The sequence below is a fragment of the Miscanthus floridulus genome, chromosome 7 (assembly GCF_019320115.1).
Source record: "Miscanthus floridulus cultivar M001 chromosome 7, ASM1932011v1, whole genome shotgun sequence".
Lineage (NCBI taxonomy): Eukaryota > Viridiplantae > Streptophyta > Magnoliopsida > Poales > Poaceae > Miscanthus > Miscanthus floridulus.
In genome coordinates, this window is record NC_089586.1 from 46400323 (window position 1) to 46535864 (window position 135542).

The window sequence follows — 135542 nt, forward strand, 5'->3', positions numbered from 1 at the left end:
TTAGAAAAACGACAAGGATGGAGGCGTCGTTTGCGGAGGTAAAACTGAAACTAATTATCAGGGGCGGGGTTCGGAATTTCGGCCTGTTTTCACCGAGAATTGGCAATTTTCGTTTTTATAGTTGATGTTTATACCGGTAATTTCGATTCCATTTCATTTAGCTTTTTTTTTTCAAATTTTAGCAAAAAATTATGAAAATTTGAAATTTTTTACCGAAATTTCAACCAATTTTCACTTGTTTTCACGATTTTCGTTTCTATCGCTGCCCTCTAGTTTTTGTAGGCTGAACACTAAGTAACTATCACCTCTAAATTTTTATCATATACTCTCTCTATCCTACAGTACAGGACGTTGTTACGTTCAAAATTTGTCTCACAAAGGAAGACGTTAATAGTCACTCACAGGTACACCCTCCGTCCCAAATTAACTGTCGTTTTCGGTTTTCGTGCCACAAGTTTAACTCGATTCGTAGAAAATACGTACAACATTTGTATCTCCAAATAAATTTATTAAAAAACTAGATTCAAAGATCTTTCCAATGATACTAATTATGTACCATAAATATTAATATTTTGTAATATATATTTTATCAAAGTTGTTTCTCGGGAAACGAAAGCGACAGATATTCTGGGACGGAGGGTGTATCTCAGACTAAGCTAGACATCCCATCAATCCATTCATGCCTGCTCGGTTACTCTTTCTGTCACCAGGACATAGAGAGGTGAGTGGTGCTGTGGTGGTGCTTTAGTTATGTCAAATCAGAAATATACTAGTAGCAGATAGGTAGGGCTAATGTAGGTATTTATCTTTTCTATTGATCTACGTGACCAACTCTACAACGTTAAGGGCCTATTTGGAACACAGGATTGAGAAACGTAGGAAAGGAAGGAAACATAGGACTAGAAAGGTATGGTAGGAGTAAAACAGAGGATTGAAAAAATACAGGAACTTCATAAGAGAGGTGTTTGGAACGCAGGAACGGGAAAGTAAATATTGAATTGGAAATGAATGTCAAAGTATCTTCTAACCTGAAATGACAGAGACTAGACACTACTAATCGTATGGTCCATGAATTTATTGGAAAAAAAATGAAGCAGCCTAGAAGAATCTCACGGCTTATGGACCAAATGCATTACGTGGGGGCCACTGAAAAGGCAGGTGCTCATCTCTGTCACAAGCGTTTGCCTCGGGCTTCCACAAATAATTTGAGTCCGAGTAGATGTTCTGGTTCCCGTGTTTTGTGAAGGCCACTCCGTCTTTCCTCTGAAATGGTAGGATTCATTCCTTTGATCCAAACAGCTTATGACGTCAGACAACTAAAGGAATCGCTTTCCTGTGAAATTCCTATGAGAAACCTCTATTCCAAACAGACCCTAAGCTTTATGGGACAGAGGGAGCAAGTATATTTTAGCTAGTAGCTATATAATCATATATTACATCCTCTTTAATTTGTTCTAATTCTAACTTTACCCTAGATGATATTTGGCTTCATCCGACCAGATCGCTTCCCAATTATTTTGTCATCTTTGGTGCGACGGAGAGGTATTTACCGTAGCCAACAAGATGGCTAGAGACGGCTGTTCAGTTGGCTGGTTCGTATCGTTGCTGGTTCGTAAAGAAATACTGCTGGCTGGTTTGTGTGAGAGAAAAATACTATTCTGACTGAAAATTTACGATCGTTTACGACAAGCCACAGTCAAACGAACAGGAAAACGACCGACCACCCTGTTGTCTTCTCTTCCACTCCTGTACAATACGTACGCACTTGATTTAATGTCGAACAGGGGATAGGCGGATCCACCGCTAGGGCGAGCTAGAGCGGCCGCCCTAGGTCCCCTTGGCCGGGCACCATATCCCCACCCCCTGGAGTTCGTCGGAGTTCGAGCAAAGGGCGAAGACGGCGGCGCGCGGCGCTATTTTTTCTTCTGCAAGGCGCAGAGTGCAGACGCAAAGCAGAGGTGTCATGGCCTCATGGGCCGCGGCACTCATATTGGCCCAGCCCAGACACAGCAGCAGGCGGCCAGTTAGGGCTCGCCGCTCTCGCTGCTTCCTGCTTACGCGAGCCAGACTCCCCGTTGCGGCTGCGCTATCTTGCTCGTCACCTCCGGCCTTCGCCCTCCAGTCTCGCCGCCGCTGTAACAGAACCGCCCAATTTATACAAGATCAAGTATGGCTGTCCCCGCTAACACGTTGACACACACATACCTTCACTCATATAAACCCGGTAGTCCGCCGAGTGTCCCGAAAGACCTTGGTAAATCAACATCACAACCAAGATCGCGTGATTAAGCAAATACACCTCACATACACAGGGTTGCAGCGGAAATAATATTAGAAGTTTGGGTTTCAAAACCAATTAGTGAAAATAACATAACTTTCAAAAGATTACATTAATATATGTTCCAAATACATTGCTAGCATAAGTGACATCATCCGACAAAAGCATATAGATGAGAAGTAACTATAGAATCACCGAGCCACCGACGGTTAGCCACCATCTTCACAGGCCGAGAACTTCACCTATAACATGGTGGGATAAACCCTGAGTACGAGAAGGTACTCAGCTAGACTTACCCGTCAAAACCAGAAATAAAGGACACCAAGGGTCATGCAAGGCTTATGATGTGGGCTAGCTGGACACAGTTGCATAAAAGAGCTTATGAATATAGTAACCAATTTAAACTTCGCATCAAGTTTATCATCATTTACCTGTCCACTAGATTTGCACCTATACTAGAGCACTCACTTATTAGGAGCAAACAATATTAACCATAGCAGGTATAATAAGGCTGTCATCATCATATCATTATTTCTGAACCATTATATTATTTAGTGTATCTACTTTGGAGATAAGCCCGTCAAGTTCTCACTAACCGGGAGAGACGGCGACTCGAATCGAATTACACTCAGCTGAGGGGGTATTCCTAACTCTCACCCTGGCATACTTTGCAAGGGTAGCCGTGGGTCACCTTTGGGACAACTCAGAAACCAAATTCGCGGGTTCGATCAGCGCCAGCACTCTCAGGGATTACCCTTCTGTCAGGACGATCAGGACTTTTAAATCACCTATCCTTGGACTCACGCCTACGGCTCCCTTCTGAGGCGCACTTTATACTTATCGACTCCCGGCCTGAGGTGAGCTACTCGGCTTCGCGGTCGGTCTTCGGACATGGCCAACTAAGAGAGAGGCATTCGTTCAACATGAACAGGAAAGGCTCCAAGATTCAGTCCTTAAGCGACACAGATGGAGTCACTGCAAACCGGCAAGCCTCCGTCTAGTCTTCATTTCAAATTTAGACTGGTTCTTTTCCACGATAGCAAATATAGCCAACCGTGCCATATGTATCTTCCTATATCTCGCAGGTGATAGGAAATCACCTGACTTCTACCGTGTTTAAGCAGGGCTAAGCACTACACGAGCCTGAGCTATATAGGATTCAGGGTATCAATATCTGGACAAGGATTGGATAACCAATGCAGCAAGTGTTTGCATCCAACACCTAAACTTAATGCAACAATATATATATGTAACAATAATACTGTAACTGCATTTCGAAAATTAGGAGGCTTAATATGCTCCAGGGCTTGCTTGGGATCCGACACAAGTCAGTTCAGTTAGCTTGCACCATCCTGATGACATCTCAGGTCCTAGCACTTGTTTCGTCCTTCCATCTTCGGGATAGATCCATCAAACGCTGTCTTCGGGTTTGGCTCCAACATCACGTCCTTCACGTGGTTCATCTAGCGCACCTAGATGAGATGCAATATGCAAGTGTATGAATACATGGAAGTGCAATAAACAATGCATCGCATGCAGTAAGTAAGACAAGCACAAGGTTACATTAACATGCACAAGCACTTCGCATTGCCTACTTTAAATATCGCACAATTTATTATCCCACGATAGCAAAAGAAGACGACAACACCAAACATGACACAAGTTTCCTAAGACCTCAGGTACTCTAACTCAACCATCATCAAAGGTATGAGCCACACTTAGCAATATATAAGCAAACAACTATAATTGGAATCTGTCAATTTCTGGACATGCAAACAGCAGCTACAAGATTTAGCTATAACTAGAGTTACACAAATCCAAATGACTTACAAGAAGACATTCTGGAAATCTTATGAAATTATTTACATTTCATCTATAACCATCATAGCATGATTCACAAGTTAAGTAGGTCGAAATTATACATTTACAGAAACTGGTCCACAATTAACAGAGAGCAGCCATTTCTGAAACCCAACTTTAAACAGGCATAACTCACAAACCATAAGGCCAAATACCACCAAATTTTAACAAAAGCTAGATACATGAATTATCTACAACTTTTGTATAAACAAGTTTCACAACAAAGTACATTATCATGAAGAACTTTGCTAGGTTCCCAGATCTATCCATAAACCACATTTGCAAGAAAATAAATATTAACTTATGTTGCAAACACATAATTAGGCAAAACCAACTTTACCAACATGTCACACATGACTAAAGAACACCAGAAAACCTAGTGTCCATGACCAAATAAATTCTTTTAATGCATTTCTTAATTTATTTTAGATAACAAGGTGACTTAATGAACATATACCAAAAGTATACAATAAATTCTACAAAAATTACAGTGGCTCACATATCCTTTCAATAGTCTACTGTACAAATTTCACTCCATTTGAATATGTATAGCAACCTCTATGAAAAAGACAAGTTGCTAAAGCAAGAAATCATGTGAGAGCAAGATAAACCAATAACTCATTCATACTTCATCCAATACTCATGAAATTTTTACCACACATCAACTATCACATGAGTAGCATGCCACAAAAATTTCACTTCATTTGGAGCCCTAGATCTACAGTTATCAAAAATAATAAATTCAACTAGCATTACAACCTTACTGCACAAATCTATTTTTATCGCAAAATATTGAAACTAAAACATGCCATATTATAGATCTAATGCATAGAGAATTTCACAAGGATTCCAAAAAGTCCACATTTGTTATTTTACGATTTTTCTACTAATTATTACGATTTTCCAAAATTCAGCACAGAAATCTGCAAAAGAAAAGATTAAACCGAAAAAAAATACTTTTGCATTTGGAACCCTGGAGCTCTCAGAAACCAACTAAGCCCATATATGTAAATACATGTGTCTGGCATTTATGCAAAGTGAACACATGAAAAAGCTTCTATTTATGATTCACCCCCCCCCCCCTCTTCTTCTTTCTCTCGACGCTGGACGCAGGGAAGCTACTGCTGCGGTCGGTGAGGTCGTCGTTGGCGGCAGGGAAGGGCCGGCCGGGATCTGGCAGTGGCCAGCCGGGGCCGCGCCTGGCCCTGGCCTTGGCCAGCTGCAGCCAGCAGCCGCTCGGCAGTGGCAATATGCGGTGGCGGATGGGCATGGCCACGGCAGCGAGGCTTTCCAGCGCTTCGCTGGCTGGGGGACGACGCGAGGAGGCGCTGGAGGGGCGTGGGGCTGGGTGCTCAGATGGTTGAAGGTACCGAGCAGCGAGGGTGGATGGGGCATGGCTTTGCCGCGGCAGCCATGGTGCGCTCGCGCTCCTAGGCCTGAGAGCAGCGGGAGAAAGCGCGAGAGCTAGCGAGCAGGAGGGAGGAGAATGGAGAGGGCAAGAGGGCAGGGCTCGGGCTCGATTTTTCTCAATCGGAGGAGCGACGTGGCGAGCGAGGGCAGCACAGAGGGAGCCACGCGGCGTCGCTGTCCTGCCAGAGGTCGGCCACGACGCCCATGCATTCACAGACTTGAAGAGAGTAACAATACTACCGTGAAAATACGACTGAAACTCCAAATTTTACCATCCTCTATCTCCCGATACAGTGGTCATTTGATAACGGCGCAAGAGGCAAAGTTGTCGGTCTTTGCGAGGTGAACAATATTGCTTTAAGAATCGAGAGCTAACTTGGACTGTATTGGAATATACGAAGGTTCGAAGGAGGACACCCCAAACTGAATTCAGCAGTTCAGTTTCAGGCCGACTGAAACCCATACTTCGTACCTCTTTAACTCCTAAACCACGATGATTTAGCAAAAACTCTATTCATAAAAGTTGTATATCTACATACCAGCTTAAATTTTTCTTAAACAGTCAAAGTCTGATTAGGCCTGGTTTGGGAGATACAAGGTTACAAAGTGGGGTACACGAAAACTGAAATCATGCATCCAGTCATCCATGACTTAGCCAAATTTCAAGTGCTGAAAACAGCTGCTGATTTAGGGCTTGTTTGGCACGGCTCCTCCCGAGGGGCTCCTCCGGAGGAGCCGGAGCCGTTTTGGAGGAGCCACAAATTGTGGCTCCTCCAAAACGGCTCCGGCTCCTCTGTTTTTTACTGAAAAATGGCTTCTCCAAGAAAACGTTTGGCAGGGCTCCTCTGGAGGAGCCGGAGCCGGAGAGGAGCCCTGCCAAACAAGCCCTTAAAGTTTGAGCCTCGGTTTGACTTGCTTACAAGCTGATCTAGCTCTTGGTCCAAACATAAAGTTTGTTGTACACAACATGGACTCCAACTTTTATTTAGGTTCCACTGCCATACAAACACTCTAAGCTACAGTTTAAACCAAGTCAAAGTAGCATCACTATAAAGCTTAAATCACCCTTTTTGATCTATTGGAGCATTTTCTGACCACCTGCTCAACATGAACCCTTCATAACTTTTGTTCATGAGTGCAAGTAGAGTTGTTTGAGCAAGGTACCAAGGTTTGATTGACTTCATAGGTTTCCATCCACTTGATAAAGCAATTCATACAAAGATATGACTTATCATTTCATGTGACTTTTTGATTTCAAACTTCATAAAACTTTTCCACGGGTCTAGATGGATGCATGTGGATGTAATGTACATGGAAGAAGCATGTTTAACATTACTCTTGCATAATCTTAACAAGGGTCCATATGTAAGCAAATGTGCGTGGCCCAAGTTTAAGTTGGAGCTCCATCATGTAGATTTGATCTTGACACCTTCATTACCACTCAACAGGTCATGTTTGAGCTCAAACCCATTGCTTAACTGGTGACAAACACCTGGGGTGTTACAGCCGCCGCGCGCGGCGCACCGCTCCGGCCGCTGCTGCCGCTTGGCGCCAGCCAGCAACGGAGCAGCCAGCTCCCAGCTGGCCGATCCTCAGGCCCCACCCGACCATGATTTGGTCATTTGGTGATTTCTGATTTGGGAATTCTAGGATTTTGGCCTATTGAACCATCTATTATTGATAATTTTAGTATTAAAAGAAAACATTTTGATCTTGTTGGTTGTTCTACACTTTTTTATCAAAACATATATATTATCGTTGGTAGCCAAAATTTTATATTATAAATCCGCCCTAGGTCATTTATCGGGCTGGATTGGACATTGGAACAGGGGACGTACGTAGTTTACGTACACTCTACACCCGCCGAGCGCGAGGCCGGACAGCGACTGGCGAGTGGTAACAGGAAAACGACCTCGGACGCGTGGGGAAGCACGAGGAGCACACCGCACACCTTGCAAGCTAGCACTACCAGCAGCGGCCTGGACGCCACGTAAGCTGGCGTCGACGATCGGTGGCAGTGTGTTCATGGCTTTAGCAACTCAACCGAACCAACCCACCGATCCATAGCAAATTACAAATCCAGTGCACGGAAAAGATTACTAGACCTCGTTGCCACACTTATTCATCTCCATCTATTCTATAGTAGAGTCTCAACAAACACAGATTAAAATACTAAGAGTGCGGCCAAAGACTTTATTTGAGTTAGATTGGATCGAGTACTTGGTTAGAATAGATTGACCTAGATCTCTAGGTTTCATAGATCATTCTACTTTCACACATATCATCGTGAATTCGCAAGGAGCATTCCTGAGGATGTTTAAATCCAGGGCTAAATTTTAGGGATGTCATATAGAGGTGTCACATCGAGTGTTCGGATAGTAATAATAAAATAAATTACAGAAGTCCTTAGTAATCCACGAGACGAATTTATTAAGTCTAATTAATCCATCATTAGCACATGTTACTGTAGCACCACATTGTCAAATCATGGACTAATTATGCTTTAAAAATTCGTCTCGCAAATTAGTCTCAACATATGCATTTAGTTTTTTAATTAGTCTATATTTAATACTATATGCATATGTCCAAACAACCAATATGATAGGACCTACTCCCTCCGTCCCAAAATATCTGTCGCTTTTGCTTCCTGAGAAACAACTTTGATAAAATATATATTAGAAACATATTAATATTTATGGTACATAATTAGTATTATTGGAAAGATCTTTGAATCCAGTTTTTTAATAAATTTATTTGGAGATACAAATGTTGTACGTATTTTCTATAAATCAAGTTAAACTTGTGGCACGGAAACCGGAAACGACAGATAATATGGGACAGAGGGAATAAAGTTTAAGGGCAGAAACAACCAAGCCCTTAGGCCCCGTTTAGATCCAAATTTTTTTGGATTTTGGCTACTGTAGCACTTTCGTTTGTATTTGGCAATTAGTGTCTAATTATGGACTAATTAGGTTCAAAAGTTTCGTCTCGCGATTTCTCACTCAACTGTGCAATTAATTTTTTTTCGTCTATATTTAGTACTCCATGTATGTGCCGCAAGATTCGATGTGACGGGTACTGAGCAAAATTTTTTAAATCTAAACAGGCCCAGTCGATATGCCTCGTAATCAGGAAAAAAATTGTATTGGCGATGGGTGCAGCCTACGGCCGGTGCGCCCCCGACCTCGATGGATGCCGCGTGGACTCGCCTTCAATCAGACAGCACTTGTAGTCTGCGCGGCCCTATGCTTCCCATAGGTAGGCTCCAATCGGCAGACGGCTAGGTTCCGCATCGACTCAGCCCTCCTTTCCCATCACGGCCCTCCTCTCCTCTGACTCTGCCGTCGCCAGTGCACGGCACGACCTATATCCGCGGTGTCCGGGGAGATTGCGAACGGCGACTGGTGGGTGGCTCGGCGAGGCGCGTCTGCTGCGGCGCTTGCAGCAGTGGTCTCCTGCGCAGACGGGCAGGGAGAGGAGAGGGAGATGCGAGGGACAGTGGCGGATTGGGAGGAGCTCCAGAGGTTTGTGCCATCCTCTCGGTGACCTGAGCCTCTGCCTGGGCGCCCTCGCCGTCCACTGTGACAGACTCCACGGATTTGGATCAGGTACTTTCATCCGGACCTGCTGATTCCTATACTGATTTTATCTGTGTCCATCCTGATGGCTTCTAAAATGGCATGCAGTTTGCATATTCTGGGAAACTGGGGCGATATGGATTTGCAAAGGATGTAGTCACCTGCTGCAGCAGCGTGACCCATTTGACAAATGATTCAGGAACTATGGGATTCCTTGATGAACTGAAAGTGCGCATGAATGTAGATGTTTCAGAAGTATAGAGAGGTTGTCAACAATTGTTTCAGTGTTGAGTTCATTGATACATGTGAAAATAGTGGTTCACAAGAATAATGTAAAATGTGATTTTTATCTGAAATATATTTGGATGTTTTGAAATCAGCAGTGGAATGGATGTCTTAATAAACTGATTGTTTCTCTGAAATGCATTATTCTGAACAGGCAATGTCTGTAAGGTTTCTATTCAGAGCAAAGCCAACAGACTGTACACGTTTCATTTCATAAGGTCACTTGACAGCAAATGAGCACAGTTACATAGATTCATGATTTTGCACTCCATCAAAATGTAACTTCCTAACAGTAGTTTGCACTGTAGCATCTTGATCAACTCCCATTAAGAGACTTGTGTATCCTCCTGGAATGTATGGAGCAGCCATTGCAGAAGGTTCTAGAATTAAATTGTAGTGTCATTGTGGAATTAGCATATCCACCTTGCAGGAAAGGAGCATCCATGGATGAAGATGGCCCAACATTAAAATTCTTTCATATATAGCATAAGAAAGTGTTCAGAAATCATGCTTGTAAGGGAATCTTCACGGTCAGATTGCATATACTTAACAAAGAATGTCAAGTTTGTCCCTGCAGCTTTCAATAATTCATAAGACAATGTAAACTGTCTTTTAAATTCTTCCTCAAACTCTGAATACATTTTCCTTGTATATGATTCAGCTGCAGTGTTCAACATAGGTAGATTTGGAATGTATACAACTGGGTTCTTTCGGCGTGACTTAAACTCATTTGGAATGTATACAGCTAGGTAGATTTAGAATGTGAGAAGGTTTCGGTTAGTCTCCGTGCAAATTAGCATCCAACTCATGTGCACGGAGACTAACTGAAACCTTCTCACATTCTACAAGGAGTTCCGAAAGACTGAGTTTCCTATGAAATCTTTTCTTGAAGACATTATTCATACCTTCACTCCTTTGGATCGAGTTCATATCTACTGTAAAAGAGTCACGGTACACCGCATCCCACTTTGCCCTCAAAGCATATAGGTTTGTCATCCATGAGTTATTCTCAAGGTTGTATTTGACCAACAATTCATGCCATTTCTCTATGAAGTAAGTCTCTGATCTGTCTTCGTACACATATTTTTTAAAATCTGGTAGGAACTTGTTATCTGACGCATGAATTACATGATTAAGATGTTTAGCATCATTTAAGCAAATGTGCCGCAAACAAAGATGGTGGCTTGTATTTGGGAATACATAAGCAATTGCTGCTGCCATAGCCGCGTCGTGATCTGTAAAATTTGTGCTGGGGTGCTTTCCTAACATTGTCGTTAGAAAGGTTTCAAAAGTTTCAATAAGTAGAAGTCCACACCCAAAAATTACTATTTGCTTGTGATGGTTGCAGCCAAGAAACGGAGGAAAAGGCAAATGTGGTGTCAAATGACATAGCATCACCAAAGCATTTGTAATCCATGACAGACTGACCATCTGTCGAAAAGAAATTTGCTATACGGCCATCTTCCTTGTCTACCTAAAACGCATAAAAAATATAGGATCCTGTAACTGTTTATTTCTCAGATATTCAGAGAGTGTTTGCACATCATTGGCTTCTAAGTACTGTCTACGCTCGCAACCAATCTCATTATCGCAATCCATCTTAGCAAATGGTGGGTTTTCTTCCCCTCCATAAAACTCCTTCATGAACTCATAAACTTAGGTTGGCTTCATTCTAGCTTCCCGTATCTGCCCAATTAATTTCCTGTCTACCTCTATAACCTGTCGTTGGGACCTTAGCTTGTGTGCCTTATTTGGACTAGGAAGGTAATGATTGTGATCTAGTACAACCTTTTGCACTCTCCAAATCCTCTCTTTGCTGAAACTAAACTGAACACGAGCATCACAATCAGTCCTTGTAATGTCCTTTTGTGATAACTCATTTTCTCGATGTCCTTAGTTACTGCAAACTATTTCTGACATATACTACCATCTTTGTTGCACTTTGTCTTGCTCTTTCTAATATTGAACCCAACCTTGCCGGCATAGGTGTTGTACATCTCATAAACCTTTTCCTCAGATTTAAAAATCATTCCAACTTTAGGAGTGATCAAATTTTGCTTAGCTTTATGAACCACCAGATTTGCATATCAATTGTAAATTAAAGGTGTACTATAATAAAGAAAAATATCATATATTATGTCAAATTTGTTACTTATATTTTTTTACCTGATCAGGTACTTCATTCTCCACTGATCCAGACGTCTGTGAAATGGTGCTAATGGTCTCTACTCCCATGGTAATCGTGTTGTTCTATGAAATATGCGCACTATATGTCAGAAACCAAACAACATAGAAGGAAAAGCATTTGTTCAAAAAAGAAGAAGAGGCACAACATCTAAATAGATAACCAACCTGTGTTATCTGTTCGCCTTCGCGACGACCATCACCAACATCATGAATTTCTAGTGCACGTGAATCCTGCATGAGAGAAGAAGATGCCATCAGGTCAATAGTTGTGATTCTTTCATGGAGGCCGCTGGTTCATCCATGGAAGCGGTAGCGGCGGTGTGCAACTAGTGTAGGGCTCAAGTCATCGATTTGTTGGGGCGTCGTCTCGTATTCAACATGACTTTGACGAGGGCTGAGTCGATGCAGAGCCGAGCTGTCTGGCGATTGGAGCCGATGGGAAGCACAGGGCCGCACAGACTATAGGTGTTGTCCGATTGAAGGCGAATCCACGCGACATCCATCAAGGTGGGGGTCGCACCAGCCACAGGCTGCATCCATTGCCCATATAATGTTTTTCCCATAATCACACTCCAGTTGCAGATTGGGACCATTGTCGCCGTGTCTCGGCCAAGTCCTCATCCCCATGGCCAAAAACCTATCGCCGCCAGCCTTCGTGCCACCGGAAGTAGAAGCTCAATGTCGCTGTCTACATGCTTCTCAACGTGAACCCGCTGTGACTTTAGGGGTGTTTGAATACCCTAGGCTAAACTTTAGCCCTATCACATCACATGTTTGATACCATTTAGAAGTATTAAACATAGGCTAATTCAAAAACTAATTCCATAGATCGAGGATAATTCGAGAGACGAATCTAAAATGATCAAGATGCCTAAGAGGGGGTGAATTAGGCTAATCTAAAATTTCTCGTAACAATTAAGTCCAACCACTTAGCCCATTTCACCCCCTGTGCCTAATAGTATTATCTATTTGTTCTACCACACAAAAGTTTTGCACCCTAGGTTCCAATCCTATTCTAGCATGGTAAATCTAAGAATGTAAAGACATGAAAGTAAATGGTAGAATGTAAATGATCAAAGTATGTTTTTCGAGGTATCGAAGAGTCGCCACTCCCCATTAGTCCTCGTTGGAGCACCCACGCAAGGGGGAGCTCTCCCTCAATCCGCGCAAGGACCGAGTGCTCTCTACAGGCTGATTCTTTGTCTCTCCGACATGGTGAATCGCCCACAACCGCTCACAAGATGAGTTGGATCATCCACAATCACCATCGGATGATCACCAAACTCCCAATCACCACCGAGCCATCTAGGTGATAGCGATCAACAGGAGTAACAAGCATAAACTCTCACTTGACCATGACAAGTCTAATGAGAAAGGTGGATGCACACTTGCTACTCCTTGTGCACTAATGAGGTCCTTAATTTTGGATTATCAAAACTCACTCACCCCACTAGGCTCTTGCACTCCCTTGAACTCTAAATGCTTGCCTCAGCTGAACAAATGAGCAAGAGAAGATATAACAAGTAATTTCCAAGAACTTTTGTTGTATGAAATGGACTAAGTATTATAAGCTCATACTCATTATTGGATTCTAGAGGAAAAACATGGATTGATTCGAGTTCTCCCGTGGGGTGTGCTCGACGGAACTGTCCGATATAGCTAACTTTTGGGGTGCTTAGTGTCTAGTGGAAGACGAGCGCCTCCGAAAGCATGTTATTTCGGATGGTTCTGCCACAGGTGGTATTAGAACCAATAATGAGTCTACGAGTTTAAAAACTCTTTTCAAAACCTAAAATTTGACCAACAAAAGCTTTGCGAAAAGTAGGATGCGATAAATTACGTAAATAAGTATAAGCCCTATTAATATGGTCTATCTAGGATAGTGGCACTGGTTTTATCTAATCAATCTTCTACAGATACACTAACTTGCGTTGCGTAAGAATCGTTTAGCGTACAAGAAGTGAGTGTGTGCTGTGCCAAAAATTATATGCGAATGCAGCTATATTCCGGCTTGAGCGAACGAATAGGTCAATCCATGCATCATAAAAAGAGAATCTTGCTTAAACTAAACTCCCCCACACATATAATTTTGGAAAGTAAATTGATAGGATAATAAATAAAGAGAAATGCTTTAACTCTTAAGGAAAAGTTCTCGCTTGTAACCATTTATTGGACCTTATCATCTCTCTAGCCGTTTGTTTCTAAGTATGGAGGCCTGGTCCCTAACAGTGGGTTCCTATCTGTTTATAGATGAACCTAAGGTCTAGTCATGGGAGCACCAGTATTGGGACGAGGCGTGGTCTTGGTGAAGACCAGGGCAAAAATGGTCGTCGCAATGATCATGGCAATGCCAACGGGGAGAGCCACGAGGCCCCACTCCTTGGTCCTCCTCCTCTGCCACCACCGCCGCCTCCGATGACTCATGCAAAGATCATGGCTGAGATGTTGGCTGCTCATCGTGAGTCAGCCCGTGCCCTGGAGATGCTGGCACAAGCTATTGGTGGCTTCGCCCATGGAGGCCCCGGTGGCAACAGGGGTGGTGCCCGCGGTCCTGAGAGGACCTGTTCCTATTAGGACTTCTTGGGGACACACCCGCCCACATTCATGCTGACTGTAGAACCTCTAGACATGGAGCATTGGCTTCGTATTCTAGAGCAGAAGTTTCAGTTGCTCAATGTGATGGATGAGCAGAAGGTGCGCTTTACCGCACAACAGCTTCTAGGATCTACTAGTGCTTGGTGGGACACTTTCAACGCCATGTAGCCTGTAGACCACCATGTGACTTGGTGGGAGTTTACCGCTACTTTCCATCAGAACTATATTCCTATTGGTTTGCTAAACAGGAAGCTGTCCGAGTTTCTAGAGCTGAAGCAAGGAAACATGACTATGATGGAATATGTGAACAAGTTCAACTACCTTGCACAGTATGCTAGGGCTCATGTGGATACTGATGAGAAGAAGATGGACCGTTTCAATCGTAGTCTCTCTTGCATCTTGCAAGAGAAGCTGTATATAGGGGGCTATCTATGACAGAACCGCCCAATTCATACAAGCGCAAGTATGGCTACCCCCGTTTAACATGTTGACGCGCACATACTTTTACTTATATAAACCCGGTAGTCCGCCGGGTGTCACGAAGGACCTCGGTAAATCAATATCACAACCAAGATCACATGATTAAGCAAATACACATCATATACACGGAGTTGCAGTGGAAATAATGTTTACAATGAGTTCACAAATAATAATACAAGTTTCGGTTTCAAAATCGATTAGTGAAAACAACATAGCTTTCAAATGATTACAATAATATAAGTTCCAAATACATTACTAGCATACGTGACATCCTCTGACAAAAGCATATAGATAAGAACACTATATAGAGTCACCGAGCCCACCGGCGGTTAGCCACCATCTTCAGCAGGCTGAGAACTTCACCTGCAACATGGTGGGATAAACCCTGAGTACTCGAATATACTCAGCTAGACTTACCCGTCATAAACCAAAAATAAAGTGACACCAAGGATCATGCAAGGCTATATAAGTGAGCTAGCTTGACAACATTTTGCATAAAAGCCACTAGTTGAGCTATACATTTTATAATTCGGTAACCAAGTTAATTATTGCTATTCATCTCTAGATTAGCTACTAACTTGTGCCAAACTTGTGGAATATCATTTAGTAACATGCAATAGTAACCATAGCAGGTGTAATATTTCCATGTTTATCACAACCATCACATTCCATAGTCCAATTACTGCGATGAAGAAGTTCCGTCAAGTTTCTCACTATCTAGGAGAGACGGCGATTCAAATCAATTGCAACCAGCTGGGCAGTTATTCCTAACACAAACCCATACATACCTACACCAAGGTAGTCTTAGGTCACCTTTGGTATAACTCAGGTACATATTTTGTGGGTTCGATCAGCGCCGCACCCTCAAGGACACTACCAGATGCCAGGTCGATCAGGACTCTAACCTGCCCTTGGCCTCACACCAGCTCCACGCACATCCTTACTACCTTTAGTGTGCGCACTCTAACAAAATGAGGCTCATCATGAGTTGAGCTACTCGGCTTCATGGTCAGAACGAGTTATCTAGCCAGCTAAGTCAGAGGCATGCGTTCAAAATGACAAGAGGGCCTCCAATGATGTGGTCCTTAATTGATACAGATGGAATCACATGAGTCAACCTACACATAGACTCCGCCCGGCCTTCAGTTCCATTATCCCATGGTTCTTTTCCACGATAGCAAATATAGCCAACCGTGCTCCGGTATCCACCTATATCTCGCAGGTGATAGGAAATCACTCGACTTCTACCGAGCTAAGCATGGCTAAGTATATACTCGATCCTAGACCTACATAGGATTTAAGGTATATTTCTGGATAAGGAAGTTATATACATCAAGTGTTTTCAATCAACTCCTATAACCTAATGCATCAAACATAAAAGGATGCAAGTGATATTTGTAAAAACATAGGTGGCTTAGAATGCTCCGGGGCTTGCCTAGGATCCAACACAAAGTCAGTTCAGTTAAATTGCACTCTCTTGGGGATCATCTTCCATTCTAGGCATGCACTCCATGGGTCCTTTCATCTTCGGGATAGGTCCACCAACACCGTCTTCTGGTTCGACTCCATTATCACGTGCTTCACGTCCACGCGTTGTGCATCTAGCGTACCTAGATGAGATACAACAATACAAGTGCATGAATGCGAAGAATGGTAACATGAGATGCATCATATAAAAGCATTCAAGACAAGTATAAGGTTACACCTCAAGACATATGCACTTAGAGAGCAAGTCATTTAACTAACTATCACTCAAGTCTAGCATAGGGGTAGCAAGCATAACAAGCATGGCACACCAGTTAACTCAAGACAAACTATTACAAGCATTTAACAATCAAGAACTAATTAAGCCTAGCATCACATAAGAACTAGGGCTGCGGTGGACGACACCAATATAATTAAAGCTCTAGCAAAACATGCATCAAGATCATTTTGTGGCAACATGCAAACATGACCATTTATTAGTTACGTGCTTGACCAACATTATATAACACATTTACAAGATACCATAGGTAGATCAATTTAACTCTAATAGTGTCATGAGCTAACACTAACAATCTTACAACGCAATGCAAAGTGAAGCAAACAACTTTAGGTACATGCTCAGATTCTGGGCAGCAGCACAGCAGTCACTTGTTTCAACTATAACTGGAGATATAGGCATCAAACAAAGGTGATCCTAGACTTTCTGAAAAGCTTAGGAAATTGTATACAACTTTGTTATTTATACCTAGAGCTGATTCATAGGTTAACAAGGGTGAAAAACACTAACAAGCCGATCTGCTCAAACTAGGACAGAAAACTGACATGAACTTCAAAAATGCATAACTGGAGTTTTAATCATCCAAAAAATATGATTATTAACTTTATGAAAAGCTTATTAAGTTACTTATAACTTTCTTATTATCATCTTAAGATGATTCTATAGATAACAAGGTTAAACAACCCAATGAAGACATCTCTGTCCAGATTTAAACAGAACCTGTCATTCCACTTTGAACAGCAATAACTCGAGTTCTAGATTACCAAAAGCAGTGATCTTAGACATTTTAGAAAGATTAGGAAAATGACTACAACTCTCCTATTATCACCACGACATGATTCCATGTTTAAATAAGCCAAATAATACAATCATTCATATCTGCTCAGAGGACCTGCAAAACCTAACAACAAGCTTCTAAAATCTATAACTCCTAAACCAGCATGCCTAAAATCATGATATTTTAGGACAAGCAAGATAAGGAAATTATCTACAACTTTGGTATTCACCACATTTACATAAAACATCATTTGGTCCATGAAGTTATCATTACAACAGAAAATGCACATGTAGTTATTTCAGAATATAACAATTTGATGTTTCACTTGTTTTGGTAACAAAGAGCATACACATATGAGCCATTCAAGAACTTCAACCACCACTAACATATTTAGCAACACTTTGTTGAAACACCCAGCACTCAAGAATCACCTAAAATACATTTACCAGCTTTATCTATAAATACACTTCTACTAAACCCTTGCTCCTAATATATATATATATATATATATATATATATATATATATATATATATATATATATATATATATATATATATATATATATATATATTATTTTAGTGATATATGAGAAAAACTAGTTTGGCACTAAGATTTTTATGAGTGGTAGGTGCTATCAAAACATGGCTATTGCACAAATTTCACATGCTCAGGTTTTATATATTAATTACTACAATAAAAACAAGTTTTCATTGTAATAAAGCATGTGAGAGCAAGATAAATCTAAAACACAGTATTTTCGGCAAACACATAGTCATATTATATGTTATTATGGTAGTACAACATCATACAAAGGTAGAGGAACAACATTTCACATTTTTGCATACATAAATTATTTATAAACCATTTAACAAATTTATCAAGTACTAAACAAGTTAATTCAATAACTCAACCATACTGCATCCAATGAACATGAACTTTTTATCACAGCACACATATAGCATCAGTAGCCTACGATAAAAATTTCACATCATTTGGAGCACCACAACTATAGATATGAATTTATTCCTAGAAAACCCTAATTAACATAGATAAATAAAAATAGCAGAAACTTTCTACTAACACATGTCATGTTATGACTCTACTGCGTAGATCTACTCACAAGGAATCCAAAACATCTTCATTTTCTATTTTTGGATTTTTCTACGCTTTACTACGATTTTTCCAAAGTTTCAGCCACACTATGCATAAATGAAAAGATTAATGGAAAAGAAAAACACAATTGCATAATGAACCCTAGAGCTTTCACAAATCAACTAAGCCCATAAAAGTAAATTGTTCTCTCTACGCATTTTGCATCTGGAACCAAGAAAGAGTTTCTACTTTGATTTTCACTCCCTTTTCTTCATCATCTTCGGAGAGCCAAGCAGGGGACAGAGCAGACGAGGCCACGACAGGGCTAATTTCCGGCGAAGTGGTCGACAGCGGTGGAGGAGAAGTGGCGGCGTAGCTTCCCTATGGCTAGGCGCACCAACCAAGGGGCACAGCCTAGGTAGCGAGGGTCTATAGGCTACCGACCACGAAGGCGACGGTCTGCAGCAGCAGCGACAACGGCAGTGAGCGGCTCTAGCGGTGGCGAGCTTTAGCGAAGGAGGCGGCCGAAGGACTGGCGAGCGATGCTGAGCAAGGTGGGGTGGTGAGCCAAGGTGGAGAAGAATGGAGAAGGGAGCGGCGGGGTGGAGCGAGCGGGGCCGGTGAGCTCTACTCAGTCTCGACCATGGCGTGCGAGAGCGCGAGAGACAGAGAGCGAGAGGGAGCGAAGGGCGAGAGCGAGCCAGCGAGAGCAAGGTGGAGTGGCTTGGGTTCTTGTCGGCAGAATATCATCAGTAGTCCTTCGAGGGGTATCCCATGAAGGTAGATTGATCAGCAGAGAGGCGTGTAATCAAGAACAAGAAGGCAACAGAGACACACGAGTTAGATAGGTTCAGACCATTAGTATGATGTAATACCCTACTCCTATGGTCTGTTGGATAGTATTAGCTATCATATGATGTTGCATGAGTTTGGAGGGGTCCCTGCCCGCCTTATATAGTCCGAGGGGTAGGGTTACAAGTCGGTTAGATCTGAGAGATAACCAGAAAGTAATAACAGTTTACAGGAATCATGGGATCATACGTATCCTAACAGATCTTGTAGCATCTTCAGGATATCTTCCTAGTATCTTGTGGGAGGCGCCGAGCAGAGTCATGCCCCGCAAGGCTTTATCTCGTGGGCTAGGCCACCCCTGGGGGCATAGCCCATGTGGTCTGCCATGGGTATCTAGGGTCGTACCCCCCATAGCTAGTCTTCAAGCACCTTGTACCCATTGTGCAACACCGTCTTGAGCTTGTCCGAGCAGGTGCGAACAAAGCCGAGCAGTCAAACTCATAGTCTGACCACCGTGATGAGTTACCGAGCAGTTGTGAGCAGTTGCCAAGCAGCGTGAACCGTCGCCGAGCAGTGTGACCCAAGTATAGCTTGCCATAAGGGTGTAAGGAGCTCAAGTTCAGAATAAAAAGTTTCTTCATAGTGGACCAAGTGTGCCCACTTAGAGTCTGACCACGAGAAAGGGAGATAGACTTCTTCAACTTCAAGAGGCGTGGAGTCTTCCAGAACAAAGTGTGCCCATTTACCGCAAGGTGAAGTGTGCCCACTTAGTCCCCGAGCCTGATAGTAGATGACGTAGTCATGTGGTGACAGGGTCCAAAGTAGAAGAATAGTAAAAGACCAATCGAGTAGGCAGCCAGTCCTCGGACATAGCCCTGAGGTGAGAAAAAAGCACATTCACCGCAAGGTGAAGTGTGCCCATTTAGTCCCTGAGCCTGACAGTAGGTGATGTGATCACGTGGTGCCAGGGTCAGAAGCAGCAGTCAATAGGAGAAAGTCTCCAATGTGGTGAGGAACCAAGACGTAGTGCTAACGCAGTCCCTAAGCCACAAGAGGAAATCTTGGAGAAATTAAATCGTGGAGAAAATACCGGAGTAACGACTGTACAGTAGTAATCATTGAGCCATAATGGTTGGTGGAGAAGTCAGTGAATATTCAACAAGCCGTAACAAATTACAGAGATAAATCGGCGATACGGGCCGCGGTTGCGCAAAAGCCCAGGTAACGGCCCACCTTGCTGTTGCGGAGAATTTAGAGAGGCGCCAATCATGGGAGCGGTTTTCCAAAAACCCTCAAATGCGAAAAGGTGGGGGAGTGCTTTATAACTGTGCCACCTCACCCCACGCTCCCACGTTTGCCACTTTGCCATTTCATCTTCTTCCTTAGCCCTCGCATTTCTAGATTCACATCCACGCGCGCTTCCACCGCCAATTCCCATCCGGATCTGAGAGATGGCGTCAAAGAGGGGAGCTGTGAACCCAAAGAAGGTGATCCCAAAGAAGGCGAGCACCAGAGCCAGTCGAGATGAAGAGTGGGTGCCGTCACGCATGGGGGAGGCGGAGCTCAACAGATTGGTGGAGGCGGGCGTTCTTGCCAACCACGTCACCGCCGGATGGCGCCCGGCCCTCAGTGAGCCCTTCCCCATGCCTCATACCGATGAAGCTGTGATATTTGAGTACTACTTTTGGCGTGGATTAGGTTTTCCTATTCTCCCATTCTTGAGGGATTTGTTGGAGTTCTGGAGAGTCAGTCTGTGCAACCTCCACCCAAACACCATATTGCACATATCTATCTTCATCCATTTCTATGAGGCGTATCTTAGAATCCTTCCCTACTTCAACCTCTTCTATCACCTGTTCTAGTTGAAGAAGAGAGGCGGCGATGGTTCCAAGGTGGTCGATAGAGTGTATCTTCAGCTGCGTGATGGAAAGGCGAGCGAGTACCTTACTGTGCCGCTAAACACATCGCTGAAGGGGTAGAAAGCTAGGTGGTTCTACATGAAATAGAGCCACCCTGCCATCCATTGTGACTCCGACCACATCCCAAAGGGCCAGAAGAGCTGGTCGGAGATGCCCAGTAGCACTGATATGGAGCAAGTGAGGGAGCTCTTTGGCTTAATAAAAGGCATGAAGATCAATGGTGGATTGGTGGCGGCAAGCTTTATAGTGCGCCGCGTCTAGCCCTACAAGGAGAGGGCTCACGCAGCCTTTGATTTCAAGGGGGAGACCGATGGTACCCGGGAGAGGACGGAGATGCTGTCGAGGGATGTAGTGCAAGAGCGGGCTGCAGAGCTATTCGCTCCATTTGCCTCGTTCAATTTGCCAGGGCAGACAAGACCCTTTCACTACAAAAATCTACCTCCTCGGGTAAATATCTCAATTGTGTGTTCCTAATGCTTTTTATCTTTTGTCATTGCCGAGCAGTGGACTGATTCACTTATGCGAAGATCCATTCATAGGAAAGAGCGGTGTACTTCTGAAAGGTCCTTGTTTGGTTTTGGTAATTGAGTGACAACCTAGGTGGACTAATTGTGTTTATGTGAGATACACAGGTGATTAGTCCATAGGTACATGTGTGTGAGCAACATATGCCATGAAGGTGAAAATGGCTTGGAAATGTTGCAAAGCTCACACATGTGATGATGAAGGAGCTTAAATGCACATGAGACATGACATTGAGTCATGTGATCAAGGTGGAGAAGATCAAGACAAGACTTGGCTTGATAGACCGGTTGCAAGCGTGAAGGGCAAGTCGAAGGCTTTGGAGTGATGGACCGCGTGGCGGTGAAGCTTGAGCAAGACTTGGCACCGATGGACGATGGCAACGGTGAAGAGCAAGTAGAGTCAAGATCGATGAACCAATATGATCATGTGATGATATGAAGTGGATCATATCATTGTTGATCGTGTTGGTGCATGTGTTGCATCGACATTGAAGGAGAAGGAATGGAATGCGCAAGGCAAAGGTATAACCTAGGGCATTTTATTTCACCGGTCATAGGTGTGTAGAGAAGTTTATGACCGGGTTTAGGATAGATGGCCATACTATCAAGAGGGGCAAACTTGTTTGTATATCGGTCATCTAGTGCCACTCGAGTGATCTAACTTTGCATTGTCGCTAGGATCGAGTGGCGTGGCAAGTTGAGTGGCTAACATCCTTTGGGAAATGATTGTGAAAATGCTAACATGCATACACATGGTGATGTACACATGGTGGTGTTGGCACATTTACAAAGGAGGTGGTGTTTGTAGGGATTCGGCGCTTTCAGGAAAATGAAATGTCTATTTTCTATTGCGCCGGATGCAAATTCTTGTGGTTAGCACACTTGAGCAAGGGTGAAGAAGTTAGAAGTGAAAATGAGTTGATCGTGAAGACGCTGGCGTCGGTCAACTGACCGGACACTGGGTCTGAAAGCACCAGACGCTGGCTGCCTGCGTCCGGTCGCACTGACGTGGAGTGTAGCAGTAGCTGGAGAGTGACCGGACGCTGATGCTGCATCCGATCGCGTTCGACCGGACGCGTTCGGTCATGCTTGGGAGCTTACTGGAAACGACCGGACGCTGAGGGTCCAGCGTCCATTCAGTTGAAGCTGGAGCGTCCGGATAGGTCAAGTGACCGTTGGAATCAGGACACGTGGCCGTCTGTGGGCGACCGGACGCTGAGGTCCAGCGTCCGGTCAACTCGACCGGAGCGTCCGATCGTCCCGACCGTTGCCCAGTGAAGGGGTAACGGCTAGTTTAGCCCTTGGGGCTATAAATAGAAGTGGCCTTCGGCCATGGCTGGTGTGGAGCACCTCAAGGGACTTAGTGTCCATGCTTGTGAGTGCTTGGGAGCCCTCCATCACACATATACTTGATAGTGATCATTCAATTGTGTAAGTGAGCGATTCTAGTGCGATTGCATCGTGAGATTGCATCGAGTGGCACTAGGTGATCGAGTTGCAAGCCGGTGGTGCTTGTTACTCTTGGAGGTTGCCACCTCCTAGACGGCTTGGTGGTGGTCTCCGTCGAAGCCCGCAAGAAGCTTGTGCGGCGCTCCGGAGAAGTGCTTGTGAGGGGCATTGTGCTCGCCCCGCGGGAGCCGCGAAGAGCAACTCTAGTAAAGCGTGTCATTGAGCTACCCTCACTTCCGGGGTAGGTTCTTGCGACGCCCGACGTGCGGGCTTAGCGGGTGATGCTAATTAGCCGCCGAACCACCAAGTGAGCGGTCGACACAACGGGGACTAGCGTGTTGGCAAACACGTGAACCTCAGGAGAAAAATCATCGTGTCAACCTTATTCTTCCTGTTGGTTTGCATCCCCGTTACACAAGCTTGCAATTACTTTTATACATATTAAGCTTGTGTAGTTGCTCTTGTAATTAGATAGCTTGTGTAGCTTGCTAATTACCTTCTTGCTTGTGTAGCATAGAAGTAGCTCCCTTGCGTGGCTAATTTGGTTTTAGTAACCTTGTTAGTCACATTGCTTAGTTTGTGTAGCTAAGTACTTGCGCTCTTTAATTAGGCATTGGTTGCCTTGTTATTGAGCATTGCTAGTGAGCATCGTTAGCTTTGTGCTTTTGCTTACTAGCATGTGTAGGAGCTCTCTTGTTGCTTAAAATACTAGTGGCATAGGTTTGTGTAACCTTGCTCTTAGAATTGTTTAGGAGAGCTCTAGCTAGCCCGGCACCTTTGTTGCATAATTGTTATCTTTGCAAGGTGCTAGTGAACATATATAGTGGGGTATAGTCTTGGCTAGACCGATAGTTTTAATTCCGCATTTGTATCGGTTAGCCGATGCGATTAAGTTTTAGAAAAGACTATTCACCCCCCCTCTAGTCGCCATCTCGACCCTTCAACTTCTCGGGCGTGTCGAGGGGTGATTGGCCGTAGGCAGTAGATGCTCGGCCACCGACGCAGCCTGAGGAGGGAGCCATCAGCATCTTGTCAGAGAGTCCATCCCTGGTGTTGGAGAAAGTCTAGGGGGAGAGGGCAGTGGTAGATGAGCTAGCCTAGAAGAAGAGAAAGATGGTGGGTGCCGCTCCCCTCAAGCCGGGTGGCATCTCGCTTGGCGGTGACCAGACCACTCGGACGTAGAGTACCGCAATGTTCAAGTGGTTGGATGATGGCAAAGTTCTAGTTGCTCCTCAATTGAGCACGATGACACCTCCACGCAGCACGCACATGGATGAACAATCGAGGGGAGGGGAGGAAATCCCCCAACAGTAGGCGATGGGAGCCCCTGAGCAGCAGGCAAAGGGAGTCACAGAGCGACGGGCGGAGGAGAGGCCGACAGCGGAGACCATGGGACCTCCACCCCAAGACGTAGGCACCGAGCCCAAGGTCGTGGCTAGGGGCTTGGGTAGGCAGTGCTGGTTTAGAAAAATCTACCAGAAAACCACTACGTAAGTACCCTTGTCTTGGAGTTATTTGGTTGTCAGAATGTTATCCTATTTTTTTGGTGATTGACGAGCTGATCTGATGCAGAGCGAAGCGTGCGGAGGATCTGACCCTGCCCGTCTAGGCTGACGAGCAGCTGAGGGCTAGTCCCGAGGCAGAGGCAATGCCAGCGGCTCCCATCCTGGAGTCCCTAGGTGCTCGGCAGTCGGTGGAAGAGTCAGCCGCCGCTGCTGATGGACTTGGTGGCAGCGAGAGGTTGGCGCCGATGGTGGATGGATCAGCGATGGTGCCCGGGGCAATGGCGGAAGCCACTGGGTCTTTAGCGGCGAATGCAGGAGATGTCGGTGCCATGCTTGAGTCTTCAAAGAGCTCGACTACCTTCTTAGCAGTAGCCGAAACAAGCGGTTTGTATTCGATCCACTTGGAGAACTTGTCGATGGCGACGTAAACATACCGAAAACCCCCTGGTGCTGGCTTGAAAGACCCAATCGTGTCCAGTCCCCAGCATGCGAAGGGCTAGGAAGCTACGATGGTCTGTAGTTCTTGTGCCAGCACGTGAATTTGCTTGGCAAAAAATTGGCATCCTTCACAGCATTGGATGAGGTCTTCTGCATCGGAGATGGCCGTGGGCCAGTAAAAACTAGCTCGAAAAGCTTTGCCAACCAGTTTTCTCAAGGCCATGTGGTTGCCATAGGAACCAAAGTGAATTTCAAGAAGTAGCTTCACTCCCATTTCTTAGGTGATGTATTTCTGCAGTATCCCTTCCTTGTCACTTTTCCTCATCAAGTTGTCATCCACAAGCACGTAATGCTTGCTTCGACGGATTAGGCATTCGGTTTTAGTCTTGTCGGTGAGTACTTCGGTGCTGGTGAGGTACTTGATGAACTATTCCCTCCAATCGGTGGTCGGCGAAGGTACTATAAGTACTAGCTGCTCGGCGGGGGGAATTCCTAAACTTCCTTCTCTTAATGGATGGCGCTAAAAGATCTTGAACGAAGACCCCTAGCAGAATCACGGCGTGAGAGGAGCCTAACTTGGATAGGTGGTTGGCAAGCTCATTTTGATCTCGTACCATGTGGTGGTACTCGATACCGTAGAATTTCCCTTAAAGCTTCCTGATTTTGGCGCAATATGCATCCATGTTGTCACTAGAGTAGGACCAGTCTTTGTTGAGCTGGTTGATGACCAATGTGGAGTCCCCATACACCATGAGGCATTTGACGCCAAGCTCAATGGCTATACGGAGTCCATGGAGACATGCTTTGTATTCAACGGCGTTGTTGAAGGCCGGAAAATATATCCAAAGAACGTATCAGAGCTTATCCTTGGTCGGTGTGATGAACAGGATGACCGCACCAACACCGTTGATGTTGAGAGTGCCATCGAAGTACATCACCCAGTGCTTGGGGTAAGTAGCGGTGATGGGCTCTTGAATCTTGGTCCACTCAGCGACGAAATCAGCAAGCGCCTGAGACTTGATGGTAGGCCTGCTTCTGAATTCGATGGAGCAAGTGCCGAGCTCGATGACCCACTTGATGATGCAGCCATTGGCCTCTTTGTTGTGGAGAATGTCCCTCAAAGGGAACTCGGTGACCACGACGATCTTGTAATACTCGAAGTAATGGCGGAGCTTGCGTGATGTGATCAGAATAGCATATAGTAGTTTCTGAACTTGAGGATAACGAGTTTTGGGCTCATTAAGGACCTCGCTGATGAAGTAGACCGGATGTTGCCCCTTATAGGCGTGCTTGGCCTCCTCGCGTTCGATGACGATAGCTATGCTAACAACGTGAGAAGTGGCGGCGATGTAGATCAAGAGAGTTTCATCTAGCCGTGGCACCGTCATGATCAGAGGCTTTGTTAGGAACAACTTGAGCTGCTCGAAAGCTGTGTCTACCTCCTCCAACCAAGAATAGCGCTCAGAGGCCTTGAGGAGTTTGAAGAAAGGTAGTCCCTTTTCATCGAGGCGCTATATGAAGCGGCTTAGAGCAGCCATGCAGCCTGTAGCTTTTGTATATCCTTAACGCATGTTGGCTGTTTCATGTTGGTGATAGTAGAGACCTTGTCAGAGTTGGGTTTGATGCCACGTGCGCTGACGATGTAGCCCAGGAGTATACCGGATGGAACTCCAAAGATGCACTTTGAAGGGTTCAGCTTCCATCGGTACCTTTTCAGGTTGGTGAACATTTCCTCGAGGTTGGCGATAAGATTGTCGGTGGTCTTAGACTTGACGACCACATTGTCGATGTAAGCTTCGATGTTGCGGCTAATCTATTGATCGAGGCACATCTAGATGGCCCTTTGATAGGTCGCCCTGACATTCTTGAGCCCGAAGGACATGGTGGTGTAGCAATACACATCGAAGGTCGTGATGAACGACGTCTTGATCTGGTATTCTTCCTTGAGGGAGATCTGGTGATAGCTAGAGTAACAGTCGAGGAAGGAGAGCAGTTCGCAGCCGGCGGTGGAGTCTACAATCTCATCTATCCAAGGCAGACCAAAGGGGTCTTTAGGGCAGTGTTTGTTAAGATCAGTGTAATCAACACACATTCTCCATTCTTTATTCTTTTTTTGAACGAGAATAGGGTTTGCTAACCACTCATGATGATACACTTCTTTTATGAATTCGGTAGCTAGGAGCCATTTTATTTCTACCCTAATAGCCTCTTTCTTGTCTGGCGTGAATTGGTGGAGTTTCTACTTGATTGGTTTGGCGGTCGGCGAGACATTCAAGGAGTGCTCGATCTTCTCCTGTGGTACCCCGGCATGTCTATAGGTTTCCAAGCAAACACGTTGGTGTTGACACATAGGAAGGAGATGAGCGCGCTTTCCTATTTAGGGTCGAGGTGAGCCCCAATCTTCACAGTCTTGGAGGGGTCATTGAGGCCGAGGCCGGCCTCCTTAGTTTCCTTGGACTTGGCGGAGGCGTGAGGAGGCTCCAGCGATGGGATCTCCAGGTCGTCGGTGGGCACAGTCTTAGCATCGGTGATCACACTGGCCATCTAGATGGAGAGGTCGGTGGCTTCGGCGAGGGCAAGACTCTCTGTCTCACAGGCGTAGGAGATGGAGAGGTTGGCCCACAAGGCTAGGACTCCTATAGGTGAAGGCATCTTTAGCACCAGATAAGCATAGTGTGGTACAACCATGAACTTGACTTGAGCTGGCCAACCAAGTATGGCATGGAAGGCGGTGTTGAAGTCGGTGATGTAGAAGTTGATGTGCTCGACATGGTAGTTGATTGTCATGCCGAACTATACTGGTAGGGTGATCTCCAAGCAGTTTGGATACCCTGCTAGGTACCACACCCCAGAAGGAGGAGTCTAAGGGTGTGAGATCTATTATCCCAAGGCCCAGCTCCTTTAGGGCTCCGGCGAAGAGGAGATTCAGAGCGCTCCCACCGTCGATGAGCACTTTTCTAAAAAGCACTTTTTGGACGGATGCATTGAGGACAAGGGGAAACGCCCTATGTAGGGGATATCTGCCCACTAGTCGTCCTTGCTAAAGTTGATGGGGACCTTGGACCATGGGCGATAGCTGGGGTTGGCGACGGCGTCTTCCGTAGTGATGGCGAGCACCTGTTGGGCGGCGAGCTTCTGTTCTCTTCTGCTCTCTATGGAGGCAAGGCCCCTAAAGATGGTGGCTACCACCTTGTCGTGATCCTAGAAGGCATTGTTATTGCCCCCAGGTGGTCAGCGGCCTTTGGCTCCATTGTTGGTGTCGTCATCCGGCTTTTTGTCCTAGAACTCCTTAGCCAAGCCGAGGCAGTCCTTCATCTTATGCTTGGTGTTCTTATGGAGAGGGAATGGGCCGTCGAGGATCTTCTTGTACTGCTCATCATAGTTGCGCTTGGCGCAAGGTTCATTAACGGCGGCGACGATGTGGTCTGGCCAGCGGCGGTGATTTTGACCAGACTTGGATCCTTCTGGCTGATCACGACCACTGTCTCAATGGTAACTATGGTCATCATAGCGGCGGTCGTTGTGGCGTCGGTCGTCGGGGCAGTCGTCATAGCGGCGAGTTGGGCGATGAGTGCCCGCATCCTCGTTGAGGCGCACCTTAGCTTCCTTGGTGTCGGAGTACTGGTTGGCGGTTATGATCATCTCGCCAATCCCCGTGGGTGGCTTGCGGTTGAACTTGGAGCGAAGCTCATGGTGACGGAGTCCTCGGATGAAGGCGGTGATGACCTCAGCTTCCATGATGTTGGAAATAGAATTCCTCATCTCGGAAAAGCATCTGATGTAGCTACGGAGGAGCTCAGACAGCTTCTAGTAGATGTGGTTGAGATCATGCTTGGTGCCCGACCGAGTACACGTAGCCATATAATTGTCAGTGAAGACTTTTTTAGCTCTTCCCAGGATCCGATGGAGTCTGGGGCAAGGCTTGTGAACCAGTTCATGGTGGTTGGCGTGAGCATGACGGGAAGATAGTTTGCCATGACACTAGTGTCTCCTCTGGTGGTGCGGACAGTGGTGGCGTAAGCCTATAGCCACTGTGTTGGGTTCATTCTTCCCTCGTAGGCTTGACCCCAGTGATCTTAAAACCATGGGGCCACTAAAGTGTTCAGAGCGCTCTTGTGAATGTTGGGGGCCCTTTAGGGTTGTCGGCACCGTTGTCTATAGCGTTGCTAGCGTTGAGCGGCTCGAGAGCTGAGTCCAGGTTACCATACTCTTGCTCATACTCCTAGCGGCGGTGTACTTCTTCTTCATGGTGACCGAAGCAGCGTTCGTCGATATGTCGTCGTGCATCTCAAAGATTATTGAGGTGCACTGGGACATCCTAGTCGACCTCCTAGTCGTGTTGGCGGGGATGTTCAATGCAGTTGCCCTAGGCTTTGCCCTGGAGGGGTTGCCTGTCATCGTGGTGCTGGTCGGTGAAGCGACTTGGGCAGCAATCCGATCTTGGCGTGGCTGATCGGCGAATGGAGGTTGTGGAGTATGAAGGTCTCTGATCCTAGCGGATCTCATTGACCTAATAGTGCACCGCTTTAAGCATGGCGGCGACCTTGGCGACCTCTGATGTCTGCGGGAGCTAGGTGAGCTCATTGGCAACCACGGCTAGGTTGGCGCTTGGGGTCTTGTAGACACCGTGGCCGTCAACACGGACAAACTCACCGTCGAGATTGCGTTGGAGTGGCCTTCCTTGCGAGTCAAGCTGAGCCTCGGCCATCACAAGGGCAACCTCGTTTGCTTGGCGCTGCACATGGTGGATGTTCCAGTTCTCGTGAGCGGCGCGTTCCTCCTCGGTTTCGTTGTTCCAAGGGGGGCTATCGACGTTGACGTTGAAGATTGCGCCACCATAGAAAGGAGGGAGAGAAAGTAGTTCGGTGGTGGTTTCGGTGACGGTCTCCATAGAGCCCTAGGACTCAGAGGCCGGATTCTCCTCTAGGTTGGTTTGGAGGGATGTTCTGGGGTGTCAGCCGACGTGCAGCATGTGAATGACTAGTGGAGGCTGGTCAGTGATCTGGTCAGTGAGGGGATGGACATATCCAACCTGGTCGGTGAATTTGCCCCTTAGGGCTTCTTGGTAAGTGGCGACGACATTGGTGAACCTGAAGGGTAGGGCCATAACCCCTAGAGTTTCCTAAGCAGCCTTTGATAGATCTGGATCAGAGGGTGGTCGGCGCTGAACTAGAGTGTCTAGAGCCGATTCGGCGATGGAGAGGCAATCGACGAGCTTCAGACCAACCTAATCGATGGATGCGATCAGATTGTCATTGTTGATCTGCCTCCTCTGGTAGCGAGGAAGTGGGTGGGGAGTTGTCGATGAAGGTGACCTCGAAGGTGGTTCTAAGAATGGATCTATAGTCATAGGTGCTGGGGTGATCGGCATAGAATCGATCTGCACTAGCTCGATGAGCTCTCCAACTCTGTCAGCGTTGATGACCCACGAGATCGATCCGACCTTGAAGATCTGGTCAGGCTGTGGGAGGGACGAAGAGCCTGCGGAATGTACCATCTTGTTCGATATAGAAATAGCATGCACACCCCTACCTAGCACGCCAACTATCGATAGATTATCGTCGGCAGTCCTCCAAGGGGTATCCCACGAAGGTAAATTGATCGGCAGAGAGGCGTGTAATTAAGAATAAGAAGGCAATAGGGACACACGAGTTAGACAGGTTCAGGCCATCAGTATGATATAATACCCTACTCCAGTGGTCTATTGGATTGTATTGGCTATCGTATGATATTACGTGAGTTTGGAGGGGTCCCTGCCCACCTTATATAGTCCAGGGGTAGGGTTACAAGTCGGTTAGATCTGAGAGATAACCGGAAAGTAATAACAGATTACAGGAATCATGGGATCATACGTATCCTAATAGATCTCGTAGCATCTTTAGGATATCTTCCTAGTATCTTGCGGGAGGCGCCGAGCAGAGTTGTGCCCCACAAGGCTTCATCTCGTGGGTTGGGCCGCCCCTGGGGGCGTAGCCCATGTGGTCTGCCATGGGTATTCGGAGTCATACCCCCCACAGTTCTCCATATCGATGAGCGTGGGTGAGTTGGCGAGCATGTAGGTGGGCACACAAGGCACATGGCAGCGACACTCTATGGTCGGTCAGCCACGATGCTCTGCTCCTGAATGTTTCAATTTGGATCAAAATTGACTAAAACCCCAAACTTCTCCCATCTCTATCGCCCAATTCATGTTGTAGGGGATCAAACTTCCTTACTAAGTGTTGTAGAGCTATATGCGGTGAGCAACTTTGCTTAAAGGATCTTGGGCTGGTTTGACATGGTTTGGAAGATACAAGGCTCCAAAGTGGAGTACCCAAAACTGAAATTCAGGGTTCAGACATTCAGTCCAATTAGGGACAAAATAGTGCGAGGTTCTATTTTTGAAATTCAATTTGAACATCCAAATGAGCTCCAAAAGTGATGAGACTTATTTAGTTGTTTCCTCCACATAGTGTACTCCAACTCATATTAAGGAATCCATTTTAGTTACCATATGAATTTGGAAGATAAAAATGTCACAACATGTCAACTCGCTGTTGCCGATAAGGGACAGATTTCTAAGAGCCCAAAAGAGCACTGTATTCAAACTTGAGGCCACTGTTTGAGTCACTTAGGAGTTGAATCAGGGCTTGATCCAAAAATAAAGTTTGTTGTACTCCACTCAAGCTTCAACTTTTATTAAAGGTCAAACTTCATATCTGGTCTGAAATCATAGTTTCATCTTGGTCCAAGCAGCATCACGAAAATGCTTGAATTATCCTTTGAAGCATGTTCTGGCCACTTGCTCAACATGAACCCTTCATAACTTTTGTTCATGAGTTTAATTAGAGTTGTTTGAGCAAGGTTGCAAGGCTTGGTTGAACTTACATATTTCCATTCACTTAATAAAACAATTCAGACAAGGATATAACTTATCATTTCATGTGACACTTTGATTCCAAACTTTACAAAACTTTTCCAATGCTCAAGAGAGCTTGCTCCTAAGGTGATGCACATGAAAGAGGCATGTTTACCATTACTTAAGCATATATATGAAAAGGGGTCAGCATGTGAGCAAAGGTGTGATGTCCAAGCCTAAGTTGGGACTCATTCTTAGAGAGTTGATCTCAACACCTTTGTCACCACTTACAAGTTTGAACTAGAGTTCTTGATTACCACCTAACATGTCATGTTTAAGCTCAAACCCACTACTTAACTGGTGACAAACACTGGGGTGTTACACTATCAGACCTTTGGTGCTTTGATGAATGCTGTCATTGCTATGGAGGGACTTTAGCGTGACTCTTAGGCTGAGTGGAAGCGCAAGAGGGTGATCACTGGGTCTTCTAGTCACCCACAGCTGCATAAGGTACAGGTTGTGAGGAGGGTGTCCTATCACTCTCCGAGTAGACAGTCATCTCATCAGCCTCAAGAGACTTACTAGGTACCTCCCACTTAGTACTGTGCACCTACTTAGTAGGTGCAGCAGCCCCAAGGATAGTAGGTTCCGCCTCAGCAGGGACAGGGGAACAAGCTGGGTGCTTGTTTCAAGTGTGGCAAGGAAGGCCGCTATGCTCGTGAGTGCCCCCAGAACCAGCTTACTTGGTCTTCTCAGCCTTTAGCCAACTCTTGTTTGGTCAAGAGGACTATCATCAGTAAAAGGTGCCCTTGATCCACTCGGGATAGGTAAACTTCACTAAGGCTGAGGAGATCCTACATGGAGAGCCTATGATGGCTGGTATGTTGACCATTGATTCCCACCCAGCATATGTATTATTTGATTCTGGTGCATCACATTCATTCATGAGTATGGGGTTTACACAAAGGCATAATATATCTACTATGGCTATTCCTATTGCCTATAGAATCAGAACCTCGAGTGCATAGTTGTGTGTTAAAACTTTGACAGACACATTGAGACTAGTGCTAGCCACTCACTCTTATCGTCTACAGTTCATGGTGCTACCTAGGAAAAACATAGATGCAATTCTAGGAATGAACTGGTTGAGAAACTATGGGGTAGTCTTGAACCTTAGGCAAAGAATTGTTGAGTTGAAGCTTCCTTCTTCTAAGGATAGAATGTCTCTCCTTATGCCTTCAGTTTTCGCCCTACCAGTTATTGTTCATACTGAAGCTTCTCCTGATCTTGCATCTATTCCTATGGTTTGTGAGATTCTGGATGTCTTTCCTAAAGATCTACCTGGGTTACCACCGAATAGGGATGTGGAGTTTTCCATTGAGTTAGAACCAGGTACTGCTCCTATTTCATGGTGTCCTTACCGCATGGCTCCAAAAGAATTGGCTAAGATGAAGATATAGTTAGAGGAATTGTTGGAGAAGGGATTTATCCATCCAAGTTCTTCACCATGGGGTTGTCCAGCCATTTTCGTGAATAAGAAGGATGGCACTGTTTGGATGTGTGTGGATTATCGCTCTCTCAACGTGGTAACCATTAAGAATAAGTATCATTTATCTCATATTGATACTTTGTTCGATCAGTTGGTTGGTGCCAATGTGTTTTCAAAGATTGATCTTCGTTCTAGGTATCACCAAATTAAGATCTGGCCACAAGATATACCAAAGACTACTTTCTCTACTAGGTATGGCCTCTATGAATACCTAGTCATGTCTTTTGGTCTCACCAATGCTCCTGCATTCTTCATGTATCTCATGAATTCAGTCTTCATGCCAGAGTTAGACAAGTTTGTAGTGGTATTAATTGATGACATATTGATATATTCTAAGAACAATGAAGAGCATGCACAACATCTTCACATAGTCCTGACTCGATTGCAGGAACACAAATTGTATGCCAAATTTAGCAAGTGCAATTTTTGGTTGGATCGAGTATAGTTTTTGGGATATGTCCTAACACCTGAAGGCATCTCTATGGATCCTGGCAAGGTGCAGGATGTGTTAAATTAGAAATCTCCAAAGTCAGTGCATCAGATTCATTAGTTCCTTGGTCTTCTTGATTATTATCGGTGCTTCATCCCTGAGTTTTCTAAAGTAGCTCAACCAATGACCAAGTTGCTCTAGAAGGATGTCAAGTTTGTATGGGGTCTGGCTTGTGAAGAAGCTTTCAAACCCTGAAGAAGTTTCTTACCTCTGCTCCTCTTCTTGTCCAACCAGATATTGATAGGCCGTTCGATGTGTATTGTGATGCCTCTAGGACTAGACTAGGATGTGTGCTTATGCAAGAAGGACGTGTAATCGCTTTTGCTTCACGCCGACTGAAAAAGCATGAGTTGACTTATCCCACCCATGATTTAGAGCTAGCTGCAGTTGTGCACGCTCTAAAAATTTGAAGACATTACCTATTGGAAAATAAAGTACATATCTACACAGATCACAAGAGTCTCAAATATATTTTCACTCAATCCGAGCTGAACATGAGACAATGGAGGTGACTTGAGTTAATCAAAGATTATAACTTAGAAGTTCATTATCACCCTAGAAAAGCTAATGTGGTAGCTGATGCCTTAAGTCGGAAGTCGCATCAAGTTGAAGAAGAATCTTTGTCTCTCAACCATTCTGAAGTATTAGCCCATATTGCTCTAGTCTCGGATCTACTTGAGCAAATTATTATAGAGCAAAGGCAAGATGCTTCGGGAATTCTACATATCAAGAAGCTAATCGCCGAAGGGTGTGGTCCTCATTTCAGTATTGATGATCAAGGTGTGGTGAAGTTGAAGAACCGATTGGTGGTTCCCTCAAGTGATGAGCTTAGGAAAAAATTTGGATGAAGCTCACAACTCCAAATTATCCATTCATCTGGGAAGTAACAAGATGTATCATGATTTGCGTCACTTGTATTGGTGGCCAAATATGAAATAGGATATTACCAAATACATCTCAGAATGTGACACTTGTGGAAGGGTTAAGGTGGACCATATGCATACGCCTGGATTTCTATAGCCCTTGCCTATCCCTATTTGGAAATGGGAGGATATTTCCATGGACTTTGTTGTGGGTTTGCTCTGCATGACAAAGGGGTATGACTCTATTTGGGTCATTGTGGATTGCCTTACCAAGTTTGCTCATTTCCTCTCGGTGGATACTAGGTATTCAGCCAAGAAGTATGCCAAGTTGTATTTTGATTGGGTTGTGACCCTACATGGAGTTCCTCTTACCATTGTTTCTGATAGAGGGTTAGTCTTTGTCTCTCACTTCTGGGAGCAACTCCAGAAATGTCTTGGTACTCACCTCCTCAGGAGTTTAGCTTATCACCCACAAACTGATGGTCAGACAGAAAGGGTTAATCAAGTACTTGAAGACATGTTGAGAGCTAGTGCCATTTCTTATCTAGAAAAGTAGGATGAATGCTTGACTCTAGCTGAGTTTTCCTATAACAATAGCTATCAAGAGAGCATTCGTATGGCACCTTTCGAGGCTTTATATGGCAAGAAATATAGAACACCTCTCAAATGGGTTGAAGTGGGTGACCGTGGTTACTTTGGACATGATTTTTTCAAAGAAGCAAGAGAACATGTTAGTGTTATTAAGAGTCATTTGAAAGCGGCTCAGAACCGTTAGAAAGCCTATGCGGATAAGAGGAGAAGACCTTTGCAGTTTGAAGTTGGTGACCATGTGTATCTCAAGGTATCTTCGATGAGAGGTGTGCATTGGTTTAGAGTTCGTGGAAAGTGAGCTCCTCATTATGTCGGACCTTATAAAGTTTTGGAACAGTGTGGTACTGTTGCTTATCGTATCTAGCTCCTGGATATTTTATCAGCCGTCCATAATGTTTTCCATGTTTCCTTGCTAAAAAAGTGTTTGCGAGTTCCTGATGAAGTGGTGGAAATTGAAGGACTCCCTCTCCAACCTGATCTTTCTTATATTGAGCATCCCATCAAAATCTTGGATGAAAAAGAAAGAGTGTATATGAACAAAGTAGTGAAATTTTATAAAGTCCAGTGGCAAAATCATTCGGAGGACGAAGCAACTTGGGAACAGGAGAGTTATATTCTAGAGCATTATCCCCGTCTTCTCCCTGAAGTATCAAGATAATGGTTTAAGTTAAAAGTCACTCACTATCCCTTTTCCCACACTAGGCACTCACATGAAATCTCAGGATGAGATTTTGTTTAAGGGGGGGAGAGCTATAACACCCTCGGTGTTACGCCCTAAATAAATTACTAAACATGTCATGAGCATCATGTTTATGTGATAAAGTGTGTAGATCAATTTCTTGTAACCTAAAATGACAAATAAAAATGTTAAATGAAAGTTGATTCAATAGCTCATGTATATCAAGTAGGGTTTAAAACTAATTTTTATTGAGAAAAAATGCTATAGAACATAGATGTGGCGATCACCATGCTCGGCCACACGACGTCACGCGCTGGTCGCGTGCGCGTTGCCATGCGTGGCTAGCCACGGCTGCTCTGGCCTGGCTATGGCCTGGCCGCCACTAGCCTTTGGCGCATGGAGCCGCTGCTGCTGCTTGCGCAGCCAAGCGGTGCTGCCGTTGGACCTGCCACGCTACTGCACAACCGACCCATCCCATGCCACGATGCAACTACTACCGGTGTTGTTGCCTTGCCGTCATGTCCACGTCTCCCTCTGCACCTCTGCGCCACTATAGGCCTAGTTCAATGCCGCCACTACCGCGCACACATGGTAGAGCTCGCCGTCACCTTGTCATTTATGACACTATGGCCACGTGGGCCATGCCAGTCATGGACACACATGTGCTTGTCTGTTGTGTCTACGTGCACGTCGCAACTAGATCATGCCAGCCATGTCCCGCCAGGGCGAGACCAAGACGAGCCCACTTGCCACCTCATCTCTCTCTCTCTCTCCCTCTGTTGCTGCCATCGAGCCATGCCATCAAATTGGCCATCGAGTGATCACTTCCCTTTAATTCAGCACGTCTATGGCTTCACCATCAAGTTTGGTGCTTTTCTCGACACCGTGCCGATAAGGCCACGTCCGACCGTGGATGAGGGCAGTCCTCCTTGAAAGCTCTAGTTTGGTTTTGGTTAATTGATGAAACCCTAAGTGCTAACCTAGTTTATCAAAGTAATTATGAGATAGGTAGCACTACTCCAAGTGATGAAGCAATGGTGAAGATCATGACGATGGTGATGGCATGGTGATGATCAAATGCTTGAACTTGGAAAAGAAGAAAGAGAAAAACAAAAGGCTCAAGGCAAAGGTATAAATAGTAGGAGCCATTTTGTTTCCATGATCAAGACACTTAGTGAGTGTGATCACATTTAGGTTAGATAGCCGTACTATTAAGAGGGGTGAAACTCGTATTGAAATGCGGTTATCAAAGTGCCACTAGATGCTCTAACTCATTGCATATGCATTTAGGATCTATTGGAGTGCTAACACCCTTGAAAATGCTTGTGAAAATATGCTAACACATGTGCACATGGTGATACACTTGCTGGTTGGCACATTTGAGCAAGGATTAGAAACTTCACCGGCGGAGTGTCCACCTGTAGAGTGCGGACAGTCCGACGGTGCCATTGGCGCCCTATACAGAAAAGACAGGGGTTCATAAAGTGAGCGGACACTGGTGGTGCAGTGATCGGACGCTGGGTTCAGAGTCCGGTCAGTGACAGCAGTATGCACATGGTCTCGGTCTTGTGACCAGACGCTGGCATGTAAACTAACCAGACGCTCATGATCTGAGTTCGGTCAGTGCTGACGTACGTGGACGTGAGGCACATAGAGGAAATGTTGTGTGACCGGACGCTAAGTGTGTCCGGTCGAGCATGACCGGACGTGTCTGGTCATGAAATTTCATGTTTGGAACCTTACTAGAAATGACCGAACGTTGGGGTCCTGTGTCCAGTCTCTCTCTAACTGACATGTCTGGTCATCACTTGACCATTGAGATCAGGCGATCAACATTTGAAGAGAGGGGACATGTGGCACGCATCGCGTGACCAGACACTGAGGTCCAACATCCGGTCGATTTGACTAGAGCGTCCGGTCACCCCGTGTTGTGCCCAGTGAAAGGGTACAACGACTCTATTTCATGGGGGCTTCTATTTAAGCACCATGGCTGGCTCAAGCTCATTCTCTTGGCCATTTGCATTGACATAGCAACCTTGTGAGCTTAGCCAAAGCCCTCCCACTCATCTCCATCATTGTTTCATCATCATTGTGAAATTGGGAGAGAATCCAAATGCATTGCTTGAGTGATTGCATCTAGAGGCACTTGGCATTCGTGTTTCGCTGTGGGATTCACTTGTTACTCTTGGTGGTTGCCGCCACCTAGATGGCTTGGAGCAACGAGGATCATTGAGCGGAGGTTGGTGATTGTCTCCTGCTCCGATCATGGTGATTGTGAGGGGTCTTGTGCCTTCCCCGGCGGAGAGCCAAAAGGTAACTCTAGTGGATTGCTCGTGTCATTGAGTTACCTCACTTATGGGTAGGTTCTTGTGGTGTCCAATTGTGTGGACGAGGTTTGTGCAATACCTCTTAGCCGCCGAACCACCAAGTGTTGGTCGACACAACGAGGACTAGCGTGCCGGCAATCACGTGAACCTCAGGAGAAAAATTGGTTGTCTCTTGCCCTTTGGTATTCTCCTGGTGATTGATTTAGTATTCATCTTGTGATTGGTTCACTCCTCTACATGGTGGTATAATCACCCTACTCACTCATTTATATTTTTGCAAACTAGTTGTGGCAAGCTCTTTAGTGTAGTTAGAATTGAGAGCTTGCTTTGTTATTTTAAGTTCATCTAGTGGAGCTCTTTAGAGTAGCAAGATTGAGAGCTCTTAGTGAGTAGTAACATTGCAAGTTGTGTGTCTAGTAATCATTGCAACTAGAATTGTTGGATAGCTGGCTTGCAACCCTTGTAGAGCTAGAGCAAGTTTGCATTTCGCTATTTGTCATACTAATCAAATTGCTCTAGTTGATTTGTAGATTTTTAAATAGGCTATTCACCCCCCCCCCCCCTCTAGCCATATTAGGACCTTTCACTCCTACCGTCTCTCCTGAGCTAATTCACCTGCACCACTAGCTTCCCCTTGTCTCCCTCTCTACCTTGCGCACACTAGTGGAACCGCTACCGCCTCCCCATCGCCGCTGACATGACCGTGCTACTATCGTGCGCCGCCACACTGCTCAGCCGCACGTGGCCACACCTCCTCCATCATGCTTCATCCCAACCATCACCTCATCTAGGTCCACGGTAGCCAGTTAAGTTCTTAGGTGCTCTGGTTCACCGGGGCAGCCACCGTCATGGATGGCCATGCGCCGCTACAGCTAGGTCCAGCGAATCCTGCTACCCTATGTTGCCTCTTAGCATAGCTGCTCAGGTTAGGGATGGTGACTGACCCGATAGGTGGGCCGGCGCATGTCCCGAAGGCTGATGCGACCGTGTTGTATTGTCGTTCACTATGCCGCCGTGCACTGAGCCACTAGGGGTACACGCGGGTGAATTAGGGAAAGGACGAGGGGTTAAGTGAGAAGGTCTGAGAGAGGGGAAATAGTGTGAGCACTTAGTTGTAATTCGGGAGAAGTGTGAGGCCTCTTTTGCAAAAGTGCCAACGCATGCGGGACTCCCCCGTCGTAGGCCTCCTCACGAGCGGGCCGGCCTTACGTGGGCCGCACCAGCGGGCCACTACGCGTGAGCGCTGTGTCGCGCGGGCCGCGCGTGTGGGTCGCATGGGAGATTTTGTTTTTCTTTTCCTAAGGAATTAGAAATAGTTTTGTAATTTAATTTTTGGGCCGATCTTTCGTAAATCATATAAAATCATGTAGGTGTCCAAAAAATTGTAAAACAAATTTTGTTAGGTTCCTAAAATTGTGATCTATCTGTTGGTGTATTTAGTTCACGTTTATATGTGTTGGCACTAGGAGCTATTAAATAGTATGAGAATGCTTAATATTATTAAATTAATCATTGTAGGAATTTTTGTGGTAAATTGGTGATAGCTTTAGTCCTAAAATTTTTATGGTAGCTTCATTGTATTATTATGTGCTCACTATAATTTTTGTAGCCTTAGAATAGACTAAGCATTAGGGTAGTCATTAGAGCTAGCTTAGTAACTTAGTAATTTTTGTAGCTTTAAATATACATAAATCTTTAATAGGGATAAAGGCATACCATAGATTTGTAAAACTAGGTGTTTGTTAGTTGAACCCAACACTTTGACTGATGAAGATGATAGTTAGCTTAGTATCTTAGTCATTAGAGCTAGCTTAGTAGCTTCGTATGCGTATTCTTATTTTAAGGGTTGTTGTTGCCTAAATGCTAAGTTGTTGCATCATCATCGCATGCATGTAGAGAACGAGTTGGTGGAGATAGTGACCACAGACGATCATGAGTTCAAGGAGATCGTTGAGGAATATGAGGAGGATGTCCTCGTGAGGGAGGAAGTCCTAGAGCCACCACCGACTAACTCGGCTGACACCGCGCCTGCCCAAGGCAAGCCCCGATACATAACCCTTATTTTTTATAATCACTGAATATATATATGTGATGTGCATTTACATTACAGGAATTTTATGAAAACCATATGCATAGACATATCTGCCCTATGAGTCCTACTAGTACAAGTTCGAGTAGATGATATGCTTAGGTTTTTGGTAGCATGAGTAACCGTTGTTACTCACAATAGGTGATTATTATAATTACCCTCATGATAAAAAGGATGAAAGGAAAATGGAGACCGGGCAGGGATATGGTATGGATATTGGTGGGTGTGACAAGTTGTGTCCCACGGCCACGGGGCTTAGCTTGGTTACACTATTTTCCCTATCCGTGTGGATTAAGGACTGTTCGTTGCTGTGGATGGTAGTCAGATCACGGACTTATTATCCTAAGCACGTACTTGCTTATGGGAGTGGGAAGGCTCATTACACTCTTGTCGTGGGTTTCGGCCCTTTCTGGACTGACTAATTGGAGGTGGGGAAAGGTGGAGGTCTAAGCACCATATTGAGACCGGGTCTCAAGTGTGGGGGGCTTAGAGTCCAAGTTTGGACGGGGACCTGGACCCTGTGATAGGAGTGGAATGGGTTGGTCTTGTTTGTGCCTAGGGTACAGATGGGGCATGTGTTTCAGGGTACCCAGCTGGGATACATTGGTTCATGAATCACCGTTTCTGTGAGACGGTACGACTTGGCTATGGTCTAGCATCATAGTAAGAACTGGAATATGAAAGATGGTAAATTGGTTCTGATTGCTCAACCCTTGCTTGAAAGTAGAACATGTGCTTACCTAGAATGGTTAGCTAATGAAATAATCATGACTGCTAATAAAACATGATCTTAAGGACGTACTATTAGTAATGTTTTTCGCAAACAAAAGAAAACAGCAAACCCATATTGCCAATCATACTTCTTGGAGTCGAGAAACTATTCCTACTAGTCCGGTAAGTCATACGAGTACATTATGTACTCATGGTTTATTTTACCCATATTGTAGGTGCAGCTTGAGGAGTAGCTCTTGTGTGGATGATTCTTCTGGTTGGCACAGACGGATCCTTGTATCATTTTCGCTATATGTTTTTTTAATTCTGTTGTTTAATTATCGCACTCTGAACTCTGGTATTGTAATAAGTAAATTCCAGGAACTCTTGTTGTATGAAATAGACTAAGTATTGTAACCTCGTACTCATTATTAGATTTTGGAGGAAAAACATGGATTGATTTGAGTTCTCCCGTGGGGTGTGCTCGACGGAACTGTCCGATGTAGCTAACTTTCGGAGTGCTTAGTGTCTAGTGGAAGACGAGCGTCTCCAAAAGCGTGTTATTTTGAGCGGTTCTGCCATATATAGGGAGGTATATATGGGGGACACATCAATTCTAGACCCTCGGATCAAACCGACTTAAAACAACGGCGTAGATGTGATCTTTGAGGCGCTGGAGAACTGACATAACAAGGAAGGACTGACAGGACGGGCCCACAGGACGGCCGACTTGACAGAGTCGGCCGGCCCCACATGTCATGGACATGTGGCCTGCTTCGGTGGTTTGCCTTCTAGAGTCTTCTAGTGTCTTCCCATGTCAGTACCATCGTGGATAAAACGTGATTTCCTTTGACGAATAAGTCCTTGACGATTTTCTGATTAAATCCTGCTAAAAACATAGATTCACCAAAACTCATGGAATTTGTTAGTTTAAACTGCTAAGTCTATGTTGGTGATCCATTTTAGTCATTTATACAAGGTATATTGACAGTTTATGATTGTCATTAACTACCGTCAACAGGCGGCGTGGCCGAGCAGCCGCGGCGACGTGTTATTCGCGTCATTGCCGGAGGTAGACGACTGTCCTGACCATCGAGCCCCGTGCATCAGTGGAAGGAGGAGAGGAAAGAGGGAGCGGGTGCTCGCGGCTAGGCTAGGCCGGCCAGTGCGGGGGGGGGGGGGGGGGCGCTCGTTGCCGGCCTGGTGCGGGAGAAGGGGAGGAAGAGGTGGGCTGCGCTAGGCCGAGGGGAGAGGGGAGAGAGAGAGAGAGAGAATTGAGCCCGGTTGCTCTTTTCCATTTCTTATTTCTTTTTTCTTTTTCCCAGAATTGTTGTAATATAATTTTGGAATGGATTTGAATTCAAATTTGAGTATGGCTTTTCAAGGGATGTGTACCACCATATGTTTAAGCAATCAAGGCAGCAAACAAAAACTCCAAACAATGTCACACATGTAGTTTTATTTCTAGGTTGACCTATTTAGGTTAAAATAATTCCTAGGTGGGTTATATTTATTTGTTTTATAAGAAATTTTAAAAGGTTCAATTTTTAGTGATTTTTAAATTAGGGCCAAAATTCAGGGCGTTTTGACAAGTGACCGTCTTCTAGAGATTCCATTGAATTATGCATATAAGCTTTCTAATTTATTTTATTTACTATATATACAATACTCCATGGGAAATACCTTTTTCTTGCATGATAGAGCATTCCTGAAGATATCACTGCTATATCTGAACAATTATATAAGGTATGGCATTATCAACTCCACATTAACCTTGTCAATCTTCCTGAGAACCAAGAGATGATAGGGATAACCACATCAGTCGCTTTAATTTGTTAGGGATCACTTTCCATTGAGTTGTAATGTTTGTTTCATTCCAAGCTAAACAAAAGCATATCAATCCAACAAAAGTTCTATCAATCCAACAAAGACTTAGCAACTAATCTTGATACTTTTGTTTGCATACAACACATGAAAAACATGTAAAATGGGAAAATATGAGAAAAACATTGTTCGATCTATCAGTAGTAGCATACTGTACAACACATTCCCTAGCCATTCTATTTTCTTGAATTAATGGACACTTCAAATTTTACCTCCATTCAAAAAGAATCTATCCGATCTCAAAAACTTTGCAGTTTTAAGATTTATTTAGATTCTCTACAATATACGATAGCAAATGCTAAAAAAATAGCCAATTTATGTGTTTACTAGAAAAAAATCCTTGTAAAATAAATATCTGGCCACTACAAATGGGAGCAAAGCTTGGTGTTATGTTTTGTAACTTTTGCTTGAAGCTTTGTAAATTTCATTAACACTGTAACTTTTGACATCGTCCAATTCCCTTGACACTTTATAATTTTTGCCATCATCCAATTTACCTTGGAAGCCAAACCGCCAAAAAATTCATCCTTGGAGGTGGACTGCCAAGGAAATTGAATTTCCCTTGGTCTTTATATTTGGCGGCCTTTGTTTAATGGCAGCAGCTGCACTACAAGAAAGGCAAGCGGGAAATGAACCAAGCAATCTCGTAGAGTGGTCGGAAGCATTTTGCCTTTTCTGTTTGAGCGTCACTCTGAGTCAGACCCACTTAATCCACCGTCTCCACCCATCCTAAACCATGTGGATCAATGATCCGTCTAAACCCACCAAAGCACAGGCCTAATCAGCATCCAAGGTTGTTGTCACTGTTTCATCCCATTGAAGCTTTACTTGTCACACACTAAATAGCTAGAGAGCTCAAATCATGAAAAGCGACAACTATTGGCAGCCGTGAAAACCGGCTTAGCCGGCTTCAGTAAGGAACGTCACAAAGACCTACTTATGCCCCTCGAAAATATCAGTCGGAGCGACGCGCCTAGAGGTATTTTAGGATTGATAATGCCACCTAGAACGTCCACAAATCATGTCAAGATAAGTGCAGGATAACAAGGTATCATGTTGAAAGCGATTCGAGTTTAGAGATGTATATAAAGTATCCCCTTTTATTCTAAATTATAAATCCTTTTGGATTTTCTAGATACATAGCTTTTGCAACGCATCTAGATATATATTATGTCTAAATAAACATTGAAATATATGTATTTAGAAAAGACAGAATGACTTATAATTTAGAATAGGGAGAGTAGATTGGTTTGTTTTTAATCGTTTCGATATCCTTGTAGGATCTCTGGTTGGCCTAGAGGGGGGTGAATAAGTCTATCAAAACAAACACTCAAATTTTTATCAAATTCACCCTACGGCACTGCTGCTCTGGAGGGCGGCACTGCCGGGCCAGAGCAGCGGCACTGCCGCACCTGCAGACAACTTCGAGTCACAGTTTAAAATCCGTGAACGAAAACTTAGATCGAAGAAATTTTCTAACTTATTGGAGGTATGACAATCACAGATCTAAGTGCTAGACGTAGTAGGAACACCACACACAAGTAGATCAATTAGAAATCCTAGAAATTAGCTCAACCATAATATGTCATGCAAGTAATATAAATTAAGCACAAGTGACACAATGATTTATCCCGTGGTTCGGCTCGCCACTAAGACTTGCCTACCTCCATGTTGTTGAGGTTAACCACTAAGGCTTATGGCTTTCCAACCCTTCCTCGTTCTCAAGTCAAGAGACTTAACTCTTTAGATGAGGGGTGAGTTTAATAGCTTCAAGAGATGGTTACAAACCTCCTAGGGCTGCCACATAAGTTGGCAAGCTACACGGACAACGCTCTAGCCGGCTAGGAGCCAAGCTCTAAAAGTAACAAACACAACTGTCGGCCAAAACGTGAATCAAGTGATTTTTAGAGTTGGAGGATCAATGGAGCTGCTCTCTAATCGAGTTTTGGACCCTTTTCCCTCAATGATTGATGGGAAAATTAATGAATTTGCTTAGGGGCTTGAGGTCCACAATGGAGGGAGAGAGAGAGAGCTCCTGCTCTGTTTTGGACGTGCTGAAGTGAGGAAGAAGAGGCAGAGTACCGTTGGAAAGGAAGGGGAAGGATATAAATACCCCAAGCCCCCAACAGTCACTTAAGTGCGGCAGTGCTGCACTGCGGCAGTGTCTCTCTTCAAGTGTGGTAGTGCCGCACCACGCAATACAGCAAGGGTAAGAATGAAGTGTAGACTATCTTGGATGCGAATCTGAGAATGCATGTGTATGTTTGAGCACTTGTAGCACATATTAGCTTAAGCATTTTGTCCCCCTTTATAGTACGGCTTTTCCTATACTCTAATTTAAAATATAAAAGAATTTAAACCTTCTTTGAGTTTGAAGCCATCTATATTTGTAATTGGGACTCCTTCGTTTCATGTAGCATCCTCGAACATGAATTCCCTGCTTGTCATCTCAATAAATCTCATTAGTTCTCTAATTGTGTGGTTATTATCACCAAAACCCATAATTAAGGCTTGATTGCACTTTCAACCCTGAATCAATCATACCCCCCTCCTATTTCTGTAGGGTGGGCGGTTTTATCCCATTAGAAAAGTTTACAACTCTAGATTCTACATGTGTTTCCAAAGTTAGACCTGGACTCTGCTAAAATCGGCCTGGCTAGTTTCCCCGTTGTCAGCCCCGATATAATGGAAAACTTAGCTAGTTGGTTTGGCAGATCGGTCTTGCTAATATTGCTATCTTTAGCCCAAATTGGCCATCAAATATGCTCTATGTTTTTAAGGTAAAACTTGCAAATCTAAAAACACGTTTTAGCCATAAAACAGATGATTAACAATAGTATATTGTTTGTTCTAAGGGCTATACTGGTCATTTTTTCCTTTTATGCTTTTTTCCACACTCCCGGGTAATATGTATTTAAATGTCTTCCATTAAGTGCTCTGATAGATGATCCCCTTGCACCATTTGCACAAAAATGGCCATTATTATCTCTCCATCCTATAATAAGGAATCTATTGTTTAAAATTTATACCAAAATATAAGATATTTTGAGTTACCCAACCCCCTTCCTCCTCTATTTTTGTTAACATCATGCTCCTTTCCTTAGAAACTATTCTCTTCATCTACTAACTAAGGAAAGGGATAATGGAACTACTCCTTCCATGCTAATTAGTGAGGAGTATGGTCGTCTTTTGCTAGCTTTGTTTTATCTAAAAGTCGTTTGGATTTCTTATATTACAGAATACAAAATGGAGGAAATACATTGTATGGTCGTTTCTAACTTGAAGACCACTGACAATCTACCAAAATCCAAACTAGATCACAATCCTAAAATGATTTTCCTATTATCTTGATGTAATCAAGCAGTTAGGACAACAACAGCCCTGACAAAGTGACGGTTAGAGGTTATTTGGCACAAGTTGAGGATTTGTTTTACAGCTTCGGCAACCAAACGTCCTCACACAACTCCGCCTCAGGGAAGAAGCTCCACGATTTCTGCTGAGACAAGCAAGAAGAGAGAGGAGGACCTAAAAACCTAGCTTCTCCTAGATTTTGTCTCGATCTAGGGGGGCATCACAGTTGTGGTCAACTTTGCCCTCGTGGGGAGGCGAGGCCGGCGCGGGGAGGGTCGACGACGCGGTCGCACAGGAAGGGGCGGAGGCGGCGCGCTCGTCGAAGTGTAGGGGCGGGCCGTCCAGGGTGCACATGTGGGCGTCGAGCCACGCGAGCACCCAGCCGCCAAGTTGTCAGGCCACGCGTGGATGAGCTCGTTGGGCGCGTGTTGCAATTGGGGTGAGTGGATGGGCGATGGTGGAGCTAAGAGATGGGGAAGTGAGGAGGAAGAAGAGACCGGCACGGTGAGAAAAAGGGACAAGCACAAGCTAAAAAGAGAAGAGTAATAATGAGAAAAAAGAAAAAAAAGTATTATGGATATTTTTTTCAACAACCTAGACAAGTTATTTTACTAAACGTTTTCTCACTGGACAAACAAGAATACAACGTCTCTTCGAAAAAAGTTACAATTGAAGTTGTTTTGACCAAAGCACACGCTATACCAAACATGTGCCTAAGGCTGTTTTTGACCAATAACATGTTTGCTTATTGGTTTCAGTCAGAGCTTATCAGCCATGATATAGTTATAGTATTTTTTTCTCATAACAAACCAGCACCAGCTGAACTTATGAGCCCAGACACCAACGAACATGCTGCAAAAGCTATACTCCTACCAAACATGCGGTTTTAACATGAGTACTCTCTCACATCTAAAAGTTTGAGTTGATTTTTTTTACAGAGTGATGAGTAAAGCAGCAGGCCAGCAGCGCATGGCAGTACAATGAGAAAATTTTCTATTTGACACTAAAAAACTTCTACTCTCCTATTTGACATTTAAATATAAAATATTTTCTATTTGTCACCCTTTTTGTTTTTTCTTTCTTATTTGACACTTCTGTCAACTCAGTTAGCAAGGACCGTTAACTTTCCCTATGGGCCAATGGGAAAGGACTAAAATGCCCTTCAGCAAGTAGACTAAAATGCTCTACTTTAGAAAAATTATATTATTTTTATACGACGTCGGATGAAGATGATTTTTATATGAATCTTTTAGTTCTCGATGAGATCTACAACTTTCTACTTTTAAGTTTTTTCATTTGAGATCGTTAAGATGCTCAAAAAAAATAATATAATATTTCAGGAGCATATTAATCGCGTACCAGGGCTGTCGTCTTAGAAAAATCATAATTTTCTTGTATGGCATCGTGTAAAGATACTTTATATATGAAAATTGTTGCTCTCGATGAGATATACAACTTTTTAGTTTTAGGATTTTTCATTTGAGGTCATTAAGATGCTTAGAAAATATTATAAATTTTCAGCAATATATTAATCGCGTACCAAGGTTTGTCTTCTCAGAAAAATCATATCTTTTTTTATATGATGTTAAATAAATATACTTTTTATATGAAAGTTATATATTTTGATGAGATCTACAACTTTTTAGTTTTGTGTTTTTTCATTTAGAAAAACATAGAAATGTCAAAAAAACAACAAATGAAACATCATGACTAGAAATAAACAATAGGGGTAAAATGGTCTTTTGGAATCGGACTTAACACCGTTAGAGCTCTAAAATGACGGAAGTGTTAAATAGAAAAGAAAAAAATGAAAGGGGTGACAGATAGGAAAGATTTCGAGTTTGGATATCAAATAGGAAAGTAGAAGTTTTTTTAGTGTCAAATAGGAAATTTTCTCCAGTACAATTCATGAAGATTTCGCCGTTGACGACGTCGTTATTGCCTAAAGTTTACTCTCTATTTCATCCAATATTTAGATATATATATATATATATATATAATATTAAATATAGACTATAAAATAATTAATTATACAGTTCACGACTAATTTATAAGATGAATCTTTTAATCATAAGTAGTCTATGATTTGATAATATTGTGCTATAGTAACATATGTGCTAATAATAGATTAATTAAGCTTAATAAATTACCGATAAATTTTATAATTTATTTTTATTAGTATATGAACACCCAGTACCGCATTCCGTACCAAAACTTTACACCCAGTACCGCATTCCGTACCAAAACTTTACGTCCTAAACGGACTTTACTTCCGGATTTCTGTGCGGTCCCAGCCTGCGGCCCTGTCAGGACCAGGACTGAACGCACCGCAGAGGCACAGCCATTATCATCAATCAAAAAAGAAATTTAAAAGGAAAAATAAAATTAAAGTCCAAGTGTTACCCGAGTCCCCGTTCCCGATCGGCCGATCCACCCACCGCCGCGATGCCGGCGTTCAAGGCCCCGGCGCCGGGCTTCGCCGTGCGCTTCAGCCCGTTCCACGAGAACCGCCTCCTCGCCGCCACGTCCCAGCACTTCGGCCTCGTGGGCAACGGCCACCTCATCGTCCTCGACCTCGCCGCCGCCGGGCCCGGGGCCGCCCCGGCGCTGGTCTTCTCCTTCCCGACCTCCGACGCGCTCTTCGACTGCGCGTGGTCCGAGTCCCACGACTCCCTCTGCGCCGCCGCGTCCGGGGACGGCTCGGTGCGCCTCTTCGACGCCGCGCTCCCGCCGGCGCAGAACCCCGTGCGCCTGCTCCGCGAGCACGCGCGGGAGGTGCACGGCCTCGACTGGAACCCCGTCCGCCGGGACGCCTTCATCTCCGCTTCCTGGGACGACACGCTCAAGCTCTGGTCCCCGGACCGCCCGGCCTCCGTCCGCACCTTCCGGGGTCACGAGTACTGCGTCTACGCCGCCGCCTGGTCCGCGCGCCACCCGGACGTCTTCGCCTCCGCCTCCGGGGACAGGACCGCGCGCGTCTGGGACGTCCGGGACCCCGCGCCCACGCTCATCCTGCCCGCGCACGACCACGAGGTGCTCTCGCTCGACTGGGACAAGTACGACCCCTCCATCCTCGCCACCGCCTCCGTCGACAAGTCCATCCGCGTCTGGGACGTGCGCGCGCCGCGGGCGCCCGTCGCGCAGCTCGCCGGACACGGCTACGCCGTCAAGCGGGTCCGTTTCTCGCCGCACCGTCAGGGCATGCTCATGTCCTGCTCCTACGATATGACCGTCTGCATGTGGGACTACCGCAAAGAGGATGCTCTGCTCGCCAGGTACAACCACCACACCGAGTTCGTCGCCGGCATCGACATGAGCGTCCTCGTCGACGGCCTGCTCGCCAGCACCGGATGGGACGAGATGGTCTACATCTGGCCATTTGGGACCGATGCAAGAGCCATGTAGCACGCAGATGCAATAGACCAGGTGATTTGTACTGTTTGTTTTCAGCTTTGCATTGGGCGGTGGTGATACGAATACATACTCCTACATGTTCAGTTACTATCTCCTCCTCAAATGAGTTGAACCTACATGTTCAGTTACTATCTCCTCCTCAAATGAGTTGAAAAAGTTAGAATAATGTCAAAAATTGTTGCCAAATTAACATAGCTTCTTACTGCCTTTCTCATTGTGTGTTTGTGTGTGGTGTGGAAGTGGAAGTTAACCTGGCAGGAGCTCCGAGCTCTGGCCTCTCTTATAATAGTAAGAAGGAAATGGTTCACAAGCTCATAACACCTGATGCCATAGGCCACGATAACTTGCCCTTTGAGTCCAATAACATAACAAGCAGTTCCAATTTACAAATGCAGAGAACCTACCAATAACAAGAGGGTTTCTAGCTAATCTTGTAAGGTTGGCCATAGGCCATACACCTCTTTTGAAGGATACCACCTGTTAAGATTTTGTTACAAAACAACAGCAGAGCAAAAAGATTTCATTTCTCTTCATTGTAGGTCATCCACATCAATTTTTCCTTGAACTATTTATCAGTTCCAGTGATTTGGATACCTTAGACTCTTAGAGGTTTGTTCACCATTGACAACTGTTCCCATGAATTGAGGTCGGGTTTATTTTGTTGTTGTTGGACATTCTGTAACGGGATCCATAGATGAATGAAGTCACCTTACCTGTCTACTATGTTGATCTCGGTTTTGTGCCCAGTGGTATCATGTACTCCCTACATTCCAAATTATAAGACGATCTAGAAAAGCCAAATCATCTTATAATTTGGAACAGAGGGTTTATAGATTGTCTTCCTTTTGCGTCCACTAAGCAGTAGATCTATGGCAGACATCAGGGGTTTACCTGATGAGCCATCTGTTCTCCCAGAAAATAATATTCGGTACCATGGCGTAGCATAATATGTGGGCACATTAAAAATATATCATTTATTTTGCTACTGGAGCAGCCACACGCAACTCATTCTTGCTTAGTGATTTGACCAAACAATTGTAGTGTAACTAGTTACTGTGCTGCTGTTATAATTGTGGATGAACATAAGAACATTCATGATGTTAAGGAATCATTCTCTGTGGTACCAACTCGTTACAAGTTTGAGCTTGTTGTGGTTTAGCCCAAATATAGATAGCTGAAGTTGCCATGAAATTCCAGGCCATGACATGTTTAATACATTCTTGGAAATAGGGCTAGTAAACTTTGAAAGGCATGAGAAACGACCGAGGGATACTGTGACTACAGTCTAGCCATCTAGTCTAGGGAAAACTGGAGAAGTGCTTTGGGGGAAAGATATATCATCGACAGACGAACACTTTTTTGGTGAGAGATGGCATTGGCCTAACAGTTTCCACCCAACAATATGAAAACCTAGCAGTTATACTTAAGCTTCGTAAGAAGCCAGTCCCAATCTCAGGGAACTAAGGTTGTGCTTGAAATGCAAAACTTCTCTATATCTGGTGTCGTACGTCTAGTGGAGGGCCTAGGAGGGGGCCCAGGCCGATTAGGCCTGGGCTGACCGCGCCACCAGGAGGGAGGTGCGACCAGCGGAGGGGCGGCCTCCTGCCACGCCGCCGACATCCAGATCCCGGAGGATTAGGATTAGCTTGCTTAGAGGATAACCTTAAGCAAGAGTAGAATAGGCCAAGGGCCTTCTATCCCCTCCTTTCCCTTCTAAGCCTCGGTCCTCTTCCCCTGTGCCTCTCTCTCTCCCCTGTGCCGACGCCTCTACTCCCCCAAACCCTAGCCACCGCCCCTCAGAGGCCCCCTCCCAACCGGCCTCTGACACTGGTATCCGGAGACCAGGTCGATCCTTCGGACAATGTTTCGACCACAGCCATGGAGAAATTCTGTAGCAACGTCCACAACAGCATGTTCGTTCCCCATGGGAACAGCTTCTACAAACTCGTCAACAACGGGTATGCTTCGATCAACAACTTCGGAGCTTCCATCCCGCCAACAGCAGCAGCAGCCTGCTGCACCCTGCAGCGGCCATACAACCAATAGTGCCGCCGCCAGCCTTCCTGGCAGCAGCCGCGCCACCAAGACCGTCGACATGGAGAAAATCTGCAACAACGTCCACAACATCACTGATCAATTGCTGAAACCGGTTGACAAGTTCTTCGCTACACCAATAGCAGATCTACCTCAACCAGAGATTCCCACTCTGGAGATCACGTACATAGGAGGGGCACCACCACCACCAACTCCCCCCCTTGCAGCTTCCTCAACCGATAGCAGATCTAAAACTGCCTTCGGGTGAAATCTCCACAGCGCTCATACCTACTCCAGCAATACTCGCACCAAGGTCACCTACAACACCAACATCGACCATAGCTCCAGTCACCTTCGGCTACATCAACAACCTCCAACCCTATTCCAACGAGAACAAAGAAAGGTGTATCATCTTCAGCAGGGAGGCATCAACCTTTGGAGCAGCCGTCTTCCTCAAGCCTCGCCAACGACCAAACATCGTCGCAACGCGAGGACGCGCTGCCAGGAGAAGGGGGAAGAGATGTCATACGTCTAATGGAGGGCTCAGGAGAGGGCCTTGGAGGGGGCCAGGCTGGTTAGGCCTAGGCTGACCACGCCACCAGGAGGGAGGCGCGATCAGCCGAGGGGTGGCCTCCCGCCGCTCCGCCGACATCCAGGATTAGGATTAGCTTGCTTGGAGGATAAGTTAGATTGCTTAGGGACTCAGTCTCCCAGGACTATAAAGAGAGGGGCTATGTAACCTTTCAACCTTAAGCAAGAGTAGAATAGGCCAAGGGCCTTCTATCCCATCCTCTCCTTTCTAAGCCTCGGTCCTCTTCCCCTGCGCCTCTCTCTCTCCCCTGTGCAGACGCCTCTAGTCCCCCAAACCCTAGCCGCCGCCCTCAGAGGCCCCCTCCCAACCGGCCTCTGACATGTGGAGGAATCATGTTTCCTGTGAAATTCCGTTGAGATTAGTATTGTTGAATTCTTGTGTCTTAGTTTTAAACCAAAACTGATCACCTATTGAATTGAACATACCATTGGGACAGCAAGTCCACAGCTGCATCCTTTCTACACCTGACAGAGATTTGGCTTTTGTCAAAAATGACATATGATGTTTTATGCCCCAAACATAAGAACTGTGTCGTGTATTGTATTAGACCTTTTGGACGAAGTAAAATGTGTTGAGCATTAGCAGCATTTCTGGGCATGAATCATAAAGGAGATCAGGCCTGTCTTGATTTTTTTAATTTATTTATTAGTTCTGCATTGACAGTTTGGCTCGCACTAGAATGCTATTCTTGTGCTAGTATCCGTCAATCCGTGCATTGGTGCATGCACAATAGTACTCGCAGGCATGGCTTTGAAGAGACGCCTTTTCTGCCCCAGTGAGGTGAACTTTGGATGAACCAAGGAGTGTTCCTAGTATTGCTCTGCTGCTGCTTCTGCGGCGGCGGCGGCGGCGGCGGCGGCCAAAGACGAAACCGCATCAGATCAGGCCGACAGCGTCAGCAAGGCCGGAATACTGGTACCTTCGGCGACGCAGCAGAGGAACTTTATTTTTTTTTCAGAAGCAACAGAGGATTGTTGCATACTCTTATAAATCTGGACAAATGCGAAGGTATTTGCATGTGGGTGCTTACCTGAATCTGTACAGGCACTTGTCGTCCTGCACTCATGCTTCAGTGTGCTACAGAGGATTAATGCCGATTGCTGACTGTCCCTTTTTCGCTCAATGAGGTTCGCAATCGGCTTCAGCACTGAAGACGTAAAACAGAACTCTACGTTTTTGTGTCGAGACTAGCAAATATGTCTATGGGTTGCAACAGAAAAAAAAAACGGTCATCTATTCTAACGTGTCTCGGAAACTGACTTTGTATCGGGGCTAGATGCGTTGCTAACTCGTATGAACATCGACCATGAGCTCAGGTCACAGACCGGATACTAAACCAATCACAACTAGTATCAATAATTCATTACATGCCACTCTTAGTGAAACCATTGAAAACTCTTATGCTCGGAGAAATGGAGAGACGGACGAACTCGTGGAGATAATAAAGAGAGTAAACAATGAAATTCTAGAGAATAAATTCTTTTAATATTGTATGAGAATATAGATAGCAAATGTGCATTATATTACAATTACAATAGAAAAAAATCCTTGTATCTCATGATCATGTTAAAAATAAAAAAATCTTTAATTATGTTTTTTTTCTCAAACACACAAAAGCTTTGTGCTTCTTTGTATTAAGGTAGAGAAAATATTAAAAAAAAACACGCCTTACCGGCACCCTAGGAGTCAATAAGTTCTACTTAAACGCTTGGACTCTCTCTAATGTAGTAATAATTTTATTGTTTATTCATTAGATTTATAGTAAACAAAAAAGTAGATAACTTTTACGTACAATCGCTACAAAATCTTTGTGTTCACGGCTATATTTTTTTCAAGAAGACGTCAAAGGTTCAAAGGTGTATAATATTATTATTGATATTTATAGGGAAACAAAATTAGAACAAGAAGTTGGAAACCAACTTTTTTTTTTGTCGGGGAAACCAACTATTGAAGTATGAAGTGGACGCTGAACTTTCCTTTAAAAAAAGTGGACGCTGAACGTGGGAAAAAAGGATAAAATCAATTCGGACACGGACGCTTGAAAAAGAAAACATACTATACTTAACACAAACCAGTCCGAACACAGATCCGGACTCTTTTCTATTCGCACTAGGACTGTTACTCAGAATCAGAAGAATCTATTTGGATTATAATTCCTTGCTATCCAATTCTTTTCTATTCGTTACTCAGAATTGGAACAATCTATTTGATTAGGATTATGATTCCTATCTATCCATATTACCTCAAGAAGTCCCTTGTATGTCATATATAAATCAAGAGGGCTGTAGATAAATGAGCAGGGATAATTTTCATACTCGTGGAGTTAGTTAAGGAGAGGTGGACGAAAAAAATGGATCGACGAAAAAATAGACTGAAATTTTACCTCTTTATTATTACTAACAAATATGCCCGTGTGTTGCAACGGGATAAAAAAAACTATCGTGCTTTCATTCCGGATGAATCCATGACAAGTCAGAAGTCCTCTACCTAAACGCAATGCTCGGGGAGCGCATATATGCTATCTCCACGCTGTCTTAGTTTTTTTTAATGTTTGTTTGCTTCTAAAAGAATTGTGTTTTTACTCTCTTATTCATGAGCAAATGCAATAAGCTAAAGTACAATTCGTGATGCACATAGAAGAAACTAGAGTAAAGTGCACCAGCGGTCCCTAAACTTGCGCTGTTGTGTCATCACATTCCCTAAAGTTGTAAAACGGTCATTTTGGTGCCTAATCACTGCTATCGTCTCGTTTTAGTCCAACCAGGAGCCGACTCAGGCTGTAATCTTGCAAAAAAACCCCAATAAGACGTGAGGGCCATTAGAAGGGCCTGGGGCCGCTCCCGTCCCGAGTCGCGACTCAGGTGCGCCCGCCTCCCTTTCTCTGCCACCGCGGTCGACGGCGACGGCCTTGGGCGATCGAGCGGAGGTGAAGCGGAGACCACGACGGCGATCCACCATGCAGAGGCTACAGCGGATAGGATACGGCAGTGGACCACTCCATCGTCGAGTTGGTGAACCATGGTGGCTAATTTGCGACAGAAAGGGGAGGCCACGCCGGAGTACGGTAAGTTGATCGCCTGAAAGGTCGAGATGGCGAACTAGAGGGGGGGTGAATAGTCTTTTCTAAAACTTAATCACGTCGGCTAACCGATACAAATGCGGAATTAAAACTATCGGTCTAGCCAAGACTATACCCCTCTATATATGTTCACTAGCACCTTGCAAAGATAATAATTATGCAACAAAGGTGCCGGACTAGCTAGAGCTCCCCTAATCAATTCTAGGAGCAAGGTCACACAAACCGATGCCACTAGTACTTTAAGCTATGAGGGAGCTCCTACCTATGCTAGTAAGCAAAAGCACAAAGCAAACTAAGCTTACTAGCAATGCTCAATAATAAGGCAACCAATGCCTAATTAGAGAGCGCAAATACTTAGCTACACAAACTAAGCAATGTGACTAACAAGGTTACTAAAACCAAATTAGCCACGCAAGGGAGCTACTTCTATGCTACACAAGCAAGAAGGTAATTAGCAAGCTACACAAGCTATATAATTATAAGAGCAACTACACAAGCTTAATATATGTAAAAGTAATTGCAAGCTTGTGTAAAGGGAAGCAAACCAACGGGAAGAAAAGGTTGACACGATGATTTTTCTCCCGAGGTTTACGTGTTTGCCAACACGCTAGTCCCCGTTGTGTCGACCGCTCACTTGGTGGTTCAGCGGCTAATTAGCATCACCCGCTAAGCCCGCACATCGGGCGCCGCAAGAACCTACCCCTTAGTGAGGGTAGCTCAATGACACGCTTTACTAGAGTTGCTCTTCGCGGCTCCCGCGGGGCGAGCACAAGTACCCCTCACAAGCTCTTCTCCGGAGCCCCGCACAAGCTTCTTGCGGGATTCGACGGAGACCACCACCAAGCCGTCTAGGAGGTGGCAACCTCCAAGAGTAACAAGCACCACCGGCTTGCAACTCGATCGCCTAGTGCCACTCGATACAATCTCACAATGCAACGCACTAGAATCACACTCACTCGCAATTGATTCGCACTCTTGCAAGCACAAGTGAGTTAGAGGGCATCCAAGCACTCCTACACAAGCCACATAGGCATGAGGGTGCTCAGCTACCGGCCCAAGGCCGACCATGGCTTCTATTTATAACCCCATGAACAAATAGAGCCGTTACCCCTTCACTGGGCAAAAGTAGGGACGACCGGACGCTCCGGTCCGATCGATCGGACACTAGACCTCAGCGTCCGGTCACGCGATACTTGCCACGTGTCCCCTCCTTCAAACGTTGTTCATCCGATCTCAACGGTCATCTGACGACCGGACGCGGCAGCTTCAACTGACCGGACGCAGCAACCCCAGTGTCCGATCGTTTCCAGTAAGGTACCGGACATGACCGGACGCGTCCGGTCGGTCGGGATCGGACGCAGCACCAGCGTCCGGTCACTCTCTAGCTTCTGCTCTGCCTACGTCACCATATGTCAGCCCTGACCGAACACACACAGCCAGCGTCCGGTCACTACCAGAGCCAGCGTCCGGTCGATTGACCGACACTGCATGCTGCCTGCCACCACTGACCAGACGCTTCGGTCCAACCGAGGCCAGTGTCCGGTCACTCTCAGTGACCTTCGACTTTTCTATCTAGGACGCCGGTGGCACCGTCGGACTGTCCGCACTCTATGGGCGGACACTCCGCCGGTGGAGTTTCTACACCAAGTTGATCCACATCAACTCCAACTTCTTCTCCTTTGTAAATGTGCCAACACCACCAAGTGTACACCACCATATGTATGTGTGTTAGCATTTTCACAATCACTTTTCAAAGGATTAGCCACTCAACTTGCCACGCCACTCGATCCTAGCAATGATGCAAAGTTAGATCACTCAAGTGGCACTAGATGACCGATATGCAAACAAGTTTGCCCCTCTTGATAGTACGGCCATCTATCCTAAACCCGGTCATAAACTTCTCTACACACCTATGACCGGTGAAATGAAATGCCCTAGGTTATACCTTTGCCTTGCGCATTCCATTCCATCTCCTCCAATGTTGATGCAACACATGCACCAACATGATCAACAATGATATGATCCACTTCATATCATCACGTGATCATATTGGTTCATCGATCTTGACATCACTTGCTTTTCACCGTTGCCTTCGTCCATCGGCACCAAGTCTTGCTCAAGCTTCACCGCCACGTGGTCAATCGCTCCAAAGCCTCCGACTTGCCCTTCACGCTTGCAACCGGTCCATCAAGCCAAGTCTTATCTTGATCTTCTCCACCTTGATCGCATAACTCAATGTCATGTCTCATGTGCAATGAGCTCCTTCATCATCACATGTGTGAGCTTTGCAACATCTCCAAGCCATTTTCATCTTCATGGCATCTGTTGCTCACACATATGTACCTGTGGACTAATCACCTGTGTATCTCACATAAACATAATTAGTCCACCTAGGTTGTCACTCAATTACCAAAACCACACAAGGACCTTTCAATCTCCCCCTTTTTGGTAATTGATGACAACTCTACAAAGATATAGAAATTAAGCTCTTTTGGATTCATGTTGCTTGCCCAAGCAATTTTACCATGTGAAAATGATTTTGGACAAGTACCACAAACCCAAAATGGTAGTATTAGCTCCCCCTACATATGTGCTAGAGTGTTTGATTTTAAGCTTTGCACATACGTATAGATTAAAATTGTGGGAGAGTAATTACTACTAAATAATGCTAAGGTGTCTAGAATAAACCTTTGAAGCGTGTACCAATCGGAGTTGCACCTTTAAGTTCATCCTTAGCACCATGATTAGCTAGATATCACTTGGAAATAGAATCACTAGATACCTCGTGAGATCAACTTTAAAAGCATGGTATTAGCATTACTTTATAAAACATACCGAGTGTCTAGCTATCATCCTAAGCAATGTTTTCCTAAACGTTAAACGGTAAACAGTCGGTCACCTACCGTTTAGCCATTATTCGGGCAAAACGTCCCATTAAACGGGCTAAACGGCCAATTAAACGGGGTAAACGGGTGATTAAACGGAAACGGCGCACCACTGTGTAGTGTTTACACGATGTGTAAACGGGCTAAACGACCGTTTAGGCGAACAGTGATCCTAAGCATGCTAGTTATCAAATTATCATTCAAGTTCTATAACTAGCATACAACACACAAGCATGCATATTGAATTTAAGAACTTATGCAATGCAAGTAAGCACATGAATATGCACATATCAAATGCAATCAATCAAAGTTCATGAGCTTGCTCCCCCTACTTGTGTGCTTCTCTTGTCCAAGAATTTTGATCCATCTCTTTTCTCCAATTTTGCTCCCTCTTTGTCCATATTCATGTCCAACCTCTTAAGCAACCTCTTAAGCTTTCATATCTTATCTCTTCCCTTATACAATTTATCTCTCCCCCCTATAAAGGTTTTCATATCTTTGTACAATCTCTCCCCCTTTGTCATCAATTTTCATAAAAGGTGTGTTTCTCATTGATGCAAAGGTATGTATTTGGGGTTGATGGTTGAGGCTGGAATCTTGCATTTTTTATGGACATTACTTGATTATTGGAATGACACCACTTGTAACTTGTACTACTTGTATCTTGTATAGGGCTTCTTGAGATACCACACATAGGATCTTTGATCTTGATATCAATTTATGGTACACCTCCCCCTATGTGATAGCATGGGTCATCCATTTGATACACTTGAGCTCTTGTAGTTGAGGGAATCATTCTTCATTTGATGATCACTTAAAGTTGAGGATCACTTGTGGAACCATCATATTGTATGATTGATATCATGTGTAGATGTAATACCACTTGTATGTATGATACCATTTGAAATAATCTTCTAGTATGGAACCACTTGTTAGATTTGTCAATAAAAACCAATTTTTTTGAACATTTGCTAACTTCATGAGTACCATTTATAGGATATCACTAATGAGTTGATCTAGATATTACTTGTGAATTCTTGATGAAATACTTGAGTCTAGATACCACTTGAAACAAACAAACTAGATATCCATTTGCATTGGTGTCTTGTGCTTGTACTCTTATCACTATTATGAGCTTCTAATGTTGATTTGAACTAAATTGATTTGCCTAAGCTTCTAAGTCAGGTTTGAACCAATGACAAGCTTCTTCACACCTCTTGCAAGGGTTATCTTACCAATGTTGTACTTGTCACTTGTTGGCAATCCAAATTAAATCAAGTACTTGGGTTCACTAGCTCATGAACAAATTCATATACTAACCACTAGATCAAATAATCATTCAAGCAATAGTGGTAGGTTATGAATTTAAACATTTTATTTGCTATGCATGATCCTATGAAGCATGTACTATGTGCACTAACCGTATACTAGTAAGGGATGAAATGATCATGCACATTACAATGATACCTTTGCTATGTTGGAGTAGAGGATAGTCATATAGATTCTAGTTCATTACTCCAATAGCAATGTGAAGTCCAATTATAAGCTTGGTAAAGACCAATAGATACCATGTTGAATTTCATTCTTCACCCATATGAAATGAATACCACTTATGATCAAGTGCACTTTCTTGTTGTGGTTGGCTTGCTTTATCTTTTGATATTTGCTTGCATGAGAGCATTAATTTGAGAATACCACTTGAAATATCATGACTAGCTCTCTTTTGGGTGTTGCTTGCTTTTCTTGATCAATCCTTTTTATTGCTTCAACTAAGCATCTCAAATATTCCTTGGATCACCACTTCCATGTTAACCTTCCAAGTACCACACTTGGTTCACCTACACATAGGCGGCAAGCCCCTACACTAGGGAGAAGTGACCTCTCTCCAAGAACCATTCTTGATACTCACTTGAAATAACTTGATTGATTGATCCAAGTGATGGACTTAACTTAGTGAGTAACCTTGATTCCTTCTTTAAGTCCTTTTCTTTGTTCTTGTTTAAGTCATTTTCTTTATACCAAATGATTTCCAATAGTCACTAGAACTTAAACTACAACTTTATCTTGAGTTTGATCTTGATCTTTCAATTTGAGTACCGAATGTGTGCAAAGTACATTCCACAATCAAATGGCTTTGTAATCTTTGCTTGTCATGCTTCTAGATCATCTCAAAACCAAACTTAGGTACCTCAAACACTTGTAAACATGTTTCCAACTTGAGGACCTTTCAATCAAAGTGACTCTAGATTAATCCAATATTTGTCACTTTTCTGGCAGATTCTGTACTCTCCAAAGAAATAAGCATATCTCCCAAAGTACAAATCCAAATACCACAAAATTTGGTGGAGATGTGCTTCACTAAGCTATATAGCAGCTGTATAAATTTGAGCTTCATTTGACTTCTAGATTGCTACCATATTTCAATTCTTCCACCACTGCTACATGCTGAAAACTGCTGCACTATAGCTGACAAGATCCACTCCAAAACCGAAGCTTTTCTTATCCAATTTTCATGAAATTTCTACAGCATCAAATACCATAAGTCTAGAGCATGTACACCAATTTTCATGCCAATCTAATAGATTTTGATTACTTAAACATGGCTAAGATCACAGCTAGCTCAGATTCTCAATTATAGGACAGATTTCATCAATTGAGCTAAACTTCATCAAATGTGAATCAAACTTGAAACTAACTTGTTTGAACACTTCCATAAGACATATATCCATTCAAACCACTTACTAAAAGTCATCTCATGAATTTATCCAACACAAATCAATCCAAACTTGATTACTAATCAATTATCCATTCAATCATCTCATAGCAAGCAACATTGCATATTTATCCAATTCAATCAACTCATATGCACCCAAATGAAATGATCAACAAGAGATATATCTTTGTTAGCTCATGATCATCCAAATAGCAAGTTTCAACTCAAATATTTGCAAGCCATCAATTATATCCAATAATTCACCAACAACTTGAATTTTGCACTTGTATTGTTGATAGCATTTGGACTTCGCTTAATTTGTCATGGCATTGGGATAGTGATCATCACTTAGCAATACTTGGCTCAACTTGTGATCAACAAGATGAATGTCATTTGAACCAAGCCTCCAATGCCGATGGTACCTACACACAATCATCCACTTTTTGATGGTACCCAAATAACTTTGGGTCCTCTCAAGTTAGGAGCAACATACTTAGGCATAGCCTTAGTATGAATAGCAGGATGTTTTGCAATAGCAACCATAGAGATACCATTACCATCCTTTCTAAGCATAGAATTATCATTAATTGAAATGGGCTTAGAAATATCACCTAGGGGACATGAATGTGCCATGTGTCCCCTTTCCCGACATGAGTAGCACTTTCTCTTTGCTTGAGCCTTTTCTTCCTTGCTCATGTTGTGCTTCTCATTGCCTTGCCTCTCATGGATTGGTTGAGCCATCTTCTCAAGCTTGGTAGGACACTTAGAGGCAAAGTGTCCTGTACTTCCACACTTGAAGCACTTGATGTGAGCATAGACTTTCTTTTCATCTTCATTCTTGCTCATCATCTTGGCATCTTGGGTTTGCATTGGATGCCTTGCCTTTCCACCCCTTCTTGTTTTCTTCTTCTTGATCATCAAATCACCATCTTCATGGTTGATCTTGATTTGCTCTTGGGGTGTCTTCTCTTGCTCAACTTGTGGCTTTGGTTGAGGCTTCTCTTGTTGCTTCACCAATTGCTTGGTTGGGCACATTGAGGTAAGACGACCCCAAGTGCGGCACTTGAAGCACTTTACATGCTTTAGCCTCTCTTCTTCTTTCTTCAACTTGAGTTTTTCTTCATTGGGGCAACCATTTGCAAGATGTCCCACTTCATGGCACTTGAAGCATATGAAATGAGAGAGCCTCTCTTGTTCTTGCTTCTTCATCTCTCTTTCATATCTTCTCTTGCCCCATCTTTTGCCTTTGATTTTGCTCTTGTTGAATCCAATGCCACTTGTGTCATTGCGGCTTTCTTGATGATTGACTTTGCTAGTCTTGAAGCTGACTCCACTTTTGTCACCAAAGTTTCTTTGAGTCTTCAATATATGCTCAAAGGTGACTCGAGAGTTGTAGCACCTTTCTAACTTGTTGCTCAATTTATTCACTTCATTTTTGAGCTCATTGTTCTCCTTCAAAATGTTAGTCTCACAAGACATAGAAGTAGAACAAGCATCTATTTGTGAAGAGCATGGCATATCTAGTAAATCATCACAAGAGGTGGATACATGCTTCTTTTCTACATCACAAGGGTTAGCAACATTTTGCAATTGATCATTTGATCCATGTGATGAGCTCTCATTATTTTTAAGTTTCTTTGTAAATATTTTAATGAGAGAAGCTTGTTTTTCTAATAATTTATCATGAGATGCAAGAAGTGTCTCATGACTCAATTCAAGCTCATCAAGTGAAGATTTATAAGCATTAAGCAAATTCTTATGTTCTTCACAAGAGTTCTTTAGAAATGAGTTTTCATTTTCTAATTTCAATGTTTTACTTTCTCATTTTCTAAAGACATGGTCATGCTAGCAAGTCTACTAACAAGCTCATCATATGACTCAACATGATCAACCACATTACCATTTGATACCTTGGTGTCACCTTGTGACATGAAGCAATGTGGTGATGTAGATGGAGAGCTTGTAGTAGCATTATCATCATGGCTCGAGCATGAATCATCATCACCATCAAGTGTGCATGGGGTAGCAACATCACTTGCAACACTTGTGGCATCATCATCAACCTTGTCAAGTGAACTTGTAGTGGATTGATCATCATCATCCTCACTTGACAATGAGGTGGAGCAATCTTCCACAATCACCAAATTGTGGTTATGCTCAACACACTCATGTGTCTCCTTCTAGGGCTCATACTCCTTCTTGAATTTACCATCATCCCATGTGGAGGAATCACCGAAGGTGTCCTTGATGGAGTCCCATATCTCACGAGCGGTCCCCTTGTAGTTTACTTGCTTCATGAAATCAAAATGTAAAGCATCTAATAGAAAACAACAAGCTTGTGCATCAAATTCATAGAGGACTCTTTGAGCTTTGGTTAGAGTTCTATGATCCAAGACATGGGTGAGACCACTAGTGATAACCCACCAAAATTTAGGTCCCTTTGCACGAAAATGATCAAGCATGTGATTTTTTCAAAGTGCAAAGTTTGTGCCATCAAAAATGTGATTCTCACAACCATCTAGCCCATTAGGCGCCATCCTCTTGGGTTGGTGAAGACCACAAATGAGAGATCGGGCTCCGATACCACTTGAAAGGTCGAGATGGTGGACTAGAGGGGGGTGAATAGTCTTTTCTAAAACTTAATCGCGTCGGCTAACCGATACAAATGCGGAATTAAAACTATCGGTCTAGCCAAGACTATACCCCTCTATATATGTTCACTAGCACCTTGCAAAGATAACAATTATGCAACAAAGGTGCCGGGCTAGCTAGAGCTCTCCTAATCAATTCTAGGAGCAAGGTCACACAAATCGATGCCACTAGTACTTTAAGCTATGAGGGAGCTCCTACCTATGCTAGTAAGCAAAAGCACAAAGTAAACTAAGCTTACTAGCAATGCTCAATAACAAGGCAACCAATGCCTAATTAGAGAGCACAAATACTTAGCTACACAAACTAAGCAATGTGACTAACAAGGTTACTAAAACCCAATTAGCCACGCAAGGGAGCTACTTCTATGCTACACAAGCAAGAAGGTAATTAGCAAGCTACACAAGCTATCTAATTATAAGAGCAACTACACAAGCTTAATATATGTAAAAGTAATTGCAAGCTTGTGTAAAGGGAAGCAAACCAATGGGAAGAAAAGGTTGACACGATGATTTTTCTCCCGAGGTTCACGTGTTTGCCAACACGCTAGTCCCCGTTATGTCGACCGCTCACTTGGTGGTTCGGTGGCTAATTAGCATCACCCGCTAAGCCCACACATCCGGCGCCGCAAGAACCTACCCCTTAGTGAGGGTAGCTCAATGACACGCTTTACTAGAGTTGCTCTTCGCGGCTCCCGCGGGGCGAGCACAAGTACCCCTCACAAGCTCTTCTCCGGAGCCCCGCACAAGCTTCTTGCGGGATTCGATGGAGACCACCACCAAGCCATCTAGAAGGTGGCAACCTCCAAGAGTAACAAGCACCACTGGCTTGCAACTCCATCACCTAGTGCCACTCGATGCAATCTCACAATGCAACACACTAGAATCACACTCACTCGCAATTGATTCGCACTCTTGCAAGCACAAGTGAGTTAGAGGGCATCCAAGCACTCCTACACAAGCCACATAGGCATGAGGGTGCTCAGCTACCGGCCCAAGGCCGACCATGGCTTCTATTTATAACCCCATAAACAAATAGAGCCGTTACCCCTTCACTGGGCAAAAGTAGGGACGACCGGACGCTCCGGTCCGATCGATCGGACACTAGACCTCAGCGTCCGGTCACGCGATACTTGCCACGTGTCCCCTCCTTCAAACGTTGTTCATCCGATCTCAACGGTCATCTGACGACCGGACGCGGCAGCTTCAACTGACCGGACGCAGCAACCCCAGTGTCCGATCGTTTCCAGTAAGGTACCTTCATCATCACATGTGTGAGCTTTGCAACATCTCCAAGCCATTTTCATCTTCATGGCATCTGTTGCTCACACATATGTACCTGTGGACTAATCACCTGTGTATCTCACATAAACACAATTAGTCCACCTAGGTTGTCACTCAATTACCAAAACCACACAAGGACCTTTCATCGCTGACCTCCGCTATGTAGATTGTAGGATTCATCGGTTGTTGGTGTATGGGTTCATAGGATGTCTTGTGTAGTTGCTACTGTAGTCTTGATTTGGGGCAATTTTTCTAGATTTTCCCTTCTGCTGATCAAAAGTTCAATTTTGCGCATAATGTAGGTAATGGTAATGATGAGTTCAGTATTGAGTTTCACCATGGAGGGTTCTTTATTGGGTCTAGTGGACTAAAAAGCTATGTGGATGAGAGAGTGAACTGGTTTGATGGAATTCAGACTGAGACATGGTCAACACTATGGTTTGAGGATTTTGTCGAGCAGTTAGGATATGAGATGAGCCCAAGGTTCAAGTTTTACTGGTTGTTGCCTCAGAATACAATAGCTGATGGACTAAGGCTGATAGAATCTGACCGTGATACTATTGTGATGGCCAATATGGTGGATAGGTTTAAGACTTTGATAGTTTATCTTGATCAAGATGGATTTGAAGACAATACATGGGATGACATAGTGCTGAATCCAATGGTAGAACTACCTAAAGTCTTGAGCCCAAGAAAGGTTAATTATTAGGACCCAAAACCAGGTGAGAAGTTGCCTGTGTTTTATACTAATCTAGATAAAGGAGTAGTTGGGCAGAGTGGAGGTCAGGGAACATCTGAATCAACATCTAAAGATGAGGACTTCATATATAGTGATAATGAGGTTTTGGAAGGTGATGAAGATTTATTTGAGGATTTAGTGTACAGTGTTGTGGATTAGAAGAAAAGTAATAAAAAGGCAAGAGGAAGCCAGCTGAAGGGGGTGGAGATAGTTGTGGCAGCTGTTCTTGATGATGAAGACACTAAAGTAGAAGAGTTAGACCTTCCTGGTTTAGATGGTGAGGGAGAAGACAGGATTAGGATGAAATGTTGGACTGAAGCTGATGTCAACTAGCCAAGTTTTTATGTTGGCCTTGTGTTCCCAACAGTAGAGAAGCCGAGGGAGGCAATAACAGAATACAGTGTGAGGAACAGAGTGGAAATTAATATGCCAAGGAATGACCAGAGGAGATTAAGGGCCCATTGTGTTGCTGGCTGCCCATGGAACCTCTACGCTTCACTTGATAGCAGGGTCAAATCATTTGTAGTGAAGACATACTATGGGGGTCACAATTGCCATAAAGATTGGGTGCTAAAGAGATGCACTTCCAAGTGGCTTGCAACTAAGTACATTGATTCATTTCAAGCAAATGATAAGATGAACATCAGCAGCTTTGGTAGGATAGTGCAAAAAGACCTCAACTTGACACCTTCTAGGAGTAAATTAGCAAGAGCTAGAAGGCTCATCATGAAAGCAATCCATGGTGATGAGGTGAACCAGTACAACTTTTTATGGGATTATGGACAGGAATTGAGGAGAAGCAACCCTGGCTCTACATTTTATCTGAATATTTAGTACATGCTACATGTCACTAGATGCATGTAAGTAGGGTTTCATGGCTGGTTGTAGGCCCATTATTTGCCTAGATGGATGCCACAACAAAACCAAGTATGGGGGGTAGCTACTAACAGCTGTGGGCATGGATCCAAATGATTGCATATATCCAATAGCATTGGCAGTTGTTGAGGTGGAATCTCTTGCATCTTGGAAGTGGTTTCTGTAGACTCTGAAAGATGATCTAAAAATTGATAATACCCAACCATGGACAATCATGATTGATAAGCAAAAGGGCCTAATCCCAGCAGTGCAGCAGGTGTTCCCTGACTCAAAACATAGGTTCTATGTCAGGCATCTTTACTCAAATTTCCAAGAGAAGTTTAACGGTGAGGTGCTAAAGAATCAACTATGGTCATGTGCAAGGTCATCTTCTGTGTAGCAGTGGAATATGAACATGGAGAAAATGAAAGCATTGGATGAGGCTGCCTTCAAGTGGTCATATGTTGAGTGCAGCCACTATCAATAACCCAATGACTTCCACCGGTCTTGTAGTTCACCTACACACAAGAGATTCAAGCTTTAGGAATCCAAACTTGTTGAGGGCCCTTCACCTTCTCAACAAGTGACTTAGCCACCCAAATCTTCTTAGGCCTATTCTTGTTAGGGGGTCCTAAGAACATGACTTTCATCTTCCCACTAGAGTCCTTTCTAAGCATGTAGTGAGCATTGAAGGCAAAGGGTCTAGCATGCTTGGGCAAGGGTTGTGGCGGTGGAGTTTGGCACTCATGAGCAAAGTGGCCTTCTTGTCCACACTCAAAACATCTCTTTGGCTTTGGCTTTGGCTTTGATTGTTGTTGTTGAACTTGAGCCTTCTTCTTCTCTACACTTGCCACATATCCAATGCCACTTCTATCCATCTTCATGACAGTGTTTATGAGTAGCTCACTTTGGAGGTGCTTGCCTCTAGCAAACTTGCTCAACCCAATCTTGAGATACTCTTTCTCCAATTTGAGCTTCTTATTTTCTTCCTTTAGATCATCATCTTTCTTCTCTTCCTTGAGCTTCTTGTTTTCTTCCTTGAGCTTCTCATTCTCAAGGATCAACTCTTTGTCATGATCAAGAGTTTCTAGCATAATGGTGTTGTGGCTTTTCATTTCTTCAAGATCTTTCATGAGCTTTTCATTTGTGTTCTTGAGCTTGACATATTCATCATAGTCATTGCACTCAACCACTTGTTTGCCTTTGCCACTAGATCCTTGCTCAATGCTCTCATCAATCAAATCATCACATGATGTAGATATATCAGTCTTAACAACATGGTTAGTAGCATCATGTGGCTCATTTGGTAAAAATTCTTGAGCAATAACAAGAGTATCATGATTGATCTTAAGAGTTGTATATTCATCTTTTAGCTTGTTGTGGCTAGTGATGAGCTCATTGTGCACCCACTCAAGTTTATCATGTTTATCTTTAAGCTCTTTCTTAGAAGATTTGAGCTCCTTGAGTTTGGATGATATAGAATCATTTGTTTCTTTGAGCTCAACATTAGCCTTTTCCAATGTATCATATTTTGCTAAAAGTGAATCATTTTTAGCATCAAGCTTTTCATTTTTAGCTCTACTCTTCCTAATGATCTTAGTGTATTTTCTTAGTATTTTAACAAGATCATCATATGAAGGTGAATCATCATCATCGCTATCGCTATCACTATCATCATCACTAGCATGTTCATCATCACTACTATCACCATCATTTGATACCTTGCGTTCACCCTTGGCCATAAGGCATAGGTGTGTAGAGGATGATAGCGATGGTGGCGGTGAAGATGAAAGATCAATAGTAATGGCGGCCACCTTCTCATTGTCACTATCATCATCGGATGATCCACTTGATGAATCAATGTCCGTGAGCCAATCACCAATGATGTAGGCCTTTCCACTCTTCTTCTTCTTGTGGAAGTCTCTCTTTTTGCTATGTCTCTTCTTGTATGGCTTGTTCTTCTTCTTCTCATCTTCATCTTCATTGCTTGAGTCATCTTTCTTGCCCTTGTTCTTGTTCTTGAACTTATCTTTCTTGAGCTTTGTGCATTGATGAGCGAGATGGCCAAGTTTGCCACAATTATAGCAATCCATCTCAGAGACTGGCTTTCTTCTTGAGCTTCTGAAGAACTTCTTCTTGCAATCGAACTTGATGCCACTCTTGTTGAGCTTCTTTAGCATCTTGGCGGTCTTCTTCACCATGAGAGCAAGGCTTTCATCATCAACTTCATCTTCACTTGAGCTTTCATACTCAAGTCTTGCCTTGCCCTTCTCTTGGCTAGCTTTGAATGCTAAGTCTTTGTCTTTCTTCTTGGTAGAGGATGAGCCATCTTGTGGTGTGATGTGCATGTACATCTCATGAGCATTGATCTTTCCCAAGATTTGTGTCGGTGTAGCGGCGGAAAGATCACCTTGATGTAGCATGGTCACAATATGCCCATATTTGTCAATGGGGAGGACACTCAAGATCTTTCTCACAACGTCGGATGGTGACATTTGAGTAAGTCCAAGCCCATTGACTTCCTCTACAAGAACATTTAAACGTGAATACATCTCATTAACACATTCTTTGGGAAGCATCTCAAATGAATTTAACTTTTTGATTACAAGATGATAGCATTCCTCACGCTCACTCTTGGTTCCCTCATGGAGTGCACAAACATCCGACCATAGTGCATGGGCGTCTTTGTGGTTCCTTACGCGGTTGAACACATCTTTGCAAAGGCCTCTAAAGATGGTGTTTCGAGCCTTTGCATTCCACTTTTCATAATTAACCTCATCGCCTTGTAAGTTAGTAGCATCCTGAGGTTTTGGGAAGCCTTGTGAGGCAGCTCTAAGTATACCAACGTCTAGAGCTTCTAAGTACGCCTCCATGCGGATTTTCCAATATGGAAAATCATCTCCCTCAAAGATAGGAGGAGGTCCATCCCCGTGAGACATCTTGCTCAAAGCGATTAAGCTTAAAACGTGAGCACGAGGCTCCGATACCAATTGAAAGGATCAAGATGCCCAAGAGGGGGGGTGAATTGGGCTAATTCTAATTTTTCTTGTAATAATTAAATCCTATGGTTAGTCTAATTAACCCCTTATGCCTAGAAAAGTGTTTCTATTAAACTAACGCACAACGGACTTGCAACCTATGTTCCAAACTTACTCTAGCATGGCAATTCTATGAAAGTAAAGACAAGTACTGAATTGCTCAAAGTAAATGCTCAAAGTAAATAGAGAAAGAGGAACGCGGCAATGTTTTGCCGAGCTATCGGAGAGTCGTCACTCCCCACTAGTCCTCGTTGGAGCACCCGCACAAGGGTGTAGCTCCCCCTTGATCCGCGCAAGGATCAAGTGTTCTATACGGGTTGATTCTTCGACACTCCGTCGTGGCGAATCACCCAAAGCCGCTCACAACTTGAGTTGGGTCACCCACAAGCTCTGCCGGGTGATCACCAAGCTTCCAATCACCACCAAGCCGTCTAGGTGATGGCGATGACCAAGAGTAATAAGCACGAACTCTCACTTGACCACGCGAAGCCTAATGAGAAGATGGATGCACACTTTGTTACTCTTGATTCACTAATGAGGCTACTCTCTTAGATTCTCAAATCTCAATCACCTCACTAGGACCTTGCTCTTCTTGGCACTCATAAACGTGTTTCTCAGCTGTTGGAATGAGCAAAAGTAACTCCACACACGAGTGGAGCTTCTATTTATAAGGCAGCCTGAAAAACGAACCGTTATGAGCTTCTGCGGGGTGACCGGACGCTCCGGTCATGTTGACCGGATGCTCTGGTCAGTTCAACCCACATTCCAGTGTTTAAGTGTTGACCGGACGCTGGCAGGGTCCGGTCACCACTGACCGGACACGTCCGGTCGCATTAAACCCTCACTAGATGCTTACTGTACTCGACCAGACGCTGAAGCCCCAGGGTCCGGTCAGCACTGACCAGACGCGTCTGGTCACAGATTCCCTTCTCTGGAACCTTACTAGAGTCGACCGGACGCTGGACATTAGCGTCCGGTCATTTGACCTCTCCAGCGTCCGGTCGCACTGAACGTAATCTCTTGATCAAATGAACTGACCGGACCCTGCGGCCAGCGTTCGGTCGCACCGGAGCCAGCGTCTGGTCAGCATTTGACCCTCCATTCACTTCCAACTCTTGAACATATGTGAATGAAGTTTGCTCCATAGGATCATAGGGCTGTTGTGGAGCTACCTAGTGCTAGTTTTAACAAGTGTGCACCACACCTAACTCACTAGACTCACCTAGGTCAAGCTACCTATCCATACCCCCCCTTAATAGTATGGTCAAAGGAAAAACAAAGTCCTAAACTACTCTAAGTGTCACTCCAACTCCAATCGACACTTAGAACTAGTCATCCTTAACCTTGTCATCCATCCTTTGAAAACCGAAATGATTTCCATCGTAGGGGCATGACAACCTTGATTGCCCAATTGATCTCCATTACCATGACCTAACTTAATTGCCTCTACAAAACACACGTTAGTCATAGTAATCTTGTATTGTCATTAATCACCGAAACCCAACTAGGGGCCTAGATGCTTTCAAAGTGTTTTAGTTGTTTCATATGTATGTTTCAAGTATTTCATGTGGATGTTGCAAAACAAGATCAGGATGCTGCACATATTATAATGTCTATACATGTATGTTTTAAGTGTATGTTCCAAATGTTTCATCTGTTCTAGACGAATGTTGCAAGTGTTTTATGTGGATGTTGCAAAAATAGATCTGGATGTTTGAAAGGTCCTAATGGCTAGAGGGGGGATGAATAGCCTAATAAAAATTTCTACAACAACACTTAACAAAATGATTAGACAATTATGAGGCAAAGCAAGTGTTGTGCTAGCCTACTCAAAATGCAAGCCACCTACCACAATTCTAGTTTAGATACTATCTATTCACACAATAGCTATGACACTACCCTATGTTAGTGTGCTCTCAAAGCCTAACTAGAGAGCCACACCAACCAAGCAAGCAAGCTCTCACAACTAGCTATACTAAAGAGATTGACAACTAGTTTGTGGTAATGTAAAGAGAGTGATCAAGAAGGTTATACCGCCGTGTAGATGAAGGAACCAATCAATCACAAAGATGAATAACAATGAAGACCAATCACCTCGAAATCAATGATGAACACAATGCTTTTTTACCGAGGTTCACTTGCTTGCCGGTAAGCTAGTCCTCGTTGTGGCGATTCACTCACTTGGAGATTCACGTGCTAATTGGCTTCACACACCAAACCCTCAATAGGGTGCCGCACAACCAACACAAGATGAGGATCAGACAAGCCCCAAGCAATCCACTAGAGTATCTTTTGGCTCTCCGCCAGGGAAAGGTCAAGAACCCCTCACAATCACCACGATCGGAGCCGGAGACAATCACCAACCTCCGCTCGACGATCCTCGCTGCTCCAAGCCGTCTAGGTGGCGGCAACCACCAAGAGTAACAAGCAAATCCCATAGAGAAACACGAACACCAAATGCCTCTAGATGTAAACACTCAAGCAATGCACTTGGATTCTCTCCCAATCTCACAAAGATGATGAATCAATGATGGAAATGAGTGAGAGGGCTTTGGCTAAGCTCACAAGGTTGCTATGTCAATGCAAATGGTCAAGAGAGTGAGTTTGAGCTGGCCATGGGGCTTAAATAGAAGCCCCCATGAAATAGAGCCGTTGTACCCCTTCACTGGGCACAACGCGGGGTGACCGGACGCTCCGGTCATGTTGACCGGACGCTGGACCTCAGCGTCTAGTCACCCGACGACAGCCATGTGTCCTAATCTCAATGGTCACTTGAGTTGACCGGATGCAGCGCACAAACTGACCGGACGCTCAGCCTCTAGCTTCTGGTCATTTCTAGTAAGGTTCTAGAAACGATTTTCTTCGACCGGACGTGTTCGGTCATGCTTGACCGGACCCTGACAGTGTCCGGTCACTCAGTGACTTCCTACTGCGCTGTCCGACAATAGGACCGGACCCTAGACCTCAGTGTCCGATCAGTCCATGACCCAGCGTCCGGTCGATTGACCGACGCCAGCGTCTTTGCTGTTACAACTGACCGGACGCGCTGGTTCCTCAGAGACCAGCGTCCGGTCACCTTGTGACCAGCGAGACTAACTCCTTTTCACCTCTAACTTCTTCACCCTTGCTCAAATGTGCCAACCACCAAGTGTATCACCTTGTGCACATGTGTTAGCATATTTTCACAAACGTTTTCAAGGGTGTTAGCATTCCACTAGATCCTAAATGCATATGCAATGAGTTAGAGCATCTAGTGGCACTTTGATAACCGCATTTCGATATGAGTTACACCCCTCTTAATAGTATGGCTATCAAACCTAAATGTGATCACACTCTCTAAGTGTCTTGATCACCAAAACAAAATAGCTCCTACAATTTATACCTTTGCCTTAAGCTTTTTGTTTTTCTCTTTCTTCTTTCCAAGTCCAAGACCATGACGTCGCCATCTTTATGTCATGATCTTTATTTGCTTCACCACTTGGAATGTGCTACCTATCTCATGATCACTTGATAAACTAGGTTAGCACTTTAGGGTTTCATCAATTCACCAAAACCAAACTAGAGCTTTCAATGTTGCATATGTATTGCAAGTATATGTTTCAAGTGTTTTCAGGTGTTTCATTCATATGTTTGCTAGTGTTTTATCTGCATATTGTATATGTTTGCAATGATTTTTAAATATTTTCAGACATTTTCACAAGTATTTCAAATGTTTGTTTTAAGTGTTTAATTTGTCTTTTTTTGTATGTTGCAACTTTTGCATTTAGACGTTCCAAAAGTAGATCGGGGTGTTATACATGGGATGCGCGTGGAAAGTAGTCGGCGGTGTAGGCAACGTCCGGGGCGGCGCGGGCCCACAGCTGACGCGCTCACTCGCTCCTTGTGCGGCTAGCGTCTGGATCGGATGTCTGGGAGCTTGTTAAGTCCCATGATTAAAGTGTGGAGAACAGGGAGAGCGAGACCCATGGTAGGGCTTCTTTTGGCTCGAGCTCATCTGGAGGAGACACAGCCGGTAAAGCCAAAAATTCTATATTAACTGGCTACTAGTTCATTTCTAGAAGAGAGAAAAACAGCTCCTTGCTACAATACAAAATATTCCCTGTGAACTTGAGCCATTTTCTAAGAAGACCTCCCAAACAAGGTCTTAGTCATTTCATGCAAGGTAAGTAGGAGAGATTCAAACATAAAAATAGTTGAGTTTTGTTTGTCTAGTCTCCACTTATGAGTACTGAAAACAAATGCTTTATACATCTCTAAATATGAACTATATTTTTTAAAATACAATATTATTTTCAAATAAAGGCCGATTCCACAAGTAATTGAAATAGATGGCATTGAGTCCGATTCCACAATTAATTGAAATAGATGACGTGATCATATACAATAAAACTCTGAACCACAAGTCATCCAGATGACTACGCAACAAGCTGTTAGTTTCAACGCAACGGAAGCATATTTGCTAGTTATTATAGATAAACAAAAAACATAGTTCCATAATTTATTTTGCATCAGGCTTCAACAGCCAATATGCTCCCCTTGGCATCTACATCAAGCACACAAGAGAAAGGCTCTGACATAAAAATTCCTCCAGAACACAGTGGCTCCTGGCGACTAGCTGCTTACAGGCTTACACAGATCAGTCCACCATCTCATGGGAGACGGGTTATTTGTACACCGAGGATATTGGCCTAGCCGGTGTTCTGCATGCCGGCAGCGATGCCCTTCATGGTCAGGATTAGTGTGTCCTCAAGGCCTGGGGCGACCGGACGCTGGACCTCAGCGTCCGGTCATGTGATACTCGTCACATGTCCCCTCCTTCAAACACTGTTCATCCGATCTCAACGGTCATCTGACGACCGGACGCGGCAGCTTCAACTGACCGGACGCGGCAACCCCAGCGTCTGGTCATTTCCAGTAAGGTACCGGACATGGCCGAACGCGTCCGGTCGGTCGGGATTGGACGCAGCACCAGCGTCCGGTCGCTCTCCAGCTTCTACTCTGCCTGCGTCACCATACGTCAGCCCTGACCGGACGCACATAGCCAGCGTCCGGTCACTACCAGAGCCAGCGTTCGGTCGATTGACCGACGCAGCACGCTGCCTGCCACCACTGACCGAACGCTCCGGTCCAACCAAGGCCAGTGTCCGGTCACTCTCAGTGACCTTCGACTTTTCTATCTAGGGCACCGGTGGCACCGTCGGACTATCTGCACTCTACGGGCGGACACTCCGCCGGTGGAGTTTCTACACCAAGTTGATCCACATCAACTCCAACTTCTTCTCCTTTGTAAATGTGCCAACACCACCAAGTGTACACCACCATGTGTATGTGTGTTAGCATTTTCACAATCACTTTTCAAAGGATTAGCCACTCAACTTGCCACGCCACTCGATCCTAGCAATGATGCAAAGTTAGATCACTCAAGTGGCACTAGATGACCAATATGCAAACAAGTTTGCCCCTCTTGATAGTATGGCCATCTATCCTAAACCCGGTCATAAACTTCTCTACACACCTATGACCGGTGAAATGAAATGCCCTAGGTTATACCTTTGCCTTGCGCATTCCATTCCATCTCCTCCAATGTTGATGCAACACATGCACCAACATGATCAACAATGATATGATCCACTTCATATCATCACGTGATCATATTGGTTCATTGATCTTGACATCACTTGCTTTTCACCGTTGCCTTCGTCCATCGGTGCCAAGTCTTGCTCAAGCTTCACCGCCACGCGGTCCATCGCTCCAAAGCCTCTGACTTGCCCTTCACACTTGCAACCGGTCCATCAAGCCAAGTCTTATCTTGATCTTCTCCACCTTGATCACATAACTCAATGTCATGTCTCATGTGCAATGAGCTCCTTCATCATCACATGTGTGAGCTTTGTAACATATGCAAGCCATTTTCACCTTCATGGCATCTGTTGCTCACACATATGTACCTGTGGACTAATCACCTGTGTATCTCACATAAACACAATTAGTCCACCTAGGTTGTCACTCAATTACCAAAACCACACAAGGACCTTTCATCGCCGACCTTCGCTATGTAGATTGTAGGATTCATCGGTTGTTGGTGTATGGGTTCATAGGATGTCTTGTGTAGTTGCTACTGTAGTCTTGATTTGGGGCAATTTTTCTAGATTTTCCCTTCTGCTGATCAAAAGTTCAATTTTGCGCATAATGTAGGTAATGGTAATGATGAGTTCAGTATTGAGTTTCACCATGGAGGGTTCTTTGTTGGGTCTGGTGGACTAAAAAGCTATGTGGATGAGAGAGTGAACTGGTTTGATGGAATTCAGACTAAGACATGGTCAACACTATGGTTTGAGGATTTTGTCGAGCAGTTAGGATATGAGATGAGCCCAAGGTTCAAGTTTTACTGGTTGTTGCCTCAGAATACAATAGCTGATGGACTAAGGCTGATAGAATCTGACCGTGATACTATTGTGATGGCCAATATGGTGGACAGGTTTAAGACTTTGATAGTTTATCTTGATCAAGATGGATTTGAAGACAATACATGGGATGACATAGTGCTGAATCCAGTGGTAGAACTACCTAAAGTCTTGAGCCCAAGAAAGGTTAATTATTAGGACCCAAAACCAGGTGAGAAGTTGCCTGTGTTTTATACTAATCTGGATAAAGGAGTAGTTGGGCAGAGTGGAGGTCAGGGAACATCTGAATCAACATCTGAAGATGAGGACTTCATATATAGTGATAATGAGGTTTTGGAAGGTGATGAAGATTTATTTGAGGATTTAGTGTACAGTGTTGTGGATTAGAAGAAAAGTAATAAAAAGGCAAGAGGAAGCCAGCTAAAGGGGGTGGAGATAGTTGTGGCAGCTGTTCTTGATGATGAAGACACTAAAGTAGAAGAGTTAGACCTTCCTGGTTTAGATGGTGAGGGAGAAGACAGGATTAGGATGAAATGTTGGACTGAAGCTGATGTCAACTAGCCAAGTTTTTATGTTGGCCTTGTGTTCCCAACAGTAGAGAAGCTGAGGGAGGCAATAACAGAATATAGTATGAGGAACAGAGTGGAAATTAAGATGCCAAGGAATGACTAGAGGAGATTAAGGGCCCATTGTGTTGCTGGCTGCCCATGGAACCTCTACGCTTCACTTGATAGTAGGGTCAAATCATTTGTAGTGAAGACATACTATGGGGGTCACAATTGCCATAAAGAGTGGGTGCTGAAGAGATGCACTTCCAAGTGGCTTGCAACTAAGTACATTGATTCATTTCAAGCAAATGATAAGATGAACATCAGCAGCTTTGGTAGGACAGTGCAAAAAGACCTCAACTTGACACCTTCTAGGAGTAAATTAGCAAGAGCTAGAAGGCTCATCATGAAAGCAATCCATGGTGATGAGGTGAACCAGTACAACTTTTATTGGATTATGGACAGGAATTGAGGAGAAGCAACCCTGGCTCTACATTTTATCTAAATATTTAGTACATGCTACATGTCACTAGATGCATGTAAGCAGGGTTTCATGGCTGGTTGCAGGCCCATTATTTGCCTAGATGGATGCCACAACAAAACCAAGTATGGGGGGCAGCTACTAACAGCTGTGGGCATGGATCCAAATGATTGCATATATCCAATAGCATTGGCAGTTGTTGAGGTGGAATCTCTTGCATCTTGGAAGTGGTTTCTGTAGACTCTGAAAGATGATCTAAAAATTGATAATACCCAACCATGGACAATCATGATTGATAAGCAAAAGGGCCTAATCCTAGCAGTGCAGCAGGTGTTCCCTGACTCAAAACATAGGTTCTATGTCAGGCATCTTTACTCAAATTTCCAAGAGAAGTTTAACGGTGAGGTGCTAAAGAATCAACTATGGTCATGTGCAAGGTCATCTTCTGTGTAGCAGTGGAATATGAACATGGAGAAAATGAAAGCATTGGATGAGGCTGCCTTCAAGTGGTTTGAGAAGATGCCTCCCAATACTTGGGTTAGAGCTTTTTTCTCAGAATTTCCTAAATGTGACATATTATTGAACAACAATTGTGAGGTGTTCAACAATTACACCTTAGATGCAAGAGAGCTTCCAATTATTAGCATGTTTGAGATGATCAAGACACAGTTGATGACAAGACATTACAACAAACAGAAAGAATTAGCAAATCAAATGGAAGGAACCTTCTGTCCAAAGATAAGAAACAAGCTATCAAAGAATGCAGAGTGGGCAAATATGTGTTTTGCTATACCTTTAGGTCAAGGAGTGTTCCAAGTAAAGGTGAGGGATTATAGCCACATAGTAGATATCAATTCAAAAATATGTGATTGCAGGAGGTGGCAATTAACTGGAGTTCCTTATAGCCATGCTATTGCTTGTTTGAGGCATGAGAGGATAAAACCTGAATCTGTGTTGCCAGCATGCTACTCAGTGCAGACATTCAATACTACCTATGGATTCAACATATGGCCTTGCAGAGATCAGAGGCAGTGGGAAAAGGTTGATGGTCCATAGGTGCAGCCACCTTTGTATGAGAAAAAATTGGCAGGCCTCCAAAATCTAGGAAGAAGCAACCACATGAAGTTCAAGGCAAGAATGGGCCTAAATTTTCTAAGCATGGAGTTACAGTCCACTGCAATTACTGTACAGAGGCTAATCATAATAGTGTTGGATGCAAGCTCAAGAAAATGGGATTTACTTCTATAGAAGCCAAAGCACTGGTTGCAAATACACAAGCGCAATTGCAAGCAGAGGCTGAACAAGCAGCACAATAGGCTTCTCAAAATGCTTCTACAATTCCAGTACTAGAGGAATCTAATGATCCTATCTGTAGGGTTATGAGGATGCTACGCTATCCGGAAAACAAAAAAAATCGACCTCATAAACCAGGATCTACTGCTAGTTATAGATCACGGGATTACCACTAGATGCGCAGGTGCAACGGAAGCGACTCGATGTAGTCGTACGCGTCGTAGCAGTGCCATGCAGTTGCAAGGTCGTCCGTATGTCCGTCCCCTTCATGCGGTTCGTCCTTGTGCTCCAGATGCAGCAACTCTGAGGTATCCATACGTACAGGAAGGAAGCATCGCGCCTTCGGACTGCTAGGTCCGCGAGGAGCAGCAGGTGCAGGCATAGGATGTGTAGCGGCGGCTGCCAAAACGGCGTGGATACCTAGCCCCGTTGCCCACCCCACTTATTTATAGGTGTCCCTAATGAGCTCCCAAGTTGGAGGCCCATTAGTAACCCTAAGCCTTGTCTAACTCGGATCCAATCCGAATTAGGCTTCTAGCCCCTTAAGCGTGCGACCCTATGGGTTCACGCACACATAGACATGGCCCGAGTACTCCTACTTGGCCATTAGTTGATAGCGGCCTCTAGCAAGGCATGTCAACTCCTATGCGTACGCAAAGATCATATCAGACGAACCACCACAAAACCACATACTTGTTATTCCCTTGCCTCACGATATTTGGTCCAACTCATAGGTTAACACTTAATCCAAGCACGGCCATGCATTTCTTGATCTAATCATTAGAGTGATCCAGTGATATCTCTCTCACATAGAGAGGGGCAAATTCCATCTTGATTGTCTATGTCTCATAGCATGTTTCCCAACAAACCCGAAAAATCACCTTTATAACTACCCTGTTACGGAGTAGCATTTGATAGTCCCTGAGTAGGTCGTTTCACATCTTGAATACATACAACAATCTCAGGTCTAAGGACATAACGTACATGATGTGAATAGAGATAATAACAACATCTCACGTTGGGTCAGTCCAGCACCATGTCATACATGTGCCCACATTATTAGTTTGACATCTCCATGTCTATGACTTGTGAAACATAGTCATCAACTAATAATGTGCTGATCCATTATTCATGTGTGTCCTCACACGAACTCTGACCAGGGACAACATTAGAATAACCATACAAGTAAAAGAGTTTCACAAATAATTCTCATAATTGCTAATCGATACAGGTTGTCTTTAATTGAAATTCAATGAACTCATAATATATCATGGATACAAGGCAATATAATCATCTCTATGATTATCTCTAGGGCATACTCCCAACACTATCAACCAAGCCATATACCAAGAAATACCAGGTGGACCTCAAACACAGGCCAGTACAACCTTGCTCAGTCAAATGCTATCACACGTATGTTTGCTGCAACCACTAAACAATATGTCATGCTGCAACTAATTATCTAATGTGACATAATTTGTGTGGTACAGGAAACTCAAACATCAACTATTTCTACTAATGTTGGTCCACTCCCAGATAATGAGTTCATCATGACAAACCAACCTATGCAAAGGCCTATTGCATTGACCACTTGCACCAAGGCTGGCAAGGCAGCCACAGTAAAGAAGAGAAAGGCATCCACATCTACACCAAGGAGGAGCAGAGCTGGAGCAAACAAGAAACAGTTGGTTGCTGATGGTGGAGACAAGAGAGAAGATGGCACTGGTGGTGTCAATCAGCAAAAATTGGTCTAACTAGTGGACTGTTGCAGTCATCTTTTGTGTGTAAATAGAAACACCAGACCACTGGTCTAATTAGTGCATTGTCTCTGTTATCTTTTGTCTGTAAAAATGAAAGAGTAAACACCAGACCACTGTTTCTGTCATCTTTTGGGAGTCTGAATCTTGTAAGCATCAAAACTGTTAAGCTGCAGTTATGTCATGGCTTGTTAGCATCAAAACATGTCATTCCAGATTATGAAATCAGTTTGAGGCCAATATGCATTGCTATTGCTTGTAGGCATGAAATCAGTTCAATCCATAACTTGTTAATCTGGAACCATGGTTACAGCATGATTTTCATGATTTTCATTCCAGGTTACAGCATATGCCTTGAGAACAATGCAAAAAATAGCAACAAAGATCTGGTCATGACCATTACAATTTCCTTCACAACTACAACTAAATCCCTAATCTGTTGTCATATCGTTTAAAAAAATCTGTTATCCTAAATCATCTTCATTGGAGCTCCTCTGTCCATTGCCTTCCTGAACCATGGGCTCCTCTGTCCAGGACAATCCCACTGCAGAACCAGATACCAGAATCAATCAAAACCGACCAAAAACAACCAAAAATCAAATCAATGCTCAACATTATTAAGAATCAATTCCAAAAGACTTACATTGCGAGGTGGCCACTTCAAAAAGATGCTGATCTTGATTCCCATGCTCATCTGTTTTGTGAGCGGGGCATAGGAACCTACGCCCCGGCCGCGGGGGCTGCCAAAGGACCTACAGCGCTGGATAAGGCGACGCCGGTGAACTTTCTGCTGCACGCGTACTGGAACCTGGGCGGGCAGGGCAGCGGTGACGTGCTGGGCTGCACGCGTCGTGGCACGCCGTGCTGGATGCCGCTGCACGCGTCGCGGCACGCCGTGCTGCACACGTCGCGGCCGTCGCCGGCACGCCGCTGGACTTCCGGGCGCCCACACCCATCGGCGCACGCAAACGCCAGGTCACCTCGTCGACCACGGCGATGGAGAAAGGGCGGCGGGCGTACCTCTGTTGGTCGCGACGGGAGCGGACCCAGGGTTTTGCAAGATTACAGCGTGAGTCGGCTCGTGGTTAGACTAAAACGAGATGATAGCAGTGATTAGGCACCAAATGACCGTTTTACAACTTTAGGGACCGGGATGATACAGCAGCATAAGTTTAGGGACCGTTGGTGCATTTTACTCAAGAAATTAAATGCCTAAAAACGAAAGGCCTCAGCGATATCCGGAGCCGGTTCCCTTCGCAACAATTATCCCTTGCGATAAGCCGATAACGCTTCTACAAAACTCACGTTTTTTTTCCCAATAAAGAAAACGGACTCGACTTGCCAATTATAGCTGAGATGTTTTCTGGCCGGACGTACTGTGGTGATTGCTTGGACCGAATTCAATTGGCTCTCCTCCCATGCAGTCCGGCCAGGACACATGGACCCAGCAAGATGGAGTTTCCATTGCATAACGTGAAGCAAACCCAAAATATGTACGTATATTTGGTTCAACATCTTGCGGCCGACAGACATACACTGCCTGGTGGTAACGTATCTGCCGGCCGTTTACACCAAAGGCCAGGCCTGTAGAATGCTACGGACCGTTTGCCGAGCCGCGCTGCGCAGACTGTCTTGTAGGCTCAACATAATCCGTGTTCACAAAATAATAGCTTGATACACGTACGTATACCATGGCCAGCTCAGTACGCATGCGTACATGCATGTACAGGCGCCGCACATAAGGCCACCGGCCTTCCAGCCCCGGTGGCTTGTTTCTTTTCCATGCAAACACATTTCGAGCACGTACATTTTCTATGTATTTTTAATTTGCATGCCCGGTGATACACACAAATATGAGTATATATACGCGTATACAAGGCAAATTTAAATCTGACACAAACAGGGCAACGGAATAGAAAAACGGACAAAAGAATCGGGTAATTATTATTAAAGGTACAGATACAAATATATATTTCTACTCTTACTCTTTTCCATTCGGATTAGGATTAATCTATTTATATTAGAATTCCTAATTTGGATTAGGATTGTTACTCAAAATCAGACGAATTTATTTGGATTAGGATTAGGATTCCTAGCAGGGATAATTTTTCACATTCGTGGTGAGTTAGTTAGGGAGAGGTGGATGAAAAAAAAATGGATGGACGCAAAATAATGGCCGAAAAACTTGTCTCTTTAGTATTACATATATAAGTATAGATATAGATATAGATATAGATATGAAATGGACGTCGTCCGGCCGTCTGGTTGCACATGCACAATGCGCTATTTTTTGCAACAGCACCCAGAGCTACACAATAAGTTCATCAGTTACATACTTACATGGGCTCCGTGTCTAGTGACCTTGTCCTGTCGGCTCAAGAAGGCCCAATACTCCAACCTGTACTGTACATGTCTACGGCCCTGGCGGAAGAGGACTCTAGATCCCAGCCCTGGTAGCTATTTGTTACACTGTTTTTTTTTTAAACGGTGTTACAATGTGTTTACACTAAAATTTTGGAAGGAGAGCGCGGGAACTCGAAGCTTTTGGGATTGTATCATCAAGGAATTGGTTGCGTAAAGATCAATGTTAGCTGATTCAGATGCGGTACTGAAATCGGCTCTTTTTGGATAACGTCAGCGGACGACGTCAATGGCCTACGGGGAAAGATATGTCGGACTCTACAGAAAAGAAAAGATTATGGTCCAAGTTATTTTAAGTTAGAAATATTTTCTTTTATTTCAAGAATTGTAATGAGTCGGATTTTGAGTAGAATTTATGTTTAGTTTCCGGATATAAATATTGGACCCCGGTTATTGTAAAAAAACGAACAATCAATCAACACCATCTTTTCGGCTTTCGTCATCGCATTAGGAGTAAGAGTACTGTAGATCTCGACGAGTTCTTCAGCAAACAAGACTGCATCGACTGATCGACCTCCAGCTTGCTTATGAGTACCGTCACAACTTGTATTGTGCTTGTAAAGCTGTATCAGTTGATTGATCTTTTATGAGCCATAATATAAGTTAGTTATCGATCTGTATCGTAGTTTGTAAGGCTGCATCAGCTGATTGATCTCTTACGAACCATAATATAGATCAAAGTTATCGATCTTGTGTTAAATAACTTATTGTTTAATACAATATCACCAGTTATCGAATCTGCTAAGATTAGTAAGATTTTCCTTGCTGTTTTTGATTGATTCACCAGCTATCGATCTTGTTATAATTAATGTTTTATTAATTATAACAAAGCACTTGATTGAGATAGAGATAGATCGGCATCATATCATCTTAATTGGTCGTCCTTTGATCTGGTCACGCTTTAAATCTCATAATTGACGACTTAATTCCGCTAGATCGACCGTTTTATCTCTATTCCAATCAAACATAGTATACATCCAAAGACATGTTCTAATCTTGAATAAACTCACTAGTTAATAAGATCTAATCTAATGATACTACCATAGCTGCATCGACCTAGTCGAACCTCATTGGTAAGACTTTAGAGATTATCGATTAGTGGTTTTGTTCATGATCGAGATATATACTTTGTTTGTTTGCTATGCATGCATCGGCTATTTTAGCCGATTCGCCTATGCTTCACACATATAGCGTGTTTTCATGAACCTGTCAATATATAGATGGTTTTATAAATTCTTTGGCTTTAGTTTGTTATCTATTATCATAGTTGTATCAATCCGATCGAACCTCACTATTGATGGTAACATATTAGATTAAGAGCGTTTGTAGATTCATTTGTACTAAACAGTCGATTTGTTCACATGTTATATCCTTTCTCATTAAACTTATCGGCTTAATGCTTTACACTGGTTATATCCATCTAGCTGATGATGTTTCTTTATATTACTTATATTTGGGTATATTGTACCTGTTCTGTCTGGATTAATCAGTCATAATAAAATCGATATGACCCATGAGCATCGGTTATTTTGAATTCGTACCATCATCATTGATATTAGCCGATAATCTTCAATTCAACGATCCTCGCTTTACTAATATGTTGGATATCGACTATTTAGTCGATAGCCCTATCGAATTGGCTGTTTAGCCGTATATTTGGAACTGTCTAGAGCAACACCGACATGTTCCACCTCAAACTACTGATTATTCTTTCCTTGATAATTGTAGGGTCAAATTGACTGGCACGCCTTTGGTCCCGAAACCAACCGTTTTTATGTTGAAGCCAAACAGATCTCTAATCTCATTCTGTTCAGATCATCTAGCTTGCTATGTGTTGATTGCATCGCCATATTTTTACGTCAACACACTTTTTGGCATGCCCAGTGGGACCACAATAGTCATGGCAGCTCAAAACAATAGGAACATTCTTATGGTGCCTTATGAAGACTTACCTGATAAGGATAAATGTGTCATTGGTAAAGATATAGAGGAATTTTAGAACAAGTGTTTATTGTCCTACACCAAAACACGTGACAATAAAGTTGTTTAAAAATATCCACTAGCAAAAGTTTTGATACATGGGCAGTCAGATACAGATGAAGCTGATGGTAAGCGTTTCTTTGTAGATGTTGTCAATAAATCTATTCATGATGCCATGTTGAATCATAATACAGCTTTCTTGAACACATTTCATAATACTATGAAGGAGGTGTTTCATATATATCCAATTGATCAGATTGGACCGGCTTATTATAATATTCCACATCTGTCGACTCAGGGGACTAATCAAGTCGGTACTAGCCATCAAAAAGCAACACTAGCTGGCAATGATGATGTCCAAGCAGTTCAGAGCTCATCTGAGCAAGTTTAGGGCACTACTACTAATAAAATACAGTATAGTCCTAGATCATCAGTGCAGCATGTGCAACAGCCGACGAGGCAAGTTCAGAATCAAATGGTTAATTTTGACACATCAGGCCAAATACCACCGTTGGCTCAAAAAATAGCACCATCAGTTTAAAGCATTCGTAGAAATATAGATCCCAACATTTACAATCAGAGACTTCAAGCAGTAAATCAGCAAAGGACTCAATAGATAGAGATTCCACAAGGATATCATTATGGCACATATTATAATACCCTTCATATGATTCCAAATCCAAGGTATCAAGGTACCCAAAATTTTAATCCGCAGATGGGTCAGCAATTGCAAAAAAATCTAAATTCAAATACTAATGAGTTGTTGCTTAGAGTAACTGAAATGATGAAGAATCAGTTTGGTTTAAAATCAAAAGGGTAGACCTTTTCGTACAAACATCCATATCCAGAGTGGTATGATTTGGTTGCTCTTTCTATAAATTGTAGGCTTTCAGAATTTGCTAAGTTCACTGGTCAAGATAGTACAAGTACAATAGAACATGTAAGTCGGCATCTTACTTAGTTGGGTGAAGCATCCATTGAAGAAGCTCATTGAGTTCGTTTCTTCTCTTTGTCCCTGTCAGGACTAGCTTTCACTTGGTTTTCATCATTACCAATTAATTCTATTGCCAATTGGACTGACCCGGAGAAGAAAATTTGTACATATTTTTATACTGTGATAGGAGAAAGGAAAATCACAGATTTGATGGCCATAAGGCAAAGAACTAATGAATCGGATGCTGAGTTTCTTCAGAGGTTCCAGGAAACAAGAAATTTGTGCTTTTCATTGAATCTGACTTATGATCAGCTAGCTGCTTTGGCTGTTCAAGGAATGTTGCGAACATGGAGAGAAAAACTGCTTGGGCAAGAGTTTGACAATTTAGGTCAGTTGGCTAAATGGGTGGCAGCACTTAATAGCCAATTCCAGAATATACGTAGAGATACCTGATTCCAAAAGAATGACGCAATTACTGAAGCTTATAATGCATATTTAGTTGATGATGGTGAGGATGATGAAGAAAAGGAGATTGCTGCAGTTGAACGGAATTGAGGTAAGAAGATAGTGATGGTTCCAAATCCTTGGGGAAAAGGAGTTGAAGAAAGTTATGATTTTGATGTCACAATATTAGACAAGCTCTTTGATTTCTTGCTTGATAAAGGACAGATCAAATTTCCCACCAACCATGTTATATTACCTCCTGATCAGTTGAAGAATAAGAAGTTCTGTAAATTTCATAACACTACTTCTCATTCTACTAATGAGTGCAAAGTTTTCCAGCAACATATATAGAGGGCTATTCAACAAGAGAAGCTTAAATTTGATACACCTCGAAAGATGAAAGTTAATGATAATCCTTTCCCAAAAGATCAAAATATGGTTGATGCTAAGTTGCTCAAAGGGAAGACTAAAGTTCTAACATCAACTAGGGCAAAAAAACTAGAACAGTTAATCTAGATATGCAAATATCAGCTGATGAATATAGATAAATTAAAAGGCGTCATGACCAACAGAAGAGCCGATATGAGCAGGGAGAGACATCAAGAAATGGGGCGATGAGACCGCGTGTTACATCTCGAATTTTGTTGAATAAATAGCAACGGCAGAAAGAAAAGGATTAGCAGTGTTGGTTAGAAGAGAAAGAGTATCAGCGTCAACAAGAAGATGAGAGGTATGAAAGAGAACAAGCTAAATCACATTGGAATTGTCCTTTCTTCAGATATTGTTGGAATAAAGGTTTGAAATTGTCTACTAGAAAAAATTGCCTAGAGTGTAGTGAATAATATTAGGAGTTTAGGCAATCTCAAGCCAACCACCGGTCTATTTATGCTCGAATCGAGTATCATCATGATAATATGGATCGACATTTAAAAAATAGAAGTGTTCATGATTGGCATGGGAAGCGAGTTGTTGATCAAAATTGGGCTGATTATGAAGAAGAAGGTGATGATGAAGAGTATGTTTGGCAGAAAGGGCAATGGTGTCCAGGAGGTTTAACAAGAAGTCAGAAAAGAAGGGTACAATGCTTAAGAAATAGAGAGCTAGAACAGGCTCAGAAGTCTGGTAAACCTCAAGTATGGCGTGCTAAACAAACAACCGATAAAGGTCAACCATCGGCTAATATTCAAATGGTTTTTCTTTTGCCGTCAAAATTTAGAGATCCAACAGATCAAGAAGTCTATTCAGATTTTGATGAATCAGAATATGAGGAGATGATTGCCAAATTGGCAGTGATACATCAAGCTATATTTGAAAAGCCAGTTAAGCATCGGCACTTGAAGGCTTTATATGTGAAAAGTTTTGTTGATGGGAAGCCGATTAGCAAAATATTGGTGGATGGACGTGCTTCTGTTAATCTTATGCCTTATACTATTTTTTGCAAGTTTGGTAAGGGACCAGGAGATTTGATTGAGACTGACATGATGCTTAAGGATTTTGGGGGTAACACAACCAAGACCAAAGGGGCAATAAATGTTGAACTGACAATTGGAAGTAAGACTTTGCTCACTACATTCTTTGTCATTGATGGAAAGGGTTCATACAGTTTACTCCTTGGTTATGATTGGATTCATGCAAATTGTTGTGTACCATCAACTATGCATCAATGCTTGATTTAGTGGCATGGAGATGATGTTGAGCTGGTTCATGCTGATAATTCTGTGAGTATAGCAACAGTTGACCCAATGTATTGGGAACTAGAAGATTTCGAGTGTTTTTCTAGCAAGCGATGGGAAGGAGGCTTCATTAAAATCAATGATGAAAGCCAATAGCCGATCCAAGCAGTCGGCTCTGACAGCTTATTTGAATGGATAATCCAATAGGTGGTACAGATGGTAAACTAGAACATGGCTTTACGTCGGCCGATGAATTACAGGAGATAGATATTGGTCCTGAAGATAGGCCTAGGCCGACGTATGTAAGTGCTAAGTCGGATCCTGAGTATAAGCGAGTTGATAGATTTATTAAAGAAATTTAAAGATGGTTTTGCTTGGGAATATTATGAGATGCCTAATCTAGATCGATTAATTGTTGAGCATTGGTTGCCAATCAAACCTAGATATTGGTCATTTAAACGCTCCGAGGAGATTTAACCCAAATGTTCTTGATGATATCAAAAAGAAGACGGAAATATTACTAGAAGCAAAATTTATCCGACCATGCCATTATACAGAGTGGATATCGAGTGTTGTTCCTGTGTATAAGAAAAATAGGAAGTTAAGAGTTTACATCGATTTCAGAGATCTGAACAAGGCTACACCCATGGATGGTTATCCGATGCCAATAGCCGATATGTTGGTAGATGAAGCAACCGGGCACAAGGTTATTAGTTTTATGGACGACAATGCAGGATATAATCAAATTTTTATGGTTGAGAAAGACATAGCAAAAATAGCTTTTTGGTGCCCTGGCGCAATTGGCTTATTTCAATGGATTGTGATGACCTTTGGTTTGAAGAATACTGGTGCAACTTATCAAAGGGCAATGAATTATATTTTTCATAAGTTGATCGGTAGGATTGATGAAATCTACATTGATGATGTGATGGTAAAATCCAAAGGGTACAAAGAACATCTAGCTGATTTACGGGAGACTTTGGAGTGCACAAGAAAACATGGTTTAAAGATGAATCCTAATAAATGTGCCTTTGGAGTATCAGCTGGACAATTTTTGGGTTTTAAGATTCACGAGAGAGCAATTGAAATTGGTCAAAAAAGTATGAAAGCAGTTTGTGAGGCAGTACCCCGACTACTAAAACAGAGTTACGATCTTTACTTGGTAAGATTAATTTTATCAGAAGGTTTATTTTAAATTTGTTAGAAAGGGTTATGCCATTTTCTCCTTTGTTGAAGTTGAAAATGATCAAGAATTTAAATGGGGTGACATACAACAAAAGACATTTGAGGAGATAAAAGAATATATGAAGTGTCCACCTGTACTGGTCCCTCCTCAGCAAGGTAAGCCTTTTAAGTTATACGTGTCGGCCGATAGGCAAACAATTGGATCGGCCTTAATGCAAGAGTTTGAAGGAAAAGAACAAGTTATTTTCTATTTAAGTAGAAGGCTTTTAGATCCAGAAACAAGATATTCTCCTATTGAAAAGTTATGCTTATGCTTATATTTCTCTTGCACTAAGCTGTGACATTACTTGTTATCGACTGAGTGTACAGTTGTGTCTAAGGCTGATGTGATGAAGCACATGTTATCAATGCCAATATTAAATGAGAGAATGGGATAGTGGATTCTTATATTATTGGAATTTGGCTTGAGGTACGAATCGGCTAAAGCAGTCAAGGGACAAGTAATAGCCGATTTTATTAATCAACATCATAAACCAAGTATTGGCTATGTAGAACTGATACCTTGGACGTTGTTCTTTGATGGATCATCGTGCAAGCAAGGTGGTGGTATTGGTATTGTTATTGTTTCATCTTGGGGGGGCAAGTTTTGAGTTTGCTTTTCCAATTAAACCAATGACTACCAACAATCAAGCAGAATATGAAGGTATTCTTAAGGGACTTCAACTTCTTCATGAAGTAAAGGCCGAGTCAATTAAAGTATTTGGAGATTCATAGCTAGTTATTAATCAGTTGATCGGCTTATATGAATATAAAGATGATATTCTGAGGGGATACTATGATGAATGCCAGAGGTTACTCAAGGAGTTTCCCCATATTTCTCTTCAGCATATTCCAAGAGCATAGAATCAAGAGGCTAATTGGTTAGCTCAGAGTGTGTCAGGTTATCAAGTGTTTCGAGAGATCTTAAGCAGTGAAACCTTAACTAATGATTGTGGCAGAACCTCCTAAATTATAGGACCCACATGCATCTGTCACTGTCCAACGACCTCTGACGACTATGCATATGTTCCTAGTAACTTAAGAAGACTGTTGGGTGTCCCCGTGGAACCCCGAATCATCCACGATTTCCGAGCAGGATCACATTACAGAGTCATTGTAGTATTACAACATTTATTCAAATATCAGCACCAGAGTAAAAACAGCGGAAGTCTTACAATAACATAATTTACAAAACAGTAGTTTCAAACCTCGCAACTAGGTTCGATGTTTATTACAAAACGAAATAGTGAAGTGGCATTATAATATAATACAAAACACACAAGGAGATTGCCCTATCCAAGGGCCACACATTTACTTCTCATCGTCATCACAAGGTACAACTGTCATGCAGCACGATCCAAAACAGATCTGCTCATGAGGCTCACCTACAACAAGGGTCAACGAACCCTGAGTACAAAAGTACTCAACAAGACTTAACCGAAATAAGAACTGATAACTCAGGAATGCAGGCTCAGGGATTCAAGGCATGGTTTTAGCAATAATCAAAGTTATTTTTGCGTAAAAGCTCTTTAACAAAATTCTTTTATTTCAACAATTTAAACTTCATAAATTCATATACAAAGATGACACGATCCATAATGAGATCATGAAACTTCATATCCAACACCTTCATCGACCATTCTCAAGTTCCAGTTATAAATACTACGATGATGAACAGTGAGTTGAGTCTCCATAACCGAGGAGCAACGACGATTCGAACCAATTATAAACCCAGCTGGGACTTCCAGACCACATGACATATGCAGGTCCCTGACCTACATATACCAACCTACCCTCGGATCCTCTAAAGTAAGAACAGGTCCGCGCCACCCGAGAATACAGTACTCCACCAATCCAGCCCATTGCCACGTGGGTACACGCTATTCCCGCCATCTCTCCACTTCCAGTGCGTGATTAGCCATTCTCATAATAGAATAGACGAGTAAAGGCTTACCAGAGTATGTGGTTAGTACTACAAATTCTCACCTCATGCAATTCAACAACGGACGTGCCTTAATCGACACAGGCGGAAAGAACCCGCTCATAAGACCTCCATGTCTTGTGGCTCACACACACCGAGTCCGCTCGGTCTAGATTTATTACTCCACATTCCCATATCACATGATAACATAAGTAACCAAGGTTCCATTTAAAACTTACAGGTGGCAGGTAATCACCCGACTTTCATCGTTCTAAGCATAGCTAAGCAAAACTAGGCATATACGAATTTAAAACTGGTAATATGGTAAATATGGAATAACAAGGGTGGTAATGCACCAATTAGACTTTTACTTAACTCCTAATCACTTAATGCAGTAACGGAAAGCAAAAGCGAAATTAATTTGTAAAACACAAGGTAGGGTTGTATGCATCCAGGGCTTGCCTTCGTTGACGGAAAAGTCCGATTCCAGCGACGTCACACAAGTATTCGATCCGACCTCAACTGATGGATTAGCCTCCTCAACAACTTGAAAAACTCCAAAAACAAACTTTGAATTTAAGTCAAACAATACAATTCAACACATACCACATGAATATAAACTCGTTTTAGTGTATGCATCTCAAAGTTTTCACCAAATGCCAAATGCTTTGCAATGCATATGATGACATGTCAGGTTTTAGTATTTTAAACACCCGAGGTGTTACAATCCTTCCCCCTAAAAGAAATCTCGCCTCGAGATTCAAAGCCATAGAGTAAGTAATGGAAAAGGAAATGTGTCAATCCAAAAACATCTAGAACTTTTCCATAAAACAACTGAGGTTCCTTTACAAAACACAACTTGTAACAACCGAGCTCAACTAACATTATTCTATTTTATATTGACGCTAGAAACTCTGGAAAGTTTTCTAACAAGTAATCTTCTGATTCCCAAGTAGCTTCCTCTTCTGAATGTTGATTCCATTGTATTTTATAGAACTTGATTGTCCGTCTTCGAGTAACACGATCTTTCTGATCTAACACTCGGATAGGATATTCGGAATAAGTTAAATCCGGTTCTAGTTCTACTCCTTCAACTTTAACATTCTGTTCAGGCACTCGGAGACACTTCTTCAATTGAGAAACATTGAACACATCATGCACAGCTGTGAGATGTTCAGGTAATTTCAAGCGATATGCCACTTTTCCATACCTCTCCAAAATTTGATACGGCCCAATGTATCGGGGTGCCAACTTTCCTTTAACACCAAAACGGTTAACTCCCTTCATTGGTGATACTTTCAGATATACAAAATCTCCTTTGTTGAATACCAATGGTCTCCATCGTCTATCCGCATAACTTTTTTGGCGGGACTGAGCTATCTTCAGATTACTCTATATTTGCCTAACCTTGTCTTCTGTTTCTTTCACAAGGTCAACTCTAAAGAATCTTCTCTCTCCTGGCTCAGACCAACTCAATGATGTTCTGCATCTACGACCATAGAGTGCTTCAAATGGAGGTATCAGAGCGTTCGTTATAAGGTTTTTGTTGTATTGTTTTACGAAAACTTCAAAATGATTTGGGATGACTAAATTTAACTTGATAATTTGGTCCAAATTGCTTCTGACTTATCTTATTTCTTTCTCACCTTTCCTTAATTGATTAAAAAGGTTTTGTGTGGTGGAGTAGTAATATTACTATGCCCTATATAAAAATAAATGTTGTTTATGTGCATTATAAACTTTGATGTTTTTGTTCGTAAGAACGATTCATGCATCATTATTAATTCACTCGTTACTTCCTTCTTCTCTTAGTTTGGAGTTGAGTAGTGAGTCTAGTTTGAGGAATGTAATCCATCATAACTGTTCTTTAGACTTTGGTCAAATGGTCTGACTTGGATTAAATTGGTTTCCTACAGTATGGCTCGTGCCAAGATGACGCCCCGTAAGTCCACTGGACCCAAAGGAGTTCCTCGTCACCAACTTGCCCCTAGAAACGATGGTGCTAGCAGTAGCAGTTCTAGGCCGGATCCCCAGGCGGAGATACAGAAAATTTCTGTAGAATTAGCACAAGCTACTAGAGATAGGGCTTTGGATGCAATACAGGTAGGAGAATTACAGGATCAATTGAGGCGTCTCACCACCACACACAGGAACTGTGAAAGCATGTTAGTTCGTATGGTGGAGGGACGAAATGAGGCTTGGCATAGGGAAAATGTAGCTAGAGCTAGAACTCATGAGCTAGAATTCTATGTAGAAGATTTAGAAGAACATAATACCTATCTACATGAGGAAGTTCATAGGCTTAGCAATCTACTAAACCCGAATCATGAGCCTCAAGCTGATGCCATGGACCCAGGTGTCATCCTTGCTAATGAAAGTGAATCGGAAGAGGAAGAAGAAGAAGATCCTAAAGAATTAGTAATGATCAATGAAAGTGATGATGAAGACGGTAATAATTCCAGAATGGATACCGAGCCTGAAGTTTGAAGTAATCACGGAAAAGAGTAGAGTTGTATAATAGTTAATTATGGTTGAGCTATGTATCTTGTTTTGGTACTTATAGGGCCTGGTGTTTATAGTAGTAAACCCTATGTGATGTGTCTGGAGTAAGCTTTTGTGCAATTCAATAAAGGCTTGTGAATAAAGTTGGTTTGTTATGAGCAGATGCGTCGTACGCGGGGATCGCATATTCCTGGTACTTCACAAGATGATGATGATATCCCTAACCCGCCACCGATGCCAACCAATTTGGCTGATGCTATCGTTGCATTAGTCAATGTGACTGTGGAAAATTCTCGTTTGCTTTATGAGATGGCTCAAAGTAATCAGAATCAGATGCATAGAAACTATGGTCGCAATCATAACAGGCATGTGGGTCCTATAATTTAGGAGGTTCTGCCACAATGATTGGAGAGTTGAAATAGCCGATTACCTTAAGAATCCATCACAGAGGGTTACCAAGAAACTAAGGTATAAATTGACTAAGTATGTTCTGTTAGATGATCAGTTATATTACAAGACAGTCGATGGGGTGTTGCTTAAATGCTTAAATCAAGAAGAAGCTAAAGTGTTGATGGGTGAAGTACATGAAGGGATATGCGGAGCTCATCAATTGTCTTATAAGATAAAATAAATTATTCGTAGGTCTAGATATTTCTAGCCAACAATACTAGAAGATTGTTTTGAATATTACAAGGGGTGTCAGAATTATCAATGTTTTGGTAATATTCAGAAATCGCCTGCATCGGCTATGAATCCAATAATTAAACTATGGCCATTTTGAGGTTGGGGAATTGATTTAATTGGCCAGATTTTTCCACCTTCAAGTAAAGGACATAAATTTATATTGGTAGCAATAGATTACTTTACCAAGTGGGTTGAGGCAATTCCTTGAAAGACGGTAACTTCAAAGAATATGGTTGATTTTGTCAAGAAATATGTTGTGTATCATTTTGGAATTCCTTAAACTATTACTACTGATCAGGGGACAATGTTCACATCAGAAGAGTTCAGAGATTTTGCTGCCAGTATGGGAATTAAGTTATTAAATTCTTCCCCTTACTATGCTCAGACTAATGGCCAGGTAGAGGTGTCTAATCAAATTATGATTAAATTGATTAAGAAAATTGAGAAGCAACCAAGGTAGTGGTACTCAACACTCAATGAGGCATTGTGGGCATACATGATGGCTTGCCATGGATCAATTAAATCATCACCTTATGAGTTAGTATATGGGCATAATGCAGTTCTTCCTTGGGAAATCTAGACTGGATCAAGACGTGTTACATTACAGAATGATTTCACAGCCGAAGTCTACAAGAATCTAATGATGGTTCATTTAAAGGACTTAAGTTGTCATCAGTTGCATGCTCTTAAGAATATGAAAGCTAATAAGTTAAGGTTTGCAAGGCATTATAACAAAAAGTTCAAGAACAAGCAGTTTGGTGAAGAAGAATTAGTCTGGAAAGTAAAATTGCCGATTGGGTCTAAGGACAGCAAGTTTGACAAATGGTCACATAATTGGGAAGGTCCTTATCGGATTAGTCGTTATGCGCCTGGCAATGCTTATATTTTGCAAACACTAGAAGGGTATTATCCTAGTGTCTGGGTTAATGCTTGATAGCCAATTTGTTAGTCGTTAGCTCTAATAGCCGATACCAAAGGGTGTCTCCTCTAGTGCAAAAATAGAAGCAGTTGTGAGATGTGTGTGTTTGAGGCCAGGGCTCTCGGGTGGTATTTATAGCTATGAAGCGAAATGGCAGATATCTCGAAACGTGCAAAAGGTAACCGCAATTAATAGAAGGTGAAGCGCCACCCCCCTAATGCCGAAGAGAATGCGGCGTTGATAACTGAGGACAAAAGTTGAAGAGTTTTCTTAGTGGAGGCCGTGTTTTCAGACTTAATTGGATTGAAGTCAGAAGTCTAGGATCGACTATTTTCAAATCGGCTCTTTTAGCCGAATCATGGGATAAACAGATCGACAGGCTGGTTCTCATTAGTTTCACACATGATATATGTTATAAATAGTGATATTTAGATTATAAGTTCAAAACATCCTGGATTGCCTTCAAATCTTTTAGCTGGATGGCATCAACTTCTGCAATTTGTTGCCTGTCTTTTTCGGCTGATCCAGGGATGTTCTCGAAGTTACTACGGATGGCTTTACCCTCTTTGACTTTGGTCAACATCTTCTGTCTCTTTTGCTTGATGGCATCATGTATTTAAGCTGGGTTGGACTCTTGACGATCGATGGCAGCCTTCACATTCTCCAATTCTTTCTCGAGTTCGGCGCGCTTAGCTCTGAGTTAGTTTAGCTCTGGTTCAATCTTGAAAGGGGAGTTCTTCAAATCATCAATTAGTTGTGCTTGCTCTTTGGCCTCTTGTTTGTTGGAGTTCTTCTTGGCCAATAAAGCTTCACGATCAGTTAGGTTTCTCTAAGCCCTTTTCACTCTTGGAGCTTGATCCTCAATGTTGGACAAAAGTGTCAGAACTTCAACAAGATTCGAAGGCAAGTTACCCTTAATGGCTAGGAAAGTTCTTCTCACCGGATCTGCATCCTAGACCAAATCGGCTATATCCTTTTTTAGCATTGGCAGCATGTCTTTTAGCCGATTTTTTGTCTCCTCTAACAAAGCTTCTTTGGAGGAGATGGCTGATGAGCTGATTTCATCTTCATCATAGGGTAGCTAGGTCAGAATATCTGCATCAAATCCGCTATAAAACTTCTTGAAGAGGTGGCCCACATTAACAGCAATTGTTATGGCCGATGCAGCTTTACCATAGTTCATACACTGGCGAGTTCTTCCTTCTTTTCCTTTGTATTCCTCATCAAAGTTGGAGGAGGAAAAACTCAAATTCTAAAGATTTGGCTTCACAATCCTCTGCATGTACAAATTTAACCACATTTGTGCCGCTGATGGTGTGCACTGCTTCATTCTTCAGCAGTTGGGCAGCCACCTAGTGCATCAAGTGGTAAGATGATCCTAACAAATATTTTCTAAGAGGAATCTCAGCGCCTACTGCTAGATGCTCCACCAAGAGTTTGTGGTGGTAAGTCAGACCACAAGATGACCTGCAGAAGATGAATCTTTCTAACCACATGTTCAGAAAAGCCACATGTTCTTTTTCGCTAACAGTCGATTTATTCCTAATATGGTTCTAGATATAGCTTGCCCATCCTGTGTAGTCCAATATTTTGGCTAGCTTCTTTGACCTAGCACCTAAGAGTTTGTATGGCTGCATTGGTCCTGTTATTTTAAGGTCAGTCAACATATGAACATTGGTCAAGGTAATAGTCATCGGACCATGACCAAAGATAAAGGCATTTAAGGTGTTGGACCAGAAGTATGAAGCGATAATTAGGAGTGAATCATTTCTTTCCATCTCGGACAGTGAAAGTGTCAGGCATTGGCATAAATCATAAACTTCCCAAGCTCCGTCCTTTTTATCTGACAGTCTTCGAAACCAGTCTCTCCATCCCTTAGGTATTTTGGGCCAATTCCTAAAGGAATTTTTGGTATTCCAAGAAGATAAATCTACCAAGGACTGTCTAAAGGGAATTTTATTGGTTTCTTGATTGATGAAATCTGAAGGATTAGTATCTCCCATGGGTCCAAGGTAATAAGCATTCGAAATAACAGACGAAGGGATCTAAAATTCATTTTTCATTCCCTAGAAAGTTAGATGAGATGAACTTAAGGAAAAGGAAATACAGAGCAGCAGCTGATAGTTGACAAGCAGAAATTTCGAGACATACCTCAGGGATGTAGTCGTTGGTCGTCATTGTAGTTGGAATAGATCTGAATCTAAGAAAGGGTTGTAGAGTGACTTGAAAAGCAGTCCGAGCAAAAGGGAGAAACTGATAGAGTTGGTTGATAGGGCTTGTTCGAAGAAGAAGGGGGAAGTAAATCGGCCGGGTGGATTGAACATTATACTGTTTGGATGTTATATAGAGTTCGGCGCGAAAAGTCTGGAGTCACGCATTTGTTTCGGAATAGGTGGTTGCAACGCGGTGAGCAGATGAATGAAATTTTGGAATAAAATCATTTGTACTCTGTTTGTTTGTTACGTATGCATCGGCTATTTTAGTCGATTCGCCTATGCTTTCACACATATAGTACGTTTTTCATGAACCTGTCAATATATAGATGGTGTTATAGATTCTTTGGCGTTAGTTTGTTATCTATTATCATAGCTGTATCGATCCGATCGAACCTCACTGTTGATGGTAACATATTAGATTCAGAGCATTTGTAGATTCATTTGTACTAGACAGTCGATTTATTCGCATGCTATATCCTTTCTCATTAAACTTATCGGCTCAATGCTTTACACTAGTTATATCCATCTAGCTAATGATGTTTCTTTATATTACTTATATTTGGGTGTATTATACCTGTTCTGTCTGGATTAATCAATCATAATAAAATCGATACCCATGAGTATCGGTTATTTTGAATTCGTACCATCATCATTGATATTAACCGATAATCTTCAATTCAACGATCCTCGCTTTACTGATATGTTGGATATCGACTATTTAGTCGATAGCCCTATCGAATTGGCTGTTTAGCCGCATATTTGGAACTGTCTGGAGTAATACTGACATGTTCCACCTTAAACTACGGATTATTCTCTCCTTGTCAATTGCAGGGTCAAATTGACTGCACGCCTTTGGTCCCGAAACCAACCGTTCTTGTGTTGAAGCCAAGCAGATCTCTAATCTCATTCCGTTCAGATCGTCCGGCTTTCTGTGTGTTGATTGCATCGCCACATATTTACGTCAACACACTGTTTTATCATCTCACTCGTGATAATGAGATCTTGAACTGATTATTATTACACATAAGGTTCCTGCCTTTCTGGCTACTCACACTGCTCATGTGAAGGACCTCATTTGTACCTAGCGTATACATGTACAACGTACTTCTTCTTTTTTTACCACCTTCCACTATCACCACTGCATATACATATCACGCGAGTTCCTTGTAACAAAAAAAACGGAACAGATATTAAAGTATAGCTGTTTTTTTCCTTGATTCAGAATAATCAGACACAGATAGTGTCAGATGTGTCGGGTATTGATACACACATTATATACATATTAGAAATCTTCTCATGTGAAGGACCTCACTTGTACCTAGCGTATACATGTACAACGTACTTCTTTTTTTTACCACCTTCCACTATCACCACTGCATATACATATCACGCGAGTTCCTTGTAACAAAAAAAGAAAACGGAACAGATATTAAAGTATAGCTGTTTTTTTTTCTTGATTCAGAATAATCAGACACAGTGTCAGATGTGTCGGGTATTGATACACACATTATATACATATTAGAAATCTAACTTTTAAATATTCAGATTTCAAATATGGTAGATATATTAAATGTCCAGATTATGCATATGTAAAAATTATCCATTGCCTCTAATGTATGTACCCAAATCGGACGAGCGGATAATGGGAAGTAGCTGTCCCTGGTTTACGTCTTCTGCTCTACTTGCCACTCGAGCGTTTGTCATTTTTTTCGAAGCTGGGGAGATCCCCCATTCCCATTAACAATGTAACGGAAATACATCAGCATTTGAAAGTTTCACGAAGCGAGAAAGATGAAGAAAGCTACCACTGTCTAACAACTCCCAGGTGACCCGCGATCTAGAAACTGTATCTAAACTAGATCGAAAACAGTAGCAAAAGACATGACAGAATGCCAGTTCAAGCTGACAAAAACCAGCACCAGACATATGACAAACTCCTCCAAAGCGCCATCTCAAAAAGGACACATTTCTTGTAAAGCAGCCTCTTCAATCCTACTTCTCCTTCGTATCATCGCCTTCATCTTCATTCTACAGCAACAGAGTGTTCGGCTTCTTCTTGTCCAAGAGCTTGACCACGATCTGCAACATGGTGTTGACTCCTTCTTCAAGCGCCTTCTTTTCTTCTTCAGCGAAGAGTCCTGCCCAGTAACTCATGAGCATACAAACACGGCATACAATTGAGCCAGGATCATTGATACATTTGCCCTCAAAACAAGCTTTATTACGTGTTTTCCATATCGCCCAGCATAAAGCAGCAATCCCTATTGCATGAAATTGCCCCCCAGAGGGCAGCCATCTATCAGCCCATGCCCAGCACTGGGAGAAGGATCTGGGGATATTAGTGGCACCAATACATTTTGCAGTAATCGCCCAAACAGCTTTGGACACATTACATTGAAATAGCAAATGATCGACAGATTTATCATGAGGGCAGAAATAACAAGCCGGATCACCTTTCCATTTCCTTCTAATCATATTGTCTTTAGTTAAAATTGCGTTGTTCATAACAAGCCATAAGAAAATCTTGATTTTACTTGGAATCTTACTCTTCCATAATTTCTTTTGATCTATCCCAGATTCATTCAAAGACAGGTTTAACAGTAAAACGCCCTTTAGGTCCAAATTTCCAAGTAGTGACATCCTCACCAGGATTTAAAGTAACCTCTCCCACATCTGCACAAATCCTTTCCCAATCAAGCCTCCAACTATCCACTAACCATCTAGTAAAAGTGACCAGTTGGGGGTTGTTCTTCACATCATATACAGAAATATCAGGTTGTTCACGCAATTTAAACAGATCAGGACATAGAAGATGCAGAGGTTTTTCATACAACCAAGAATCCTTCCAAAACAGGGTACTTCTACCATTTTTCAAAGTAATCTTTCTTCCTTGTAAATATATATCTTTGATTTTGAGCAAATCAGACCAAATAGAAGAATTGGTTTGCCTATGTTTATGTTTACACCAAAATTTGGGAGAAGAGCGCGGGAACTCGTAGGCTTCCAAGATTGTTCCAATCAAGGAGTCGATTGCGTAAATATTGATATCTGCCGGTTCGGATGCGACACTGGGATCGGTTCTCTTTAAATGACGTCAGCAGGTAATGATGATGAGATATGATTGGTATCGAGAAGATACATATCGGACTCTACAAAAGGAGAAAGATTAGAATCCAAGTTATCTTAAAATATGAATGTTTTCTTCGTACTAAAGATTGTACTGAGTCATACTCGAGTATGATTCGTTTTTAGGCTCGGGTATAAATATCAAACACTGGCTATTGTAAAACACACACAATCAATCAAATACAAGTTACTTACTTTTTTGGCTCCGGCCACCCCTTAGGAGTAGGAGTAGAGTAGATCTCGGCGAGTTCTTCAGTAAGTACAGCTGCATCGATCCAGTTGACCTCCACTACTTGTCTGTAAGTACCGTCATGGCTTATACCTCTGTTCGTACGGCTGCATCAATCCGGTCGACCTCCACTGCGACTCTGGTATAAGTTAGTTATCGACTCTTGTCTAATTCAAGTAAGGCTGCATCAATCCGGTCGACCTCCACTGCTCGAATTAGATTAAGGTCAAGTTATCAGCTCTATCCAAGGGTGGCGTTCCTTCGGATAGATTCATTAAGTTACCGATATTGCTAATTGCTTCCATTATTTATTTAATTACAGCAATATCACTTCGCCCGATTGGGATTGATCTAGATCGGCCTTATATCCTGTTTAACCCATCGTTTGTTAATCTAAATTTGATCTAATCTGCACTTTAAACGATGAGTTATGTTTTATTGGCTGTTTTACATCAATCTTAATCGTGCATAGTGTGCGGTTAAGACATGTCTAATCTTGAGTAGATCTATTGGCTATTGAAAACCATTTCATGGCCCGTTATCACGGTCTGTGTGATTCTGCCTCACACCCCACTGTTAGCACCGTGAAGTGGGGATCGTTATTTGGTAGATTTATTTCTAAGAGGGCACGATCTTAACTGTGCGCTATGTCTGAATCGGCTGTTTTAGCCGATATTGAGTGCTTTCACAAACAGTTCACGTCACGAGACCATTGAAGTAGCGATAGGTTGAAACATGTGCTAGTCCCATGATCTTATTATTGTATTACGGCCTGCATGATTCTGCCTCACGCCCCACTGATATTAGTAATAAGTTAGGGTCGTCGAGTCTATTGTTGTTTCTACGGCCTACATGATTCTGCCTCATGCCCCACTGGTCATAGCGATAGATGAGATCTAATATGTTTATTAGATTTATTTCTATTAAATGATTGAATGATGATGAACTGTTTCTTTTATAAAGGGGTTCGGTTACTTATGGTTATTGGCTCAGTATAAACTAATTATTGTTAATATCTTATTGCCATTGACCAATATTTGTCTAAAGAATGATATTCATCCTGAACAATAACCGATTCTTCTTATACAACCCCATGAGCTTTAACCGATTTATTCTTATGAATATGCTGGAATCGACTATTTAGTCGATCTTCTTTCAAATTAGCTCTCACAGCCGCACATTCGGGACTGTCTGGCAACACCAGCATGTTCCGCCCTAAATTACCGATAAACTTTCTCTCCTTGTCGAATATAGGGTCAAATTGACTGGCACGTCTTGGGAGGAGTGCGTAGGATCGACCACCCCTGCGCTGAAGCTAGGCAGATCTCTAGCTCCATCGAGCGGACCCTTCCGGCTTGCTCGTGTACCCTCGGCACAGGACGAAATTTCTGTGTCGACACACGTTTCTAGCACGCCCGGTGGGACACCACAATCGTCATGGCAGTTCACAACAACAACGACATCCTTGTGGTACATTATGAAAATCTACCGATGGAGATAAAGATATCATTGGCAAAGGTACAGAAGAATTTCAGAGCAAATATTTGTTGTCCTACACCAAAACACGTGACAACACAATTGTTCAGAAATTTCCACTACCAAGAGTTCTATTGCTCGGGTAGACAGATACAGCCGAAGCTGAAGACAGACGTTTCTTTACGGAAGTTGTAGACAAATCTGTTCGTGATGCCATATCAAGCCATAATGAAGCTTTCTTAGACACATTCCACAACGCCATGAAAGAGATGATTCATGGGTTTCCAGTTGGTTAAGTTGGGCCGGCTTATTACAACATTCCAGATCCGTCGACCCAAGGGACTAATCAAGTCGGTACTAGCCATCAAGAAGCAGCACCCGCTGGTAATGGTGATGTTCAGGCAATTCAGGGTTCATCTAAACAAGCTCAAGGTACTACTACGAATCAAATATAGTATAATCCTAGACCGTTAGTATAGTATGTGCAACAGCCGGCGGGGCAAGGTCAGAACCAGGTGATCAATTTTGGCATATCAGGCCACATACCGTCGTCGGCTCAAAAAATAGCACCCTTAATTCAAAGGATCCGTAGAGATATAGATCCTTATGTCTATAATCAGAGACTTCAAGCAGCGAACCAGCAAAGGACCCAACAGATGAAGATTCCACAAGGGTATCACTATGGCACAGATTATAACACCCTTCACATGATTCTAAATCTAGGGTACCAAGGCACATGGGATTTCAATCCATAGATGGGTCAGCAGGTGCAGAGAAATCCAAATTCAAATACTGATGAGTTGCTGCTAAAGGTGACCGAGATGATGAAGAATCAGTTCGGTCTAAAGCCAAAAGGGCTGACCTTCTTGTATAAATGCCCATATCCAGAATTGTATGATTTGGTCGCTCTTCCCATAAATTATAGGCTCCTAGAGTTCGCTAAGTTCACTGTCCAAGACAGTACAAGCACGATAGAACATATCAGTCGGTATCTTACATAATTGGGCGAGGCGTCAGTTGAGGATGCCCATCGAGTTTGTTTCTTCTCCTTGTCCCTGTCAGGGTCAGCCTTCACTTGGTTTTCATCATTACTGGTTAACTCCATTACTAACTGGGCTGACCTCGAGAAGAAATTTCATACATATTTTTATACTGAGACTGGAGAAAAGAAGATTACCGATCTGACAACTATAAGGCAGAAGACTAATGAATCGGGCACTGAGTTTCTTCAGAGGTTCTGAGAGACTAGAAATTTGTGCTTCTCATTAAACTTGGCTGATGATCAACTAGCTGCTTTAGCCGTTCAAGGAATGTTGCTGATGTGGAAAGAGAAATTGCTGGGACAAGAATTTGATAACTTGGATCAATTGACTCAACGAGTGGCTGCGCTCAATAGCCAATTCCAGAGTATGCGCAGAGATACTCGATTTTAGAAGAGTACCACAGTGGCTGAAGCTTATGATCCGTACTCAGTCGATGATGGCTATGAAGATGAAGAAGAGGTTGCTGCGGCTGAGTGGAATTGGGGCAAAAAGACAGTAATGGTGCCAAATTCTTGAAGAAGAGGAGTCGAGGAGAGCTATGACATTGATGTCACAAAATCAGACAAGCTCTTTGATTTCTTGCTTGAGAAGGGACAGATCAAGTTGCCCGATAATCATGTTATGTTGCCCCCTGATCAGTTGAAGAATAAGAAGTTCTGCAAGTTCCATAACGCTACTTCTCATTCCACTAATGAATGCAGAATTTTTCGGCAGCATATATAGAGGGCTATTCAACAAGGGAGGCTCAAATTTGATACACCACGAAAAAGGAAAGTTGATGATAATCCTTTCCCAGGAGATCAAAACATAGTTGATGCTAAGCTGCTCAAAGGAAAAACTAAGGTCCTAACATCAACCAAATCAAGAGAAGCTGGAACAATCGATCCCAAGATGCAAATATCGGCCGACGAATACAGGGAAATTAAGACACGTCGTGATAAGCAAAAGAGCCGATATGAGTAGGAAGAAACGTCAAAAGATAGGGCGACAAAGCCATGAGTTACATCTCAGATTCTGTTGAATAAGTGGCAGTGGCAGAAGGAAAAAGGATTATCAGCGTTGGTTAAAAGATCAAGAATACCAGCATCAACTGGAAAAAGAGAGGTATGAAAGGAAACAAGCTGAATCACATTGAAATTATCCTTTCTTCAGACATTGCTGGAATGAAGGTTTGAAGTTGCCTACTAGACATGACTATCCAGAATGCAACAATCAATATTGGGAGTTTAGGCAATCTCAAATCAGCCACCGGTCTATCCATGCTCAAGATGCATATCATCATAATAACATGGATCGGCGCTTAAAAAATAAAAGTGTTCATGATCGGCTTGGAAAACGAATTGTTGACCAAGACTAGGCTGATTATGAAGAAGAAGGCAACGAAAGAAAATATGTTTGGTAGGAAGGCCAATGGTGTCCAGGAGGTTTGATAAGAAGCCAAAAGAGAAGGGTGCAACGCCTAAGGAATAAAGAGTTGGAATAGGCTCAGGCATCTAGTAAACCTCAAGTGTGGCGTACTAAGCAAACAACTGATAGAAAGCAACCATCGGCTAATATCCAAATAGCTTTTCTGTTGCCATCGAAATTCAGAGCTCCAACAGATCAAGAAGTGTATTTGGATTTTGATGAATCGGAGTATGAAAAAATAGTTGCTAAGTTGACGGTTGTACAACAAGCAATATTTGATAAACCAGTTAAGCATCGGCACTTAAAGGCTTTATATATGAAAGGTTTTGTTGAGGGAAAGTCGATGAACAAGATATTGGTGGACGGAGGTGCTTCTATCAATCTCATGTCTTACACCACTTTTCATAAACTTGGCAAGGGACCAGGAGATCTGATTAAGACTGACATGATGCTTAAGGACTTTGGAGGTAATGCATCAAAGACTTGGGGGTAATAAACGTCGAGCTAATAATCAGGAGTAAGACTCTGCTCACCACATTCTTCGTCATCGATGGAAAAGGGTCATACAGTTTGCTCCTTGGTCATGATTGGATTTATACTAACTGTTGTGTACCATCAACCATGCATTAGTGTCTGATTCAATGGAATAGAGATGATGTCAAACTAGTTCGCACTGATGAATCTATGAGCATCGCAACAGCCGATCTAGTCTTCTAGGAACTAGGAGGCTTCATTAAAATCAGCAATGAAAGCCAACAGCTGATGCAAGCAATCGGCTCTAAGAGTTTGTTTTAGTAAAAAGTCATGGCTTCACATCGGCCATTGGATTAAGGGAAAATAAGCATTAGTCCTAGAGATGGGTTTAGGCCAACGTATGTGAATGCTAAGTCGAATCATAAGTGTGATTCAGAGTTGATAGGTTTCTTAAAGGTTCTATTTTGCTTAATGGGATGCTTGACCTGGGTTGATCAATCGTTTAACCCTTGAAAAGTTCTACGACAAAATATGTAGGGGGATGTTATCTTAGCATTTGATCAACACTTGATAGCCGATTCGTTCAGTCATCGACTCTAATAGCCGGTACCGGAGATGTATCACCTCTAGTTCAAAAAATGAAAATCTTCAAAGACAATAAAAGTCGATATGATATGTATCACCTCCAGAGCAAGGAATAAAAACAAAGACTGACATACACAAGGGTATTGCACTGAGACGCATTCATGAAAGAATAGGAGTCTTTGTTCATTGGTTCTCCCTAAGTACAATCTAATCAAAGACTTTGTTCACCACATCCTGAGCGGATGTGATGTCCATGATGGCCTCCGCCGCTATGACGAATTCTTCTATCAAGTCCTCATGTTCCTCAGGACCATCGCCCATTAGGAAACCGGTCTTCATGGCATGGAGCTCGTACCCTATCTAAACTTGCACCACGGTCAGTGCTAGTGACGCGCCGTGACAAACGTCGTGGAGGGCAATCTCCTGAACGTGGGCCAGGATGTCATGAAGACAAGTGTCAATGAGGGAACCCCGAGCATTGACGGCGTCCGCAACCGCGTTCGCCGCCAGTTGGAGAGACTCCAACTGCACCATCTAGGCTGGCGATCATAGCAAAACTATCAAGACAAAGGTAGTGGAAACCAAAATAGAAGCATTCATGGAACTCATCTTACTTACCACCGCGGTGTTAGACTCAGCCAGCCACACTCGAACGGTGCTGGCCTCCTCCTCAGCCGCATTAAGGGCCGCTTGGAAGACCCCTAGATGGATCTCAAGCTGGCCGTTTTTCCGAATCGCCTTGGAATAGCGGTCCTCCACTGCCCTCCATTCTCGGAAGAAGCGTCGGGCATCGTCGCCATTATACGAGTTCGAAGAGTCTGACGATGAAGCCAGGGTGGAAGATGTAGCGTCAGAAGGCTTGCCGACCCTAGGGAGGGGACGAAGACTGTCATTTAAGATGAACCTATAAGCGAGTCAGAACAGTTTGTCGTCACAAGCAAAAGATGTTGATCTCACCTCATGCGTCGAAGACGCTGGTTCATCGGCATGTTCTCCTCTAGGATCTCCTCCACCGTGCGCTTGCCTCGATTGTCCTCGCCGGCCATGAAGGATGATTGGATCTATGGAAGGGAAAAAGAAAACCGCTATAGGGTTTTGGCAGCCGGAGGAGAGTGAAGGAACAGTTGTGAATGGAGATGTGTTCGAGGCCAAAGCCCTCGGCTGATATTTAAAGACATGAAGCGAAGAGGCGGATGCCTCGGGACGCGCAAAAGGCAACCACAATTAATAGAAGGCGAAGCGCCACTTCACTAATGCCGATGAGAATACGGCGTTGGGCAACTGAAGGTAGAAAATCAAAAGGTTCTCTTAATAAAAGCCGTATTTTTAGACTTAATTGGATTAAGATTGGGAGGATGGAATCGGCTATTTTTAAATCAGCTCTTTAGCCGAAACAAAAAATACAAAGAGGCAATGAAAATATGGTTATCACTGATTCCATACAAGATACATGTCAACATACAGATTACAAGTCTAGAACATCCTAGATGGTTTTCAGTACTTCTAGCTGGGAAGTATCAGCCTCTGCAATCTGTTGCTTATCTTCTTCGGCTGTTCCAGGAATATTCTCAAGGCTACTTTGGACGGTTCTGCCCTCTCTGACTTTGGCTAGCAATTCTTATTTCTTCTGTTTGATGGCATCTGGTATTTGGGCCAGAGTGGACTTGCGATGACCAATGGCAGCCTTCACATTTTCCAGCTCCTTCTCAAGCTCTGCACGCTTGATTTCTAGTTGAGACAACTCTAGATCGGGCCTAAGGGAGGAGTTCTTCAAGTTATCAATCAGCTGTGTCAGCTCTTTAGCCTCTTGCCTATTGGAATTCCCCTTGGCCATCAAGGTTTCACGATTAGACAAGTTCCTCTAGGTCTTCTTCACCTTCAGGGCCTGATCTTCAAAAATAGACAAAGATGACAAGACTCTAGAGAGAACTGAGGATGTATTACCCTTAATGGCCAGGAAGACTCTCTAAGTTAAGTCAGTATCTTGGACCAAATCGGCTATATTCTTCTCAAACATTGGTAGTATATCTCTTAGCTGATTTCTGGTCTCTTCTAACAAAGCTTCCTTAGAGGAAGTGGCTGACGAGCTGACCTCATCCTCATCAATATATTCCCCAAGGTTGAAAGAATTGCTCAGAGCTAAAAGGTTGGGTGCCTACGTATGCGAGGAAATCTTGATTAGAAGGATTGGATTAGTTTATAATAGAATGAACAAGTAAAATGAGATCCAGTATCTTTTCTATGGTAGCTTCTATCTGAAGGGAAGGAACAGCTAACGATACACCAGTAATATCTGGTTGAATCGGCTCAGAAATCTCAACATTGGCATCTGCAAACATTGGAAGATTTTTAGTTCATGTTTGCTGCAGAGAGATAAATTGAGCAAATAACTCCCTTACCATCAGTTGTTTGCCGAACTGGGGAATCAACAGTCTGAGTGTTGACGGCAACAAGACCACCTTCAATGTCGATAGGATCGTTAAGCAAACTGTCAGGCTCCCGATCTTGCACAGATGTTTCCTCAGGAAGTATATGGCATAGCAAGAAGTCAGATGAAGGGTAAAAGACTGAATGAAAGAAGTTAAAGAAAATACCCCAATAAGCATCAAAGATAAAAATCATATTTTCTGTTGTTGTGGAAGTATCGGTTATTTCAACCGAAATCAGCTCCTTTCGTGGATCAACCGATGGAGGTTTAGTTGATGCTGAGTCGAACGCCTGGGATAGCAATTCCGCACCTAGGGCAGGTTGGGACACAATGCTCGATAACTGTGAAGGAACGAAATCAGCAATAGGATATCATTTTGAGAAGAAGATGAATTGTTTACTTGAGCAGCTGATGGCCTCATTCTACGGAATCTCTTCCTAGTAGTGGTTTTCTAGGTTGTCCCTTGAGCTGCCTTGCGCTTCGAAGATTGATACGTCATGATAGTAGAGGCAGCCTGAGTTTTCATCAATTTTTTCAGTGAAGGCGTAGCCGATCCCATTATTGAAACCGGGCATGGTGGCTGGTAATCTACAGGATGCCCCTTCCTATCCAAGCTCAGAGGATCAAATTCAACATCCTAAAAAGGTCAATTAGGATGGTTGGTAGAGGAATTCGTCAAGCATTTTTTTTGAAAAGAAATAGCAAATTACCTCTCCATCAGAAGCAAATTCTCCATCCAGGGCCATACACAAAGGGAGGACCGATGCACAAAAAAGATGGGAACGCCATTCTTGCCACCAGGAGTCGAAGAGAGTAGAAGAGAGGCTGACTCTAATCCAATCATGCAAACAGATGGAAGGAAGATCTGATCCCAGCTAAAAAACTCTTTCGGCTTCTAGTACTTCACTGATATCTTCCCTTGGCTTCAGTGTGTTCTTGAAGAATAGCTGAGGAGGCAATTGGCCAAAACCAAACTGACGAGCTACAAAGGATGTGCTATAAAATTCATACGTTGGGAGGTTGCCTGGAATGAAAGAGCATGTAGCCATTTTGCCACGGTCATGACGAAACTCGGCTGGAAGAACATAGGGCTTGATGAAAGAATTGAAGATTACGACCGCCACATCGTCCGAACAACCTGACTCAAATCAAAACTTGAATGGGAAGGCCAGCTCATCATTCTCATCATCATATGGTAGCCAAGTCAGGATGTCTACACCAAACCCTCTGTAGAACTTCTTAAAGAGGTGGCCAATATCGAAATCAATTGTTATGGCTGATGCAGCCCCACCATAGCTCATGCACTGCCGAGTTCTTCCTTCTTCACCTCTATATTCCTCATCAAAATTGGACGAAGAGAAACTCAGACTTTTGAGATCAGACCTCACAATCTTGTGCATATACAGGTTAAGCCATAGTTGTATTAACCACCAAGGGCCACTGACAGTATGCACTGGTTCATTCTTTAGTAATTCGGCAGCCACTTGGTACATCAGATGATAAGCAACTCCTAGCAGATACTTTCCGAGAGGGATATCCTTGCCTAAGGCTACGTGCTCCGCCATGAGCTTGTGATTGTAGGTTGGACCACAAGATGACCCGTATAAAATGAATATTTCCAGCCATATGTTCAGAAAGGCCACGTATTCCCTTTCGCTGATAGCTGATCCATCTTCAACGTGGTTTAGAATGTAACTGGCTCATCCCGTACAGTCTACTATTTTAGCTAATTTCTTAGAGCCAGCACTCAAGTACTCGTAAGGCTGCATTGATCCAGTAATTCTAAGGCCAGTCAACATGTAAACATCGGCTAGAGTGATGGTCATTAGACCATGTCCGAATACAAAGGCATTTAGGGCATTGGACCAGAAATAAGATGCAGAAATCAGGAGTGAATCATTTCTCTCCATCCCAGACAATGAGAGGGTCAGGCATTGATTCAGGCCATAAAGCTCCTAATCTTCACTCTTTTTCTCAGACACCCTACGGAACCAATTTCTCTATCCCCTTAGGCATCTTTGGCTAATTTTCTAAAGAGAGTTTTGGTATTCCAAGAGGACAAATCACTGTAGATTGTTTGAAGGGGTTTTGGTTGGTTTCTTGGTGGATGAAATCAAATGGATTAGGATCGCCCATAGGCCCAAGAAAATAGATACTGGGGGCAACAGCTGATGGAATCAAGATTTCGTTCCTCATTTCCTAAGAAATCGGATGAAATAAGTTTGAGAAGAAAAGAAATACAAGGTAGTGGCCGATAATTAGAGAGTGGAAACTTGGAAACATACCTCAGGGATGTGGTCGATGGTCGCCATTACAGCTGAAAAATTGGTTTGAATCTAGCGAGGATCGCTTGGATGATGGCTTGTTGGAACAGATGGTTTGCTAGGGTTTGGGGCCTTGGCGATGACGGCGTCGACTGTTAAAGTTGGCTCGAGAAAGAAGGAGAAAGCAAACAGGCCGAGTGGGTTGGGAAAGATACTGTTGGGATGTTATATAAAACTTAGGCCGAAAAGTCAGGAGTCATGCGTATATCTCGGGATAGAACAGTTGCGGCGGGGTAAACCAATGAAGTGGAATTTTGGGATAAAATCATTTTATCCCAAAATTAGGGGGCATGTGTTTACACCAAAATTTAGGAGAAGATTGCGGGAACTCATAGGCTTCCAAGATTGTTCCAATTAAGAAGTCGATTGCGTAAAGATTGATATCTACCGGTTCGGATGCGATACTGGGATCGGTTCTCTTTAAATGATGTCAACAGATAACGATGATGAGATATGATTGGCATCGAGAAGATACATATCGGACTCTACAAAAGGGGAAAGATTAGAGTCCAAGTTATCTTAAAATAGGAATATTTTCTTCATACCAAAGATTGTACTGAGTCATACTCGAGTATGATTCGTTTTCAGGCTCCGGGTATAAATATCAAACCCCGGCTATTGTAAAACACACACAATCAATCGAATACAAGTTACTTACTTTTTCGGCTCCGACCACCTCTTAGGAGTAGGAGTAGAGTAGATCTCGATGAGTTCTTTAGCAAGTACGGCTGCATCGATCCGATCGACCTCCACTGCTTGTCTGTAAGTAACGTTATGGCTTATACCTCTGTTCGTACGGCTGCATCGATCCGGTCGACCTCCACTGTGACTCTAGTATAAGTTAGTTATCGACTCTTGTCTAGTTCAAGTAAGGCTGCATCGATATTGTTATCGGCTCTATCTAAGGGTGACGTTCCTTTGGACTAGATTCATTAAGTTATCGATATTGTTTATTGCTTTCATTATTTATTTAATTACAGCAATATCACTTCACCCGATTAGAATTGATCTAGATCGGCCTTATATCTTGTTTAACCTATCGTTTGTTAATCTAAATTTGATCTAATCTGCACTTTAAACGACGAGTTATGTTTTATCGGCTGTTTTATATCAATCTTAATCGTGCATAGTATGCGGTTAAGACGTGTCTGATCTTGAGTAGATCTATTGGCTAGCGAAAACCGTTCTATGGTCCGTTATCACGGCCTGTGTGATTCTGCCTCACACCACACTGTTAGCACCGTGGAGTGGGGATTGTTATTTGGTAGATCTGTTTTTGAGAGGGCATGATCTTAACTGTGCGCTATGCCTGAATCGGCTATTTTAGCCGATATCGAGTCTCATGAACAGTTCACGTCACGAGACCGTTGAAGTAGCGATAGGTTGAAAGATGTGTTAGCCCCATGATCTTATTATTGTATTACGGCCTGCATGATTCTGCCTCATGCCCCACTGATATTAGTAATAAGTTAGGGTCGTCGAGTCTATTGTTGTTTCTACGGCCTGTATGATTCTGCCTCATGCCCCACTGGTCATAGCGATAGATGGGATCTAATATATTCATTAGATTTATCTCTATTAAATAATTGAATGATGATGAACTGTTTCTTTTATAAAGTGGTTCGGTTACTTACGGTTATTGGCTCAGTATAAACTAATTATTGTTAATATCTTATTGTCATTGACCAATATTTGTCTAAAGAATGATATTCATCCTGAACAATAACCGATTCTTTTTACACAACCCCATGAGCTTTAACCGATTTATTCTTATGAATATGCTGGAATCGACTATTTAGTCGATCTCCTTTTATATCGGCTCTTATAGCCGCACATTCGGGACTGGCTGGCAACACCGGCATGTTCCGCCCTAAATTACTGATAAATTTTCTCTACTTGTCAATTGCAGTGTCAAATTGGCTGGCACGTCTTGGGAGGAGTACGCAGGATCAACCACCCCTGCGCTGAAGCTAGGCGGATCTCCAGCTCCTTCGAGCGTACCCTTCCGGTTTGCTCATATGCCCTCGGCACGGAACGAAATTTTCATGTCGACAGTTTCACAGTACAAACAGATCCTCCTTTGATGTATTTGAATTTTATTATTTCCTACCACGTACCATTTTCATTTTCAAGTCTCCACCACCATTTGCACAGAAGGCTAATATTCATTCTCCTTGTATCTTTAAGCGACCAGTTGAGCGTTTGTCATTTGCATCTTCAATATCTGGCCAACGGGTTTTCCCCTTACTGCTCATCCTTGTCACTGCAAGAAAACGGAACCTTTGAAGAAGCTTGTACTCCTACACTACATAGTGCCCCTTTCGCACCCTTTTGCATGCTTTTGCCCTCCAAAGTCGAAAGCGCATTGTGATGGCTGCAGAAAATGCAAAGGTTGTGGTGGCATGGCCCAATCAAACGTACCAGGACTCCAGGAGTGGCCATGGCTGAATCTGATCCCCATGTATGGTGCCCACACGCGCTGTATTTTGCTCGGTACGTTGCGCTTTCATTAAACAGGACGGCATGCAGCAGATGCAGGCCAGCATCTTTGTATACACAGGCCTGTACAGCAGCCATCACTTTGTTTTCTGAGGAATCCTTGAACCAATCCATCAAACCGGAAAGGAAATTCGGTCACAATCACAACTCACCACATGCCCTCTGCTGTCCATTCCTTTCTGCATCTTTCATGGACACCGCTTACTAGTAATCTGTAGAGATTTATTTGTTGCAACTATGTGTACTGCAGTATCAGTGTTGTATTGCATTGTATGCACTCCATCGCACTATTCAGAACTTTTGCTAACAACTGATGAGAGAGAGAGAGAGAGAGAGAGAGAGAGAGAGAGAGAGAGAGAGAGAGAATGATTGTGGGACTATTTAGATCTAAGGAGCTATTAGCTGCCAAAATTAGTTCTAGCAGATCTGAACAGCGTAAATTAATAGCTCAAAATGGATTATTTAGCTAGTAAAAATTTATTAGTTAGTTTTTTCTAGGTAGCCGCTAACATTTAGCTGCAATGGACATAAATAGGTTTTATACGTAAAAATGCCAGCAGGCTAAGACCGTGTTTGAATCCATTAGCTGCTAATAGTTAGCTACTTATCTCATAGCTAATATTAGCTAGCTAACTATTAGCATCTATTAGCTGATTTGGCGATAGTCGTTAGCTAGATATTTAGCTAACAATTAATTAGATTATTGGAAGCTAACTATTAGCTCAATGGATCCAAATGATGTCTAATCATGAGAGGGGCACTGACTATTCCTCTTCTTGCCCAAAACCACTGTACCTAGAAAGTGCCATGGAAGGCATATGATGGAGACAATAAGAAAGCTAGTATGAAGCGTAAAGATGGGAGAGGCGTCGTATATCCATCACCTGTCCTGTTCAGCTAACCACTTGGGCCGCTTTCTTGTGAGGGGATGACAGGGAAACGAAGGCCGTGACGCGTAGAAGCACGCCTCCTCGCAACGACAGCCTGAATTCCAGCTCACCTCTCCATTTTCCATTTCTCCTCCGCGGCTGAATTAATTTATGTGATGAGGCCCGAAGAAAAGAAGAAGAAGAAGACACAACAAGGCTGTCTCCATCTGTGTGCCTTGCATGTCCGTCCGAGCGACCGGGGGGGTATTGAAAGCGACGTGTGCATTGCATGTCCTCTCCCTTCTTCGTTTACCTTTTTTTTTCTTCTCTTGCCCAAACCGGCTTTGGAAAATGGTGGTCTCTTCAACGCACGCACGCCCAGTACGTGCTTTCAACAATCATCATGGAGGGAAATTGGCGGCTCCAAACGAACGGGACCGGAGAACACAAGGTCAAGGTCTATGCCGTGCGCTGATGTCTAATATACTCCATCCTTTCTACTCACTTCGTCCTAAATTATAAGTCAAAATTTTAAGAATCTTGTAGTCAGAGTTTTTTTAGTTTGACCAAATTTATATAATAAGATAATAACATTTATGATACTAACTAAGCATTGTTAGATTCTTCATTAGTTATATTTTTATAGTATACTTATTTAATGTCATAAATCTTTGTGTTTTCCTCTGTAATTTTGGTCAACTTGAGATGCTTTGACTCTCTAAGATTATTGGAATGATAACTTATAATTTGAAACTAAGGGAGTAGATTATAAGTCGCTTTGACTTTTGACTTTTTTTATTCGCACGTTTTACTATGTACCTAGATATAATGTATGTCTAAATAAATAACAAAATCAATGTACCAAAAAAGGCAAAGTCAAAAGACATATAATTTAGAACGAAGAGGGTGGTATACACTACTAATCGTACCTCCATTTTAAATAAAACATAAAAATAAAAATCTTGTTTTCTAAAAAATCAAATAATTCTAAATTTAACTACATTTATAAAAAAAAAATAGCATCAATATTTATATCTATAAATGCATTATATTTTTGTGAAATGTATACCACCATTGATTTAGTGATAATTGTTATGTACAGAATCATTATTTTTATATATATTTAGTTGAATTTGAAATTATTTATTTTTTTAGATGTGGGTCCAATCGTTTCGAGACGGAGGGGAGTAATCCGGTTGGTCTAAGTTGGCGGGTCAATCAACTTCGCCGATTGCATCTCTAATAGGAAGGCCAAAAGGGATCTTTCCACCACCTCGCGTTATATACCTTTATTATTATTTAATTTATACTATGCTAATGCTAATGGTGACACCGATGTAATTTGGCCAATGTTGTCAATTGTCATCTCCTGCCTGATTAAACAATTTTAGCGCTACTAGACAAAAGCGTCACGATAGATAATGTGTCCCTGATGTCTTGTCTGATGAGATTGAGACTTGATCGAAACTTTTGTGTATGTAATATATATATATATATATATATATATATATATATATATATATATATATATATATATATATATCAAAAAAAACTTGATTGAATCTGTGCAGTGGGACGGTATAGCCTCCGGCCTATTGACCTTTTAGGACGCTTGTCAGAAGCGCGTTACCTGTACGGTAACTCTGGTTCCTTTAGGTCTTGTTCGCTGATCTGAAACTTGGCTGAACTTAGCTGAAAACACTATTTTCGGTTGAATTGTTGTGAGAGAAAAATACTGTTCCGGCTGAAACAAAAAGCCGAACAAGCTGAATACGGGGTAAGCCGAACAGGGCCTTAATTATAATGATTTGTAAATCTTTTATGTATTTGAGAATTTTTTTTAAGATTTATATATTGTCAGGGAGCATGCATCACTCAGGCTTCTAATTGGAGTATTACCGACGGATTCACCCAGAGTCCAACAACACCTAGGGTCTAGGGATATTTGGACGCAACAGTGTGAGCCCTCAATCACACGTCTAATGCTTCTATCTAGACTCGCCGGTCCTAAGTTTTCACAGACGTGGAGCGAAACCAGGGCCTCTCAACATAAACATAGTACTAGTAGTAATAATACTTAGTAGATTTTTTACTTAGTAGATTTGTAAGCTTGTTAGAGTTTGGCTTAAGACGAACTAAAAACAACTTACAACGGAGCTAAAACCTGCAACTTAATGTCTTAATGACGAGGAAACGCTCAATGAATCACATAAACATCCTCATACGATTAGGCTTTCTGTGGCCTTTGGCTGTGCCAATCGTTGATCTTGCAATAAACACTAGAAATGACTCGTGGATCCTAAATCTCAGTTCTAAAGATTGAAAGATTAAAAGATAGATTATAGTGCAGTAGGGCAAGTCGGCAACCAGCACGTATCTACCGGTACAAGCAATATCCGAGTATTGATGGACAGTGCTATGACGTCCTCTGCTCAACTATATAAAATACATATACATAACACATACAGCCTGTTCGGCTGGTGCTGATACGATCGTATACGATCATGAATTATTATTGCTGGCTGATTTGGTGTGAGAGAAAAAATACTATTCTGACTTATAATTCACGATCTTTTATTACCAAGCGAACAAATTAATATCTGCCGGCCGTTAATGGGCCCCTCAGCGTCAGGGGCCTGGAGCGTGTGCCCCGCTCGCCGTGCCCCAGGGCCCGGCCTAAGTATTATAATTTAGAAATTTGCCATCTTTGATGAGGGTATCAGTTCGTTTCCAAGTGAAATCTGGGCCTTGTTTAGATCACCTCTAAATTCCAAGTTTTTTTACTCTCTGTCACATCAATTTTTAGACGTATGTATGGAACATTAAATGTAGGTAAAAAAAATAATTAATTATATAGTTTGGTTGTAAATCACGAGACGAATCTTTTGAGCCTAGTTAGTCCATGATCGGACAAAGTTTATCAAATACAAACGAAACATGCTACAGTATCCGGATCACAAAAATTTGCAATCTGCCCGGTCCAAATTGGAAAAGCGTCGATTCCGTCCATATTTCTGCCTCGATCATGTACGTAGTCCGTACTCATTTAATTTAGAATCCGGATCCGTTCTTCCTTTTTAGTAGATGCAATGCATGTGACCCATGTGTCCTGGACCTGGAGGCTACAGAGCTCGCAATAGTTGACCAGCGGATGGGCTCGTGAGTCGTGACTCGTGACAGAACAGAACGTGCGGCCTGCAGGCTGCGGGGGTGGTAGATCCGATCAAGATTCCCCCAAGATCCCGCCCGCCGCCCATGGAACGTCAAACTCTGCAAACTCCGGACAAAGCACGCCACTTTGCATAAAACCCTTCCTCATCAAACTCCAAAATCTTTTCATGAAATTCATCACATTCACGGCCTAGGTCTTGTTTAGATTAGGGTTAGGAATCAGTATTTAGTACTGTAGCACTTTCGTTTGTATTTGACAATTATTGTCCAATCATGGTCTAACTAGGCTCAAAAGATTCGTCTCGTAATTTTACAATTAAACTGTGTAATTAGTTATTTTTTTATATACATTTAATACTCCATACATGTGTCCAAAAATTTAATATGATGAAAAAAGAGTAAAAAAACTTGTAATGTAAACCAGGCCCTAGTTGCTTCCGTGAATACCGAGAGGAAGCATTGGTTGGGCTTCAATTTGTTTAGCTTGAATGATTGATGAGAAACCTTCTTTACTGGAGATGACAACCAAAAATGTTGGGTAGAGTAGGGTAGGGTAGCGTAGGGGGGGGGGGGGGGGTGGTTTACAAAAACAACACTCTTTGGACGGGTGCCAGCTTCAACAGCTAGCCGACCAAAATAAATAAATACACGACTACTAGTGCGTGCTTGGACGACATGGATCAGCCTATTCGGCTGGAATTATACGATCGTAAATCATCGTAAATTTTCAGTTAGAACAATATTTTTTTTCTTACACCAGACTAATCAGCAGTATTTTTTCACGATCCAGCAACGAATAATCCCAGCCAAACGAACAGTCCGATGGAGATGAGGTGTCACAAATAGAGTACAAATTTGTTTCTTTGGGGTCCTTGGAGAAAGCTAGCTGTTCTTATTGCTCCATGTCACATAGTCGACCAAATAATTTGGGTGGGCGTGACAATTGGCGTCATCTTGACACTATGGTCCACCGGAGGCGGCAATCAGAGGTCGTGCGAAAAGAAATTCATTCATCAAGTAGCAAGGAAATTCAAGTTTCTCGTCGTGCGAGGCTCCATTTCAAACTACTGTAGTTCTGTAGCTATTCCATCATTATCATTCCGTCCCAACTTAGACTAACGTAGGAATAATTATATATAGAGAATCACAATAACGGAGCAATAATTCATCTCAATGTAATCATATCTATCCGTACCTGTGGCGGCAATCATTACTTGAGAAAAAAAACAAATATCCAACTATTTTGCCATAGTAGCAATCATTTAGTTTCAAAGAAGAAATGACAATACGATGATTACATTACCTCATAGACCAATTTTTCCTTATAGGTGTTGCAAAAATTACAATGCGTGCTCTGATATGCATGAATTAAAATATTGATAACAAATACATGGGTGAGAGTTCCGGTTAATCCATTAGCAAAGTTCTTTAAGAAACGGTTTAGCACATACACCACTAGTCAACCACTCATTCTACTGTACTCTAGCCCCTCAAATTTTTAAGCAAATAAACTTATGAAAATCAAGAGAAGAGAAAAGAAAAATGACCAAGTATAACCCCATGACCATTTTCCCCTACATCATCATCAATGACATTTGCATGACTTTTCCTTGATTTACGAAGTCAACAAAACAAGAGAATGAGAGGATGAAATTTGACCAAAATATTCATTTTCCTATAATTTTTCAACCTGGTTTGGCTTTTGCATGACTTTCCTTGAACATACATAAAGACAACATCATGCAAAAGTTGGACGGTTGTTATTGGCCAAGCCTTTTTCTTTGCTTTGGCCATCAATAATAGATAATCCCTTTCTATTACCTCTGGTCTATGATAATCATCCATAACACGCTATGAACAAATAAGCAAGTACTGATTTTCAAGAGAATGAAAAATGAGTAAATGACCATCCAGAGCCCTATTGAATGTAGTTATATAGCCATATCTCTTATATTGGAGCACTTAATTATGTGTGGGAGTGAGCATTCTTCCAAGACTATGTACAAGTATATTGTAGAATGGAGGGACTATTGTTTAAGATAGCATATTTTCATAAAATATTTTTTGAATAGAATGTTTTCATTGATACGATTCATCAGAGTGGCACATTGGAGATCTTATCTATGTCCTGATTGAATAAGGGTGCGTTTAGCAGGGATCCAGATTCTTTTAGAAACGTTTCGGATCTAGATTATCTTTTCATGTGATGAATCCGAACTACTTTGTAATATCATTTGGTTAGTAGGATGTATATATTCTAATTCACATGAAGATATATATAAATATATTAAAATCATATGAATAAAAACATGCTTAAAAAAATTCTAAACCTTTTGTAGATGAAGAATAATTTAAATAAACCTATTTTAATTTGTTGCGATAAAAAAGGATTACATCTGAACATAATTGGTAGCTTATAAGTGCATCAAAGAATCCGAAACAATTTTGCGTGTGAAACAACTGTGTCTCGATTTCTAACTTTGCTGAAGAAAACACGGTACTAAAACATTTTGGATCCAGACAGAACACTGTTTGGAGCCGTTTCTAGTGATTTATGTGAGAAACTGACCTGATTCTTACATCCAAACGGCCCACAAGTTTATTGCATCACAATGCTGACTTTTTTTTTTTTTTTGCATGAGAATGAGATCCACGACAATGCAGACGTCACGCCTCACGCGGCACTCTGATTTCCCAATATTTCTAATTAAAGTATTCCGGTGATGCAATGGATGGAAGTAAACTGAAAAACTAGAATGGTGTCTAATACAATATAGAGATTTATTCGTAGATTTAAATCACTTACTTACAAAGGGTCGCACAAGTTCTGTTTAAGTTGAAGGAGTTCTCTAAAATTTGTATGGACTATGGAGAATTTCAAAAATAGATTAGCAATTTTTCTTATATCTTAGACAACTACCTTTGTCCCAAAATAAATGTCATTCTTGCTTCTCATGAAGTCAAATATTTTAAACTTTGACTAACTATATATAAAAAAATATTAATATTTATAATACATAATAAGTCTCATTAGATAGATCGTTGACTATATTTTTATAAATCAAGTTAAACTTAAAAAAAATAATCAACATAAATACCGACATTTATTTTGAGATGAAGGGAGTAAAATTATTAATCCACAAGTCCATAGGGATCAATCTGCAAAAGTAGTAGCACTTGGCATGATGAGTCATGACCCTGGGGGAGACGCACGGTTCAGGAACATATAAAATTCTCCAAACGGGCCCCACCCACACACGATCACCATCACCCCCGGGCTCCCGTCCTCCCTGTACAAATAGGCACGCACACTGCCAACTCCCTACCCCATCGCCTCCGCCGCGCACACCCCCCAATCTCCGCCTCCGCCCCCGCCGCGCTCAGACGAGCCGCGGCCGCGGCCACCACCACTCTCCACTTCCCACGCCCGCTGCGGGCTCGCGGGCGGGAGGAAATCGTCTGTGCCGCCGGGGGGCGGGAATTTTGATCCGTTCGGATTCGCTGCGCCGCCGCGATGCCGGAGCGGCACCAGTCGATCGACGCGCAGCTGCGGCTGCTGGCCCCCGGGAAGGTCTCCGAGGACGACAAGCTCGTCGAGTACGACGCCCTCCTCGTCGACCGCTTCCTTGACATCCTCCAGGACCTGCACGGCCCCCACCTGCGCGAATTCGTACGCCCCCGATCGCATCAATACCCACTCCTTGTCCTCATCCCCCAGATCCGTGCTGATCAGGTGGCGTCGCTTCGCGTGCGCAGGTGCAGGAGTGCTACGAGCTCTCGGCGGAGTACGAGAACGACCGGGATGAGGCTCGGCTCGGCGAGCTCGGGAGCAAGCTCACCAGCCTGCCGCCGGGGGACTCCATCGTCGTCGCCAGTTCCTTCTCGCACATGCTCAACCTCGCCAACCTCGCCGAGGAAGTGCAGGTCGCGCAGCGCCGCCGGATCAAGCTCAAGCGTGGGGACTTCGCCGACGAGGCCTCCGCGCCCACCGAGTCGGATATCGAGGAGACGCTCAAGCGCCTCGTCTCGCAGCTCGGCAAGTCGCGGGAGGAGGTCTTCGACGCGCTCAAGAGCCAGACCGTCGACCTCGTCTTCACCGCCCACCCCACGCAGTCCGTGAGGAGGTCCCTTCTCCAGAAGCACGGCAGGTGCGGACGATCGTAGTCGTAGCGTTACTGTGGTTGCTTTGATTGAAGTCCTCTGGTTCCCCTCATGGTTCATGCGTGTGGAAGCACTGACTGCTACCCTTGATGTTGATTTGATTTCCTTGTTCCAGAATCCGTAACTGCCTGAGGCAGCTCTATGCCAAGGACATCACTGCTGACGACAAGCAGGAGCTTGATGAGGCACTTCAGAGGGAGGTAAAATATCTCGACTTCACCACTTGAGCTGAAAAAGTTTTGATAAAAAAGTCACTCGAGGTTTTAGTGCAGATTAAGCGTCCACCACAACCTTGCGGTTAACTTTTTTAGTTGGAAAATAGGTGCTCATTATTTAACTTATCATCTCTAGGCTCTTTGTTCCTCATAGTGCCAGGGGCTCGCATTTTTTTAACGTGTGGATCCAGAGCATAGGCATCTCTACATTACTGTTATTAGAAAGCTTATTTTGTTGCATTTTTTAGCCTCTTTATGTGAGTGGTGCCTGTCAGATTCCGAGACCCTAGCAAATCATTTGGCTAGAATGCTATCTCTATTGTCTATACACCGTTCTTTTAATAGTAGGATATGTAATAACTTGAACAAGACAAGGTGATAGGAAGAAAGCAGCAAAGTATGTACAATAGGGGCAGTTTCTTCCTTAAGAATCAAGAAGATATACCCAATGGGCCAATGGAGATCAGTTGATAATAGCACTTCCAGAAGGTTAGTTATCTGAGAAAGTTGGAAAGTTCTCTGGGTGTGCTGTGGCACAACAAAGATTTCCTGTGTGTGAAATTTTAGTCATTGTTATTTGTCCTACAGACTTCTACCTCAAGGTTATTGTTATCAGAATTAGCTGTCGAACTTTTGGAAATAACTAACCTTCAGTCAAACTAACTCTTAAGCACACGCAAATTATTGTTATCAGAAGTGGGCACCAAACTTTTTGAAATTAATCTGGTGAAGAGCACATTATTTTTTTAGTTTTTACTGTAACTTGTTTTTGAGGTTATATTGTGGATTCCATTACATGTTTCAAACAAAACTCCACCTTGGTTGTACCAACATTTTTTTCTCTAAAAATGGTATTTTGTTGAACTCTGGTGTCCGCACATGACAAGCAGACAAGGTGAAAGGACAAACATTTTTTTCTCTAAAAATGTTATTTTGTTGAACTCTTGTATGCTTGCACATGACAAGCAGACAAGGTGAAAGGACAAAAAATAGTCAAATGTGCACAACAAAGGTAGTTCCTATGCTACAGTTGATTCTATATAACTGCAGATTTTTTTTGTTGACACTGCAGTTCAATTATCTGATGTTATAGTCTTTCTTCACAGAGTAGCTGAATAAAATGCTTTCGAGAGTGCAGTTTGAAGACATAAAAAAACAAGTTATGGTCATGCATTCATTTTCAGTCAATTGTGGTGAAACATATGTTTTGCTGATTTGTTGTTTGACACCCTTCCCAGATTCAAGCCGCTTTCAGAACTGATGAAATCCGCAGAACCCCTCCCACTCCTCAAGATGAAATGCGTGCTGGAATGAGTTACTTCCATGAAACTATATGGAAGGGTGTACCAAAATTCTTGCGCCGTATTGACACTGCTCTAAAAAATATTGGGATCAATGAACGTCTCCCTTACAATGCTCCTCTCATTCAGTTCTCTTCCTGGATGGGTGGTGATCGTGATGGTAACTTCTTGTTTTCATATGCCACTGTATACATAAGTGTTTGTCTGAAAAATATAATACTCCATTGAAGATTGAAGAGTTTTTGTACAAAAAACAGTTTGAATAGTTCTAAAATGTTCCAGACTCTGGTCACATGTGTAACAGAAAGTGGTTGATATTGGCTATTAAGATTCCTTTTTGCACTCAAAACTATAATACAGTTCCAAATCTTTTGGGTAGAACCTTTTTTGTTGTTTTGCTGACTAACTGTAGAAAGAAAAGCTAAAACTTCCATGCTGTATTGTTTTTGTAGGAAATCCAAGAGTAACACCAGAGGTTACACGGGATGTATGCTTGTTGGCAAGAATGATGGCTGCTAACTTGTACTTCTCTCAGATCGAAGATCTAATGTTTGAGGTACTGCAATATAAAAAGTGCTTCCCTTACATGTTAAGAGCCGCGACATTGTTTGTTCCCTGGTGCTAAAACACAATATTCTATTCTAGCTCTCTATGTGGCGCTGCAGCGATGAACTTCGGATCCGTGCAGATGAACTACATCGCTCTTCAAGAAAAGCTGCAAAGCACTATATAGGTAACAGAGCTGTAATCTAACAAGGCAATTTGGATTAAACTGCATATCTGTTGGTTAGCTTATTATTCTTGCTTTTTTCTGCTTTGGCCATGTGAAGTTATTCACTTAAATGAGAGTTCTGATCTGAAAAATGTACAAACAATTAACTCTGAAGGATGTCATTACTGTGCATGTGCGGATAATAACCTTTAAAGTATGTCATTTTTGTATTTTTATTCTTATTGTCTATGGTTCACCGTAGGATTATGTATAATGGCTAACCACATCTTGGTTCTCTATACCTTTTGAATTTCCGAACACTCTACTTGCACTTCATATGCATTAGTGCATATGCACTACAAGTATGCATACTAATTCGAGAAAAAGTGTGCATGCTAATTGCCATTTATAATTTATATATGGTTTGGATACACAACCAAGCTTGAATTTGTCAGATATTTTAGAAACTGCATATGTTAGGTCCAATCAGCTAAATTTTTTGAGTTTGTAGAAAATAATTTCAATTTAATAATTAATACTACTCCATCCGTTCCAAATTATAAGACGTTTTGGCTTTTTTAGATACATTGTTTTTACTATGTATCTAGACATAGTGTACATCTATGTGCATAGCAAAAACTATGTATCTTAAAAAGCCAAAACGTCTTATAATTTGGAATGGAGGGAGTACGTAGCAAAGCTAGGTGAGAGAAGGTTCGAAATATGTTCTAGAGGCTGCAAACCTCTTTCATTTTGAATCATTAATCTATTGTACTATAGTTCTTCAATAGACTTGAATATATTTTTTATGTCCTACTCCTAACATGGATGCATCACTATGTTGCTAGTATAATCTCAATATTGTGCCCTCAGTTTGGTTACTCCTTTTCGGATGTGCATGTGGTGGTTGTGTTATGAGGCTCTGTGCTTGGAGTTTAATCTGCGGGATTTTTACTGTTACAAATTAAATAGATTTTCAAACTAGCAGCATCCAGAATTAGAACTAAGTGTCTTATTAGAGCCACCACCACAATGCCAAACAGAGCCCTAATCAGCAACTTGGATGCAACACCCTACATTCTCTTGTAGAGTGAATGATTTATTACATTTTTCCCTGCAAAGAGGCTTACTGCATTTGTTCAAAGGTTTATATTACTAATTGAGCGTTGTTGCCCGCAGAATTCTGGAAGCAAGTTCCTCCGAATGAACCATATCGTGTCATACTTGGTGATGTCAGGGATAAATTGTACAACACACGTGAACGTTCTCGTCACCTATTGTCATCTGGAATTTCTGAGATTCCAGAGGAGGCAACTTTTACTAACGTTGAACAGGTTTGCTCTTTTTTCTGCGGTATACATATTTGTGATTGCAGCCATCATACTTATAGTAATCTAATTACCACCTTCTATGTTGCAGTTTCTGGAACCTCTTGAGCTCTGTTATAGATCATTATGTGCTTGTGGTGACAAACCTATAGCTGACGGAAGTCTTCTTGATTTCTTGCGTCAAGTATCAACTTTTGGGCTTGCCCTTGTGAAGCTTGACATCAGGCAGGAATCTGATCGACACACTGATGTCCTTGATTCAATAACGACACATCTTGGAATTGGCTCCTATGCTGAATGGTCTGAGGAGAAACGCCAGGATTGGCTGTTGTCTGAACTGAGGGGCAAACGTCCATTGTTTGGTTCTGATCTTCCTCAGACTGAAGAGACTGCTGATGTTTTAGGCACATTTCATGTCCTTGCAGAGCTTCCAGCAGATTGCTTTGGCGCGTATATCATCTCGATGGCAACTGCTCCATCTGATGTGCTTGCGGTTGAGCTTTTGCAGCGTGAGTGCCATGTAAAACAGCCACTGAGAGTTGTTCCACTCTTTGAGAAACTTGCAGATCTTGAAGCAGCTCCAGCAGCTGTAGCACGACTCTTTTCAATTGATTGGTACATGAATAGGATTAATGGCAAGCAGGAGGTCATGATTGGATATTCAGACTCTGGCAAAGATGCCGGGCGTCTTTCTGCAGCATGGCAAATGTATAAAGCACAGGAAGAGCTCATCAAGGTGGCAAAGCATTATGGAGTGAAGTTGACAATGTTTCATGGAAGAGGTGGAACAGTTGGCAGAGGAGGTGGTCCCACTCATCTGGCCATATTATCTCAGCCACCAGACACGATACATGGATCGCTTCGTGTAACAGTTCAAGGTGAAGTTATTGAGCACTCCTTTGGAGAGGAGCTCTTGTGCTTTAGAACTTTGCAACGCTACACTGCAGCTACTCTTGAGCATGGCATGCATCCTCCAATTTCCCCCAAGCCAGAATGGCGTGCTTTGATGGATGAAATGGCTGTTGTAGCAACTAAAGAATATCGATCAATTGTCTTCCAAGAACCACGCTTTGTTGAATACTTCAGATCGGTAGGTTTCAACTATATCCAGTATTCTTACAAGCCTAACACTTTGCACTTGCACAAGCATGATGTTGACTTGTTTCAAAGCATGCTAAAAGACTCTAATTTGTACACTCAAAAGAGTGTACTTAAAGCAAGACTGCCTAATGTCAACCTATTATTTAGTTCTTTAGAAAATTTGAACATATGTAGTTTACTGCAAATCCTTTTTAACTGAAACATGCTAGAACACTCTTAAGTGGACAGAGACCAATTTGAGAAAAAAAAAACTAAGACAAATGCTCTTGTTTCTAGGTAGGATATCATTTTTACCAAGGTATTGGTGGCATACAAGTGAATGCACTGCACTGTATGCATTGACCAATGAGGACTTTAAACTTTTTTTTTTATCTTATTAAGCATACTGTGTCTTGCTGCATGATGATTTAGTGGGCTGCTATTAAACTGGTTCGTAGATTCTAGAAGTCAGGTAGGTGAGTATGCAACTAACTCAATCTTATATTCTTTCAGGCTACGCCTGAGACTGAATATGGTAGGATGAATATTGGCAGCCGTCCCTCAAAGAGGAAGCCTAGTGGGGGAATAGAATCGCTCCGTGCAATTCCATGGATCTTTGCTTGGACACAAACAAGGTTCCATCTGCCTGTTTGGCTTGGATTTGGTGCAGCGATCAAGCACATCATGCAGAAGGACATCAGGAACATCCATGTACTGAAAGAAATGTACAATGAGTGGCCATTCTTCAGGGTCACCCTTGATTTGCTTGAGATGGTTTTCGCCAAGGGAGACCCGGGAATTGCAGCTGTATATGACAAATTGCTAGTGGCTGAGGATTTGCAATCCTTCGGTGAGCAACTGAGGAAGAACTATGAGGAGACAAAAGAGCTGCTCCTTCAGGTAAAGTGCTCTCCAAAGATTTGGTTTTGCTTGCATTTCAGCTATTTTTGTATTTATTTATGTAGCCAATTATAGGCACTCAAAGTGCCATGTTTTTTGTGGCCGTGTAACATTCTGAAATTTCATAAGCCTAATTGCATTATGGTCCTAACTGTTTGCCATTTCGCTGCAGGTTGCTGGTCACAAGGACGTCCTTGAAGGCGATCCTTACCTGAAGCAGCGTCTGCGGCTGCGTGAGTCCTACATCACCACTCTGAACGTGTGCCAGGCCTACACCCTGAAGCGGATACGTGACCCGAGCTTCCAGGTGAGCCCGCAGCCGCCCCTGTCCAAGGAGTTCACCGACGAGAGCCAGCCGGCGGAGCTGGTGCAGCTGAACCAGCAGAGCGAGTACGCCCCAGGCCTTGAGGACACACTGATCCTGACCATGAAGGGCATCGCTGCCGGCATGCAGAACACCGGCTAGGCGAATATCCTCGGTGTACAAATAACCCGTCTCCCATGAGATGGTGGACGATCTGTGTAAGCCTGTAAGCAGCTAGTCGCCGGCGCCACTGTGTTCTGGAGGAATTTTTATGTCAGAGCCTTTCTCTTGTGTGCTTGATGTAGATGCCAAGGGGAGCATATTGGCTGTTGAAGCCTGATGCAAAATAAATTATGGAACTATGTTTTTTGTTTATCTATAATAACTAGCAAATATGCTTCCGTTGCGTTGAAACTAACAGCTTGTTGCGTAGTCATCTGGATGACTTGTGGTTCAGAGTTTTATTGTATATGATCACGTCATCTATTTCAATTAATTGTGGAATCGGACTCAATGCCATCTATTTCAATTACTTGTGGAATCGGCCTTTATTTGAAAATAATATTGTATTTTAAAAAATATAGTTCATATTTAGAGATGTATAAAGCATTTGTTTTCGTACTCATAAGTGGAGACCAGACAAACAAAACTCAAGTATTTTTATGTTTGAATCTCTCCTACTTACCTTGCATGAAATGACTAAGACCTTGTTTGGGAGGTCTTCTTAGAAAATGGCTCAAGTTCACAGGGAATATTTTGTATCGTAGCAAGGAGCTGTTTTTCTCTCTTCTAGAAATGAACTAGTAGCCAGTTAATACAGAATTTTTGGCTTTACCGGCTGTGTCTCCTCCAGATGAGCTCGAGCCAAAAGAAGCCCTACCATGGGTCTCGCTCTCCCTGTTCTCCACACTTTAATCATGGGACTTAACAAGCTCCTAGACATCCGATCCAGACGCTAGCCGCACAAGGAGCGAGCGAGCGCGTCAGTTGTGGGCCCACGCCGCCCCGGACGTTGCCCACGCCGCCGACTACTTTCCACGCGTATCCCATGTGTAACACCCCGATCTACTTTTGGAACGTCTAAATGCAAAAGTTGCAACATACAAAAAAGACAAATTAAACACTTAAAACAAACATTTGAAATACTTGTGAAAACGTCTGAAAAATATTTAAAAATCATTGCAAACATATAAAATATGCAGATAAAACACTAGCAAACATACGAATGAAACACCTGAAAACACTTGAAACATATACTTGCAATATATATGCAACATTGAAAGCTCTAGTTTGGTTTTGGTGAATTGATGAAACCCTAAAGTGCTAACCTAGTTTATCAAGTGATCATGAGATAGGTAGCACATTCCAAGTGGTCAAGCAAATGAAGATCATGACATAAAGATGGCGACGTCATGGTCTTGGACTTGGAAAGAAAAAAGAGAAAAACAAAAAGCTTAAGGCAAAGGTATAAATTATAGGAGCTATTTTGTTTCGGTGATCAAGACACTTAGAGAGTGTGATCATATTTAGGTTTGATAGCCGTACTATTAAGAGGGGTGAAACTCATATCGAAATGCGGTTATCAAAGTGCCACTAGATGCTCTAACTCATTGCATATGCATTTAGGATCTAGTGGAATGCTAACACCCTTGAAAACGTTTGTGAAAATATGCTAACACATGTGCACAAGGTGATACACTTGGTGGTTGGCACATTTGAGCAAGGGTGAAGAAGTTAGAGGTGAAAAGAAGTTAGTCTCGCTGGTCACAAGGTGACCGGACGCTGGTCTCTAAGGAACCGGCGCGTCCGGTCAGTTGTAACAGCAAAGACGCTGGCGTCGATCAATCAACCGGACGCTGGGTCATGGACTGACCGGACGCTGAGGTCTAGGGTCCGGTCCTATTGTCGGACAGCGCAATAGGAAGTCACTGAGTGACCGGACGCTGTTAGGGTCCGGTCAAGCATGACCGGACGCGTCCGGTCGAAGAAAATCGTTTCTAGTACCTTACTAGAAATGACCGGAAGCTGGAGGCTGAGCGTCTGGTCAGTTTGTGCGCTGTGTCCGGTCAACTCAAGTGACCGTTGAGATCGGGACACGTGGCTGTCGTCGAGCGACTGGACGCTGAGGTCCAGCGTCCGGTCAACATGACCGGAGCGTCCGGTCACCCCGCGTTGTGCCCAGTGAAAGGGTACAACGGCTCTATTTCGTGGGGGCTTCTATTTAAGCCCCATGGCCAGCTCAAACTCACTCTCTTGACCATTTGCATTGACATAGCAACCTTGTGAGCTTAGCCAAAGCCCTCTCACTCATTTCCATCATTGATTCATCATCTTTGTGAGATTGGGAGAGAATCCAAGTGCATTGCTTGAGTGTTTGCATCTAGAGGCATTTGGTGTTTGTGTTTCTCTGCGGGATTTGCTTGTTACTCTTGGTGGTTGCCGCCACCTAGATGGCTTGGAGCAGCGAGGATCGTCGAGCGGAGGTTGGTGATTGTCTCCGGCTCAGATCGTGGTGATTATGAGGGGTTCTTGACCTTTCCCCGGCGGAGAGCCAAAAGATACTCTAGTGGATTGCTCGGGGCTTGTCTGATCCTCATCTTGTGTTGGTTGTGCGGCACCCTATTGAGGGTTTGGTGTGTGAAGCCAATTAGCGCGTGAATCTCCAAGTGAGTGAATCGCCACAACGAAGACTAGCTCGCCGGCAAGCAAGTGAACCTCGGTAAAAAATCATTGTGTTCATCATTGATTTCGAGGTGATTGGTCTTCATTGTTATTCATCTTTGTGATTGATTGGTTCCTTCATCTACACGGCGGTATAACCTTCTTGATCACTCTCTTTACATTACCACAAACTAGTTGTCAATCTCTTTAGTATAGCTAGTTGTGAGAGCTTGCTTGGTTGGTTGGTGTGGCTCTCTAGTTAGCCTTTGAGAGCACACTAACATAGGGTAGTGTCATAGCTATTGTGTGAATAGATAGTATCTAAACTAGAATTGTGGTAGGTGGCTTGCATTTTGAGTAGGCTAGCACAACACTTGCTTCGCCTCATAATTGTCTAACCATTTTGTTAAGTGTTGTTGTAGAAATTTTTATTAGGCTATTCATCCCCCTCTAGCCATTAGGACCTTTCAAACATCCAGATCTATTTTTGCAACATCCACATAAAACACTTGCAACATTCATCTAGAACAGATGAAACATTTGGAACATACACTTAAAACATACATGTATAGACATTACAATATGTGCAGCATCCTGATCTAGTTTTGCAACATCCGTATGGAATACTTGAAACATATATATGAAACAACTGAAACACTTTGAAATCATCTAGGCCGCTAGTTGGGTTTCGGTGATTAATGACAATACAAGATTACTATGACTAACGTGTGTTTTGTAGAGGCAATTAAGTTAGGTCATGGTAATGGAGATCAATTGGGCAATCAAGGTTGTCATGCCCCTATGATGGAAATCATTTCGGTTTTCAAAGGATGGATGACAAGGTTAAGGATGACTAGTTCTAAGTGTCGATTGGAGTTGGAGTGACACTTAGAGTAGTTTAGGACTTTGTTTTTCCTTTGACCATACTATTAAGGGGGGGTATGGATAGGTAGCTTGACCTAGGTGAGTCTAGTGAGTTAGGTGTGGTGCACACTTGTTAAAACTAACACTAGGTAGCTCCACAACAGCCCTATGATCCTATGGAGCAAACTTCATTCACATATGTTCAAGAGTTGGAAGTGAATGGAGGGTCAAATGCTGACCAGACGCTGGCTCCGATGCGACCGAACGCTGGCCGCAGGGTCCGGTCAGTTCATTTGATCAAGAGATTACGTTCAGTGCGACCGGACGCTGGAGAGGTCAAATGACCGGACGCTGATGTCCAGCGTCCGGTCGACTCTAGTAAGGTTCCAGAGAAGGGAATCTATGACCAGACGTGTCTGGTCAGTGCTGACCGGACCCTGGGGCTTCAGCGTCTGGTCGAGTACAGTAAGCATCTAGTGAGGGTTTAATGCGACCGGACGTGTCCGGTCAGTGGTGACCAGACCCTGCCAGCATCCGGTCAACACTTAAACACTGGAATGCGGGTTGAACTGACCAGAGCATCCGGTCAACATGACCGGAGCGTCCGGTCACCCCGCAGAAGCTCATAACGGTTCGTTTTTCAGGCTGCCTTATAAATAGAAGCTCCACTCGTGTGTGGAGTTACTTTTGCTCATTCCAACAGCTGAGAAACATGTTTATGAGTGCCAAGAAGAGCAAGGTCCTAGTGAGGTGATTGAGATTTGAGAATCTAAGAGAGTAGCCTCATTAGTGAATCAAGAGTAACAAAGTGTGCATCCATCTTCTCATTAGGCTTCGCGTGGTCAAGTGAGAGTTCGTGCTTATTACTCTTGGTGATCGCCATCACCTAGACGGCTTGGTGGTGATTGGAAGCTTGGTGATCACCCGGCAGAGCTTGTGGGTGACCCAACTCAAGTTGTGAGCGGCTTTGGGTGATTCGCCGCGATGGAGTGTCGAAGAATCAACCCGTATAGAACACTTGATCCTTGCGCGGATCAAGGGGGAGCTACACCCTTGTGCGGGTGCTTCAACGAGGACTAGTGGGGAGTGACGACTCTCCGATAGCTCGGCAAAACATTGCCGCGTTCCTCTTTCTCTATTTACTTTGAGCATTTACTTTGAGCAATTCAATACTTGTCTTTACTTTCATAGAATTGCCATGCTAGAGTAAGTTTGGAACATAGGTTGCAAGTCCGTTGTGCGTTAGTTTAATAGAAACACTTTTCTAGGCATAAGGGGTTAATTAGACTAACCATAGGATTTAATTATTACAAGAAAATTAGAATTAGCCCAATTCACCCCCCCTCTTGGGCATCTTGATCCTTTCAATTGGTATCGGAGCCTCGTGCTCACGTTTTAAGCTTAATCGCTTTGAGCAAGATGTCTCACGGGGATGGACCTCCTCCTATCTTTGAGGGAGATGACTTTCCATATTGGAAAATCCGCATGGAGGCGTACTTAGAAGCTCTAGACGTTGGTATACTTAGAGCTGCCTCACAAGGCTTCCCAAAACCTCAGGATGCTACTAACTTACAAGGCGATGAGGTTAATTATGAAAAGTGGAATGCAAAGGCTCGAAACACCATCTTTAGAGGCCTTTGCAAAGATGTGTTCAACCGCGTAAGGAACCACAAAGACGCCCATGCACTATGGTCGGATGTTTGTGCGCTCCATGAGGGAACCAAGAGTGAGCGTGAGGAATGCTATCATCTTGTAATCAAAAAGTTAAATTCATTTGAGATGCTTCCCAAAGAATGTGTTAATGAGATGTATTCACGTTTAAATGTTCTTGTAGAGGAAGTCAATGGGCTTGGACTTACTCAAATGTCACCATCCGACGTTGTGAGAAAGATCTTGAGTGTCCTCCCCATTGACAAATATGGGCATATTGTGACCATGCTACATCAAGGTGATCTTTCCGCCGCTACACCGACACAAATCTTGGGAAAGATCAATGCTCATGAGATGTACATGCACATCACACCACAAGATGGCTCATCCTCTACCAAGAAGAAAGACTGAAAGTGCATCTAGCCCTTTTGGGGGTTTTGGATGATTGAACGACAACGTGATTAAAGGACTAACCCGTTTGCTAAGTGTGGACAGGTAATAGGTTATCTCACAGACACTTAATGAAAGCCAAAATGATGTGTTGTTGTATAAACAATCTAGTTCAAGCACAAGACAACAATGCAAATAGAATTCATTTGAAGGCTTATTTATTGTGGGATTTCCATGTACTATGAGAAAGCAAGTTCATGATTATTTGTTAATGAGACATGAGGGATTGCATATGGAATGGTCTCATATTTGAAGCTTGCTAAATTAAAATGAAAAAGATAACAATACATATGAATGGATGATTCAACACAAGATGTGACTTGATGACTTGAGATGGTGAAGATAGCAAGGAAAGGCTTCGAGGTACTAAGCAAGGGTGAAGGGCAAGCGACGGCTTGGCGGCCGAAGAACCTAGCTAGGGTGAAGAAGAAAGTACTTGCATTTAGTTGAGGTACTAATCAAGCTTAGATGGTCATATTGATGTGAAGGATCAAATCTATAATAAGTATTTGATGGAAGTGACTTGATACATTTGGGATTATTCAAACTTGATGAATGGAATCAAGTCACATGCTCAAGATGGCTATGCTCAAGTGAAAAGATCAACATCAACATGTTAGCACCCCTACTTGATGAAGATTGGAAAGACGACATCAATTCAAAAAGAACAACTCAAGTGGTACAAATTCATATTTCCGTTTATCTTGAGTTTAATAGGTATGCCGTACTATTAAGAGGGATGCATCATGTTGATAGATAATGTTTCATAAGTGCTCAAGCCAACCCATGTGAGTTTTGAGTATTTGAGCGACAAAAGTGCTCATTGATTTTCTTGCTGGTCTGGCAATACCGGACGTGTCCGGTATTCATACCGGACGTGTCCGGTATTTGTCCAGCAGCTGCAAACCTGTTGTTCTCGGGTTGGTACGTCGGGAGTTCCGACGTAGGTCGGGAGTTCCGACGGTCGGGAGTCCCGGCATGGGTCGGGAGTTCCGACGTGGCGCACTTCGACCGACTTGGAGGGTTCACTGTCCTGGTCATACCGGACATGTCCGGTATGCTACCGGACGTGTCCGGTATGGATGACCAGAAGCCAACGGCTAGTTTTCAAAAGCCGTGAGGGTCGGGAGTTCCGACGTAAGTCGGGAGTTCCGACGGTCGGGAGTTCCGACATATGTCGGGAGTTCCGACACCTCACTAACTTTAACTCAGTTACATGTTTTTCAAATTACTGAGGGTCGGGGGTTCCGACTTGAGTCGGGAGTTCCGACGGTCGGAAGTCCCGGCATTCTTCGGGAGTTCCGACGCCTCACAACATCACTGTAACTTAGTTACCGTTGGCGCAGTGCATGAGTCATACCGGACGTGTCCGGTATGCATACCGGACGTGTCCGGTATTGCAACGGCTATAAAACGGCTAGTTTTTCAAGGGGGCTATAAATACCCCCAAGCCTCCACCTTTGGAGGCTGCTGATTCTGCTGAGATAGACACACGTTTTTGAGCCTTGTCAACTCTCCTAAACCCTCTCTTAGTGAGTGTGTGATCCAAATTGCAAAAATCAATTTGTGGGTTAAGAGAGAATTTGAAAAAGAGAGCAAGCCACCACTTGAGCACTTGTGCATATTGTCAATCTCGTGATTCGCATTTGTTACTCTTGGACTCTTCGGTCCTAGACGGCTAGGCGTCGCCGGAGAGCAACCGAGAGATTGTGGTTGCTTCGGAAAGTTTGTAACGGTCGATTCCGCCGCCTCGGAATCAATTAGTGGAAGGAGGAAAAGGAGTTGGAAAAGACTCCGGCTAGAGTGACCTTCGTGGTACCCTCTAGGGCTGACCTTCGCTGGGTCGCCCGCAGCCCCCTCAACGGAGAGTAGGACTCGATCGAGTCCGAACTTCGGTAAAACAAATATCGTGTCTTAATTCGCATTTCATTTGATATTTGTGTTGCTCTAGCAGTGCTGCAGGTTCTCTGTGTATATTGTCATCTCCATTAGGTGCCTGCAGTTTGGTTTGAAGATAGAAATCGAAAGGAGCAAGTTCGGGGCTGATCTGCAGAAATCGTGTATACCGGACACGTCCGGTATTGACATACCGGACACGTCCAGGTATTTCCTGTCCTGCACTGAAAATATTTATTCTCCTGTTCTAACTTGGTGTTGCAGGGTTGTAGCTTCTAGATATATTCTTTATACCTTGTTTACTTTGTGGCTAACTTGTGAGGGGTGGTAGTACTCTTAATTTGGAGTTTCCATTTTGGAAACTCCCCTTTCTAATTGTTTCCGCATTTAAAGGTGTTAATTTTCAGAAACGCCTATTCACCCCCCTCTAGGCGGCATCCTAGGTCCTTTCAATTGGTATCAGAGCGAGGTTCTCACCTAAAGCTTCACCGCCGTGAGAAAAGGATGTCGACGCCTATCGAGTTGGAGCCGGTGCTTCTCCAAAATGATGGTTCAAACTTTCTACCTTGGTCAATACATGTACTCAATGCTTTTAGAGATATTAGTCCTCTTGTTGAGCATATTGTGGATGCAAGCATACCTCTTTCTATAGTTGATTGGAGCAACTACAAAAATTTGTCAAAAGAGGAAGAGATATGCGTGCAACTCAATGCTCAAGCTATTAATATTATTTTGAGTACATTGAGTGTAGAGGTTCAAGATGAGGCAATCTTCAATGGACAAACACCACCGGAGAGTGCTCATCTCATTTGGACTAGACTTTTTGATTTAGTATGGAAAATCCAAATGTGATGATGCACTTGAGATTAAGTCAATTGGAAAGTATGTCCATTGTGTCATCATACAGCGAAGAAGCCTCACAAGACCTCAAGAGCACCGAGCCGGAGCAAGAAGTGCAAGCAGCACATGACGTGCTGTCTGCCTGCACATACCGGACGTGTCCAGGTATTCCTACCGGACGTGTCCGGTATTGCCGAGGCAGCATGACCAGCAAGCAGCTGTTTGCAACGATGCTCAAGCCCGATGGCGAACCAAGTGATGAGTCAATCCTCAGTATCTCATGATACTCATCACTTGTGTCTCATGGCCAAGAAAAGCAAGAAGAAGAATAACAAGAAAGATCAAGAAAAGGAGAAAGCACAAGTAGATGATCAAGATAAGAGTGATGTTAAAAGTTGAAGACAACTACAACCTTGATCATCTCAACCATAAAGACAAGTTCATCATCATGAAGATAGTTGAAAAGAATGATGAGCTTGAAGAAGAGATTGAGAAGCAAGAGCAATCGCTTCAAAATCAAGAAAAGTTTCTCATCTCCAAATTACAAGAGCTAAAGGCAAT

The 135542-nt window shown here is 42.9% G+C and overlaps 3 protein-coding genes and 2 pseudogenes across 3 annotated transcripts; all 5 read left to right on the forward strand.

Annotated features, from left to right (window-relative positions):
* Nucleotides 1-48675: 48675 nt before the first annotated feature.
* Nucleotides 48676-49906, forward strand: LOC136463161 (peroxisome biogenesis protein 7-like). Its single transcript, XM_066462182.1, has one exon. It carries the CDS (start codon nt 48752-48754, stop codon nt 49709-49711), a length of 960 nt encoding a protein of 319 aa, XP_066318279.1. The 5' UTR covers nt 48676-48751; the 3' UTR covers nt 49712-49906.
* Nucleotides 49907-55364: 5458 nt separating this feature from the next.
* LOC136465451 (uncharacterized) lies at nt 55365-66949 on the forward strand (annotated as a pseudogene).
* A 7566-nt stretch (nt 66950-74515) lies between these two features.
* On the forward strand, nt 74516-77473 carry LOC136465452 (uncharacterized; annotated as a pseudogene).
* A 219-nt stretch (nt 77474-77692) lies between these two features.
* On the forward strand, nt 77693-78336 carry LOC136465453 (uncharacterized). Its single transcript, XM_066464177.1, is given in 2 exon segments — nt 77693-78101; nt 78104-78336. Coding segments are annotated over 2 exon segments (642 nt in total).
* Nucleotides 78337-119920: 41584 nt separating this feature from the next.
* On the forward strand, nt 119921-127134 carry LOC136466952 (phosphoenolpyruvate carboxylase 1-like). Its single transcript, XM_066465490.1, has 10 exons — nt 119921-120289; nt 120376-120767; nt 120896-120980; nt 122234-122456; nt 122749-122852; nt 122942-123029; nt 124188-124342; nt 124428-125426; nt 125930-126316; nt 126489-127134. The coding sequence occupies exons 1-10, from the start codon at nt 120134-120136 to the stop codon at nt 126780-126782; spliced, it is 2883 nt and encodes a 960-aa protein (XP_066321587.1). The 5' UTR covers nt 119921-120133; the 3' UTR covers nt 126783-127134.
* The last annotated feature ends 8408 nt before the right edge of the window (nt 127135-135542 follow it).

Excerpts from the sequence above, each read along its gene's own strand:
- LOC136463161 (XM_066462182.1), top strand. The coding sequence starts at position 48,752 with ATGCCGGCGTTCAAGGCCCCGGCGCCGGGCTTCGCCGTGCGCTTCAGC.
- LOC136466952 (XM_066465490.1), top strand. The coding sequence starts at position 120,134 with ATGCCGGAGCGGCACCAGTCGATCGACGCGCAGCTGCGGCTGCTGGCC. Across the intron at positions 123,030-124,187 it reads AGCTGCAAAGCACTATATAG|AATTCTGGAAGCAAGTTCCT; the intron begins GTAACAGAGCTG and ends TGTTGCCCGCAG. Across the intron at positions 126,317-126,488 it reads CAAAAGAGCTGCTCCTTCAG|GTTGCTGGTCACAAGGACGT; the intron begins GTAAAGTGCTCT and ends ATTTCGCTGCAG.